Consider the following 144,179-nt stretch of genomic DNA (forward strand, 5'->3'; position numbering starts at 1 on the left):
TTTAAATCCCGATTCCAGAAGAAATTGCAATAACTAAAAAAAAAAAAAAAAAAATCACAAAAAAAACAAAACCAAAAACAAACACACATACACACACAAAAACGAAAAACCAAAACACTTACCATTCAGACCTCATAGTGCTTTGTCATGGGCTTAAGAAAACCCTCACAGACACATACAGACACACAAACAGAGGCGCGCATTAATGCGTTTTCTAAACACTTGTGCCAGGGTCACATAGGGGATGGGGGGGAACTGCCTGCGCTGCGGAGTACACCAAGAAATCAGCGCACAAAAGGAGGTCGAGACACGCAGCCCGGACCAGAGGCTCCCCTTCCCCCCACCGCCCCTCCAGACCACGCAGGAACAGCGAGAGAGGTGGGTGGAGAAGCGTGGGTGGAGGGGAGGGACCCACGCTCCCATCCGACTGCGGGAAGCACTCGCCTGAAAAAAAAAAAAAAAAAAAAAAAAAGAAAAAAAGAAAAAAAAATTAAAAAAAGAGCTGGCTGGCGTGCGGGGTAAGGGCGGAGGTGCAGCCCCGTAGATGATGCTGTCGGAGCCCACACCTGGTATACCCGCACCGCCGTCGGCACGCAGCGCCCCACCCGCGCAACGTGAGCAGCCGCCGTGCTGCCCCGCGTCCGCGGACCGCGGCTCCCGTGCCGTCCTGCCGGCACCCTCCTGGCCTTTGCCCGAAACTGCTCCCCTGCGCCAGCCCGTGCGGCGGAGGAGCCGGGGAGGTGCAGCAGTTCAGTGAGGGGAGTCAAAGATGTCTCTCCAGGAGGATGCTGCTTGTGCATGTTTGGCAAGAGAGGTTTCTCACTGTCAAATGCCACCGTGCAGTATTGACAGCCAGCGTGCACATCCACGCCATAAACTGTCGTGTCTGCAACACACTCTTCTCCGGCTCCCCCACTCCCCTGTGGGGGGAATGTTCTTTCCTTCCCAGAGATTGACATCACTGATTCAGTCTGATTTCACTCTGATTTGGTATGTTAGCTCAGATGACATTGAGCCATGGAGCCCATAGCTGTAGGCACCTTTGGCTGAAAAATATTTCCTCCTCTTCTGTCTTCCCTGCAGGCCATGAACTCATGCTACTGCCTCCTCCTCCATTGCTCAACAGCATCCCCTCAGGCTCCTGGGCTGTCCAGCTGAAGAGCTGAGCTCCTCTGTAGTCATAATTCCCTGTCCTGGTACAAGGGCACATTTCATTCCTTTGGTTTGCAGTGTGAGTTTAGATAAATCAAAAGGCGTTTAAATTCTTAGAAGTCCTTTATTTACCTTAACTTGTCTTCTATCTCTTGTTTTCCCACCTATGATAAGCACCACAAATACACTGTTATTTACCTTGCTGAGATCCTTAAATCTCTGGAAAAAATAAGAAATTACAGTTTGCTTTTATTATTTGCATTTATTTATGTCTGAGCTGAAAAGCAACATAAAAAACATGTTATTTCGAAAAATTATATACAAACAGTGAATGCCCTTCTGAAGAACCTGAGAGATGAGAGTCAAGTCTAATGTTTTCCAAGTAAGTAATTGTGCTGGTCGCTGTGGACAGAGAGGTGGATGTTTGTGTTTGAAGGAAGGCTCATTCCACCCATAGTACATGGAAATGATGGTCTGCTCTTGCACAAAGGCTCATTTTTGAAGGCAAAATAACAGGGGATGACAGCTTGCCATTAAATGTTAGGAGGAACAAAGGCCTCAGCAGAAGTCCCTAAGCATTTTGGTGGTCACAAAGTTGTGTTCAGTGTTAGGTATTTGTAGAGGGACATGGGAAAGAAGAGAATCGTTCATATAGAAGAAATGATAAAAACATTTTTTAAGTGTTTAATGTTTAAAAGGAAGTTATTTTGAGCAATACTATCCTTTTAATTTTTATACTTAGAAAGTGTATACTGGGTATATTAGCACCCAAGGACCATCTAAGCAAATCCTGTAGTACTAGCAAGAGCAAATACTTTTTGAAACTTTTTGAAAGCCTTGTCCTTCTCTGCCTATTTCATAATGTCCCTAATCTCTCTGCAGCTTTTACTAGAGCTTTGCTTCATTAATCTTATGTGCTGTTAGCTAGTGAAATCCTGGGAGAGTTCAGTGCACCCTGACAACAACCAGGGGGTGTTGAATTGGAAGTAACTTTTCTTTAGTTTGTTCTTAGATTCCTATGTGCCTTCCCATCCTGCTTCTATGTTCGCTGAGTTTTAAGTTACTGAAAAGTTACTAGCAGGAAAAGTTGTAAATTTAGTGAATTTCCTCAATATTGTCTGGAACTTGAGGAGATCAGGATGACTGCATCTTTTAAAACAGGAAACCATGACACTGACAAGATTTCTGTCCCTCAAAAATGTTGAGAATGAAAACAAAAAAGTAATGTAGAACATTATAGTAGATGGCAAAGATTTCTTTTTAATTAGCCTACTGATATATTGATAAATTTGTTTCAGAATAAAAATAATAGTAATAATATAGCAGCATGTTTATTACCATGAATTACCTAAATTTCTGACTGAGAGCTTTTTTTCTTCTTATTGGAAGCTGTTCTTGTTCACCTCCTTTTCTGGGTTTTATTTCAGTTTACATGTAGCTAAACCTGAGCGAAGTTTCATCTCTTGAGTCATTACAACATCTGATTATGAGATATTTCAAAGCCAAAATTCTTCTTAAAAAAAAATGCATCTCTCATTTGCATGTCTGTCTTCATGGTTTCAACAGATTTTGTGCTCTCACAATCTGTGGTTTTGGGTCAATGTTATTTATGTAACATATGACAAACAAAGAACAATTAGTTTCTCATTAGCTGCTAGGCAAATGTCATGCCCTGAGATTTTAATCAGCCAGTGCAAATATCATCCGAATACAATCCATTTGCTATGTTTTTCTTACTATATCCTCTAAGAAAACAGCTAACATTTTTACATCCGTTCATGTGTATTAACTTATTTTTAGATCTGACTTGCTGAAAATCTATTTTTTCCGTACTCAAGTGTTTTGTTTTATTAATACAATTAAAATAAAAAATAAATATCTAGATAAACATTATTGTTCAGTCTGGATTTGGGTAGGAATATGTCTTCATTCTGAAGTCTGGAAAGTGAATATTAGTAATTTCTAAATATTTGGTCTTGGTTTTCTGCCAAGATGAGATGACTTAGGCTTTTTGCTTTATATATCTCTCAGTAATTCATGTGATGTTGATTTATCATCCCCAGTGTAGCTGAACTGCTCGCCTGAGTTATTGACACACCTGTGGCAGAAAAGGATGTGTGTTTCCTAACTGAAATGACAGGGGTTGTGTTGTTTCTTTCTGTCTTTCATTTTGGGCTCATATGTAAACAGTTTCAAATTTTCTCTTCTGCATTGGGGCCACAACATCTGGAAAACAAAGTCAGAATAAAATATATATTTTTTTTTATTAGTAAAATTCTATTATAAACACAGAGATATTCAACCATTAGTATTGAGAAATACATCATGTCATCAAACAGTACTCCAGAGAGCTAAAACACCATTGCATTGTGGTATCTTTGTGACAATAGCTAATGCTGCAACAGCGTGACCTAATGATTCTGTAATAGACTTATTCAGCTTAATGATACACATGCCACATAATTTAGGTTCTGCTCCTTTTGCACCACAGTTGTTAAAATGCAGTGAGATAGTCATCCCACTTCATGTCCTTATGGGAAACAGGAAGATGCCATCTTTCCCCTCACTCCTCCTAGCAAAGATATTTGATTTCTCTCTGTTCTGTGATGTTACAACTGCAACTGTGGTGAACATCCATTCCTGCAAAGTTAGTATTCAAAAAAATGTAGAGTGGGGGGGGAAATGTCAGTGACTCCCTTACAGCAGGTTGAACCTGTGTTCACTTCCTGCCTGAGTAGGAAGTGTGCTAACTCAGTTTGTTAACTTTTTCCAGCTGCTGTTCTGTGTCAGTCCTCTACAGCCATCTGTCTTGAGGTAAGAAAAGAACCTCACTAATTGTGAAAACACTAAATGTAGTTTAAAAGTCAGAAGACTATAAAATCAAAAAGAAATTTTTGCTCAGAAAACAAATAGACAGATGAGAGTTGTGATAAGAGAACATGTAGCTGGTGGCTGATAAAATCAGACAAACAAATTGTCAGCAATTTGAAGGGTTGCATTATTTATCCATTGCAACAATTACCAAGAAGCATGTGAATCATACCACTACATTTGAGAAACAATTTTGCCTTTATTTTTCCTCTCCTTCCATACCCCGCCCCCCACCATTTATTAGATAAGAAAAGACCTTATGGGAATGCTTTTCAGCATAATGAGAAATATCTGTATGTGGTTCACTCTATCTGCTTGCATGGCAAACAGCCTTTTCTCTTTTAGGAATTGCTTAAGCCACTCCGGAGGCTGTTTTCTGTACAGAAGAGGAAGCAGGGTCATTAGAAGAATTACAGTTAGAAATGTGCATTAGTACATGTACAGTCATCACCATGAGACTCTCGTGCTAGAGCAAATTTACACTGTTTTTCACATTAATCTGTAATCTTAGGGGGAACATGGACTTCCATTATTTCCTTTAGATAAAGATAAACTTGCAAACATTTTGATGAAAGATAAATTTTTGGAACACAAATCCTTGCCTTCAGACAAGGAAAGATTTAAGGACAGATAAATAGACTGGCATATTTATTTTATTCTGGTTACACAGTTCAAGTGATTTGTTTCTAATGTAAAACTATTTTTTACTTTCGAAGTGCCTTTCACTCAAATATCTTAGAATAAATTTAGGTTCATACCTTCTTGGTCTTGTGAGATAAGTGCATTTTTATCATGCAATTTTGTAAATGGGTAAATCAAGGCAAAATCAATGAGAAAATCTAGAATTCCTTTCGAAACATGAAAATCTGAAAAAGAGCTCCAGGTGATTTTGCTATATATTTGAAATATGTGAAAAAACCCTAAAAACAAAAACCCAGGTCTTTGAAGCTGTTCTTCATTTAAAGTGAATTCTTTCTTGCCTCCATGCCAGTTTCCATCACTAATTTAAATAGGTGTTGGACGTACTTAAAGCCTTCAGCAATACGCAGAGAAAATAAAGAAAACTAAAAAAACCCCATGTAATACACGAAGCCTACTGTTGATGTATTTGTTAATTTAGCTAATTAATTGAGTGACAGAAGCTCCTGCCAAAGGTGAATGCCAGGCTATATCTGCAAAAGTGTATGTATGCAAATCTTTCTATCTCAAACATGCTTTTTTCTATGTATATTAGTAATAAAGTTCTACTCTGTGTATGAGTCTTTGACGTAACATCACAAAATATTACCACTAGAATTAAAAGCACCTAATGTGCTTCAGAAGAAAAACAACCCCTACTTTTAAATTAAATGTTTTTAAAAGTCGTATGACTTACTAGTGATGTGACTTAATTTGGTGTTTTGTTCTGACAGAGGCACTTTGCTGAAGTCAGGCTTTTGACCATACTCTATACTGATTGACCAGGCTTTTGAGGAGGGTGAAACTAAGTGTGTAAACAGCTTGTATGAGTACACAGAGTTAATTTCTTTGCAGGATGGTTTGATATTAGAGTAGTCATCAAGAAGGAGTTGAAAGAGTGCATGAAATATGCATCTGGTCATATGCACATGAAAATCTGGCTCAATGAGCCCATAGCCTAACAATCTGTTGGCAAAATCCTGGCTGACTGTCACAAGGCCAAGATTTCCCCTTGCATTTCAGGCCACAATAAAATTGGTTTGTGAGCGAAAGTGAATTTCTGCTGAAAAGCAGCATGCTACAGGCAGTACTGGGTTTAATGTGAAAGTCTGGCTGCAGCAGGTCTTCATAGACAAGCAATGATGTTGTGACTGATTTAGTGAGTGGTTACAAAGTGTGAAGGATCAATAAGAAGCGCTATTAATTTCCATCCTCCATCCTCACCTCAGACCCCAATTCTGTGATTATATTTAATTCAGAAATCATATTCACAGGTAAAGCAGACAGGAGGGAAAATAATTTTTTTTTTCTCTGTGGACCACTAGACTTGTTTTCTAAGCTGGAATTCCTAAGCTTAGCAAAACTCAGAAAGCACTCTTTGCAGTACGTTGGAAAAGTAGCTTAATTTGGAGGACAATGACCTTGCCATACATATGTGGAAAGTCCCATTATCTGCCTTGTTGTGGTTTTGTGTTCACATAAATATTCAAGTGTTGCCTTAACACCAAATTTTTCTTTTTCAACTCAGACCAACAGCTGGAAGATACTTCAGCAGACTAGCTGCATAGTTGCGAATTCCTAAAGTAAGGACATTTTCTTTATCTATAATTCTTTCTTATAACTAACAGACCTTTTTTTAAAATAATTAATGCTCTGAATGATTTAGGTTGAGGAATTGCAATGGAACTGATAACACACACGTTCAAAACACAATTAGATTTCCATTAGTGAGATTTTAGTATAAGCCCCAAACTTTGTAATAGACATTGAAATGTAGTTTTCACTACTATTCTCCTTGGATGTGGATTGATTTAGTTTTTTAAGCTGCTACTGGTATATTATAACCACATTCCCCAAGCTGCTCCTGTCCTTATAAAGTCCGCAGGTGTTTAACTGAAAACAGCATTTCCTCAGAGGTGTCCAAGGTATCTGTCCTGGTCTCAGCTGATATAGCTTTCAGCTTTCAGAAGCTACAATGCTGTGGTTTGGATTCAGTGTGAAAATTGTGTTGACAACATGCTGCTGGTTTGGCTGCTGCTGAGCTCTGTTACCCTGAGTTAAGGTCTGTTCAGTGGCTTATGCTCTGCCAGTGAGAGTTGCACAAGAATCTGGGTGGCGGGAGAGGGACCTGAACTGGCCGAAGGGATGTTCCACAGCAAAGAAAGTCATGCCCAGTATGTAAATGGGGGAGTTGACCAGAAACAGCTTATCACCACCCAGGAGAGACCTTGGCATTGGTCATCAGGTCAGCAGCTGTGTCCACCAGTTATCTTTCCTGGTTTTTATTCCTCTCCCTCCCCAGTTAATTACAATTATTATTAGCAGTAACAGTAGTAGTACTACATAAGGTTGCCTTGTGCATGGGTGGCACTATACAAATATGTAGGATGAATGGTGTGTTGAAAACCTTCTGGTTATTCAAAATGCCCCACCAAACAGGGTAGTGACAACTGAACTAATGCTGAAATAGAAAAAATTGATCATTATGCCAGGGTTTAAATATTGAATGTTGTTATGGGAATAATGATATATAAAAGGTAAGAAGAGGTAAAAAGTAAAAACAGTAGCTGTCCAACAATTGTTAATTTTACCTGTGAAGGTTATATAATTTTTACAGGAAAATAATGTATTCTTGACTTTTTCAGTATGGAAAATACTGTATTGGGTTTGTGTGGTAATGTTTCCATAGGGAGGGTTGTAGGCGTGGCTTATGTGAGGAGCTGCAAGAAGCTTCTCCTATGTCCAGTGCTGCCAAAGCCAGTAGGCTCCAAGGCTCAGCCTGTCTGAGCCTATCCTTTGGGATAAAATAGTTAAGAAGGAAGAAAATTTACTGTGCAGAAAAATATTGCAGCCAGAGGAGTGCAATCACTAAGGCAAAGTAAAGAAGGAGCAGGAGGAGGAATTTCAGGCAGTGGAGCAGAAATTCCACTGCAGCCTGATGAAGGCCAGGGTGAAGCAGGCTATCCCCCTTTTTGAGATCTGACTAGTGAGGGAGGCCTCTGCACAAAGTAAGGTGTGACTGAAACCATATGCCAAAGTCAATTATACAGATTTTATTTAACAACGAATGTAAGAGAGAGAAACAGAAAGAGATGGGGGAGGCTGCAGAAGAGGGGAAGGAGGGGAAGGGGGCAGGAGGGAGAGATAATGCAAAAAGACATCCCCACCTGTGGATCCAGTGATGTCCCAGTGGTTATTCATTCCTGGTTTCTCCACAGTGGGGGTCCCCAGGTCATTCAAAACTTTCCACTACTTACACGTTTTTTAGAGGTTTCATGAAACAGAAAAGGACCAAATGTATGAGTTCTGACTAAGGAGCATGTTGCAGAATTGTTGTTTCTGTTTAGTGTGGAATACTCAGGCATAGGACAAGTTGTGTAAGGGGTCACTTCCTCAGAGTTTCCTTCCCTGTTCCTCAACAGAGACTCAGTTCTTGTTTAAAGGATACAGCAGAGAACACTATCCTCACAGAGTTTGAGGCGACAGTTTTGAGTGTGTTCAAGATTTATCTTTGTTACTATGAAGGGTTCTTAGTTACACTTAAGACGACTTCCAGTATCCTACCCTGTTTCCTTCTGATTTGCAATTACTTTGGAATATATGCGTGCATTTTATAAATGATGATCACATGTCAGAGATCCTGATCAAGAGAAAGAAGTAAATGTTTTGTTTGTTTGTTTGTTGATGCAGCATGAAATAGTTATTTTCCTTCTGTTGTCTTTAGCATTTCATTGCTTCATCTGATGTGTTTTATGCTTTCTCCTTCATTGAAATAGAGGTTGAAGCAGGACAATAATCCTAGTCCATCTACTTTTCAATAAAGTTGTGCTGGAATACAATACTTTATGTATTCTGAAGATGAAATAATATTAGTCAGTTGAAATTATGGTATTTTTCCTAAGATTTGAGCAAGTACACTGTGGGCAACTGTTGTGTTACAATTACTATAGCGGTACTTTTTTTCCTGGAGCAATGAAACTTAACTCAGACTTATACAGAGTGCCCAGTGTAAATTTAGATTTATCCCTGTGAATGTGCCAACCTCGTGAATGCACAGATGCAATTTCAGTTCTGTGGTTCACTTTATCTTCTGTCATTCAGTGACAGGAATTAATCAGCTGCTGCTTTTTCTGGCTTGGTCAAGGATAGTAATTCCTAGGATAATTCCTCTGTGAGGGTTTGGTAATAATTCACCAGAGATTGTGAGGTTAGGGACAGGAGAACTAAAGAGCAGTGTGGATACCCTCTTTATTCGCTGTGTTGATTTTGTACTTTGGTAGATTTATGACTGCCCCTAAATGAAATATCTTAATCTACCAAAGCCATTCAGATCTTCTATAATGGACAGATCTAAACAACTCAAAATGGCTTAATTAAGGGCTATAGCTAGGTTTACAAATAATCAAAAAGCATCCTGCCTTCGGAAATTCCTGTTTGTCCACTCTTAGTATTGTTTTAATATTAACTGTGGTGATCCAACCAACAGTATCTTTAAAGTGTCTGGTCTTTTGCAGAGCAAACTAAGGTGCAGATAAAAGTGAAGACTTTTTATATCTCTATAATTTAAATGTCTTGATAGCTCTATAAAGGAAACAGAGTTCTGAACAATAACAGAGGTATGAACTTGTATTTCTTGGTCTCTCATTACGCTCCGCATTTTGTTTGTTTGTTTAAAAAAAAGAAGTTTGCATTGGATACATGCCATATTCTACCAAGATAGTCAGATAGTTAGCAAACCACAGCATCTGCAAGTCGGTAGATGCCAATCTGTTTGCACCAATTTTATTCTACCCACTGTTTTTATTTTGGCTCATACATTGTTGCTGACATCCAAACTGTTTTTGGTAACTCAAAACAGATACTAAAAAGCATATTTATTTGTGTCCGAATTTACATTGTGCCGTATTTAGAGTTGGCAAGCAACCTGTCTGTCAATTCAAATCTCCATGCTTATATTTTAGAAGCATATCCATTAGATAAAGAAGAATTTATATGCTATTTTCTACATATTATTGTGTAACTCTTGCCTTAGTTACAACTTCATAAATGTGTAAAACATGAAGTATACCAATAGGTTATAATAAATAAAGGGATAAATGTAATTTTAATTATATTTAACATAAAAATAATTGGTCTAGGAAAAAGCAAGGGTTAAAACTAAATTTGTATTATACTAATAAAATACTTCTGGTAATATATGCTTGCTTCAAACTCATATAACCAGTCAGACATTACACCTTAGAAGAAGAAATCAACAATCTAAGTGTGAATAATAAAACAAATCCACAATTTCCCTTAACATAGCTGAATTGATGCCAAAAAACCTTTGCTGACTTTGGAAATATCCTCTACTTATCATCGTATTATGAAAGACCAACATCTAATTTTATGGAAATCTCTCCAACATTATTTATTATTTCTACTTATTTCTCAGAGGGTCATAATTTTCCCTTTTTCAGAAGTCAGGCATTGAAATGTGCCAGAGAGACCTAGTATTTTGTTTGCTTTGAAACTGTGAAATACCTAGTATGCCCACATTTTTGATCTGTCATTTAGTGTTTGTCCTCTCTCTTATGGTTATTTCTGACTTGAAGCTCATAGATTCTTTCTTTTCCAAAGCACTGAATGCCTGCAAACTCTCTAGGTCTATATGGCTTTTGAAAGCCAGACTCTGAATCCATGTAGGCAGTGGCCACAAATTAAAAATTGATTTTACATGACTTTTCTGATCTATCCTTTTTTCATATTTTTCATATAATTCATATAAATGCTTTATCCTTAAAATTTGCATCTCAGGAACTTTCAGAATTGCCATTGTGTCCTTCCCAAAAAAGAAATTTTCACACCCACCTCCTGTGTAGCTGAGCTTATAGTGGCTCAATTCAGGCCCCTTCCCTGGTGCTGTTAAATCAGTTCTAAATCTGTTAAAGTCTGTGTGTTGACAGAGACAAATAATACATTGAAATACTTGTGATGATCTGTACTACACTCAAGCTGATGTCTGATGTGATGTTAGAATAAAGTAATTAAAAGTAGGATTTAAAAGCTGAATCTTCAATAACCAAAGTTTTCTTCTGCTGCTGTAGTAATAGTGAACATAATTTGAAATTGCTAAACAAGTGGTACAATGAGGAGAGGGACACTGGTCTGCCAGGTGTACCCATCTTAAACACGTTACCTGCTCTACCTCTTACATTGTGTTCACGTTTGTAATTGAAGCTTGAGCATTGGTCAGCTGGATACATTATGCACAGAAGAACACATTAGGCCTGCCCTGAAAAGTCTGCCATCCTTTTAAAATCAAAATATAGTGCATCAAACTGTAAGTTGCAGTCGCATGAAAACAATATGCAGAAGATAATAAAATTTTGAACTGACAGGGGATAACAAGGTGACAGACATAAAATTCAAGGCATTGAACTGCCATTTTTTTCCTCAGGTGCTGCAATATGATCCACTGTTCTAAATCTTTTTATACAAATAAGATTTTTTTACAAATAAGGAACAAATAAGCATTTTTACTTTTCAAAAATAGTTTTATCCAAATATATTACTTCAAGCTATGGCCATTGTGCATGCTTTCCCATACAGAAGAAAAATACAGAAGAATCATGTATTTTTTCATATTTTAATACTTCATCTCTGCACATGGACGCCCACCTGCTCACATCAGTAGGCTGAGACTGTAGAAATCACACCTCTGTGACCAGAAAACTCTAAGGGCACTCACTCCTAAGTTCAAAAACCACCAAGAAATGGAAATGTAAATGCTGTCTCGAATGTTCCCAGTTACCGTGGCTGCCTTGTTGTACTCCATCACTTTCACCTCTTCTTACCTCCAGCCGCTCCCTCTGCATCAGAATTTGGCTTTCCCCTGTGTTGGTTGCCTGGTTTACACCAGCTAAGGGTCAAACCCTCAGGCCTTCAGAAATCACCTTTTCAGCATAAAAGTGGTTATTTACCACTGCAAAAAGAACTCCATTCCTTTGGTGGCTGCTGTTTAGCATTTTGGCTTAGCAAATATTAAAATCTTGCTCTCCTGGTCATGTAAGTAGTAAAGTTGTTAAAGTAGTCTGTTCATTTGCTTTTCTACAGCTGCATATTTCTGTGGGTTGGATTAAACAAGTGTAAACAAAAGGACTTCCCTCTTGTTCCAATGTAATTCTTCCTATGTAGGGAAAAAAGACTGTGTGAATGTGATTTAGAAAAAATAGGACAATCTTTCAAAAGTACATAAGGAGTATTTAGCCACATAATTTTATAAATGGGGGAAGTAGTCTCTAAAATGTTACATTTTAGAGCTAAAGGCCAATGCTTTGTTATTTCTTTGTTATTACTTTTGTTATTATTTTTAATGAAAATCAATATCAGCAGGTTTCTGACAACAGGATTAAATATTTAAATGTCAATTTTTTGTCCCCAGGCATATCATATCTGCCTTGGTGATAATTATAATTGTTGAAGAAATAGCTGCTAAATTAATATGATGAAATAAAATGAAACAAAATAACATAAAAAAGGTTTAGTGCAGCAATACTTTTTTGTTTCATAGCTTTTGTGCAGAATACTGTTGTTGACATTTATTGTTTATGCAGAACATGATTTTATTCAGATTTTTAGGAGTAGTGTTTTATCACAATATATAGTTAGAATTTTTCAACAATTTCATTCAATCATTTGCTTCCTCCTATTAAATTTTCCTGGTCTGACAGCTAAGCCTCTCAGCTTAAGTTTTGGACAATTCTTTGACAAACCTGTTGAAAATTACCATGACAGTGCCATGAATATTGACTTGTTCTTTTTCATGACAAAGCAGAGCTGAATCATGATAAGAATTCAGGACTTCTACACCACTCTGGAGTTCTGGGGTATTTTTTTTTTGTTTTGGTTTTGGGTTTTTTTTGTTTGGTTGGGGTTTTTTTGTTTTTGGTGGGTGTTTTTTTTTGGTTTTTGTTTTTTGTTTTGTTTTGTTTTGTTTTTTTTCTTTGCTGCTTTATCAAACTGCACAGCAAAATCTGGAGTTTTTTTTAGCTCAAAGTGCTTGTATGTTGTGGCTACTCTTCTCAGACAAAGTTCTTGGCAAATTTGCTCTTCCACTGACAGTTTTGGGACTTTGATTTTGGCTGTGTGCTCTTCATATATTTGTTGTGTCAGTGCAACAAGGTGAGTGATGAATGTTTGTTTATTATTAAAAAAAGAGAGAGAGAGAGAAAGAAGATTGTGTTCCATTTGAAAGAAAAATCCAAGCATCTGAAATTTCTGTTCCTGTCTTGGGGACACATCCTGAAAAACAATCAATCTAAGCACCTGGGAACTTTTAATTTTTCAAGACTCTCTGGTTCTGCCAGTCTCCCAGGGTATTTGTTGCAGTGATTTTACTCTGTGATTTTCAATAGAATTTTGTTAATTTTTTTGTTATGATCACAAAAAATATTTTTATTTCTGCTTATGTGTAAATGATCTGGAAAAAAGTAATTCTAATTGACTTTTATCCCTGTGAGTGATGGATTTGTAGAGACAGAAAGATTCTGCAAGTTTCATTTACTCTCCACTTCATTATATACACCTGAGCCCAGACTTTGACTGAAGAGAGAACAACACTCTAATACCAAACTACTGCAAGTTAAAACGAATACTTTCTAAATTGTTTTGTAAGTAGAGTTTTCTTCTTTCTGATAGAAACCTCCTGAGTGATGATGATTCTGATGCAGAGCCTGATATTTCTGTCAGAGAAGCATGTGTTGGGAATGAGTATGGACAGAATGTAAGAGAGAAATTTTGTTTTATTATTTAATTTTGTAAAATTCTTACCAGTTTCACATAGAAAATTACCCCTAATGAGGAATTTTCTTATTCTTCTATATCAAAGACCTGGGCTGAGAGGCAGAGTATTCACACTTTTCCCACAACAGCCAGTATCAGTTATTTCAAAACAACATAGAAAAATCATGTTCAGACAGCTATGGAGCAAAGAGATTCACATTTCCAAAGAAATATTTTTTACTTTCTACCTATAACTTGACTTCAGAAAACTGCTATGGGCATGAAAACTTGCCTTTAAAGAACCTGATCTCTGTGCACCTTACACGGCTCCTGGTTACTGTTTGTAAACTTTTATGTATCTTGGTATTCTATAACTAGCACATAGTTGCATAAAATGCAAATAAAGAATATATATTTGAACTTTTCTTTGCAGTTTATTTAATTTCTTGCCAGGAAAAGGCACCTTTGTAAGTGTAGATTACATGACATGTAAATAACTTCTAAGAGTATATTTTATTGAACTTTGTCTCTATGATGCTAATTAAAAGTAGATTGTAAGTGTCTAATTTAAAGTAAGATTATCAGCTATTTATTAAGGCACTTCAATCTTCATATGCCATCTATATGCAATAAGATGTCATTGCATCTGCATTTAATTTCTTGTATTTATCTGATTCTCATTGTGCAGATTAAGCATTTGGTTCAATTTGCATTTGGTTATATAACAAAGAAAGAGAAAAAAAATTGGAACAAAAATACCTGTATCATTTTAGTTTGTGTCGGATGGCAAAAAATTTAAATTAATAACCACATACATTTATGCCTAATTTTCAGATTTCAATTTTTCTCAAATCATATATGTGATTCTGGAAGTAGATTTTCACTGTACTGTTAAAGCATGGGATGCAGTATTCACAAGTCTTTGTCTAGTTTGTCTTGATTAGCTTGAAGGAAAAATATAATTATCAAGAAGTAAAATGTTCTTAGGCTAGATTCCACAATACCAAAAATTTTATATGTGACTGCTGCCAAAACAATGCTTTTAAGTTCTGAAGGTGAAAGTAAGTGCAGAAGCCAAAGATGTAAAGCAACTGATGTTTCTGAAACATCACATAGGACAGAGAGAACAACAAAACTGGCTTTTATTCCCTGGGCTAAAAAGAATGCTGTACTGAGGCCAAGCATGATTTGTGTGTAGGGAAGCTTGGATTACACCTCACTGCCTTATCTGCAGATAAAAAAGTAATCATTTTGGTTGCTAAGGGTAGCAGTCCCATGCCTTCCATACAATCAAAAAGTAAACCATCACAATAAATAAAAGGAAGTTATTTGAAGGGCAGAAAGAAATGTTTCATCCAGTCATACTATTTATGAAAGCTGACAATTTGTAATGGCTGTTGGGTGCAATTACTTCCCTCCTGTTTCTGGGTTGTGACATTGCTGGGAGCCAGAGGTCAGAGAATTTGGGGGAGCTGGGGGATCCTGCCCTATTCATGCTCAGGGGGCTGTTGCAGACAGGTACAAAGCAGCAGACAGAATATAAGGTGCCAGATAATTCCTATTACAGAATAAATGGGATTCTCATGGTTGCATACACAGCTCCTGTGGCACTGCCCATGAGACTCGCTGGGCAGGTGGGGTGGTGAAGATGCACCTGATGCATCTTTACCATTGCTACAGTACCAGAGGGCTGTAGTTTTAATTTCCAGTTTAAGTTACACACCATTGTCATATCACAAGGATTAGAGTTCCGAACAACATGGTTTTCTTGGCTTACTTCAGAATTGTAGAAGGAGTAAGCTTGAAAATCTTTTTATAAGGCAATTACATGCAGACAAAGATTAGATCTCATGGCACAATAAATTTTTGGTATATTATTCAGTATCTTTTTATATTCCACTGTCACTAGATAAAAGCTCTAGATAGTAATGTGACAAATCTATTCAGGGACAACAATGCATATTCCTTATTTGTGTTACTTGTATGCCACACAAACCTGCAGTTAATTTTCCTGCCTATCTTAAAAATGTGGGGAAAAAAATGCTACTTAGATTCAATTGTGCTTTTAGTGCTTAACTGTGAAATCTACATTTTGCATTTGTAAAATGAAAATGTTGAGATAGTCAACCACTTAATTTTTCTGGTAAAAATCTTACAATCTTCTAATTATAAATGTCAATCTTAATATAGAAATGAACTTATTATTAAAAAAGAAAAGAGCAGAGCAAAATAGACTGCAAAAGGGCAGCTGTGCTATTTTCAATATAAAGACTCTTTAACCTCATGTTTGTTTTCGCAATGTCTGCCTAAGAAATAAATCAAGAAAATCATGGGAGTATATTTTCTTGGCACAGCATATGTTGTTAATGGCATTACATAAGTAATAACACCTTTAATTCCTTTTCTCACTAAAATTATATGCATAAAAAAGCTAATTATCATTATTTACAGATTTCAGAGGGAGGTTAAGGCTTGCAGGACTCCATGTTTGTAGAAAATCAAACATCTAGACCAGAACTACTTGGATTCCACTGTAGACATGGAAAAATGTGTACAGTGGAGTGGAAAAATGTCCAAGGACCTTCCAACAGAGATTGAACACTTCTGTCATGAATTAACTTCACAATGAAAAAATTATAATCAATTCTATTAATCAATCCCAAATCCATGAAGCCATTCTGGACACATTTCAGAAGACCTGCAGGGATGTTCATCAAACTAATAATGATGATTTCTTTTAGTCTCAGTTATAAAAACAAATAAATATTCCCATAATAAAATAATTGCTTATACTAAATTAGCATAAAATAACAATTAAGTCTTCAAATGTTTACTCTTGTCTAGTTGAGGAGTCCATTGTATTTGAAAGATAACTTTATTTAATTTCATGCTTAGTGTAGTAATACCTTTACTGGTGCATAGCTCTTGTACAGAATATGGTTGTTCGTGTATCTTGTTTATTTAGAGCATGCCTTAATTCAGATTTTTAGGAGTAATTTTTGGCCACATTACATATTTAGAAATTTTCAACAGTTTTAGACTATTCATTGGATATATATCATGTCCAAAGCCAGTAGGATATAATTCCATGTTTCTTTGTGTCTAGTGAGCTGTGCTTCAATGTATTACATTCAGTTTCCCATTAGGATATAAAACAGTAGATTCAAATTACAGAAACATTTCATAAGAAATTCCAGGTTTTTACAATGGGCCACATAATTCTACTGCATACCCTTTGATCTTGCACTCAAAAAATTGCAGTCTGCCTTTTTCTGAGGTTTTTAACTGCTGTATTTCTAAGCCACTGAAGTCACAGCAGCTAAAAAAAAAATCTTTGAAAGTCTGTTGTCCATTTTGTGTGATAGTGTTGAATGACTCGAGAGGTGGAGGTGCAGGACCTCTGGCTGATCTCAGCCAGTTCAGCAGTGGTATCATGAGACTGAGAACAAAGAAACACAACTAAAAAAGATACAGCTCCATGAAATACATACTGCATCTCCTCATGAAGTCATGGTAAAACTGGAAGTTTTTTTTCAAAAAGTATCTATTCCCACAAATATATGAATGTAAAAAAATTAAACTTGGCAAGTATTGGAAGCGAATAAAAAGATGATCAAAACCTAATGTGCTGTCTCCACATGGGTACCCTGTCTACCGTTCTGTGCTTGGAGTCCATGATTCCTCCTGAATTCATAATGACAATGCAGCAGACAGTGACACAGCCTTGCCATGAACCTTTTCTTACCAGATGTAGGGTGGAAAATGGTGCAGGTGGTGAAAATGAAGGGTATAATTCTGACCATGCAAACACTCAGGGTTAGGTCTTGTAATTGGATCTATATAAGCAACATGTAGCAGTGTTTACGACCATGGTTCATCCTATTAACTTGGCTTGGTTGGGATTACAAAGACAGTGAACTTTTATTTTGTGTTGTTGCAGGGCTGAGCCTTCTGCTCAAAGAGAGTAACACCAGTCCTTGTAATTTACACAAAGAGTGAAATTAAGTCTACGTGTATCAAGGAAGGGAGAAATAGAATTGGAATAAAGTTAATGATTTTTTTTGTTTGTTGTATGTTTGCTTTGGGTTTTAGGTTTGAGGTTATTTTGGTATGTGTATAAACTGCTTTTTGTCATTCCATACTGAAGATTAACCAGGATAAATTACAGAATGGTCTATTAGTTCCAAGTAATCCTTACAATTCTACACACAAGGTTATGAGTCTACATTAACTTCCTTTTTTCATATACCAAAATAAAAATAGCCTGTTAGGAACATATCCTACTTCTGAATGTCAGACAGGCTCATATTTAAAGAACACAGAGGTGACACCTGGGAATGCTGATATTTTTTCACATTGATATGATATGTATTTTTCAAGCTCTAGTCCATCCATTGTCTAAATCCCGGCTGTATCCCCACCCCTCTTTTCCATGTCAGCTTCTTTACATTTGTATCTTGATTATTGTAAATGCATTGCTTACTTTGCTTTGAATGTAGAAAATACATTTTTCAAGATGTTATAAAGAGAGTGCTTCACACATAAAGAAAATGAACGAGTGAGCCAGGTGCATAGGGACATGGTTTCAGGCATCCTACCCCAGCCTATCAGATTTATCTAAGAAGAGTATTTCTTGGTTGTGAGGTGCTTTCACTGACTCCAGTGATCATAACTCTTGACTACAGATCAAATGGCCCAGACTGATAGAGCAGTTCGCACTGCAGCTTCTATACTCTTCTTCCTTGAGATTCTCTTCAGATCTCTTGAGCTTTGTGGCAATTTATGTGGGTTGATTTGAGTATTCTTGTGATCCCTCAGAGGAACAGAATGGCTCGAAGTGTAGCCAGAAAAAGACAGAGATAAGGCTAAGGTAAGAACAGAGCTAGAGTCTTCTAATGAACTGTGCCAGTTGCCTGTGACAAAGGATGCTTGCAGCATCCTGAGAGAGGGTCAAATCTCCTGCTAAGGCTAGGACACATGATCTTCTGGCCTGCAGGGAGTGTGCAGCTGCTGAGGACCTGCACCACGTGAAAGAACTTTGGAAGCAGATCAGCAACTTGCAGAGCATCAGAGAGAATGAGGAAGACATTGAGTGGGTCTCCCCCAGGTCCATGTAATTTCAGGAGTCCAACTCTCCAGTTATAGTGGAAGAGTAAGAAAAATCTCTGACTGTGAAGTCAGAAAGAGAAAATTCCCATACCTGGACCTCATAGGAAAAAAAAAGTAAGGTGAGACAGTCATGGGAAAAGACTTGGCAGTCAGTGGAAGAGAGCTCAAGTCAGTTGCATCAGAGACATATAAATAGAGAGGTGCCCAAGGGGTTGCCTCATGTGGAAAATACATATGCTCTTTCTGGGGAAGCAGCAAGTTTGGGTCCCTGTCTGAAGTGCCTGTTTTAATGCATGCAGTGTAGGAAAAAGGCAGGAGAAATCAGAACTCATCATACAGCTGCAGGCCTATGAACTCATGGGGCCCATGCAGATATTGTGGGATAGCTTGCGCAACTGGGGAACTTCCCTGTATGGATACAGGTACTTTAGGATGCCCAGGCTGGGAGTCTGACGAGGGGGAATTGCTCTGTATGTGAGAGAGCAGCAGGAATGTATGGACCTGCAGCTCAGGCTGTGCAGGGGTGGGCGCAGCGCGCACTGGCTCGGGGCTTCCTGACAGAAGAGCAGCAAAAGAAGCCCAGTCAACAAGCTCAGTCACAGCCGAACCAAAACAAAACCAAAACCACAGAACCAGCAGATCCCTGGTCAGAGAGACCGTCTGTGTGTGTCCAGAGAGCCGCTCTCTGGATGAGAGGAGCCACAGCTCCTGGCTTGCTCCTCTTCATCGCGACAGCCCTGGAGCCTGGGAGAATGGAGTGCGGCCAGGACAGCCACCACCCCCGGGCACAAACAAAACTGAACAGATCAAAGACCCCAAAAATGGGATGGAATAATAAACCATCCCTGAGGCAGGCAGCAAGGACAACTGGGCAGCCAGCAGCCACTATGGGATCCAGTGTTCAGGGTCCTTGAGAGGATGGTGCAGAATAAAAAAGAATGACCACAACCCTGGGCTTCAAAAGATCAGACCTTGGAGTGTTCACAGTTCACAGAGCTTTGAAAAATATTTCAGCTTGTGGTCCTGGAGAGACCCCCTTCCTTTCCAACCTCAAACTGATACTATTTTTAGTTTAGTGCTGAGATTTCAGCAGCAATTTTGGAGGCAAAGCAGCAAGGAGGAGTTCAGGACATGCTTCAGTCAACTGCTGGGGTGATAAGTGATGATATAAACTTGTAAAGCTGGCACTGTACACTAACAAATGGAAAAAGAAGGTGCAGAAAAAAGGATGGGGATCATTTAATGAAAGCTAGTGGTGACTGGCTTTCTAACAGAAAAAATAAACCATTGTAAACCCCAACCACCCATCCAATGAACCAACCAAAACCCAGAGAGGGGAAAGTGATGTTGCCTTTTTCAAAACCTCAAAATTTTCCAAAGTGTTTTTCTTGAAAAACAGCAGCATAAGGTTCGTTTATTCTTGACAGAGAATTTATTTCAAGGCTTTTTAATCAAACAGTTACACCTTCAAAATACAACTGTCTGGCTGTCCATATTACCAATCCAAAATATAGGAAATAACATTTAAATGTTAAAACATTTCTTGCTTTCTTATTTTCAAATTATAGGATCTGTGTCACAACTACAGCTGGAAAGGCCATTCTTTGCCAATAGGGAATCAAAAAATGACTGTACTTCTTTTACAGTGATTCATAATTCCTGATCTAATGAATAACAAAAAGTGTACTTCAGGATTCACATCTAATCCTAATGTGGTTTCTTTTTGGATGTGCTTTTCACATTACAGAAGCTTTCTGATAACAGTATGACTTTGATGTTGATATATCAAGCTGTTCTTAAAGTTCCTTTTATTTTTCTTATCATGCAGCCTTCCCTCAGATGTAATTTCTAAATATGCACAATAAAATTAAAACTTTTTGTTATGAGCCTGTAACCTAAGTTATAAAAACTCTTTTAATGCATTGTTACATGCAAATTAAATAAAGGCAGACTGTACACTGGAAGGTTATTTTATTTTCTTTTAGATCCGTTAAAATTATTTATTTTTTTCCTTCCTGAGCAATACACAGACTGTTGGCCAAAGCTTTAGCTAAAAGACCTGAATCAGTTGTTGACCATTAGACGTGGACTAGAAAGCCATAGTGTGGGCTGACTGTATTGGAGATGATGAGGCATCTTGTGGATTGGAGAGGTTTTCTGTCGCTTGACTCATCATTCTTTGTGAGTCCACGTTGTGCTGCTCTCTGTTTTCCTGCAAGCTGTGCCATTTTTCTGGGAGCACTACTCCATGTAAAATATGAGCTGATATCTGGCTAAAATTGTGTGAAGGTGAAAAGTTAATATGAATGCTGTGGAAATAATTAAAACATGAGAAAGAACTCATTCTGACAGACCATTGAAAGAGAAACTCCAGGTACGAGGGAAGACTAGAGAAATTCTGTTGTGTGTCAATATTAGATTCCAGCTGGTGACAGCACTAATTTAAGGCAGTTTCACCATTTCTCACTGTAATAAAGGCTCTACTCTTGCTGAAATAAACACAACATCCCCACTCCTCCACCCTTTATTTTCACTTCAGTCTAATCAATTCAACCATTAAATGGAGCAGGTTCCAAGGTTGCTTTTTCTGGAGTCTGCACAGGACCATGGAAGACGTCGGAAGGCACCTTTATATAATGGTACATATATATTATATATAATATAAATTAGGCTAATTGTGTTTCCATTTAGACGTAAACCATAAAGTCTGATCAGATTTCCCCCTTCATTCTCTTAGGACAGTCATTATCTTACAGTCAGAAAATTGATATAATGATGTGTGCTGATTTTGTTTGTGGTGGAGCTTCCTTTCTTCACAATGACTGTTATGGAGCTATATTTTGGATTTCTGCTGAACACAGGATTGATAATACAGAGATGTTATTGTTATTGCTGAGCAGGGCTTACACAGAGCCAAGGTCTTTTCTGCTTGTTTGTACTTCCACACTGGTGAGGAAGTTGGGGGTGGGTGGGAGACTGGAAGGAGACACAGCTGGGACAGGTGACCCAAAGTGACCAAAGGGATTTCCAGACCATGTGACACCACGCTTAGTACATAAAGGCAGAGGAAAGAAGGAGGAAGGAGAGGACATTTGGAGTGATGACGTTTGTCTTCTTAGTCACCATTACACATGATGGGGCCCTGCTTTCCTGGAGATGGCTGAATGCTTGCCTTCCCTTGGGAAGCACAGAATTCATTCATTCCTTGTTTTGCTTTGTTTGCATGCATGGACTTCAGTGGCCCTATCAAAGTGGCTTTTTCTCAGCCTGTGACTTTTTTCCCTTTTACGCTTCTGATTCTCTACCCAGACCCGCTGGTGGGGGAGTGAATGAGCAGCTTCTGGGGCTTGGCTGCTGGCTGGGGTGACACCATGAAATGACGCCATCAGGTTCTGCATGATTGCTGAGTTTTTTAGACAACACCAAAATTATAATCTGTTCAAAAATTTAGAATTTTTGTAAGTGAAATGAGGAATCTAATATAGGTCTTTCTTCAGTATAGCTGAATGCATAAGTCTGGACATTAGCATAGATGGATGAGGATTCTAAAGTAGAAAAGAAAGATAAAAAGCTTGAGGCTTTCATGACTATGCTCAGTCAGAGGAATGATAACTGGTTGGCTGTAGCTAGCAGAGAAAAATATTAAATATTTCTTTAAATTATGTGAGAAGCTGTACAGAAGGTGGCTATCACTATTGACAGTATTGAAAAATAATATGCCTCTTTTCTTGCTCAACTTTGAGAAAAGATTTCATTTCTCATGGTCAGTATTTCCACAGTATACATATAGAAGCATCCCTTTTGTTGTATGTATCTGCAGACCTCTTCTCTGATGCAAAAAGCTGATTCTAGTTGCTATAAACATGCCTAATACAGAGGAAGGAGTCTTTGACAAAGTCTTAGCCACTTCCTTTTTTCAAAAAAGAACCAGGAATATCAGTCACTACTGTTCCCACAGCTGTGCACAGCTGTAGTAAGATGTACATGTATCAGTGCTCTACTGATATTTATTGCTTTGCTCTTTTCTCTAGCCTATCCAACTAATAATTGCATACTTAAGATCCAAATAAGTTAGCTACACCTTCAATTTTTCAACTAAATAGTTTGGATTTTTTTTCAGATGTTGTTTCTCCATTTTTAGAACTGTCCCTTCCATTGCAGATTTGAGTTCAAGTCTTGTGGAATAATATTTCCCTGGACAAATCCCTTGATTTCTTTATGCCTCAATTTGCCTAGTAACAGAAAAACCCCCTGCATTTTAGCTTGCAGGTAGAACATACAATGTAAATAACTTGATTAGGTATAGTCTTTCATTCTCGGACAGTCGGTATCACTTGTAGTTCAATACTTTCAATTTCAGTTTTATCTTGGCTGCCTTAATTTCATAAAACTGGAAGCCTCTAGTCATTTAGACAAGACAGGATCCTCTGTCTGCAAAAATACAGTGCAGCCACCAACCCATTAAACTGGCTGTCTCTTTATGTCTAGAGCCATCCATTTTCATTTAGTCATTTTATAAATAGTTTCCTGTTTGACACTGAGTTATTATTTATTTCCTCAGCTAACGTGAACTAGAATTTCATTTTTTTCCTGTGGTACCTTCTGAGAACAGCCATTATACAGAGTTAAGGTCTCTGAACTGTCCATTTCTTGCTCAGTGGAGTGTATGAAACTGGTGTTAAGTAGCTTACCAGCCCACTTGCCTCTTGCTCATCTGACTGTAACATTATATACTATTTTAATTGAGTTAGAAATGAGTCATTCTTCCATAGCCAAATAAAGGATAGTGACTTTATTTTCCTGAAGTGTTAGATTTAAGCTTTTTTCATCCCAGGAAAACATAAGGTGATTTCATAGATGTTTCTGTAAGTCTGTTCCTATTTAAATCAGTACCAAATGTTTTGGGTTCTCATGCATTAGCTAAAGGCTGGTATGAAATTCATATCCCTAGCTCTTGCTGACTGATTGCTGAGCTGGCTGCTAGTACAGAGACTCAGATCTCTGCCCAACTATTCCTTCTGATAGTGTTTATACCCTCCAAACCATTCTGTGCTTCAGTGCACCCATCTACTTCCTCTTCTCAGTCAGTGTTGATCTGATGGAGGCCTCAGGAAGCTGGTGCAAAATCATATTTATGTGGAGGAAACATCTTCCTTCTTTTCCCCTGCTTTTAGAAAGCTGCTGATTTATGCATTTGCTTTTGCACTTCACTACCTGGTACAGTGAAATCTGGACATAAAGGTTTTGTCCAGAAATAAAGTGAAATGCGGACATAAATAACCTATTTGTGTCCTAGTGAAGTCTGGCTTCTGACAGCAGCAAGTTTTTCTTTCCTCCCTCTCAAGTTTTAGTCTGACTCCAGCTGCAGAGAGGCAGCTGTACTTGTCTTCATGGGGCTGAACTATCAGAGTCAGGAAACAATCAGAACAGGACTCATGCTGATCAGCTCTTTCAGGGTGGTCTGCCATTCTCAGAGATCCCTGGGATTACACAGAGTATGAAGGATTATTTTGAGTTACACCAAACAGAGCAGGAATACTGGAAGTCTTGTGAGAAAGAGAAGACATTGCTTTTTACCTTCCACAGTACAATGCATTTATTACAACATATTCTTTAAACTCTCTAACTAACAAAATGATAAACCAGCTGCTGAAAAAATGGTGTCAATGGTAAGAAGCTTGAGGGCAAGGTTCACAGGAGCTTTCCAGATATTAAGTGTCCTGGCTTTTCACTCTGCCTTCATCTCCTCACTGTGCTTTCATCTTTCAGGCATCTTTCTGCTTACCTGAAGGAGATTTAGGGCTTAACAACATAAGCATTGTGACTTGTTTTATTTAGACATAGACAAGGAACTATTAATGAGAAAACATGCCATTCAATTACCTTCTCCTCTATAGCTCACATAACCAAGTAAATGTGTAATGGAATTTATCAGCAATGTATTTTTCAGGGTTTGTCTGTTTGGTTGCTCTTCTTGTTGCTTGTTTATTTGTTTGGAATTTTTTTTTTGCATCTCCTATATTCTATTTACATACAGGTTTTTTTTTTCAAGGTCATGGTTACCTGAGGTTATAGCTGCAGAAAATAAGTATATTGCTAGCCAGCCAAAAAGTTAAAATTAGTATCATGCCTTTAGCTGTAGCTTGTGACTGATCCAAGTAACAGTTGGGTAGAAACAATGGGTAGAAATATATTAATTCTTAAATAAAGGCCAAAGCTCAGCAGTCCAGCCAATGACATATTCCCATTGCTTCTAGCCCTATTGTGTATCAGTCCATAACCTGCCATGTAGTATTTCACCTCTGTATGATGATGTGCTTGTGATTAAGTGAAAAACAATAAGAAAAAGCATGTATACAAAATGTGGGCCTGTGCATACTATTCTTCAAATGAAATGAGTGCTTTACTGTCCAGAAAACTTAAGTTGCTAATATTCTGGAGTTGATTTAATAGGAGTAGTGACAAGTTCTAGTGGTTTAAACCTTAGAAATATGTCTGATCTTTTACCTCTAATAATTGTACCTGTATCATACCGTCATATGATTCACTTAGCAATTTCTTCCAATTAACTGCAGTGGAACTGAAATCAACTGTATTGCAAACGTCCCATATTACTTGATATTTCTAAAATTCTTAAGGTACAAAATGCACAAGTTTTATTTAAAGGAAATTGTATTTAAGTGAATTCTTTTAAAAATTTAAGAACTTTGAAAATATGAATGTGCAAAGTTTACAGAACTAGGGAAGGATCATGAAGAAACCAGTTTTGGTGGTTGTTTGGCTTTGTGCTTTCTTTTTCCTTTTTGTTTTTTCTAAAACTGCAGGTTTCGTGAAGTCAAAAAGTCTTTAGTGACTTAATTTATGCTTTAAAAGTAGTTTCATAGAAAATACTTGGTGAAAGGCTTTCAGAGCTCTAGCTCAATAGATCTCATCTGATTTATTTTTTGCCCATAATGCTGCAGAGAGCTGTGAGCCAAAACAACAGAAGCCTCTCTTATTGTGGTACAAATAAAGCCCTTCCAACAGTACCTTGGTACTGCTATTGTTATTAGTACCTTACACAATAAGGTAAAGGTGAGGTAACTGACCTTTAGATATTTCTTATTATTGTTAGCTATTTCTTCCAAATTGGTTTGACCTTGTTTTACTGTCCAAAGGTTAATACTTATCCTGAAGTACCTGAAGCACGACTTTCTTTCATGCTACCTAAAGCTGCACAAAGGTGGTGATTTCAAACATGGTTCTCTTTCACTTGATGGCAAAAAACAAGCCCAAGATATCATCAATAACCATTTTTTTTCTTCTGCAGTATTCTGAACATTCTGTTCTGCAGCAATGTACTTTCAAGCTTTGACAGGAGATAAGAGAACAAGAGTGGGGCATGCCTTATTGTGAAACAATGCAGCGTGTTTTGAAAGGCGGCAAATCAATACAGCTATTTATTTAAGCCCACAGGCCAGTTTAAACTAAAATGATTCACAATGCAGGTTAGAGAGATCCAGCCCCCATTCTCTCTAGAGAAGACACTGCTGCTATCTTTATTACAAAACTCTCATCTTGAAAAGCTTAAAATGCAATAGATTAAAAAAAATCCAAAGAAAGAAGATATTTTGGCACTGCTGTCTCCGAGGAAAGGACTGTGAAGTTTAAAAGATCAAACAATAGAATATCTCTCCTCACACTGCAAGCAATGTTTGAGCTGTTTCAGAGCAAGACCATTGGTAACGCCACTGGGGGAACAAATAACTTATGAAAGTATTCATGTTCCAGAAATGAGCTATTTTTTTCCCCTCCCCTTCTTTGCTCAGTCAACTCAGAGAAGATGTTTCTTCCTGTGAAACCATCCTCATTGAATCTCATCAGTCTCATTGCTGGGATCCTTTATTAGATTAGTAGCCCTAACCTAGTCATCAATATAGTAGCAGCTAAGGAGATAACTAGGAATCTTCTCTTCCATCTTGAATAAAAAAATAGTTTTCAATATTTTGTAGTACTTGCACTGTTGGACCTCAAAATGGAGAAGTACTGCAGGACTGAAAAAGGGTTCTGGACCCTGCAAGTACAACAGATGGCATATTATGAACTCCCTATACAAACATTTATTTTTGAGTGAGAATGTCTCCACTTTCACCATTTTATACCAAAGCACTGGAAAAAATGTTCTAAAATTCAATTTACTCTTTAGAGAAAAAAGAAAAAAAAATGTATCCTTTTTTAGCTCACCTCACAGCTTCAAAAGCAAACCATGCTTGCTGGTATCTGAGAGATATTCTCTTATGTGTGGCAAAAAAAATTGCAAATACCTTTGTGGTATGACAGAAGTTTCATTATATTGTTATGAAAAAATGTTCAAAAAGTAATCTAAACTTTTTCTGCATTAATGTGGGAAGAATATAAGTATGATACCTAATGTTCTCCATATCCTAAGCCAGAAGCATAATAATAAAAATACCTTAGTGTTGTTTCTGCTGACAGGATGAGCTGAGTTAGCCATTTCAATGGGTGTGTCTTTCATATGCTGAAGTAGAGTCTGCCTTGAGAGCTGGATGTGTAACAATTCCACTGTGGTCTCTGCAGACTGAAACAAGGATTACACCAGACAAGCCAGAGAAGGGGGTCTCCCACTGCTTCCTTGCTCTGCCAATCCTGAACAGACCAGCCAGCACAAGAAGAGGGTAGAAGAGGGAAAGAATTTGTTTTGTTTTGGGAAAAACTCTGAGATGTCTTCCTTCATCAATCAACAGATAAATAGCCAAAAATCAAACAATCCTTCTACTGCACTTTACTCAGGCTGTAATTGGTAAACATTTCCATTCTTTTATGGTATACTTGAAGTGTTGTGCACTTCATATTCAGTCTTCCCTTGTACATCTTCGTAAATAACAAAAATTAAGTTCATATTTTATGATACAGGTGTGTAGTTTAAGTTACTCCTGTTATGTACTGCCCCATATTTCTCAGCATTTTGCTTCATTTGCCATTGTTGTTGCTGGTTGCCAGGCTTTAGTACATTGAGTAAAGGTTTTCTTGCCGTCTGCAAACTTTGTAATCTGACTTTTCAGGCATCTCTCTCAACCCAACACATCCTTTATAAATCTCCATTTTAAAATCAAGACAAATCAGATTTGCTGAAGAATACAAATGATTAGTTTTAGTTTTACAATAAAAATGGAATAAACAAGAAGCCTGGTCCCCATGGCTTCTTAAAAATTATGGAGACCATACTCTTCACAATGACATAACCTCTTTTAACAGCCTTGGATTCATATTTTCAGCTCCTGTAATAATTAATATGACCCCCCTTTCTTCACTGGCCATGTGATTGCATCAAACTAGGTATTTGCTTCCAAGGCTTGGGGCCCAACAGACATGAGAAGTATTGTAAAGACAGACATGAAGAAAGTGTTGGGAACCTCTGTCTTGTCAATGTTGTTGGTAACTGGGTAATTCACCTCTTCTGCAAAATACCAGTTTTTTTGGTATAATATCCTTCTATTTCAGGTTATTGTTATTTATATCACCAAATAATACTTGTAGGTTTGACATATTTGGCTCATTTCAATTTGAGTGGAACTTTTGCTTTTCTAACTGCATCTCTGGACACCCAGATAATACTTGTCTATTTATCAACAGATATTTGTCTATTTTTCCATCTCTTGTATGCCACTCTTGGTTTTGAGCAGACACAGAAGCTTGCAGTTCATCCAGCTGGGTCTCTACCTCCACCTACTTCCCTTAAATTTAGAGAGCATGAATGATTACCATCCCTTCAAGAGAACTTCCTTGACATACTCAGTAGCTTCTTGATCCTCCATAGTGTCTTACCACAAAATTCTTGCAAATTAGCTCTGAGGTAGTTCAAATTTGCTCTTCTAAAATCTTCAGCATGTTCAGTAGGATCCCATGTTCTGTAATATTGTGATCACTGCATCCACACTAACCAAGGTATCACAAAGCAAGTTTTCTTGGTTTGTGCCTCATTCCTGGTTTTTTAATGAGGAAGCAGGCCTCTATACATTCCAGGAACTTGATGACATGCAAGCTGCTGCATTGTTCTACCAAGAAATGTCTGGGCACTTGACAGGGTTTCCATAATCAACATTGTTAAATTCTATCCATTCAAGATTCTATTGAATAACATAGAGTGCAACTCTTCCTCCTCTTCCTCACTGTCTGTCTTTACAAAACAATCTGTAGCCACCCACTGTGATTTTTCAGTCATGTGAGTTGTCCCACCACATTTCAGTTATTCCTAGTAATTATGCCAGAGTAAGATAATGTCCAAGTTTTCTAATTCTCCACCGAACATAAGGGAGTTCTTCACTTCTTTTTCAATACCTCCTGTCTCTCATGAAGGCCTACCAGACGTGACTGGGCTACTGATTTTTGTAGGTGCCCAGTGAGAAGCACAGGATGGGAGAAAACTAATCTAAGAATTGAAAATGGAACACATATGTATGTGCATTAGAATAATTTCAGGAAAAAAATGTTTTATCTGGTTTATTCATCATCTCAAAAACACAACACTTTTCTTATTACTGAAGATGTAGTAAAAGTAAAACAAACAAAATAAAATTATTATGAGCTTTGGTCACTTGTTAGCAGGCAAAGACATTTAAGAGTTCAGTAACAGGGTGGAGATCCTTGCTGGGATTCCCAGTCTCACAAAGGAAGTCAATGATACATGGACCTAATCTTCACTTGACAAAAAAAAAAAAAAAAAAGCTCTGGAAAAAGTTGTCTACACAGTAGAATCTGTTCTGCAGTTTCTCTGTCTGTCCTTACTACTCCTACTTCATAGCCAAAGGGGATAATTTTCCAGAGATGCTAATCCAACATTACCACAAGCTACCGATATTATATTGAAGTGGGGGAATGGTGAGCAGGGAGGGAAGAAAAGACATGAGCTCATAATGAGAAAGTCTTAGATTGCTTATCTTACCTAGCACTCAGAGGGGCGGGTTTTAGAGGCTGACATTAATTATATCAGCCTTTAGAAGGACTGCAGTAAAAGCATTAATTTATTTTCCTTAATCTGAACAATCATTCCAAATCAAAAGTCCTTCAGTCTTTCTGTGACAAACTTTAATACACATATTATGTCTTCACCTCATAAACCCCTATAGACAAGATTGAATATAACAAATGTATACAAAGAATGACAGCTGACACTAATTTCATGTGCTGGAAGTTAAATGCAATGACAGCCCCTAAAGTAATGTAGTTGATAAAAGTATGCAAATCTTGGAAGAAGTAAAGAGATTAAATGAGGTTACACAGCTCCTTTATCTATAACTGCTCGAAGACTGCAACTGTACTTTAGATGCATTAACTCCACAGCCTAAAGGGATTTTTAAATATACCAAGTAAGAACATTTCTCTCTCCGATCCAATTGTCCTGCAATCCCTCAAGCTATTAGGCTCCCTCAAGAAAAATATTCAGTAAATGTTATTAAATACCCTTCTTCCCACCACAGTGCTGACCATACAGACCCAATGAACTTCCCTGAATTTCAGCTAACTGCAGAAAAGAAGTACAGTCAAATATGTTCTGAATAGGAATTTTTAAAAGCATGATAAGCACAAGTCGGGTGGGCACCTGGGGAATACACACCAAAGATTTGAAAAACATTTGAGTTAGCATCTGTAGATGAAAGTGGTGGACTAGAAGCTCCCTAGGGAAGCAACTATGGCCAGCAGCTGATGGTAGGTAACAGGACACTGCAGCTGGGGCCCTTTCTTGCTGAGCCTGTAACAAGCCTTCTCTGTAGGGTGGCAGGATTAAGCATAAGGCTAAAATAATGGAATTTGTGCATGCCTGGTCTGCTTGCTCTGCCTGACCAGAGCACTGATATCACTCTGACAGCTGCGTTCTCAACACACTCCCCTTGCAGCAAATGGTGGGCCAGTCTGTCAGCTGCATATGTATGCTTAACAGTGACATATTGGCAATTAAAGAAAGAATTATTCACTTTTGTACTGGATACGGGTAAATAATCCATGAAATACACAAGCATGAAATGTTAGGGTAGAGGAGTCCTGGTGCAATTCAGGGCAGTTTTAGCATTATTTGTTTCCATTTTTACAGAAGGAAAAAGAAAAACTGGGAATTTGAAATTACACATTTCTTTTAATACTTGGAATAGGTTTGTAATATTCACTACTTAGCATTTTGATCAAATCATAAATTCTGACTCTTAGCAATAATCCATAACTAATAATTTATTAAAAGAATAAAATATGCATGAAAGACCCTACATTTAACTATTAACTTTTGAAAACCTCAGTCATAAATTCTATAGCTGTAATAAATTCTGAAGTATTTGTGACATTATTCAACTCTAGGTTACTCTAAGGCTGGTGGCTTGCACCATTTGGCATTTAAGGACTTGTGAAGACAATAATAAAATATTTTTCTGAAAAGGGGAATTAAAAAGGGGAGTTAAACAACAGCTGTCAAGGTAAATCTTCAGAAATAGTATCTCAGTCTCACACTCTTTAAGAAAGTTTTAATATTTTTTTCTTTTATGGGAATGTTTTGCTCTCCTGTGGAACTAGAGATTGGCATGTGAAAACAGTATATGTGGTCAAATGCAAAGATGAAAAAAAAGGGCTATTTTTATGAATTGAATAAACAGATGATGAGGATAAAAAAAAATAAATTAGGGTATTCTAAACCAAAAACAGAAGAAGAAGAAGAAACTGTAATAGTTGCTTGTGGGGAAGAGATAATTCCTACCCAGTGAGAGCATACATTGAAAGCTTTGTAGATCATTCTTCAGACACCATAGTACAGGTGAATTAATCAAACCTCAGAACCTAGATTCAGATTTTCTTGAGTTAGTTTGCACTGCTAGGTGCATTTGAGCATTTCCTGGGCTCTGCTCTTGATTTTTTTTTTCTCTGCTGTTTACTAGTCTCAATCTCTAACCATCTGCACATTTGGAAAGACCCTACTTAGGACCACCATCTACAAAAAAAGTGAGAGAAAGAAGAATAATTTTTAAGAGGGATTCGTGTTGTCAGCTACCTTTCATCAAATATTTCTATGGCTCAATTTGCTCAGGTGCTGTTATCATCAGAGGAAAAGTGTTCCATGCAACGGTGTCAGTGGCAGCAGCAGGAGCTGGTGGTATTGCTATTCCTGTGCTGTTGTTCCACCTGCCAGCTGTTCTCTGCTTGTCCTGATGCTTTTTCTCTTGGGAAAAAAAAAAAAAAAAAAAGCAGGAAGAGCTTCTGCCTCTTAGCTGGGGAACTGGCAGAAATTTTCTGGGTCTAAACACAGATTGGTGTTTGTGCCTTAAGATGCCAATAGGAACGTTTAGGAAGCTCTGCCTAAATTCCTGTGTGTAGCTTCATCAGCTGCCTAGCCTTTAGGCTTTTGTAGGGCCCATGGTAGGGGCTCTTTCCTTATTGTGGTGCATCTTTGAACTCTTAAGTTCTGCTCAATTTTTTTTTTTTTTTGTTTTTGTTTTTGTTTTTGTTCTTTCAAACACTAATTACAGAGCAGTTCCATTTCAGAAATGGATTTTTGAAGTGATAAGTCCTCTATTGTACTGCAGTACAAAACTTTTTCAGTCCTCCTTTTTGATAAAAAAGGAGAACTTGAATCCTAAAGAACATACCATTTTAGAAATAATTCATTCCAACCAATAGAGAAGGTTGCATACTTTTTTAATATAAAGTTTTTGTAGTTAGTGTATATGTTGTCTGATACCTGGCTTTTGATAATCACTGACTTCTTGTCAAGAGAACTGTTGATTAGCAATTATTATTGGCTTTTGGCATGCTACATTCTGCCCCTTTCATGACTTATCTTTATTTGATTTTTTTAAGATGGCATAAAAAGAGAAAGGATATATTCAGAGTCTATAAGATATGTTCAGTAGTGCAAGCTAGGACTTTGGCTACAGAGAGATATTTCTCCTCATTTACTAAATTATTTTCCTTGATGTTTCAATTATTATAATGCAAATTTGTCCGTGTGCTTAACCTTTAAACACTTTAATATGAGCTTTCAAAAGTGACTCACAGGAGCCAGAAGCAATGGCACAGAACAGCATTTAAACTCTCTCCCAACTTACCCATGTAATTATAAAAATAAATTTTCTTCCTTTTGCTTTCCTTTTTTCTTTCTGTCATTGTCTCTTTCCCCACCACCTCATATGTTCCTTTCCCCCCTTTCTCCTGGAATATTCAGAAAAAAAGCAAGCCTTACAGTATGTATTCTGTCAGTGACACCCTGAGAAGACCACACCTTCAGCATGCCAGGCTAGTGATAGTTCCACCTTGCTGGTGAGACTCTCACAGAATGTGGGACTTAGATTTTGTCCAGATGATGGAGAAAGATTTCACTGTTTCATCTTTAGTACGAGGATGGCTCCTGAAAGATCAGTGAGGTAAAGAAGCAGGAATTCACTGTTGTTTGTATTGTACAAGTTGTCTAGAAGCTCCAGACAATTTTAAGATGCCATACACACCTATTGTCTATGGCCCAAATGGCCAATAATTACTATTATTTAGTAATAAATGTGACAGCAGAAGATGCAGAGTACAACCTTTATTACAAGGCCAGAAACATTACAAAATTGGCCTTCTTTACACTAAGCTGTGGAACTGTTTCAGGCACTTCTAGACCCCACAAAACCTCTATATGTCAGTAACTTGAGGGATTGTGCACATCAGTGTTGTTTTCCATACAATTATTTTTAAGACATTCTATCACATTGTTTACAAACATGAACATGAGAGTGTGTGTTGGAAAAATGGCAAGAGTTTGCTTTTCATATTTTCTTGCAGGATTTCAGCTGGGTTTTTTTTCCAGTTTCAAATGGTTTCTAGAGTTTTATTAATTCTAATTTAGGTCAATAAAAGTGACACTTGCCCTTGCCTCTTTAGCTGCTTGCTGTGATATTTTAAAAATAAGAAAGTAGAGTGAAAAATTTTACATTCTCCTTTGATTGCATTCTCTTTTGACACTATTACCAATACAAGGCACTGATTAATGAAGAACTAACTTCTGTCAGAAGCACTAAATTCAACAACAGAACTCAAGAGCTCTGCTGTACTTCTGATAATGTTAAATTTTATTGATCTTAGCTGATACTCCTGATAATGAGAGGAAAATGTGTAGTTTTCTCAATTGTTTTTCTTTAACATTGAGGGGAAAATGATGGTAAGAAACAAAGACTAAATGGGATGGCATTCTTCATGTACAGGTTGTTTAGCATAATGCCTTACTCTGATACATTGATTTTACATAGTATTACTCATCTCTATTCCTCTCTCTTCACTGGAAAGACAGAAATGGAATTATAGAACTTCAGATGGTGTTCTGTTTTAATTGTAGTTTGAAGCTTAGTCATGAAAGTGATCAGCAAGACTGAAATAAATTGGTAATGAAGAGAGAAAAGGGAGGACAATGATCAGATCACTTGCAGCTAAGTATTCAGTATTGCTCATGGCAGCAATACTGCTAAAAACTGCTCACATGTCTAAAAGATGAGATCCCCACCTTTTAATGACTCACAGGCCAGTAGACATTGATAAAGTTTTATAACAGCATTCTTTATTGAGAAGTGAGGATGCTGCCAGCAACTGAGGCCTGCTTATCCCAGAACAACCCAGGAATGTTGTCTGAAGTATGGGGTGTGATCTGTAACAGAGGACAGCTACAGGGGTTGGCATTTTGACTCAAATATTAGCATCTCCTGTGGTTTATTCTTTGGAAGCCCAATTCAGTACCTATGTTGGCTAAGAGAACATTTGCCTGAAAGTCAAAAGCCAGTCTGGAGCTGTTGCAGACATGCATCTCTTGAAGACGTGTTGCAAACCATCATATATAAAATATCCAGTAGTGATACACTCTAGGTCAGCCATAAAGAACCCAGATAATAATGTAAAATATTTCAAATAATCATCCAGTAATGCTATTGAGGGTGGAGGGGATGAAGAATTTTTCTTTTGTTTTTTATTGTATGTGTGTGGAAGTCAGTAAAAGATTTAAATATGAGCTTATTTCTAAACTAAAAGTGGATTTGGGCAATTCAAAGGGGTTTTGCTGCTGAAAATGAGAAGGTTTTGTTTTTTAATTACATATGTTAGCTGTACTTATGTCAGTCCAGTACTGACATCTTCCACACTCTGTCTGAGACACTGCAAAGATTATGAATGCATGCTTACAAGGGATATCTGAATGTGTTTACACAAAAGTAGTCATTAACTGCACAATGTAACTCAGCTCTGTAAGAGACATTTGGTTATGGACAAGGTTCTTTGTTTCCATCATGAGCTGAGTTATCCCTACAGAAGCCTAGAGCTGTATAGCAACTTCTACCTGACTGTAGAGAGGATAGGAATATAAAGAGCAGCAGTGGGAGAGTAACATGTTAAAAAACTTGTGAGAAAGTAGTGATGAAAAGTGGTCAATAAACAACTGCTGTTATCATATAATCCTTAAAAAAACTGCCCCTGAGTTATCATTTCACAGATCTCCTGCAGACCAGTAATTACTGAATGTTCTTTTTTAGTGAAGGTGAGAGCATGTGGGAAAAATCCTGCTTATACAATTCCCACTGCCCCTCTCCTAGTGGAAATGTACGACCATGAATTTGGATATGAGTCTCAGAGAGCTAGGTAAAAAGAACAGTTGAAAACAGATGGCAGCAGTTACAACTGGCATATTCCCAGTTGGTGGCTTTAGCATTTAGAAATGAGCATCTGTTCTTCTTCCCTATTGCAAAGTGTTTTTAACTCAGAGGTGTTAAAAATACGTAAGTTGCTGTTTTATTCATTTTTGCTGTTTACTGACTTTAATGACATATTGAATAAAAAGCACAATGTTTACCTGTTTGGCAGGGGTAACAGAAAACAGAAATACAGGTCTCTGATGTATACCCTGATGTTATAAAGTAAATTATAAGGGGAAGGAGGAGAGGAAATTGTGTGTGCTTATCCTAATACTGGAAAGAAGGAATTATTGAAAGGTGAAGCTGTATGAACATGAAGGTCCAACCTTTATAACATATTTCTGATGCTCATTTAAAGTATAATCTTGCTTTTTAAATAGCTGTAAATAAAATCTCACAACCAAATAAAACACTAATTTACTTAAATCTCTCATTATGATATTGCCTAAGAACATTGAAAATTCTGCCTTCAGAGAGGATCAATATTAGTTTGAGGCTGATTCTTTAGTAGACAGTGAATTTTTACATATGATACAGTTAAGTGTCATTAAACTTAAAAAATAAAAAATCCTAGTTTATAATACTTGTAGTTTCTGGGTAAGATCTCAAGGAACAAGCAACTCAAGGGGTCTACAAGGGTGTTTTGAGGTCATGCAAGGACAAAAGCAAAAGGTCCAAAGTTTAACTAGAACTTATCTTGATACTGTCCTAAAAATTTTAAAAGGTTTATATGAATGCATGATCAGCAAAAGGAGGGCCAAGGAAAATCCCCATCCTTTGCTGGATACAAAGGGAAACAGCAAAGGATGAGGAAAATGCTGAGGTACTTAACGCCTTCATTGCCTGTCTTTGATAGCAGGTCTAGTTATTCGGAGGGTACCATAAGCAGAAGACGGGTATGGTGAGGAATATGAAGCTCCCATAATCCAGTAGGAAATTATCAGTACCTGCTACACCACTTAGACCCAGATATCATGGCAGTTACCCTACTGGGCTGATGCCCAGCGGGGGGTGTCGGAGCCAGGATAACTCAGTGGGAGCTCAGGCAACCTAGGCAAGCTATAGTGATTTTCAGCTCTTAGTGATTATCAGCTCAGTGATTTCAGCTCGTAGCTTGCTAGGTGCCGCAGCAGCAGACGCAGGGAGAGGGAGGAGAAGGCCGTGTGGGGTTCTGCAGGATTCTTTATTCTTCGGGTGTTCCACGAAGGTTCCCAGTGACAGCTCTTCTGCCAAACCAGGCAGAATCAGGGGTTTTTATACCCTACAGGGGTTTTGAAAACTGTCCAATAGTAAGGGTCAGGAGAAAGTGACCTATGGGCTTACGGAGGGATAAGCAGGGTCCGAAGGAGGAAGAGAGGGGCTGCTAGGGTCCAGTCATGCTGACTTGGCATTTCCTAGCTTTAGGCCTCTGACCGCCAAGGCCTCGCAGCCCTAGGTCTGCTACACCCTGACAAGTTTATGGGGCCTGATAATAACCACTGAAGAGTACTGGCTGAGCTGGCAGAAGTGCTCACTGTGCCTCTTTCAATCATTTAACACAAGTCCTGGCTAACCAACGAGGTCCCAGCTGGATCTTGGTGAATGGGACACTCATCTGCAAGAAGGGAAAGGTCATGGATGACATCAGGTGGCACAGCCAAGGGATCAGGCCCAGCTAGCATGGGTGTGGCAAAAGTAGGTCTTGCTTGACCAGTGTGACCTTCTTCTATGACGCAGGTTACCAATTTGCTGGGTGAGGAAGAGGCTGTGGGTGTTGTCTACCTAGATTTCAGTAAAGCCATTTGACACCATTTCCCTTGGTATTCCCCTGGAGAAACTGGCTCCCCACGGCTTGGACAGGAGTACTCTTTGCTGGGTTAAGATCTCACTGGATGGCCAGGCCCAGAGAGTGATGGGTAATGAAGTTAAATCCAATTGATGTGCAGTCACTAATGGTATTCCTCTGGGATCAGTGTTGGATCCAGTCCAGTTTAGCACCTTTACTGATTGTGTGGGCAAGGCTCAAGTGCACCCTCAGTCAGTTCACGGATGACACTGTGTTGTGTGTGGTCATGGATCTGCTGGAGGGCAGGAAGGCTCTGTAAGGAAGGGATGTGGACAGACTGGATTGGCAAGCCAAGGCCTGTTGTGTGAGGTTAAACAAGGCCAAGTGATGGGTCCAGCCCTTGAGTGACAACAAGGGCTCTGTGCAGAGCTGCCGTCTAAGGAAGGAGAGGCTGGAAATCAGCTCAGAGGCGAAGGACCTGGGAATGTTGGTCAACAGTGGCTGAACATGAGCCAGCCATGTGTCCATGGTGGCCAAGAAGGCCAGCAGCATCCTGGCCCGTACCAGCAATGGTGTGGCCAGTAGGACTAGGACAGTGACTGTCCCCCTGTAGTGGGCGCTGGTGAGGCCCCATGTTGAATCTTGTGTCCAGTTCTTGGAGTCTCAGTTCAGGAAGGACCTTGATATGCTGGAGAATGTCCAGAGAAGGGCAATGGAGATGGTGAAGGGTCTGATGAGGAGTGACTGTGGGAGCTGGGGATGCTTAACTTGAAGAAAAGGAGGCTCAGGGGAGACCTTATCACTCTCTACAACTGCCTGAAAGGAGGGTGTAACCAGCTAGGGTAGCAAGCCATGGAATGAGAGGAAATGGCCTTGAGCTGTGCCGGGGGAGTTTTAGTTTGAATATTAGAAAAAATTTCTTCATAAAGTTCTCAGATGTTGGGACAGGCTGCCTAGGGAAGTGGTTCACCATCCACTAATTCAAAAGATATGTAGATGTGGAGTTCAGAGATATGATTTAGTGATGGTCTTTGCAGTGGGAGGTTAATGATTTAGCTTGATCATCTTAAATGTCTTTTCAAATCTACAAAACATTATGATTTTTGTGAAATGCAAAAACATTTACAAGCTAAATTTTTAAGACACCTCTATGAATATATTTATCCATTTTAAGTTAGAAATCAGTATGGCACTTGACAGTCTTAATTTGATGTGACTGTGCACAAAACATGGCAATCATGCTTTTAAGCCCTAACCTGTGCTATTGAGTCTGGATGAGAACCAGAATCCATTGGGATGGATCTGGCCATATGGCTAATTCTGCAGGGAACAGATCTTTTCATATTTTTTGGAACCTTAATGCCTGTACAAAAGGAGATGGAATTATTTTTGTAATGCTAAGCTTTTTAAAATGGAAGATCACCACATACGGTGATAGATAGCTTCCTGAAGTACTCTCTTGCCTAAGTTGTGTCAGGGTTCTGTTGCCATATGTGTTTACTCAACACATGTCTTGAGGTGAGGACAAAACTCGTTTGTTTTAAACAGTGGCACTTTCAAAATATTTGGTTCTCTATTATTTCAAACCTTAATAAGGTTTTGGTTTACTTTTCCAGTGTTTGGACCACGCCAACCTTTTTTGAGCTGAAAGTCAGAGAATTAAAGCAGGATCCTGATAAAATAGAAATTATGCTAGTGAGTGGAGCAGCATTTTAACTTGTGATTAGACCTGATGGCTACTGTTTGAATTTAAGAGCATTTCTCCCTTCTTTTTGCTTACTTCTAGACACAGGGATCCTGTTTGGTCTTGAGCTGCTTGCAGAGCAAGGCAACATAAAAAGCAGAGTTTTCTCTATTCTGATTAAACAATCAAGTCATATGGCATCCTTGGGAGAGTGAAGAATGTATCTTGTTCCTAGAGATGAGACTATTAGAATATGATATTTAGGTAAACATGTCAGACGTGATTTTTCGTGATGGCTACACAAAAAAAAAATGAAGAGCAAGTTTTGACACAGGTGTTTTATTGGTATTTATTTGGTAAACTATAGTGTTTGGTAATCCATGAGTAGCATATCTGTTTCTCAGATTCCCAAGGATTAGAGAATAGGAATATACCGTAACTGGAAATGTGAAAAAATAAATAGAATCATGTCACCACTTTTTATTAGAAATTGATGTTGAAGATTCTTGTTTCTTGTCTATCTCTGGTTTCATTACTGGAAAATTTATTATTTTCTCTAAGAAAAATGCAGTGCATTGCAAAGTCCAGTCATTTTAGTAATTCTCTTACAAACAGATTGAGCCCTTCTGTTGCTTGGTAATAACTTTTTTTAAAAAAACCCTATTTTTATTATTTTAACTGGAAGAGGCACATTGTATTTTTGAATGGCACATTTTTTTTTGTTGTATTTTTCTTCTTCTTTCCTTCTATGAAAAAGCTCTTAATAGAAGTGTGTAAATGTTGTGAAAGTGTTTAGGGAAGAGTATTTACTGAGAAGTATGTTGCTCATGTAAATATAACAGCAATGAGTTACTTTAGTGGTTGAAGTCATTAACATTCATCACAATAACAGCAACTGACAAAAACCATCTATCAGCTTTGCAATGTGGTGTTTTGGTTCAGCAACTCTGATTCTCTGCCTCGGTATTCATGCAAAAGTAGCGTGCACAGCACTTTTATGATCAAGCTCTTAAAGGACCAAATCTACCTCAAACCACTCTTATATGGTTATACTGACCTCATGCACATGTGTTGCTAGTTGTGAATGCACTTGTAAAGACCTGAGGTTGCATATGCTACCTTGTGCTATTTGCCATTTAAAGGTGTGAGCAAGCCAGCCATACAGGATCTAACTGTGTCTTTTGGCCTCAAAATTATGTTATTTGTGATGCATTTACAGACAACATAAATTTGCAGTGGAGAAAGGGAGGATTAGAAATAATCATTTACATGTATGCCTTTGTAGTGATTTATGTTCTTCTGTTTCATGTAAATCTGCCTTTCAATTTTGCTTAAAAATTCTGTTTTTGATAACCTTTATTTGTCTTTGTCAAACACTTCTGTTGATTCCAAAGAATGTAACCTACTTCTTTAGTATGCATTGTGGCAATTTCTCTTTACACTGGGTTTTTATTATTTTTAGAAAACCTCTGAACCTCTAATGCATCATTGACTAGACAGTTATACAATGTTCTTAATTAATAAATAGAGCTGGATTACCTGGCTGAAATCAAGTGTTTGTCTTTTTTTATAATAGAAATATGTTACGATTAAGTTAAATTGATGTAGCCCTATTTTTTATGGATCTTTACCAAAAAGCTTGTGTCCATTATTTAAATTTTGCTAACAAGCTAGTCTCCATTTATTTAATTTTGCTAGAAAAACAGCCAGCATTAAAGTTGTTCAATCATCCGAGTGTTAGCAAAACTCAAGGAGGATGATTGATCAGAATTGTCCAACTACCTCAGCTGAAGCTAAAACAAAACCAAACAAGAAATCTCTAATGGAAACTCTCCACCCTGTGATACCTATATCCTTCACAGCTTTCACACCTTCTATCCCAGGCAGTAAGGTAAAGCTTATTTCATAAATACATATGGAGACTATAAGCAAACACTATTATTGGCAGAAATTTAGTCCTGGACCTTTTGCTTGCCACCTGGATTTCCACCTGATCGTAATACAGATAATTTTTGATGTGTATTAATTATGACAATGAACCAAGGCCATGCTTGTTACATATTTATCTTGTAATCACAGAGATGTTATATTTAAAGAAATACAGGGTAGGAAGATCTTGACTTCATGCATAATCCAAACTATTAGCATAATAGGGTGAACTAGCTTCTTGTGTTCAGATCCAACATTTTGTCTACCATAGTGATATGATTTTCATCATCACAGTTTCCTGAACTATCTTTTCTTTCATACCACATGTAAACACCACGACAGCCCCATTTCTCCACAAATTACAATAGACACTGAAGAGTAAACAAGGCATAAAAATTACTGTAATTAAAATATCATTACTGTCTAATAAGCATAAAGGGAACATTTCAAACCCAGAACTAAGTAACTAAGCGACATATTTCAATTTCTAGAATATTGATATAAATCGCTGGGCAAGTTTCTGCTTGCTTCTGTAGAAGTATGTATGTGAGACAGTGTTTATGTTTTGTGCATACATAAGCATTCTTATAGACCTAAGCAAACAATTTGCAATAAATTATTGCAGAGGGCTAAGTGTATTTTTCTTGTGTTCATGTTAATGAAAAGATTGCACATATTTCTAACAGTCTGTTGGTACAGAAAATTCAAAACACTATGGAAAAATTATTTTGTGGTACTGTTTCCACCATTGACTGCAAATGCTAAAATCTTAAAATGAGATTGTTGATATGAATGCTTATGGAAAGTGCATTCAATTTCTGTGGATATCCTGAGAAAATTCTTATAATATTTACATATGTTGAGCATTTGTTCTGGCAAAATTCATTTGGATTAATATACACCAATAGCAGAAACATTAACCGTCAATATAGAATGCTATTGTGACAATCTTGTACATGAGACTCTTTCAGTCAAGTAAACTTGATTCCTTCTGGGTTTTTTTTCCCACATGTGCAAATTTGGTCACTGAAATGCCTGGCCAATGCAACCCAATTAGAGTTCTAAATAGAATTAGGAAGCACCTGCTTTCCATTCATCACGGAGTAGCAAATGGAATAAATGTTCCAAGAGCTATACACTTGTCTGTAGTTGCATATGATACTGAATCATTTCTGCCATGGATGTAGTGACAGAGGTTAAAGCTCCTATAGGATCCAAAGCTTCTATAGGATATTCTTTCTTTATAAGGTTTTTTTGTATCTTGTGCTCATATACTAAGAGTACCATTATTAAGCAAGGTTAGAGTTTGTCCAACGTGGAAATGTTGGCTGATTTCTCAATATCAGCTTTTAAGATGAGAATATTTGAGGATAGTCTTTGGAGGAGGTTATAGAAGGGATGTCAGGATGAAAAATGAGGTAGATACATGCAAGATCTGATGCACCAACTTCTCTCTAAACCCCTGCTGCAGAAGCTGTGAACAGTTCTTCTGGTTTAGGATTGTCCTTCAAATTCCCAAATACAGGTGCATAAGGCTGACAGGTTTCACTTTGTCCTAGCATGCCTAATTACTTGCATCAGAATTGGGTGGGCCTGTTTTGCAATTCCTGTGTAGAGAGAGCCTGTGAACTCAACTCCACTTCTTATTTAAGTCCTGCCAGAAACTCACAGTACCACACAGTCCACCTATCCCCATTGGGGAGGAGCATCAGGAAAAACCCGTGGTTTGAGATAAGAGCAGCTTAATAATTGAAACAAAATAAATGTAATAGTACCAACAACACCAACACCAATAATAATAGCGAAGAAAAGGAGAGAGAGAAAAATAAGCTCCAAGAGAAAGAAGTGATGCACAATACAATTGTTTACCATCTGGTGACCAGTGCTCAACCAATCCCCAAAAAGCAATTGACCTCTTCCAAGACTTTCTATGGTGTGGAGTATCCCTTTGGCCAGTTTGGGTCCTCTCTCCTGGCCACGCTGCCACCTAGATCCTTGTGCATCTCCTCACTGGCAGAGCATAAGCCAGCTGAGCAGACCTTGACTCAGGTAAGCAGAGCTCAGGAGCAGCCAAACCATCAGTGCGTTACCAACATTCTCACACTGGATCCGAAACACGGCACTGTTCCTGCTGCTGACAAGAAAAGTAACTCTATACCACCTGAAAACAGGAAGACATCTCCTCAAAGAAGCTCAGTTTGTACCTGCAATTTATTTGAGATTAATTTATAAAAAAATACAAATATTTCCATTTTTTTCTGTTTACTTTTGTTCAATAACAATTACACTCATGAGAATACTCAAAGAGATCAAATTGTTGCTAATTTGGGTTTTTAAAGCAATCTTTCTGAAATCAGTATTTTATTTATAGTCATAAGTAGAGCAGTTATTTATTTATTAATTTCTTAGTATAGTGGTACCTCAATATAATTGTATAATTGTATTGGTATCTTTGGAGGGGGGGGTTTGCAGGTTTTTTTGTCTCATTTTCTTTTTTTATTTTTTGTTTGTTTGTGGATTTTTGTTGGGTTTTTTTTGGGGAATTTTTTGGGTTTTTTTTGGGGGGGAGTTTGTTTAGTTTTGAGTGTGGTTTTTTTAGTTTTTTTTTTTTTTTGGTATCCTTTGAAGTGATAGTGATAAATCTATCTCTAGAGAAATTGTAATAGATCTTCAAAGATGTAGAGTAAGAAGCATGCTTCTGATCGTCTGAACATCAAGTCTGTTTTTCTGTTTTGGAATAATTACTCAGATAATCTAATTCCATCATGCCTCAAAGAAAACAGTACTTGGTGTTTTTTTTATGGTTACCAACCCATGTTGGTATTAGTGAGATGAGTGGCCCAAAGCCTGTGGTGAGTTTTGAGTAGGAGCCAAAAGAAAAAGCTACTACTTCATCAGTGAAATCAAAATTCAGTCAGATAAATATGAAATATACAGTACTTAGTCTTGTTTGCATTTGTTATTCATTTGGTTGTTCTGCTTCCAAGGATAATTTGATGGGATCTGATATGGAATTTTCCTTTTTTAATTGTCTGGTCTTAATAAACTTTTATTAGAATTCATGTATTAAGTGTGGATGAAAAGAACTTCATGCAGTACAGGTGATTCAGAGATTACACTATTTTCATATATACTTTATTACATATATATCTACAAAAAGGAATCCATTAATAAGATGTCAATATTAACCTGTGTATTATTTTCTATATGGTCAGATTTAGATACAATCTGAAATGGGTTGGATTAATTTTACACAGACAGTTTTTCTATTTTGAAGGCCATTTTTGGTACATAGTAATGCTGTGCAATGAATTCTGTAGGATGATATTTTCTTCACCCAATATCATCAATAAAGGGCAGGGCTCATGGCTGTGCTGTTGAGCAGTGTCCTTTCCTGCTCCCCTTTGCTCTCAGATAGCAATAATTTTTGCCATTTTTTCCATGGTTACAAATTGTCTCCTCTCTTTCTGTAGTGGAGAGGCTCTGTGCAGAGAGGTCACCACAGCCAGTCTCTGCTCTTCTTGCTAATGGAAGGGAATAAACCATCTTGTGGGTCTTTGATCCTCTTGTCTGGCACCTATCCCATGATGAAAGAAGCCAGATCTTGTGGCAGGTTTATCCCCTGATGTGAAGGATGGGCTCAGGGATGGATTAAAAGGGGCCAGTTTTGTGATTCAGCCCCAGTGCCATTCTGCCACTGGGGGGAATGTTTGCGGGATCCCGTCTGTCACCAACCCACTTTGAAGCCACATAGAAGAATTTCATCTCTTAGCAGGGGCCACTTATGCATAGACCTTTTTCTCTTAGAGCTGCTGATTAAATACCCCAGAAAAATATCCCAAACTGATCCAGTTGCTTTTCTTGGATATAGTGGCACTCTCTGGGCAAAACCAAAGAAGCTCTGAATTGTGTAGTAGAGATGCTCCAGTTAGCCCACGTGAAAGGGAATCAGAGAATCACAAATTACTCTGAGTTGGAAGAGATTCAGAAGCATTATGACATCCAACTCTTAAGTGAATGGCTCATATAGGGTGGAAGTGTGCATGAAAGCAGAAAATCTTTGAGGGAGTGAACTTTGAGGTTATCATGGTAGTAGTCACATGGGAGTTACAGACTTGATCTACTCTGACCAAGGCTAGCAATGGAAAAGCAAAAGTGTCTCTTGCTTACTCAGACCTACCCCTCCTACCTGGAAACCTTCATCTGGTGCAAGGTGACCCTTGTTTAAATGATGACCAACTTACTTTGTTTCTTCCTTCTTCTAAGTTGTATCAAATTTATTCCTGTACCAAAATCAGAATTTGGCACTTAAATGGATGGTGGCTTGATATCTGGAGCATAGGTGTTGGCTTATTGCAGCTGCCTACCTGCACCTGCAGTGGTTTGAGGCCTCCAGGTCACTACTGAACTTCTATGAACCAACTCTCTGAAAGAATGGGGAGAGGGAAATTTTATGTCTGCTATACTTTTTAGAAATGTGTCCAGAAAGGCTTAGATGAAAAAAACCCAAAAAAATCCCCCAAAACCAAACAACCAAATAAAATGGGCTGAGTGACCCGTGCTGTACAATCTGCTGTTCCCCTTGTCTATTTGATTTTCTTTATTTTCTTTCAGCAGTGTAACTAACCTCACCTCTTTGTGTTCAGCAGCTGAGCAAAATGCACACTGCTATATTCAGAAGCACCCACTCATTACTTACAGTTTTTATGACAAAGCTGTCCCTCCACATGTCCATGTTGGCCTCTGACCCTACATGTTTACTCAAGTAAACATGCCAGATGGCAGAGAAAAGTGGTAGGGTAAAGAACAATTCTCTGAGGGTCAAGAGTCATGAAATCCTTCTTCACAAACCAGACGTAAAAGCAACAATTTAAAGAAATGCCTTAGAGCCAGTTCACAGCTAAAGTAAAAGGGAGAAGGGGATAAAAATGAGCAAAAAATCCCCAACCTAACTCTCCCGTTACATATTTTGTTTTCTGTACCACCAGATACATTAGTAGGAAAAACAAATAAAAATATGAGTGATCATTAGGAAAGACAGACAGATGGAATGAGGTTTTAGGCAGAAAGGTGGAGGCGGGCTTGTATTTGGAAATGAGCATTAAAATCTGGTGCTTAAATCTTTCAGTGACCTCTGCAATATTTCCTACATCACTCTCCCTCCTCAGGGGCACTGTCAAAAGACAGTTGCTGCTGTTGCTACTGAGTCTGTCACTCTGCCTTGCACAGAAGGAAAAAGTTGAGACCAGGGGACACCTATGTTGGGGCCATAGCCTGCTACAAGCGATCGTGTCACAGTCATAGGCATCGCAGAAAAGAATAATGCACAGAACAAGAGGAGCAAAATTCAAGGAGTGAGAGACACCTCCATTTAGCCCATCTGACATGGCAGGAGGAGGCCAACACATTTTATGATGCACCCTCCAGCCCCTGATAGAAAGCAGCCCTAGCGTATTACTTCCACCCACAGAAAAGGCTTCCCTGACATGTATTAGTCATCATCCCAGTAGCTTTGCTCTTGCTGTGATTTGGTGAGCAAGGTGTGTTCAGATTGTAAAACTTTTCAATTTTATCCCAAAGGGGAGGCTGAGTTATTTCTCCAGACTGCTTCTTGTTTGCAGTTTAATTTCAAATCCTGGGTGTTTATCACCATTTGGATGACCAATGCTGCATTCAGACTGGGACATGGGGGCATTCATTCCAGGTCCAAGTGATGATTTAGGTTCCCTAGCTGTAGAAACAGCTTCCTTAAAATACATCTTGCTGCAGCATCTTCTTCTCTGTTTTCTTGTCAGCCCCAAAAACTTGACAGTTCACTGGTAAGCAGCCATTGATTTTTGTTTTTCTTTGCAGGCAGAGAGGCAGGAGTATGCAGAGAGGAACAGCATTCCCAAGGCGAAACCACAATGTTGTGGTGCACTAGATTCTTCACCACAAGCTTTCAGCACCTCAGCTTCTCTGTTCCTAAATACCTGCCCCAAAAGGCCCCGGGGAGAAGGGGAAGACAAACTGGTGCAGAATGCTCTGCGCACAACTAGCCATAGTCTGCTATCCCTGGTTCATGCACAGCTCATCTTAGGCCCTCCTGCTGCCATCTTTTTTCCTGATATCTTGTTCAGTAATTTTAAACTATCTCACTTCTACCAGCTATCTTTGTCCCAGAGATTGCTGTGAATGCAACAAGATCAAAGTACCTTGTCCTACAGGTAATCTATCTCCCTAATTAATCTCTTTTCTCTGAAACAATGACATTAAACACTCCTGAGGATCTGGGCCACAAACATATTGTTTCAAAAAATAACTTCACTTGCAAAATTCAAAAAGTAAGCAAAAGACCACCTGCAGTAATGTCTTCAAACTTTCCATATGCATTAAACACCTTCCATATGTTAGCATTTCCTCTGTTTAGCTCTTTTAAAAGAACATGGAAGTGCATTTGGAAGAGTGGTTTCTGCTCCATATTCTGTACATAAGCCCTGAAACTTCAGTCAGCATCTTTTCTTAATTGATTGTATAATGCAGCCTTCCTGTTTCTGAGCTTTTAAGATGCACTTGAAATAAGCTTTCAAGTTTTCCTCACAATTAGAAAGGTTAGAAGCTTGCCTTTTTAAAAAAAAAAAAAAAAAAAAAAACCAAACAAAAACTTAACAGCATCAGGTATCACAGGACTTGGAATATAAATGTAGCACTGCCAGTACTCTAGGACCCCCAACCTCATATGAAAACTAGAACAGCATAGCCTGCTGGCATGAGTGGAGCTTGGAGAGAGGAGCACTGGGACCATGTCACAGCCTGACTCCAGGGTCAGGGACTCCAGATTCATTAATCCTTTATGGCAAGCCAGCCATGCTTTTTCTGGAGACAGAAAGACATGTAAGTCACTGCAGTCAGAAATCAGTGACAAACCCGTGCCATCTGACTTGAGAGAAACTAAAGGGAATGTGAAGAAATGACCTTTTGGCAGTGTGTGGAGTAATGATGTTAAAGCAAAGGTCTTCCAGGATGAGTATTTTACTGTGAAGGATGAAAGTTTCTCCTATTGCCAATTTACATCTATCCTTTCTCAGAATGTCTTCTTGGTGCTGCATTTTTTTTAATATTCTTTTTGTAAGCAAATTAAAATGCACATTACTGTACAACTTCTTGTTTTATTGGATATGAAACTTCTCATTTAGCCTTTGCTAAACAGTATTTCTGGTTACTTGGCCACCAGTCCAAATCTATTACTAAGAAATTATTGCTCCATTAGCTACAACAGGTCTAAGCATCAACGTACAAAACATTCCAGTGCTGCATTTCCTTTTGAAGTGCAAGTGGTTTGTCGATGAATCTCCATTTCCTTTTAGTTCTTATGTGGATGTAGAGAAATGGATTTCAGTAGTGGCTGGCCAGTGGTTCTGGGTCACTTAAAAAGGGTATCTGTGTGGTGCAGGTTAGGAAGAGATGAGGGAATTCCTCTGGGTATCTGCACTGGTGGTATCTTCAGGAGGCTGCTGCTGGATGAACTGTACCCCTCCTCTCATATTTTAAGGGCACCTGTGCTGGCAGAACAGCGTTCTGGCCTGTGCATAGTCGTGCCTAACAAAGGTGATGAGAATCCAGTTCTCCAGGCAAAAACTCTGAAACAACTGAGATGATCTTGCTTAGCAGAGCAGGACCTCTGAGCTTTTATCTGTGAGGTGCTGGAAGGTGTGGGAGTGGGAGCAGTGATGGATAGAAGGTATGTGGGTAGCAAGATTTAAAGGGAGGACAGAGGTTAAAGGGGGATTTAAGGGGAGAACACAACATCTTGTGTTTGACTGATTGGGGGGATAAGGAATATGATTTTCTTCAAATATTGCAATAAAAACTAAAATTGCTATCCCAGCATTGATATTGTTATCCCTGGGTTAGACACTATCACCGTCCTAGGAGAAGTGAATCTCGTAAGAATATATGAAATCAAATGCATTTGGAAGTAAAAATCCTGATAAAAATAGAACCATCATGGGTATTTTAGAATATTGCAGAAAACACTAATCAAGCTAAAATAAGGTGCTTGGAAACTCAAATGTTTTCCTCATGGGAGAGGTGCCCAAATTACTCAGCCAATCCTCATACATAAAATTAATGATGAGATTCTCATAATAATATTAATAATTGATATGCCATAATAGCTCTGTGTCTTAAAACATTTGGATGAAATTTACACAAATGGCTGTGACTAGGGAATGCTCAATGCTGGTAGAGCACAATGGTTGTTAGCTAAATGGAAACATGACTTCTGTGTGTCTTAGTACTTCTAAGCAGCCAAATATAATTAATAAATCCCTTTTCTACTGTATATTGAGCTATATTTGGATCAAGTTTATTTGCAGAATTTGTGGCTTCAGTTCAGTGTCCATTTATGAACAATTAATAGAAGCTTTATGCTCTACAGACATTTTAATAATTAAAAGTTGCTTAGAAGTAGAGCTGGTAAAATAATATCCATATATGACCTATCTGCATTTTTTCCTCCTATCAGAGTTTGAATAAATTCTGGTTCTTAAAACTTGCAAAGCAGTATTTTAAATAATGGTACCCCACGGTTCTTCTAGTAATCTGAAAGTTGTAGGACTGATCTTGCAGGACTGGAAACTGCTATTTGATCTGTACATATCGTTAGCATAGGTTTTTTTAAAGTACTGTTCATTTACCATAAAGTTAATATTTTGGGCCTTTGACCCTTTAGATTATTTGATGCTGAGAGCTGTCATGGTTTGAGGCTGGCACAATGCCAGTGCCCCCGTGAAAATACACTTTCCCTAGTGGCTTCTGTGAGATGTGATCAGGAACAGAGCAAAGCAGGCTCCAACTTAGGAATAAAGGAGGTAAACTTTATTAACTACAGCATCTAAAAAGGAACAGACACAAAACTAAGAATGAAAACCCTTCAAATACATTCCTTCTCCCCACCCCTTTTCCTCCACAGCATGAAATGACACCACAGATTTCCACACCATCACCATCTCTCAGATAATCAGCTTTTGAGTCCATCACCACCCCTTAGATAATCAACTCTCAACTCCATCAGGGAGAGAGGAGTCCCCCCTTGCACCATAGGCTTCCCCTGGAAACACAATTGAAACCTCTTGTGTTTCCGTGTCACTCATGGCACCGCTCAGAGAACATCGGCCCTCGTGACTTCTCCCCCTCCATGTCCACTGCTCTCACCACTGCACATGGGCCAGGACTGCCTTTTGGGTTCCCCTTTTAAGGCTGCCCCACCCAGTTCCAACAAAAGCAGCAGTCTCTCAACTTTGGGACACCAGTCCCCCCCAAATTTCACCCCCTGGGGCCAAGGGGCCTCATGAACAGAGATCTTCCTCTCCATGGAGACAGAGGGCATCCCACACCCTCCTCAGCCGTCTCTGTTCTCGCCACTGCTTCACTCTTGGCTCCAAGGCATTGCCTCCCACTAAATGCAGTCTCCGGGTCACAGGAAAAACATGGGTCTGTCCATGGCCATACAAGAAAGAGTCCAGCTCAAGGCCACTCCATCATCTCTTCCCACCTAGGATTCTTCTCACCGCTTCTGACCTCTCTCACATGCATCAACTTTCATTTCACTTGCTCATTTCCTCCTGCTTCATCTCTCTCTCCTCATTCTGATTCAGGAGGATCAGTATTTGTAAGGTTTCCATTATTCTACAAAGGGGTTAAAATCTTCACCTCTATCTGCCCAGAACTCTCACAGCTTCTTGCACCGCATCTCCCACTTCTCCTTCTGGCTGGCCGTGCTTCCAGTCCATGATATCGAATTCCAAGGCAGCACAGGCACTGGCTCTCTCTCTCTATCTCCCGAGGGGTAGGGGGAGACCCCGATGCTTCTCAGGGCTCCTCCACCCTTCCATCCTGCAAGGCCTTCACCCCCTCCTCTGCCCGAGGCTCCGGCCTACCTCACCCGGCCGCATGGCTTCCCTCCCCCAGCCAGCCCCGGCTGGGCAGGGGAGCTCTGAGCTCCTTCACGGACCGGGACCAAGAGAGAGTTCTCCTGGGAGTTCTTGATTTTAGCTCCCTGTATTCTCAGAGGTGGTCCATACCTTCAGTGGCCAAACCAGGTGCCAATATTCAAATCCAAGCACTGATTGGTTTGACCATAACCTCCCAAAAAACTCACTTCCTTCTTAACCTATGACAGAGCTCAACACTTGCAAAGTTTTCATCCCTCTCTGAAATTTTGGGTCAACAGCTGTGGTATGTTTAGAAATTGCTATTTTATTCCTTGTGCTTTATATATAACCATATCATAGAAATGAAGAGCACAGCTAAGGCTATTTTATTTCCTTGTTCTTATTGACCTCTTTGAAATGCAAAGAGGGAAAAGATGGAATCAGAGACAGTCTCTTTATGCACTGCCAACAATACAGGTTGCTGGCAGCAGGCAGGAGTTGCACAGTGCACTTGCCTTTTTTATACTGGTCATGTCTGAACAGAATTGATACATTTTTTTGGGACTTGTTTAGAATATCATCTTTAGAAGTACAAAATTGATCAGTATAGCTCTACATGGTGCACTGCTGCTGCTGTTTTGGTTGGAACAAGAGAAGAGAGGAGGGAGCAATATGCTTCAGTTTCATTCACTGGGGAGATCAGGGGATTGCTAGGGAAGAAACAGAAGATGAAGAATTCACATTTTGGTGCCATCTCAAGCTTGACTGTGTTCTCTGCTGGCTTTTATTTCTGAAAATGCTCCTAATCTGTGCTTTATGTTTCCCATTTAACTTTCTTTTGACACTATGACCAGCACAAATCATGACCTTTAAAGTACAAGAAAAGAAAAGGGATGTGTTTTAATGCTGTCCACGTCCTGGAGAAAGATGGACTAACTGCTTGTTTTCAGATTTTCTTTCACCAACATGGAAGTCAGAGACTTGGAGAAATTATATTCCTTATTCTTCTCTTCACAGAGTGTATAGATTATATATTTTCTTTTAATTCCAGCTTTATTTTAAAATTGCATGCTCACTTCGTATTTCATGCAGTAGAAAGTGTTAAAAGGATGTGTAGACTAATGAAACCAGAGAATTTTTTCTATGTGCTTAATAGATTGGGTTCTGATGCAGGCACTGGTGGTCTTAAGGCACTATGCGAGTTAAGTAGTGATATTTAAATTGCTGTTATATCACAGCAACTTAATTACAAGAAAAAAGTTTCTTCCTTTAAGAAGATCCTTGTTAAGGATTTTCTGTTCAGGCTAGTAGTAGACAACAAAGAATATGCAAGGCAATGAGAACCCCGCTGTATCCCAGACAAATGGATATCTCCATGAACAGGGGTTTTTCTCTGCTTCTTCTGACTTCATTTTTGGTTGCTTGTCTTGTTTTTGGTGGGATTTTTTAAATTGAAAATATTACGACTCTGTTCAGATATGGACAGGGTTCTATCTTGTAAGTCCTCACATAATTGATACAGAACTCACAGTGGAAAAAAATTGGGCAAAAGACTGTGGAGAGATGAGAATAAAGTTACTGAAAAATGATTATGTTAACTTGTGGCAGGGTTTTCAGCTAAGCCAATGGTATGTCAAAAGTAATAGCATTTAAGGGGGCTGGCAAATCCAGCAGTATGAGAACAGACATTTTATCACTGTCTATTTATTATTCCCCCCAGGAACATGTACAGACAAATACAGATGAAGGCAATCACAGTGAGTTGGATATGTCCATTTTTTGTGCACTATAAGATTTTTATAGATGGTTTGAGGCATGTTTCACCATCTTAGTAAGAATGGTTATCAGACCCTCGCTACCCTTTTTGTCATGGCAAAGAATATGGCTCTAAGGTATGTATTTTTGCTCACAACCAAAATTCATCAGTGGCTCCTCAAATCATCATTTGCTCCATATGCACAAAATCATGTCATACCTTTTCAGTGGAAGAACTCCAGTGATTTGTTTAGAAGATATCTCTTCTAATGCAGCCTTCATGTGTATTTTGTTATAAAATCAGAAAAGGCCCCATTGGGAAAGACCTCTAAAAGTGCTGTCGTGCATCTCTTTCTGCAAGATAAATCCAAGACAGGATTCTGCAATCAGTAATAAAGATTGACGAACCTCCAGACCACCTAGCCATGTGCTTTAATATCGCCTATTACTAAATGTTCTCCTGATGCCAAGCTTCAATCATCCATGGCAGTACAAACCCATTACTTCATGTCTCTGTAATAGAGGAGAGATGTGTCTCCCTTTCTCCTCTTACTAATTCTTTTTTGTGTATTTTCATTAGGAATTATATATCTCCCTTTTGGGAGATAACATATTCTTTAAATAAAATAGTCCTCCCTCCCAAGTTTCCAGAACTGCCATTAGTTTTTCTCTGTATCCTCTCTATTTGATAAATAAGTTCTGTGGATTCTTGTTGAGATTCTGACATTTCTTAGTAGAGTGGAAAGATTGCTTTAAACATCTTATTACCAATTTTCTTCATCTTTCTATGTATCTTTCTGTGATATTTGCCTCTTTTTTGTTTGAAACAGCAGGTCATTGTTAGTCTGCTTTCAATTTATGATTTACTATAACTTCTGTGTCTTTTTCAACAAATATGCTTAATCAGATATTCCTTACCTGACAGCTGCAGGATTGATTATTGTTGTGCAGATATAAACTTCACATCATTCTTAGTACATCAGACATATTTTCCATTTTTTTGTACCTTTTATTTCAGTTCTGTGCTGTTCAATGCGTGTATAGTTCTTCTGAGATCCCTGAATTTAATAAGTACTTTATTAATTTAAAAAATTGAATAATATCACACACACACACAGAGGATATTAAATTGTTCCTTCACATTTTATAGTCCACCATTGGTAACCACATAACACCAGTCTGAATGTTTTACTTGGTCCTGTTTCATAATAACCACAATTTTCTTACTTGTCCCTGGAAAGATCTCATGTTGAGTTTCCTAGAAATATCTCATGTTCTTGAAGTTTTGAGGTTTAAGAACAGATGGAAATTAAGCACCATGCAGCTGCTCGCTTAGTCCTTCTCTTCTTCCCCCCTCACTGGGATGGAGAGGAGAATCAAAAGTTAAATTTGTAGGTTGGGATAAGAATGGTTTGATTTTCAAAACCAAAGAAAAATACAGTAATAATGTAAATTATAATAACAATGATAATTAAAATGGAAAGATAAAAACCAAGGAAGTGATGTACAATAAAACTGCTGAGTGATGCCAGACTACCCTTTCCAAACCGAGACTGGCTGTTCTTCTGGATAATTCCCCTTAGTATATATACTGGGCATGACATTCTGTCATATGGAACATCTCTTTGGTCAGTTTGACTCACCTGTCCCAGATACAGTTGGTTTTGCACATCTCGTCACTGGCAGAGCATGAGACAAAAAAACTTCTATCAAGTCCTTGACTTAGAATAAATACAACTGCAAAAATAAACCATCAGTATGTCAACACCATTCTCATTCTGAATTCAAAACACAGCTCTGTACAGCTACTGAGAAGAAATTAACTCCATTTTACCTGAAGCCAGGATATGATGGTAATAACAAACATCTGTATTTTCTTGTCTTTGTCTGTGACGGATATCCCTCTACAATAATAGAAAAGAAAATTTGTTTTCCACAATGAACACTGAATGTTATTCATACTTTTGTTTCCCTTTAGCTGCTTTTTTTGAAGTTAAATTCATGTTTGATTATTTTTTTCCAGAAGTTTTCAAGAAGGCAAGTAAAACTGAAATTCCCTGGCTTGTTTTTCTCTTTTACTTGTTAGTAATGACAAGCATTTTATCTGCCCTTTCCCAGTCCTTTGAAATCTTGTCCTCTATAGGTTCTTTAAAATTACTAAATTACTTATGCATCTGAAAATATTTTTTTTCATTGGGACCAGAAAATTTGTAAGCTTAATCTATTTAAACCTTGTCTGACATACTCTCTGTGTGTGTCATTCCCTTATGCTTTGTCACTGGACTTGATACTGAGCGGAAAATTTTAATAGCTAAACTATAAAATGAAACTGGCTTTGAAAGACACTAATAATGACTGTAATGAAGTTATAAGAAAAATTCATCAAGTGAAAAAATTGTTGAATGCTAATCTCTGGATAATATTCTCAAACTCTTCCAACTTGTTTATGTCGTCTCTAAAACCTCTCGGTATATTTAGGTCTTGGCTTACTGGGTAATGAAGAATTAAGAATTCATAGAATCATGGAATTATTAAGGTTGGAAAAGACCTTTAAAGTCATCAAGTCTAACCATTTACCCAGCATGTTACCTCAAAACTCCATCCCCAAAATGCATGCATTATTCCTTAATCTTCTTGTAGTGATTTTTCTTATATCACTGATCCTCTGGCTGAGATGTATGAATTATATTATGATTAGATATATATAAACTTTAATAAGAATAAAAGAATGTAGTCTGTCTCTAATACCAGAATGCTTTTTTATCATAGGTAATTCAATCCAAACGGTGGATTGGCCATGATCTCTGAAAGTCCAAATCTTTCTCTGAAGAAAAAAGAAAAAAGAAAAAAGGAAAAAAAAAAAAAAAAGGCAACTTAATGCTGAGAAAATATTGAAAATTTTTAATTTTTAGAGCCAGATTTTTTACAGAGATTATTGAGTATACTGTAAATGATCAATACATATCTGGTCATTAGTGGTCATTTTAAATGACCATTACATTGAATGTAACAGGATCATTTTTCTGAAGCTCATGGATGGAAACTGTGCTTGTAAAACAACATGCTTGTAATTTTTTCTTGGTCTCATGATTCCTATACACAGGTGATCTATTTATCTTAGGGGCCTAAGGCCAAATTATTATCAGGAGTGAATAATTTTAAGCTGGAATGATCACTCCATAGAATGTAATAAACAGATGCAAAAGCCACAGCACATTTTTATTAGAATTTGGAAAGTTTATATTTTCTTCCCATTTTTTATTGCCTGTCCCCTTTAATTTATTAACTTTGAGAACCAGAAGAGAATCTATGAATGGTAAGGGGATGGAGTATTTTCAATGCACTGCTGTGTTAGAATTAATGCAAGACTACGGTCTTCAAGTTATGCCTAAGAATAATCATGCTTGATTGTACAGAACTACTTCTCTAAATTTCTCTCATTACTTGATGGTATTTTCTTTTCTCACTTGTGGACACAATTTTTTTTGATTTATAAATATCTGCTCTTGAGATGCACCACCTGAAACACTGCACCCAGCACTGGGGCCCATAACACAGGAAAGATGTGGACCTGTTGGACCAAGTCAGGAGAAGAGCCTCTGAGTTTTTCCCAGGGCTTGAGCACCTCCCCTGTGAAGACCGGCTGAGAGAGTTGGGACTCCTCCTGGAAGAATGGAGACTCCAGAGTAGTCCCTCCAGTACCTAAAGGGACAAGAAGGCTGCAGAGGGACCTTTCACAAAGGTGTGTAGGGATATGACAAGGGAAAATGTCCTTAAGCTAAAAAAAGGCATATTTAGACTAGTTTTTAGGAAAAAAAATTCTTTCCTGTAAGGGCAGTAAGGCACTGCAACAGATTGCCCAGAGAGCTTGTGGTCTCCCTTTCCTGCAGCTGACCAAGACCAAGTTGGATGGAGCTCTCAGTAACCTGGTCCAGTGACATGTTTCTATATAAGGCAATTCATCCTTCTCACCAGCTGAAATTAAAATGGTTCTGTATTAGGTGCAAAAGGGCAATGGGGTTTCTCTGAATGAGAGAATGTATTAAATTCTACTTTGTGCTGTAATGAAGGCTTTGTAAATGGGTCTTTTTTTTTCTGCCCAGAAAACTATTTAGTAGAACAACTAGATCTGCATGAGACTGTAAACCTTCCTACAAACCCAGACCTTACCTCTGGATCATGGATTTTCAGTGTGTGCTGCACAAAAAGCAGCTCAGTTTGTCTCACTTAAACTTCAAGGACAGAGAGCCAAGGGTGTGCCAGCAAAGCCACTCTTCAGACTCAGTACCATTGAGCCACAGGGAAACCCCAAAACTTTTCCACTGGAGGAGTGAGGGGCATCTCCTCTTCACTTCCCTTGTGTAACAGATTCCTGTGTGTGTAAACGGTTCTTATCCCAGTCCATAATCTTTACCTCTTGTGCCTCCAAATCTCTCCATCCTGCCGGTGGGGAGGGGAGTGTGAAGGTGTGGTGAGTAAGCTGCCTGTGTTTAGGGGTGTTTCTGTGTGAACACTGAATTGGGGAAAACCATTACTAAACCATGAGAGCTGGATTCCATGATTCGTATGGGTCACTTGCACTTCCAGGTATTCTGCAATTATACGACTTTAAAAATCCTAGTCTACGTTAAGGAATGTTCCCAATTATTTTAACCCTGGTTTTCCCATAAGAGGAATATGTTCTTGTGTTGGAAGAAAGCAAATAAATATGACTTTTGTTTTCTTTCCTCTTGGAAAATAATTGCCTAACTTGCCCTGAACTGAAAGTACAAAAATAAAATAATTATTTTTGCAGGTCTTAATCCTTTATGCTACCTCAAATTCAATAAATGCCAGCAGCTGACATATGCATCTATATCTATCTATATCTATCTATATATAATTTACATCTATCTAGCTATCTAGAATGTATATCTATCTATAGATCTATATATCTATATCTATATCTATATAATCTATATCTATATCTATGTCTATATCTATCTATATCTTCTATATCTATAAAACCTATCTATATCTATATTTGTATCTATATAATCTATCCATATTTATCTATCTACATCTATATCTGTAACTTCAGTCCAATGCAAGTGGTTCTTGTTGCAACACTGTATTTTCAGATTTTGCATTCTTATATATTTTTTAATTTTGTAACTTAGCAGTGTAACATTTCTTCTGTTACAGAATCACATGATTTGAGCAATTAATTCCTTTCCTTCCCATCTTATTCCCTATAAGTAAGAAACAGGAAGTAAAAGGTGCCTAGAGTCTTGGCAAGGGGTGAAGACAAGCAGATATTTTAATAACCCTAAAAAACTTAAGTGGTCAAATATGAGTGGGAATAAGGATGAAAAGGACAAAATGTACTTGCTTAGTGGAAAAGGCACTTTTCTTTTCTATAATTTTTCCCAAAATTTATTTTCATTTTTGTCTATTCTCTTCCTGATGCTTTCCTGAGAACTAGAAAAATTCTTTATAAACTCAGTACAAGTTTTATTCGTAACACAACACAATACAACTCTAACAAAGGGCCAGAATTGTAATCTTAATTGCACTAGTAAGTACAAAATACAGGTGTCAGATAGAGTTGTTCAATTTCCTGTGGAAATTGTAGAGTGTATTGGGCAAACTCTGCATAGTGGATTTTCATTTTCATGGGAGATTTTTCATGACTCATTCTTTTACACAAATTCACTTTTAATGATAACATTTTATTTTTCTGCCTACTGAGAGGTCACCCATTTTTCTAAAATAATTATTTTTTCCTAGGCATAAGGAATACAGTAGTTTGTATTATAATATTCTCATATTTGTCTCTTTTATACAAAATATCTGGGATATCATACTATTTATTTCTTTTACTTTGTTGATACTGCTATTTTCTCAGTTTTCATTGAATTCTGAAATGATTTATTTCATGGAACCCACACAGCAAATTTTGTGAAAAAAGGGAATAACATGCCATCTTAAATGTTCATGATAAAGATTATTTCATGTCTTTTTCCAAGTTCACTTTGAAATAACAGGGTTATAAATTGATAATAATCTACACAGATTTTAGTAACATTCAATAATCTCCTCATGGCATGACTACAGCCATGTGTATCACCTACACAGGAGCATAAGAACCTGTCTGTGCAAAGCCATTTGCTTTTCCTTACCTCTGTTTTAATGTCCTTTCTGGTCAAGATCTACTAGAATCTCCTGATCATTGGTTTGGTGAGTTTTTTTGTATTTTGTTGGGGTTTGTTGAATGGGGTTCATAACCTGTTTCCTTCACTAAATTGGGTCAATGATGCATGCCTAGGCCACAAAAATTGGGATCCTTTTTCCCAGAGAACTTTGACAGCAGTATAGCTGAGAGACAAGTGGTCAGGGACTACTCCTTGCCACGACCACTCTAAGTCATCAGATGATGCATGTTGTTTTAATCATTTATCATTTAACCATTTAATCATTATGTAAGGGATGCAGCTACCATCCTGGATTGCTATGCTTATTACAAGATAATTTAATTTTAACTCACATCGGTCATATTAAATTTGGGTAAGTATACTTTCAATGACTCTCAATCATCAAAATCTTTTAACAATGACATAGAATTCATTTTTAGAGTAGCTTGAATTAATGAGATTTGTTATTAGAAAAAAAATGGCTTGGGGTTTATTTAATTGGGTTATTTTTATTCTAACAAAAATGGATAAAAATATTCATTGTCACGTGAATCTTACATATGCTCTTTTACAGCCTAGCATAGCATAATGCTATTGAGTCTTCACATGAAGAAATTTGCAAAGTATAAAATTATGTAGCTTTACATTTCTGTTTTCACTTGATTAGGAAGGGGTTTTGCATTCTAAAGCAGATATTTGTAATGGAACAAGGAGAATGGGCTAAAAACTTACAGTACATGTTAGTGTGCAAGTCACCTTAAATCATTGCTCTCTGTCATCTTCAGGGATTGTCAAAGCAAGCCCACAAGAAAAATGTGACATAGTTGCCTTGCTATGCTTTATCCAATGACATTTAGCAATACTGAAAATCAGGCAGTGTCCTTTCTAGCAATCTTACAAGAAGTGAAGCAGAGATCAAGAATTCAAATGGCAAGCAGCCAGTCTTCCAACTTCTGAATTTTATATTGATTATTCATATAAGGTATTGCTGTAGAGTTCACCCTCCTGAGTCTATAACTGTGGATCTGGGGAAACAGATTATTCTACCTCTGCCTGATACAGGGCTATGGCATCTTTTCTACAGCAAATGGTGCTATGGGTGGCTATCATGAACCAGATATTGGGTCCAAAGACAGGTCTTGTGTGAAATTGAAGTTTTGACAGGACTGCCCAAAATTAAGAAGTGGTTTTTGGCACGACAAATATTACTGCAAGAACTCCTCTGTAGAATCTTTCTTAGGCGAAGTGTAATAAGAGTGTTTACTCCTAATGGCTTTGAGTACACACAAATTTTCTTCTTCTCCACAATGAAAGAAACAGTTTCTTCTACCTTTTGTTCAGGTGAATTTTTTTTACTGGGCTGCTCATTTAGTGGTTGAAAGCCTAGTCTATGTCAATTGTTTCCGCTGAATTTTATCCATGTCTAAAAACAAAAACCCTCTCTATGTCTGTTTTCTCATAAACTAGATGTGTTTATGAGAAAACAGACACATCTGTCCATATAATTGGGACTTGTTATTAAGCATTAGAAAAGTTCTCACATTTAAAACTGGATAAATACTTTTAAAACTCTCTGTAATGTGTTTTTTGATTACCAGAGTTTAGCTGGCACTGGTACTGGCTTCTTTGAGATAGCTGTACCACATCAGCATTTATTATTTAACCATATTTGATGACTTGCCACAAGAAACAGTGAAATAGTGTTCTTGAGCACATATCAATTTCAGTAACTAGTGTGCATTAAGTACTGGGTGTCTATCTGTATATGGGCATACATATTTATGTTTTTCAGTCAGTATGTATGTCTGCATGCATACACACAGATATATACAAAGTCCATACATTTTTCATGTTGTTGATGACTGCAGGTATCTCCACGTGTCCTGATTTCTACAGAGAAGTTTTCAGACCACTCGGAATCTGAAGAGTTGACTGTGCAAGGTAAGTCAGATTAGATGAAAAATTCTATGGTTAAACTTGGGAATTTCAGAAACAAGTGTTCAGAAAATATATATATATTCCAATTTATTTATTTTCTTCTACCATTTATATATAAAGGCATCCTGCTTTTGAAGACAGTGTAATTCTGTTTTATATTTTCTCAATCTTGATTATCTGATTGACACAACTTCAGATCAAGGCAGTCTCTGTGTGATATTGCATCAGACATCGTTTTCAAACAGTACCTACCCATTGTTCATTCTGAGTGAAAAATAAAAGTACCAGCATGAAATGGAGAACATTCTTTACTCAGTGCTGCAAATTTAGAATCATAGAATCATTAAGGCTGTAAGAGACCTTTGACGTTATTCAGGTCAGTCATTAATACAGCACCACTATCTTCACAAATAAACCATGTTGCCAAGTGCTACATTCCCGTTCCTTTTGAACATTTCCAGGGGTGGGGATTTCACCACTTCCCTGGGCACCTTATTGCAATGCCTGACCACACTTTTTTCTCCTAATATCCAGCTGAATGTTCCTCTGACACAACTTGAGGCCATTTCCTATCCTCCTGTCACTTGTTACTTGGGAAGAGAGATTGAACCCTGCTTCACTAAAACCTCCTTTCAGGTAGATGCAGAGGGTAATGAGGTCCCTCTTCATCTTTCTTTTCTCCAGGATGAACACTCCTAGCTCCCTTAGCTGTTCCACACAAGACTTGTGCTCCAGTTGTTGCTGATGTATTGATAAAAATATTTTTCATTGTCTTTTACAGCAGTAGCCAGATAAAGTTTGAGTTCTTACCTTTCCAACTCTCACCCTGCCTAACCTCACAACACCTCTGTAGAAATTTTTATATGCCTTTTATTTTTATATGGTCATTCTTCCAAAGGTGATTCATTCTTATTTTTCCCTGGATTTTCAGCCAAAGCTCACTCTATATCCAGCCCAGTCTTTGTCTTTTCTCTCTCATCTTTTGGCACATGGGGACAGCCTGCTTCTGTGTCTTTAAGATTTCCTTTTAAAACATTTCTAAAATTCCTAGACTTTTTGCTCTTCAGGACTGCCTTTCAGTGTCCCAAACAGAAAAATGTTTGCCCTCTGGATGTCCAAGGTGGCAGTTTTGCTGACCTTACTTCCTCAAGAATCAGAAACTGCGTCATTTCATGTTTCCTGGGCACAGTATGACCTCCAACTATCCTATCACCCACCAATCCTTCTCAGATCACAAGCAAAAGGTTCAGCAGATGCCTCCCCCAGATGGGTCTCTCATGAGCTGTGTCAGTAAGTTCACTGCCACGCACCGCAGGAACCTTCCATACTGCTTCCTTTTCACTGTGTTGTGTTTCTAGCAGACATCTGATAAAGTTGAAGTCCCCCATGAGACTTCTCCCAGCTGTTTACAGAATATTTCTCCTGCCTTTTCATTCTGGTTGGGTGGTCTATAACAGAGTCTCCCCAGAATGTCTGTCTCGTTGACCATCTCCTGATTCTTACCCACAAACACTCAAGCCTATCATTATCGTCATTAATCTTTAGACAATTAAAAGACTGCTTATAATACACAACTACTCTGCTGCCTTTTTTCCCTCCTAAACAGCTTATAGACATTCAATGCAACACTCCAGCTGTGTGACTTACCACATCAAGACTCTGTCATGACAGTTATGTCACAGTTTTTCAGCTGCACCATGGCTTACAGTTTCTTCTGTTTGCCCATGCTACATGCATTGGTGTAGATGAACTTTGGTGGGCTATTGATCCTGCTGTTTTTCCCTGGAAAAACTCTCATCATTCTTGCACGAACATTCTCAGATGCTTTCACAGTTTCCAGCACATCATTAACCCTTAATGAAGGGCTGCCGCATGAATCTCTATCCCCTATTTCTACCAAGACAGCAGACAGACCTCTCTAACACACTGTCTTTCAAAAAGTGAAATGCCATCCCTAGTCTTATCTCCAATGACCCTGATTTTATCATCTTTACCCTTCAATTCTAGCTTAAAGCTCTCTCAATGAACCCTACAACCTTTTCCCTCTTTGACTCAGGTGTGCCACATCTGTTGCCAACAGGCCGGGTGCTGTGTAAGTCCATCCATGATCAAAACCAACCCATGATCAAACCTCCCAAATTCTGCTGGTGACACCAATCTCAGAGTCACGTATGAATATGTACAATTTTCTTTGTTTTAACCCTGTCATTTCCCATAACTGGCAGAACAGAGGATAAGACCCCTTGTGCTCCAGATCTCTCAATCAGTCATCCTCAGACAGTTGAGGTCCCTCTTGATAGTCCTTAGACTTCTTGTTAGAATTTCATCACCCATCTGAAAAAAACAGTAATGGATAATAATTAAAGGGCCATACCAGCCTGGAAACATGGGTAAACATCTTTTACCCTGGGACCTAGGGAGACAGCAGACTTCTCTATGGGCTAGGTCTTGTTGGCCTGTTGGGCCGAATCTTTTGTTCTCCACAGGAGGGAGTTGCCAATGACAAATACTCTCCTTTTTATCTCAATTGAGGGATTGAGGTGGGGGTAGACTGACTAGCCCTAGGCCTGCATCTTGGATGTACCTTCATCCCTATTGCTGTGTGTCTGGCCCTCAAGTTCCAGAGCCTCATATATATTGAGGGCACCTTAGTGGCTGGGAGGGAATTCACCTGCTACCCCTGACGGAAATCTGTTTCACTGTGTCTTTGTTGCCCCTAAACTTCCCTTGATGATCTGCCCTTTTAGGCCCCCTCCTCCAGGCTGGTGGTAAAGATGGTAGGGGATTTTTCACTTCTGGTGGTGCAGCTGGCTGATGAATATTCTCTGGGATGGTAGGGAATGGCTCCACCATTCAGTCTTCTGCTCTGGGTCCCTGATAGTTCTTAAGCTTTCTATCTCCTGTCTCAGCTCTGTCACTAGGTTGAGCAGATTATCCACTTGGTCTGGTTGCACCTCACACAGCTGTTGTCTCCACTTCCCTCCAATACCAGTGCCAAGCTCTGGCCCTCCCTGCAGCCTGACACCTGGACAGCTGCATGCTTTTGTGAGATCCCCGCCTGTGTCACCAAATCCTTTCTGGTAATAGCACCGTGCTGAGGGGATACCAGAGCTGAGTTCCTTCTAAAGAGGGGGTGACCACTGACTTCCACATTGCTTTACTGAAAATTCATCCCCCACGAAGAACCCACAAACTAGAAGAAATCAGAAGCTGTAAATCAAATTTTAACACAAGTCTCCTTTTGTACTGTTCCACTATTATTTGTGTTACAGCCACTCTGATTCCCATTGTCGATATTGCCTCTTTTTTTAAAAATGATGCTATTACAAGAAAGACTGTTGGTCAGCAGGGTGTATACAGGAAAGGCTTATAAGTCTTCAGCACTTTTCTTTCTTGTTACTACTCCAAGCACAGTGAAATGTGTCAATAAAATCTAGCTGAAGTACTGTGAATTGTTCTCTTTTTTCCTGCAGCAGTCAAAACACTGTCAATACTGATGTGAGATGACATCAAAATATGTTGGAAAATCTTGAAAATACCTCTTTTCAGACAAGGAGACTTTTTAAAAATAAGTTTCTGTCAAAAATCCAATTTGAACTCTTCCTTTTGCTTTGAATTATACAGAAGGCATCTTTGAAGAACATGACCTGTTTTACATTGTTCAAAGGCATAATATAAGAGAAAATTTTTCTTTTCATCTGACTGCATGGGAGATGTTGTAAATCTTCAGCGCAGGTGACCTGGTACTGCTACAGGAGATGACACATAAATGGAGTGACATCATTCACAACTGGTTATTAAATAATTCCTAGGGACTCACAAAATAATTCTACAGAAAATAAAAATGGTAACTAGGCAATAATTGAGTTCATTTTTTTCCCCGAATATGGTACTCCTGCATCTAGTCTTTTTACAGTAAATGAAACATTAACTGTGCTGAGTTTTGTTACTATCAATGATTTAAATGATTGATTTAAGCCTAGACAAGTGAAGTAGTGCTATTTGTCAGAAGAATATGTATTACATCTTACTCTTCTAGAGACTTTTAATTCTAGGACGCTTTATATTGACACTTTGAGGACATTAACTTAGTACATCCATGTTCTGTTTATTATAACCAGGTAACGTGGGATCAGGGGAGAGCAAGGATAGTGACAGATATGGATACCAGAAGTCCTGATTATTTGACACTGTTTCTGGGCATAAGATTCAGACACTTAACAGTTTTCTGTGGGCAGCAAATTTCTTGTCGCAACCATGATCTGAAGCCAACATTAATTGCAGAGTTCCTGAAAGAAAATGTTATATCTTGCAGGTAATAGGAAATTATATCCTAATAAAAATAAAATAGTTGCAGCATCTTTGCTGTGGTTAACAATTCTGCATTTTGGACTTTACAAAAAGGCTAGCATTGATTTTTAGTTTATTCTTAACTTCCAGTAGTTGTGATATGCAATAGAAGTATGCAGTCAAACAGAAAGTGGCAGATCGTTATTTTCCCATTAATTAAGATTTCTCTATGTTTAAAATTGCTTATTTGAGGTATGATAAACTTCTATCTGAATGTGAAAGAAAAGGTAGTCCCTCCACAGTGATATAGCAAACTTATGCTTCCAGTATAAAGTATAATAGATTCCAGGTTGTTTGAGTACTATCTGTTTACATTAATGTATTCTATGTTGTATTTTAACTAATAGATTTTCTGTCAGTAGTTCTTTATATTTGTGGTGTGTAATGGGTTGAGCTGTAAGTAGAGTACTGTGCCTGTTGCTGTCTATGCTGACTTGCTGAATATTTTTAGACACATCTAAAAAATATACTTTTGCCTCTAATTACAGCTCACTATTTCAGCTTTGAAGGAATAACAGCATTGCTTTGGGAGTTAGTCACGACAATATCAAGAAAAAAATGAACACACATCGATGGGATTTGAGACATTCCATGAAGAAGAGGGGGTTGTATGAGATTATTAACCTATTAAAGAAACGTGATGCATAAAGAAGTACCACAGCATAACCTTCCTGTCACTCAGCTCAGATCTCCTTTTGGAGGAGGATGGAGAGGCAGAGCATAAAGCAGAAAGACTTTTGTATTTCTATGAAAATGAGGAATGGCAGAGTGATTCTTTCCATAGCCACTGCCCATCCTTCTGCAGTCACTCTGCCAGAAGTCTTGCATGAAAATATTAAATCCCTTCGGATGAACCCTTCCCAGGCTTCATCTTGTGCCTCTGTGAACACTAATTCATTAGGCTGTTCCACTAACACTTTCAGTATTTTTGGCTGCTTTGGTGTGCATATACCATTTATTTTCTCATTTGTTCAACAGAAAATATGGGATACCTAATACCTTCATCCCATAGATCTATCTTCACACACAACAATTACATATAAAGGTATCTTTTCAAGTAATATGACACTTTAAATATACAAGAAATTGGAGCAACTCTGAACTCTAGAAGGTGCTATAAATCATCTACTGTGGGGTTTGAATGCAGATGGCAATACCTAAGATTTGAACTCAGTTTTGCATATATATTTTCTAGGTAAAAAGCCTTTGATTTGTTTTTTCTAGTTGATTTTAATTGATGTTATAACCTTTATTCCACTTCTATACTTAAATTTATTTAGTTCTTCTTTTTCGAAAAAAACCCCATTTCCTTTAGCATAAAAATGACACTGACATTTGGGGAGTATTTACGCAACAATCAAATTTTTTGGGAGGGAAAACCATACTGTTCTCAGTAGAGTCCATAGAGTCTGCCCATCAAGCAAAGTCATCAAATAGCACAAGAGTGGTTTTATAATCCAAAATTTGTCCCTCAGCACTCCTCTCCTACACAGTATCTAACACAGAAGCAGGACTTTAGACTTCTACCTACAAAGTACTGAATATGTAGATATCCTAAAGCATGTGAATATTTGCATTTGGTTCAGTGGGGCCATTCAGGGGCTCACTGTTGAGCATCTGATCAAGTGCTCCTGGAAACTGAATCCTAGACTGAGCCAGGGTATGTATCCTGGTGTTTCTCTTACTCAAAGAGAGATTTAAACAGAAATAGGCTTACCGTATTTTTCTTTTCTTTTTCAGTGGCTAGAAAAATGCTGATTTAATTTTCCATTGAAAAATCAAAAATTAATGTTTTAGGGAATAATATTACAGAGGCTCAAAGCTCTACTTGGTTCTGCCTTCTTTTTTCCCCCTAGGAGTGTGAAATGAGCTGTTTTCATTAACTACTAAATTATTATTTTTTAAATTAGCTGGTTTCCCCCACCCTTCCCACTGAGTAACAATGTTCCTTCAGTTCTGTGAGATTATGGGTCTATTTCATATATCAGGCACCAGGTAGTAAATTGGAAGTTTTGAGTAAATTCTGTGCTTTTGAGATAGAATGATTTTAATTAAGAAATCTTTTAGAGTAATGTGAAAGGTGACATTACTATTCATCAGAATGCACACAGGGCTCTCAGTACCTTTTCCAAAATTATCCCTGTGCAATCCATGCTGCTAAGTCAAAGCCCCATGCTAGTTTTTACAGATTCAAATCTGGGTCACTGCAGTATATAGACAGAATTTACTTTAAATTAAATAATTCCTGAGCACGACGATTTTCTATTTTCAACTCCTTTCACAAGTTGTTATGGCTATGCATTACAATGAGCTAAACATAAAAGAAGGCAAAATCTACAATTGTAAGGGGAACAAAGCACTATATTATACAAGAAAAGTTGCCTTTGGTGTACTTTGTAGCCCTTTATACTCTGTAAAATATTTTTTACTGTTTGGTTGGTTTTTTCCAGTTAACATCTAAGCAAACGTAATTATACAAGATTTCTGGAAATTAAATGAAACCGAAAAATGCCTAGATAGTAGCAACTGTAATGACAGATCACTTCATAAGGATAACACTTCATTGTTTCTTGTACTTTTGCAAAATTTTAAAGGCTGTTTTGCATTTGTTTTCAGATAGTGTCAAGGACTAGTTTATGCAAAGGAAAATCTTGAAACTGCAGGCTCTTAAAAGACCAAGCTTAGGCCCGTGAAGGTGTGAGGTTAATGTATCTGATTTGCAGTCTTATGCAACAGAAAATTTCATGGTCAGCTGTTAAGCATAAATATTTTCACAACGAACAAATAATTTGCATGAAAAATAGTGATAGTGTGTACATTAAAGATATTCACAATGGGTAGGCTTTATACATTATTGGTAAGAATTTTTAGCAGATGATAGAATTACCTCCAGGATGAATTCAGACCAATCTATTTTTGCTGATGTACTACGCATAATAATTTGTATTTCTTGGCAGACATTCATCTTTGCACATAAACATCTTCATATAAATTCCTTTCCTTGGGAGAAGTAGCAGGGGAGATGATTTTTTTCATAACTCATATCAGCATCTGTGATAGGACACTGTCCTTGTTTTGTATAGCATAAACATAGCTCAAATTTTGTTGACTTCTTGCTAACCTCTATAATATTTATAGAGTGCTGCATCCCTATTGCCTACCATTAAACTTTTTTAAGTGCCTTGCTAAAATGGAAAATTTTTGCCTAAACCCACTCTCTTAATTACTTTCTTTGAATGTCTAATTTTAACTAATTTTTCTTTACAGATTAAAAACTGTCTAGTTAACTCAACATACAACCTTTTTCTTAAGCAAATGGTAGCATGTTCTATAATCCTGATAGAGCTATAACAAGAAATTCAAGAACTACCCACAGTGGACTTTATTCTAGTTTGCAATTTCTCTGTAGTCCATTCTCCTGATGTCAGGAATGTCAAATTCTTCCTAGGTAAGACTGCAACATTTCCCTTCCAAAAACTCTTATGGGAGTGGATGTGAAATGCATGAAGTGAGAAACCTTTGTGTGAACAGAACATGATCCAGAGTGGTAGATCTTTCTGGATGGATTATGTCTGAATTGAACTAACTGGTCTCATGAATTTGCATGCATATGTATCATTGCCTCCATTTAGGGGCTAAGGAAAAGACCAGAAAATTTGCCATATTTATCTATAGACTTCAGTCTAAAACAATACTGGCACGAAGTATTACTGCTGTAGGTGTGTTGCAAAGTATGAAGTGAAGATAATTTAGCATTTGCAATTTCCTTTTAGGGCCAGTGGTATCAGGCTACATTATTATATTTCTATAAATGATGGTGACATACAGGACAACCCATCAGGTTAAAACATATAAAAAAGAGGATTATTGTTCTTTCTAAAAAATATTTTTGTAATGTGTGAGGTGATTCATTGCTTTGTGTGTATTTTAGATCATAGATGGTCAAGGGAATCCTTTCTGGTCCATATCTTACAATATGCACAGCACAGATAATACAAGAGTTCCTTTGCTAGGAACCCTATGGAGATTCAGTTATTGTGAGACTACACTAATTATTGGCCCTTGTGTGGAAGGGAACTGCAATCTCAGAGATTGATCAAAGCTATGATCAACAGTGACATTTCTTGTCTGCTGAATAGAAAAAATGTGTTTCAAAAAATATATGACAGTGTTCCTGCAGTTGGAAAAATGGCAAACATGCATGCTGAAAGCTATTTTTAAAAATGGCAGTGTGAGATAAATAGGATGGTGATTCAACACTTAATCATTTAGTGTAATTTTCCCACTCACTTCACTAAGTACTTTATTTATTTTGAGCCTACTCAGCTTTGCCAAAAAGTTGTTTTTCCTAATTTGTCTGTTATTGGTTTTAACTCATTGTAAATGGTCTTTAAATTCACTTTAAACAGAATCAGCTATATTTTAAAGCATAAACATGGAATTGCTTATTGTATTCTATGTATACAAATACTTTTAAAATGAAACAAGAATCAGATGCTTTGGCTAGGAAATGTGGGGTTTTTGCCAGTTGATTTGGCACTAATTTTTAGACATTATGCACATATAAATAATGCTACATATTGACAGAATGAAGGTGCCTCCAGAGATTAAGGAATATAAAGTATTCTTTTTCTTGTAGTACTTTTTATTCTTTTAAAAACTTGTGTCCCTCTGAAAATAGCTCCTGTTGTAACCATTGAAGTTAGGGGATGTAGCAGGTTGACTTGTCATCAAGAATGGATACAGGGAAGCAGGTGACTGACTGAATAGACTTTATGTTTTTTTGACAGGATCCTCGGAATTAACATCTTAATAAACTGATAAAGAACTTTATATTTGAAAACATGTTTGGGGATGTGGTTTTGAGGCCCTTCACCTTGTTGCTATTGCAAATGTTGAAAAATCTTCCGGTGATTTGAAAACCAATTCAATATGCTAGCATTGTGTGGTTAGGAAAAAAGCAGCAGACTAGAATAGGACAGAGTAGCTTCTCAAAATTGCCCTTCTCTCTATAATTTTAGATAGCTTGGTTGTCATCCCAAATAATTTGCTTGCAGATTTCATTTCCCTTCTGTTGACTCAATGAAGAAAGCTTTCACAGACACAAGTGATACTTCATTTTCCATCAAAAATTCCAGTTTCCTCCTCATATCAAAGCAAAAGGTGAGATGAGCCAATACAATGCCGATGTTTCTCTGATTAAATTTCTTTGTTTGCCATTAGTTCTTAAGGTTTAAGAAATAGCATATTTTTTTCTATTTTTCTGAAAGAGTCCAGACTCTTTCAGAATGCAGACTGCATTCCATAATGCAGACTTCACGGATGCACAACCCTACTTATACCCTGGAAATTAAGCCAAATACTTTGTTTCTAAGTCCTTAAATTAGAGGGATTGCTTACAAAATTCTTGTTCTTTGGCTTGTCAGAAGGCTGGACAAAATCACTACTGAAATAATGTTGGCATTAAACATACTACCTGCTGTTTTGGTTGTCATATTATTTTCAAAAAACCAAAACAGAACAAAAACAACCCACAAAACCACAAAACCAAAATTTGAATGGGATTTAAGAGATATGGCATCAATGGTTCATGCTAGGCAATTTAAGTGTGATCTTTAGGAAAGCCTTAATGTGCTCTTCCTTTACTTCTGTATTACTACAGTAGAAATGACTAATGTTCAGGAAGGCTAAATTAGCCAGATTTTTATAAACTATCTAAAACGTGTTTCAATGTCATCAGCTGGAGGTTCTATAACAGAGATTCCTTGTAAGGAATGTAAGGGTATTTATTCCATGTTCCTCAGCTAAACTGTCTCCTCTGCAATTAAGTAAAGAAAACTTGGAAAACATCTTAATTTTTTTAAAAAAATAATTAGCTGCCGTTAAACTACTTCATTTTTTCAGTGAACTGTATCTTCCCAAATGCCATATCTGGGTTAAAGAGAGAATTATTATCCATGACCAGTTATCTATAAGTAACTGACATGTAAGCAGCAGCATTAAAGCAAGATCAAATAATGAAGGCTTACAACAGCTAATGCAGCACTTCTAAATTTTTTTGGGGTGAACTTTCACTTCTGGATTTTAATTTCTTTATTCTCAACATTTTTCCAGTCTAGAAAAGTTATTCCATAAGGCAAGTGATATCAGCAAATCCCATTTCATATAAAATCTCAGTGTCATGGGCTGTTTGCCTGCATTTCATTCTTTCTGCTATGTAGCAAAAGCTGAATTAAATGTCAGAGGTCTTGCATCTTGGTCATTCCTCTGCCACTGTTGAAACATTTTGCTAGTGTTCGTTAGCCAATTCAGCCAGCTATTACTGGTGAACTGACTGTGAAGTTGCCGAAAGCAAGGCCCTCAGGAATTGTGTGATGCAACAGCACAATTTGTTCAGAATTTATACTGCTGTGCTGAAAATTATCCATATCTATTTTTCCATAAACGGTTTTGTAGGAAAGACAATGCTGGAAAAAAACAGAGGTGCTGGGAGAGGTTCAATCCCAGCTAGGTGTGTGGGTAGCTGTTACTGCTGGCTCAGCCTCCTAGTCAGAAAAATCCAATAGCATTTGTTGATGGATCCACTATTTAGGCGAAGGAAATTGACCTTAGAGAACCTTAGAGGATATTTTATTCTTCTTGTGGCATATGCACATGATCTGTGGCAAAAGAACCCTTATGGCAGTTGTGTTATTGTGAAAGCTCCTCTCCGAAGTCATGAATGGAAATCTCAGCATTACTCTTCATTAGGGTTTTTACTAAGTGCTGCAAAGACAGGAGATGAACAGAATTTGATTTGGATTAATCACAATGTAGTAAGGGGATATATATTTACCTGGGAATGTTCCAGATGAGGTCTTGTATTTTAAAGCCTGACTGGTCATTTGCAAAGTCTGGCAGCTCATCAGAGAGATCGCCTTTTTGCCAACAAAGGCAGAAGTAGTTCTTTTCCAGCAGCATTTCTCCTGGGTGCAGGGCAATTTCACCAGCAGCTGTTCACCCCTGAAATATTGTGAGCTTGAGACCAGGCACATGGGCCTATGGAATAGATGAATGAATGACATATGAGGGGTGCGCTGTGCTCATGACTTGCAGGCCTCTGGTTCTGAAAGTTCTTATACTGCTTATGTACCAATGAGGACCCTCTGCATATCACAAAGAAGCCTATTTGAACAAACTATTTTAGTTATTTGTAAAATATGGAAATTAGTTTCATGTATCTGTGTATACCTGAACACTCATACCTATGTTTTTCTTTCCAAATGTTACAATCACAGAAAATAACATCATATTCAGTTAATCATGGTTGATTTATTTCATTTTTCTGGATACACATAGCAGGACAATATTTTACTGTCTGGCTGGAGCTTAGAGTTAGGATGGTATATATCTGAGGCTATTCAGGCTTTGGATGCTAAAGAGAGTCCCAAGTAAAGGATTCATGAGTAGAGGGCAGGTAAGGCACACATAAAATTTGTCACAAGGTAATTTATCACCTGATTGTGCAATTTTTCACACAGTTCTTACCCCTACAAAATAGCTACACATGTGACATAGAGGGAATGTTCTGTCTGCTTAAGAGGAATTCTTCTTTATATACCCACCTCAGATTTTTTTAGAAATTTCTATAAGATTTCACTTCAAAATAGTTTGAATTGTATTGGCCGTAAGTGAATGTAAACTTATTGAAGTAACAAAGAGATAAACCCTTATCTTTGAAGAATGAAGTGTTGATTTTTTTCCTTGTGCCATCTAGTATCTATAGATACATTTAGAAAATTAACTATTCACAGAATATTTGTTTGGCAGTCCCAATACTTAAACTCCTTTTTCTGAAGATCAGTGCTTTATGCTTTTGAAGATAAAGCCACAAAAAATGAATGAAGATACAAAAATCCAACAACTCCATAAATGCTGCAAAAAAAAAGCAGAGACAAAAATGTTCTCTACAGATCTGTATTTCACCATTTCTTCCACAATCCAAAGTTCAGTGTCAAATATGAGACCTCTCTAAGCAAATTTTCCATTGTTCTAGTTGATGGGAAGAGGAGAAACTACTTATTATATAAAAGGTGAACAAAGCAAACACTGGGTGTGAGTCTATATATTCACTTCTGTATATGAAAACAGATGTATGTGTTCATCTGCTAATCAACTTTAATGGAGCAGTATTTGAAGAGGCAAAGGAGACTGATGGGGGAAAAAATCTTCCAAAAACAATCTAAATTTAATAGAAATTACCAAGGATCAAGAAAAAATGTTGTAAAATTCTTGGAACTGAAATGTGGTAATAAGATTAGAACTTCAGGCAGACAGTGTTGTTGTAGGATCTTAGAAGTTCCTAGGCTAAGGTGGAAATACTGTCCTCTGTCCTTTTGCATTTCTATGGGCTTTTTTTTCTAGACAGTTAGAAAAATGATAAATATTCTTCTAATATTCTCTTTCTCAAAGGTTATGCAACAGAAAGTCTAAATTATCAGTGCTGATATATGTAGCTTTGAGAACTGCTATTACTTATGTATAAAATATATATAGTTTCAATATTTCCTAACAGAAAATGGCTGTGTTGACCCCATTAGTGTCTGAATATGTTATAATAGTACTAATATTTTATTGATATTAATATTTATATGATTGTTAGTGGTGCGTTCACCATATTTATTCTCATGAGAGGTATCCTACAGGTCAGCTACAGGAGATATATGTTTGAAATTTGCTTCTGAAGTTCAACATTTAAGAGTCTCAAGAAATAGTAATATTTTATTTATTGTATATATTTGGTGGAAAATGGCCATTAAAAACATCCTGAAATGACTAAAGAATGGGTGCATGGGGGTTTTCCAAGTAGAATTGTGTCTAAGAGTGAAAGGTGGAGTTATTCTGAGCTGATATGAAAATGGTTTATAAAGACCTAGTAAACACATCTACATATTAAATGTGCCATTTTTAGCTAATAAATTTTAAATGAAAGGGAGATATGCAGCTTAATGCTTCCCCTGTGTAGAACTAACAGGAATTAGAGATAAATAAATAAATAAATGTTTTTATAAGGGAAATGTAAGAGACGAGGGCAGCTGGAAGTCACAAATTTACTTTGTGGTTCCTGAAACTGAAAATAGAGGTCTTAAAACTAGCTAGAATTTCCCTTGCATATCTAAGTATCCCATGAGAAACATCAACACACCCATTTAATCATACTGTTTCTCCTTTACCCATATGGGTAGCCAACCAAAAAGTTTAAATCATATGCAAGTACAATTGATTGCTGGACACATATTGGTCTTTGCTAGATTGCTAGATGCATAGAGCTCCACTAAGTTCTTGGTTTCTTTAGCCCAAATGCTAAATATAAACTACAAAAAAAATTGTAAGTCTTTTAAAAATGTGATATTTAAATTATCATATCATTATATAAGAAGCCTCTTATAGATATGGATGTTGTTCTTAAAATAATATGTCAAAATATATAACACATTAGACACAGGCATACTAAATATCTAAATTAGGAGTTAATATGGACTGAAAAAGAAAGCTAATTGCAAATTAGGCTGAAAGAAATGTTACTAAATACGTCAAAGAAAGCAGAAGTTTAATAGAATGGTTTAGCTAAGTGGTTTGGAATTGCTGAAGAAAATTAATGCATCAATTGTGTCTATAAAATTTTAGGAAATGTAATTTTTTTTTAAATAAGCACCTCTTTTATTTAGTTGTGCATGTCTTAGAAAGGATGTCCATAGCTCATAATTCCTCCAAAACTCTTAACTACTGTGTAAAAGCACATTGTAATTCTTGCATGACTTTTAGTCTAAATATAATCAGACGTCATCTCCTGCTATTGACAACCAACTAATGAAATAACACCAAGGTCCTTGCAAATGCACCTGAGATCCTGACAGATATTGTTAGAGTATGACCTCCAGATTGATCCCAAATGTAGAAATACAGCTGAGAAGACCAAGAGTGTGTAACAGTTCCTTCTTCAGTTCCTGCAAGCAGCTTTTGTTTCTTCAAACCTAGAAAAGAGAAGATACTAAACAAACAAAGATGTCACACTCTTTTGTGCTGTTACTGCAAATCTACAGGGAATTCCACACAGGTCTGCAGCTGATGGCAATTTTAACTTTAAAATAGACACTGTATTACCATTAAAAAAAAAAAAAAATTAAAAGGGAACAGATGCAGGGCTGCCACAGTCTCCAGGCTCAGATTTTTAGAAATGAAACTTGTACAATTAAGACACCGGTTACTGATTCTTTTCCTTTTCCTAATGACTGAAGTGGGTCATTCAGTGGGCAAGTGCTTCTCTACCAGTCTCATGGAAGTGGAGTCCTTTGCTTTAAATCTAATGCAGCTAAGTAGAACCAGCAATATGTAATGTGCACCTGAGAACTGCTCCACTGCAAGGATATTTCCTTTAAGTACATTGGATAGGGCACATAAAAAACCTTCTATCTTCATTAATTGGCTCTGTATGGGGCAATTTACACCTTATGTGGAGACAATTTTTCCTTGTGAGAAAACTGATTACATTACAGCTCATTAACAGGAATACCTTTGTTACTGAAACTTTCTCTTAACCATACATAAAGATCACTCTGACCTAGTTCTATTACTTTTAGAATTCTCAGATTATTTTTTTTTTATTTGAGTACCTACCCTACATGATTGGCTGGAGGATAACACAGTCTCACAGTCTAATTTTAGACTGGAAGATGTAGGTTTTCTTGTGTGAGAAACAAATTAAAAAATAACTTTTCAGATAATAAAGATGCTGGAAAGTTTATGGACATAGCTCACATTTCCATTCTAGCAGTAGAGAAAAGGGAAAAGTAATCTTGAACATTTATAACAGTGTTTTGATTCTTTGTATTCAGATGAATATGTTTTTTTTTCTGTCTCTGGCCCCAGAGGAGCTCTTTCTCAGGAAGTTTTTCCATTACTTGTGTTGCCAAAAGTGGTACTTCTTCCTAGAAAATTCTGTAGAATTAAATGGGAAGTAAAAAGAAAGGATTTAGAGAAATATAATGAGTTCTAAAGCAATTTCTGTGAAATTCTAAATAGTTTTATACGGAATTATTCATCATTTAATTTTTTGCTTGCCTGTAAAATCCTGTCGTATTAATATAATTTTCTTCTACAGATTAGCTGGAAAATTCTGAAGAGACTGAAGAAGTATATATTAATTGCTACTGGGATTTTTTTCCTCCTCTTTCTTATTGAGAAATGAACTTTAAGTAAGCCATTGGCATGTACTATTAAGAGATTCTTAAAGTATTGCATCACCATGCAGCTTTGAATTTCTGGGGGTTTCTAGAGTGATGCTACCATTCTCCAGCACTAATAGAAGTGGATTCTATTCAGTGACCAGACAATGGTATTGCTACGTCTACAGACAGTGAGTGATCCAACTGTGCAGTGAAAGATGTGACTCAGATACAAGACATCTTTCTGATGTCTTTCTTTGGTGCTCCTTCAGTTATTCTACAGGCAACCTTAAAGCGGCACTTTTTGATCTGATGGTCAAATGATCTACATGAACTGAGCTTCCACCAGAACATTGAGCATATTTAGACAATAATTCAGAGATCTATATTTAAAACAGTTGTCTTGCTTCAAGTTTTTTCCTACCTTCAGATTTCACAATGTGGATTTTCACCTTGGTGCTTGCATGTACACCTCTGAATACAGAATGTATGAACTCAGAGACTTAGAGATGTGCTTCAGCATCATGAAAATAATTGTTTAGGTCAAGGCATTGAAATGATCCTGGTATAAGGTACTGGCCAAGGATGAAGATTTCCACAAATTTGTTCTAATATACAAACACTAATTAAATTAAAAGGGCCATTTTTATGCACTTCTTAATGAAAATGAGATTGAATCTATAATTGAACTGTGGAAATATTTCAAAAGAAAATTATTTTTAGGTAGTATTCCTAAATTGCACATTCACTGTCAAGTCCCTTAAAAGAAAGCAAGATTATACACGTGTACACAAATCTAGTACCTGCTGAATTGGTGCCTTGACTATCATGCTGTTTTGCAAAAAAAAAAAAATGTAGCTCATGGCCTTTTCAGAGATCATAAAACAGAGTTTTTCTTTAGTAAGGGGTGTCAGGACTATTGAAGAAATAAAATAAAATGGCTTGCCTAGTGCAGATGGTGGTTCATATGAAATCAAAAATAACTATTATAAAGGAAAGCTTGACTTTTCAATGTCAGGATTTGAATACCTTAATTAATGACATTGAAAATGAAAATGATTTAATTTAATTTGTTTTCTTCTATGCTCTGCTAGGAGGAGTTGTTTTGTTTCGTTTTTTTACTTCTGCAGCCTGAATTGCTCAAGTGCACTGCACCTTCCAGTAACACCAAGGCCAAAAGTATCTCATTCCTTCCTCAGTTTCCTTCTCTTACCACAAGCAAGACTGTTCTTCATCACAGTAGTAATAGCCATTAAGAAGTCCACTTTATACAGGACCATGGGAGGGAATGAAACAAGCAGTTATTTTATGTCTCTAAATCTCATTAGTGTTTCCATTAGCTTTCAGTTTTTACCTGGTGGCATGTCCATGGTTACTTTAATCATAAATTATATTTTAGAAATTTATTATTACTAAATTGTCCACAGAGAAATGAACGTCTTCAGGTATTGGTGATTTTTCTTTTTACTTCACTTACAAATTAGCTGTGGTTTGTTAGGCTCATGAATCTACACAGCTATGTAGTAAAAATAGGACAACTTAGGCTTAACTTGGATAGTTAAGCCTAACATGAACCACACTGGTGACAGTGACAGCTATCCATATCGTCTCCCTACCTGTCTAAGCTGAAACTCGAAGGGCAGAATTACAAAGCAGAAAAAAAAGTGGCATTCATGCTTTCTGCTCATAGGGATGAGAAAGGCAAGATGTTGTTATACTCAGTTACGCGGATGTTCAAAAATGCAAGTTTTCAGCAGTCTTTTTTCTCAGATTCCCATGCCCAGCAATTCCTTAACATAATCCTTGACTTCCTCAGAATGTGATACAGAGCGAAACAAGCAATTCATCTTGCTTGTAAATTAAGAAATGTATAAGTAAGGATCAGAGAAGGTAATGTTACAGGACAGAATAGAAAGCTGTAGGCTATAAAATCTAAGACTTCAGCTTCTTTTGAGAGATTAACACAAGAGCAACACACATGTTGATCAACAGTTGTTCAGTGCCTGGTACTTATGTTCAGGATAATACCCAAGATAGCAAAAAGATCAGATAAGCCTTTCAAAAGTTAGGGTACTGGCCAATGGAAAGAAAAAACTGTTAAGATAGGCAGAGGAACTTACAACTTTTTTGTCAGTCATTGGGCTGAACTGAACAGCACAATGACATTTGTCTGCTTTCTTAGAAAGCTCTCTGCTATGTTACAGCCACGTCCAACATCTTAGGGTCTTGACTTTAGCTGTGAGGAGAATTAAGTTCAGAGTGTATGTGAATGAGATAGCTGTATACACATATGTAGCTCTGTGTATATAAGGTCATGTGGATTGGATTTGTTGCATTCTTTTACCTTGCTGCAGTTTTTACAGGCAGAATAACACTCCTATGAAACTCTTCAAAAAAAAGCCTGGTCCCCAGCTGCCAATGCTAAGATGCTAAGATCCAATGCTAAAATCATGGAAACAACCTCACAAAACAAAACAAAACAAAACAAAACAAAACAAAACAAAACAAAACAAAACAAAACAAAACAAAACAAAACAAAAACAAATGAACAAACAACAAACCAAAAAACACCCCCAAAATTCCCACTCAAAGAAACAAAACCAAAGCTGAAAGAGCTAACAAAATTTTCTGATTAATTTTTTGCGTGTTATGAATTGGTAGCAGGAGAATGCAACAGCAGAAAAAAGCATTTACAAGAGAATTCACAAAGGCAAGCTAAATCTGGAAATCAGTAAAGATGAAAATGCTATGATGTTATTTTTTCCAGTCTCTTGTAGGGTAGAAATGTACTTGGAGTTATCTTAACCATTACCATCTCTGTTTAATTACTCCTTTGATAAAGAATTTCTGTTACATTCAGTGGCTGTTTTACAGCACTTTACAGTGCAAAACCATCACTGTCCTTATCTCATTGTTACAAAAAAGATGATGTCAGGAAGTTAGTCTTTCTCCACTCCTTGTCATTTTACACATTGTTAACAATAAAGGTGTCTGATAATATTATGTGGTGTGTTTACTCACTCTGAACGAAACTTTTTTGACTCACTGAATTTTAAGTGGTTTGATTTGTGCAAAATAGCATTAAGTCTTTTATGTATTTTGCATAAAGTGAGTACAAATGCATTCTGTAAAAATATGTGTGTTTGAGTGCATCATCTATTACTGTTACAGCACATGGACACGTGCCCTAATATTGATATTGCACTGTAACTACAGAATAATTAACAAAATCATGTAAGAATGTTATGGCAGTCTCAAAATTACAAAAACTGTGTTAACAAAAATACTTTTTATATCAATTTACTGAGTTGCTGCTAAAGTAATTTTACTTTTTAAACTGTGTCAGAAAAATAAACACACAAAACTTCCTACACTCTGAGATTTTATTTTACTAGTATTTGCTAGAAGAAGCAGTGCCCATTTATACACACCATATTTTTAGTAAGATTATAACATTATATCATTCTTAGTTTCCTGCAGAAAACCAGAATTAATTAAAGACATCCTTATTAGGGTGACTCCATACAATGACTCCATAGTTTTCAGCTCAAAAATCTGCTTAGTGTCATCTTTATTGCTGATTTTTTGACCATCCAGACACAGACAAACAAAATTGCAGCCTCAAATCTGATTAATGATATTTAGATTAATGACCAAAGAGGACAAGATTTCCTCATCCTGATGAACTAATTCTGTTTACGGTTTGGTCTAAGGCCAGACTACACCTGTCATTTAATTTTGTCTTTCTAATGAGGGAGGCAATGTTTTAAAAAAAAAAAAGTAGGATTTAATATTAACTCTCTTATAGAACAGATATTGCTTGTACTTTTAGGAATATAATGTCTGAATCTCAGAACTTTAATGCTTGACAAAATCTACTATTTACTAGAAAACAGTAATCCTTTCTGAAGTACAAAATGCATTACATTTTTTTTTCTCATTTTCATTCAAAATCTGGAAAGTTATGCAATTATATCAATAATAGAAAATATTTAAGTATTGTAAATACGGACTACATTTTTGAAAAAAAGTGTTACAAAACATACTTCTGTAAAATTGCAAGAAATTCTCTGTTCTGATTGGAAATAATATGATAATTATATACAACATTTTCTCTTCATACACATTGTTTTGATAACATGTTCATCTGCACTTGTAGTGGCTTCAGAGTTTTTAATTATTTCTACGGACTATAAACATAACAACCTCAGAATATTTTATAATTTTTTTAGGTAAAAAGAATTTCTTTTTTCCTAAAATATTCCTGGATTTACTTTGACATTTTAAATGAAAAAGTCATACAAGGTCTGTGTGATTAGCTTTTGAAACTAGTTGTAATAGGAGGTAATATTCCTTCATTTTAGAAACAAAACCAAGTATTTAACAATGAACTCATTTGAACTATGTTATTTTATTGCACATGTACAGGGAGGGAAATGCCATACTGCAAGAATACAGAAAAGATGAATTACAGTCACATTATATGTCAATTACATAGGGAGAAAAAAAAATTAGGTCTATGGCACTCTTCCAAGTCCTTTGCTTAATTTTCAGACTCATTGTTCGCCTTGAAAAATACTTGAGTTGGAAGTACTTCTGGATTTTTTTAAATTGTATTCACAGTAGAAAAAAAAAGGTAATTTATTATGGCTTACAGAAAGCCATGCTTTTGTGTGTGTGTGTGTGTGTATTTTCCAGGATTAAACTCTTTGACAAGAGTTAAACAATAAATATATTTATCTTCTTACACTTTTTAACAAAATAAGAAAAGGTGAATGAATAGAGGAAATTGCTCCCTTTTAACATTTAAAATGAGTGGAAAAAAAGAGGAGTATTTTGTAAAGGGGTTTGTAAAGGAAGAGCAATGCTCCAAAATCTACAGTAAAAAAATGGACCGAAAAGGACCAGAGAAGAGATGTTGATGAAGGACATGCTAGAATGGAACAGGAATCTTTCAAAAACTAGATTTTAAACTGCATCCAAAAATGATACAGAAATTGGCAAAAATATCGCTAAAGACAATTTTGATTAAGGTTTCAATAAGCAGTTCTTGCAATTTTTAGAGGTTCAGACAGGATGTAAGGTGGATGTTTGCCATGTAAATAAATTATTCATATGTAAGGAGGGTATCTTGGCATAAACACTCAGTTCTGTCTCAACCACACTGCATAGGCGGCTAGAATGAGTCACTGCATTTCTTCTTTGAAAAAAGGTTATGCTTCTTGTCTTAGGGGTAAGGGAAATCTTTTAGCTAAATGATGGACAAAATAGGGGGCAGTTTTGTGGGTTTATGTAGGCCAGCCCTGTTAAGGCTCATAATAAGGTATATGGGTTAACTGGGAGAAGGAAAAATGGGCACATTTAAATTATTAATCAAAATGTCTAGAATTAGTGCAGATACTAAACAAGAATTCGCATGTTCCAGCATTTAGAGAAGTAGTACACTTTATGAAAGGTTTTCTTCTGCTGTGATTGACAAATATTCCTCTTCAGTAGAGTGAGAGATAATTACGTTAAGGCCAGAAGAAACCATTTAATAAGGACTTAAAGGCAAGAGATGAAGATGAGATGTTTGCTACAGAAAAAACAGGTAACTATTGTTAGAACTCTTTTCTCTTTCAAATAAGTTTGCCAATTGATAATATTTGCCATGCTAGATATTAGTAAAAATAAAAAATTCTTACAAAATTTTCAGTACTTTTTCCAAAGATGGTCACATAACCAGAGTCCTATATTTTTTTCCTTCCATAACAAATACATGAAGGAAACATGCTTATTTTTATTATTTGTTTGTTTGTGTCCATAGAGTATTTTACTGCATGCATTTTAGTTTTAGGAAAATGGAAAATGTCAAATCTAATTGCCACTGATTCAGTTAGAAGATCATTTGCCATTCTCTGGTACATCTAATGGAAGAACTGGGGAACCACTCTGCAAAGACCTCTGAATTTTTATTCTTAATGAATCCTTATATTTAAAGATGGCAAAAATCTTCACCTTTGAGTTAAACGGTACACTCTTGGAGAAAACTGATTGTAATGCTTGACTCATCTCTGAACACAAGCTCTTCCATCCTTTCTGTGTTTTCCTTTGTTAATCCTTTACTGACCTTCAAAACTTTTCACATACAGGGGAATAGCTAAAATTAACATTTGAAAAGACATATAGTCAGGTGTTGTGACTAACTGAATAAGATAGATTTACAGAGTATACCAGTATTTGGGGCAGTGACTTCTGTTAGAAGTAGGTGATATGGTTTGTGAAACAGAAGGGATCTATTTTCTGCCTGGTGCATAGAAATTTATATACAGAGCTCCCTTCACAACAAATAAAGGGACTTGTCTATCTAAAACCTTGCACACACTTCTGAAACTCTACCAGATATTGCTGGCAGAAGATTTGATGATCTGGTCTCTGAAGTGAAAATAAGATTTAAAGTGTTCAGCTGGATTTTCCTTCTGTTCATATTCTAGCCATCAGATAGTAGACAAAGTCAGAGTTAAATGACCTATTTGCAATAAAAATATACATAGTTTTCTCTTTTTTTTTTTTTTTTCAAATTATATAAATGAAGATCTGTTTTTTGCAGAGGTGCATATGGAATTTTATTTTGGCTGCTGCAACCTTGACTACTTCATCTTCTGTTATTTTCAAGTTAAATCTGATCTTGTCTGACAAGAAGGTATTCTAGTAGGTATAATCAAAAGATGTCATGTCAGGAAGTACCAATACTATCTGTCTACCAGTAGTCTAGAACTCAGAGAAAGCAGTCTTAACAGCAGAGCATTAAGTCTGTGAAAAATGGTAAGGAAGAAATAAATCATAGAAGCATAGAATTATTTAGTTAGAAAAGACCTCCAAGATCACTGAGTCCAAACTTTGAGTCATCTGCAGCTTGTCAAGTACACCATGGTGCTATATGTCATACACAGTCACTCCCTGAACAGCCCCAGGAGACGGTTCCTCCATCACCTTCCTGGACAGCCTATTCCAGTGCTTGACAACCCTTTCAGGGAAGAAATTCCTCCCAATGTTTAATCTGAGCATCCCCTGGTACAGATTGAGGCCAGTTTCTGTTCCTCTTACTTGTCACTTGGGAAAGAGTCTGACCCCTACCTGGCTACAACCTCTTTTCAGGTGCTTGTAGAAAGTTACAAGGTCTCTTTTGAACCTCCTTTTCTGCAGGCTAACATCCCCAGCTTCTTCAGTGGCTTCTCATCAGCTTTTTTTGCCCTTCTCCAGCTACACTGCCCTTCTCTGGGCACTCTCCAGCAACTCAATGTTTTTCTTGAATGGAGGTGCCCAGAATTGCATGCAGGATTTGAGGTGTGGCCTCATCAGGGCTGAGTAGAAGGGGACAGTCACTGCCCTGGTCCTGCTGGCCACACTATTGCTGATACAGGCCAGGATGCCATTGTCTTCTGAGCCACCTGGCAGATTTCTAGCTCGTGTTCAGCTGCTGCCAACCAACAGTCCCAGGTCCTTTTCTTCTGGGCAGCTTTGCAGCCACTCTTTGTGACTGTTGTGATGCATGGGATTTTTGTGACCAGAGTGCAGAATGCAACACCTGGTCTAGTTTAACTAGCTTGTTGAATCAGGTCCTTAAATACCTTACCACTCTCTTCTGTGTTATTAAGAAATTTTCTGGAAGCTCTATAAACATGCAGGTCATAATGCCAAAGCAGCATTCCAGGTGTCTGCTTCCATCCTGTCTTTGTGTCATTGTAGTCCTCCTTCGGCAGACACTACTACCCTCCCATCCAGGAATATATTACCATGCTGCCTCATAGATGGACACACATCACTGCCAGCCAGTTGTCAGACATCTTCCCCAGCAGCCCCTGGTGAAAGTCCCACCAAATGCAGAAGTACAAATGTGGTGTAAAAATTGTATGTTTTTTCACACTTGGATCCTTTCTAATGGGCCTATTTATATGGCATTACACAAACTTCTACACTAAAGGAAAAATTTAATTTCTTTTCAAAATAAGAGTGGAAGAAAACTATTAAGTACTGGTTTAGAGCCATTTCAAAATTATCAGGAATAAACAGGACTCCAGAGAATTCTCTGGAACAGAAAAAATTGAAGTGAAAGCCTTTTCCCTTTAGCTATTTGCAGACATGCAGTCACTGAAATTCTATACCCAACATCTCTCTAATTTCTCTTGTCTAAAGCTTCCTGTCTGCCGAAAACCATTTGACAAGGCAGACAGAGAAGCAGCATTTGTAATAACTGTTTAAAGTAACCAGAGGCAAATCACAGATTAATCAGGCAAAATATTTAACTAATCAAACTGTGATTCCTGTGATGTTTACTGGTGCATCATGTTTAGTTCTGAATCACAAATCCCAATCAATAAATATCAGAGAACTGGAAGGATCCATCTGTGTCCCTGTATCCAGATTAAATGATAAAGCAGTGCTCTGGTGGTACTGTTGTTGTGAAACCTATTAACTTGACAGCCTTGTCTATATGTAATCTGTCAGGGGAGAACTGTGAATTGTCCTGAATTGCAGAACACCATTATTTACAGTTTTAAATGTGTCCTGTTAAACAGTCATGATTTTTCTTCCCCTGCTTTATTTGTTTGATCCATTGCACTTCTTCCTTTTATTTTATTCCAAAACCTTTATTGCTTTCTTTTAGATTTCTTGGGGTACCAAATTAGTGGAATGAACTTCATCTTATTTGAGTATGTTTATCTCTCTTCACCTGACGTGACTGCAAATTACATAGTTTAGGATCTTGCTGGTAGCCAGCTGAATAATTTTGCTGGTAGACAGCTGAGTTCTACTGTCACTGACAAGTGAAACAAAATATGCTGAAACAAAATATGATTGTAAAAATATTGTGAATGAAGTTGTGAGGTTTTAATTATATATGAGGAAATGCAGCTTTTGAACTTCTGACATCTACCACTGGTCTCTATGAATGTTGGATCAGATTGAAACTACCTAGATTTGCCTTAGTTTTTAGATTACTATTATCAGTAAATTAGATGGTATTATTGGTAAGGACCCAGATGCCTGTGACTGTTTTGCCCTGCCAATTGCACCACGGGTAGGTACAGGTGGTCTCTGGGCCAATTTGTGGGTTGAAAACTGCCTCCTGGAAGCCCACCTGATTGTGCTATGTCAGAGTAAAGGCTTGATGTCTTTCCTTCTGGAAACCACCTGGGTTTCACTGAAACCTTTGAGATGATTTGTTTTCCAAACAAGAGGGTATTTATGCTAGTGTTGGAATTTATGGATAACAGTTTCCCTGCTGGTGAATCCTGCATATTTTGTATTGTGTTTCAAGGAAAAGACACCCATGGGAAGGCAAGATGTAGATTGCTGGAGGAGACAGAGAAGGAGAGAGGAAAATGGCCAAGGCTAGAGGAAGAACAAAGTTGAAATATTATGCTTCAGTCAAATTCTTTGCATGGCCTATCTTCTCTCTTCCAGAAATTCTTTTGTGATCCTGCCTTTTGCTTGTGCAATCTGCGCCTTCATGGCAGCTACAGAGCAAAGGCAACAAGAGTCTTTAGCAGGCAGTGCTCTATTGGCGTGGATTTCTGCCAACAGCAGTCAGCAGGAGGGCTTCTCTGAGCTACTCAGCTGATAAACAGCACCTTTACATAACCTTTAGTCATTTGATGATACATTAATGTTTGACAGCTGATTTAATGAACGCTGCTGGGCTCCTTAAACAATACAGGTGGTGAGATCTGTGCGTTTTGTGGAGGAAGGGCTTGGCACAATCAAATGGAATTGAGTGGAGCTATTTTCTTGTTTTGATGCTTGAAGTAACAAAATATGTGCCTTAGAATTCCACATAGGTAGTGTGTATAGATAGATAGATAACCTTCAAGTATCTATTTCTCCAATAATGATAAAAAAATTAAGTTAGTCTAGGCAGTCACCATATGCAATTTGGGTTCTATCAACCTCTCTATACACTGATCTGTTAGTTTCTTTATCTGGTTATGACTCTTAGAGGTACAAAAAAAAGAAAGTATGAAATTGCTTTGCGAGCTTCTCACCCTCTGAGAGCACTGTACTAGTTCCTTTATACACCTAAAGTGTTTTGAACATTTCACTTACATACCCCAGTATTAGAAGGCTGGCACCTGCACAGCACTACAGCCCTTAACTCTTCACATGCATCATCCTACTCAGTAGCTAGCTTGAAAGAAACTGCTGATAGCAGTACTTGAGTACCCTGAATATTTATGGGTTTATATGTCTCCATGAATGATTGGCACTCACCTTTCTCTACTATTTTAGAACAGGAAGCTTTTAGCAACTATAGGGAAAGGGACAAGTTTGTGGACTTAATCTTGTTTAGATCTCATTGTTTTATTATGAGGCTGCTTTGAGTGAATTGAACATTTTCTTGCTTGTTTATTTTAGCATCATAAAACCTCATCCTTTGTTTGATTCTCTGGGAACTGAATTCTCATAAATACAAAATCAAGCTTATTTGAGGCAATGAAAATGTAAATAAGTCATGCCCAAAGTACTTGTGGCAGGATCACTTTGAAGGTAATGAATAATTATTTAGTATCCAGTGTCCATCCAGTTTTTGGTTCATGCAGGCAAGACTGCCTTTTACTCTTTCAGCAGTACAGCGTGATTGGTTCATCCAAATACTGTTTTGCTACACTCCCAGCAGGCTTAAAAAGGCCTGACATCACAACATTGCATCATGTTGCCCTTCCTGTTGCAACTGAATAAGTTCAAGACAGTACAATATGTCCAGCATGTAAATTACATACAAATTCAAGGCTACCTTACGTAAGTTAAATGTTGTAAGCAAAAGCCTTAAGTGATGAATGGCTTAGAGTTTACCTGTTGTCTTCAGAACACAGCTGTATGAGGATGAAGGTGTTCAATGACTTACACAGTTGCTCAGTCTAGAATTTAGGAGTAGCTTGAGGTCATCTCTGTCATTTACATTACTGTACTATTTTAGCAGCAAGATCAAGTGTTTGGCTGACTTTGCTTGAGTAGTAGGGACAACATTTCCTTACTCAGGAGTAAAGCACCCTAAATGTGCTCCCTGAGCCAGAGCCCCAAGTTCATACAGAAGTGAAAGCTGGTGGTAAACACAGAACTCAGTTTCTTTAGTGCATCTGTAAGGGTGGCGGCCCATTTGCTTTATAGTATCATCTACTGGCAGGTATCTGGTAACAGTTTAAGATGATGATTGGAGATATAAAGCACTTAAATAGTGTTGATTCACAGGGAAAGTCACCATTGGTGGGACATTATGCACAGTGGCATCTTTGTTCTCATGTTTGGTTCAGACTCTTAAAAATTATTCTAAAGATCTTAAACATTAGGGCTATCTTTTGAGACTATGTATGTGCTAAGGCTTCAAGGTGCTGCAAAGTAAAAGTGAGATATTATTTAACTTATGCTTTGGATTCCTGACTTTGTTTAAATAAATTTTGGTGGCCCTTTATGTTCTGGTTAAAATTATTACCTCTGAGTTTTTCAATTTAAATAATTACATCTGTTCTAATCTTTGAATGTGATGCTGATTGTTTAAATGGAAATTAATGGTGTACATATATTCTTTCAGCATCAAAGAAATGGAACACTGTATTAATCAGCTTTTACAGCCACACATCATACAGTACATACATACATGGTCTGTATATAATGGAAGACCTTATCTTTTATTGATCAGGCATAAATAGGGTAGAAGCAAAACTATGTTGCTCAGTTCTGTATGTGTGTTGATATATCTTAATTTTAGATTATATTTTTGTGCATATAACAGACCAATCCAAATTCTAATTTCTGGTAAAGATTAGAATACCTATGTATATATTCTTTGTTCTTCAGCTTCTCCCTCCATTTATACTACAGCTGGATAATGGAAATAAGGATGATGGTATCTAACATGTTTTTTTAAGAAGGAGGCAGAAAGAAAAGTAGCATCTTCACTGTTATGGCCTGCTAATCCTCCCTTTATGATTATTACAATGTTTCATACTTTGGTTACTTCATTAATCATGTTTATGGAAAGATTTTATTCTTTGCAGCATCTGAGTCAGATGAAGATATTCTCACTGAAATGCAAAAATTTGCACTGTACTTCTCTAATGTTGTTTTACTAAAGTGATATATGTTACTTCCTTGTTTTCCTTTTTAGGCAATTTTATTCTGTCCTTATCATTTTGTACTCCAATAGTTAAGCATTGTCATAGTTCTAAAGTACTTGGTTAGACATTCTGTCATTACCTGTCTGCATTACCTGTAAAGAAAAAGACACAAAATAAGACACAAACCTTGTAAAGTGGAGTTAAACACTTTTGTTCATTTATTACCCTGCATTTGAGAAGGCTGAGAAAAATGGCAGTTCCCATTTAAATTCTGTGTGGGGAGGGTAACATCAGTGATGTCCATGCATGTAATTGTCGTTTGTAATTAGTCTTGTCTGCAGTGAATTACTAAACCACTGTAACTTTTTAAAATGTGGAGCTCAGAAGAGCAGAATGTCCAGTAATTAGCCAGTGACTTGGACAACTCTGACATAACTTAGCATTTATTACTGTTTTGCTCATTGTGCTAACCTAATTCACTGACCTTTAATTTGAAACACTTTATTTTCAGCAAGGAAAACTAGGATATGCATTTCCACCTGGGGACTGGAGAGTATTAGGGACACATGTACAGCCCAGTTCCTCTCTGATGTGGCCAGGACCTGGAATTGTCTTTGCATCTGTGGTTGTGGCCAGATGTGGTGAGGCTGCCAGCAGTCAGCTAGGATAGTTGGAAAACTGCTCTTCCCTTCCGTGTCCATAAGGAATTTGTAGGTGAAGAGTAGGGATAGATGAAGGCTGTGGTGCCTTGGACTTCGCTTTTTCACGCCAAGATTCTACTGAATGGCTCACAAAATAGAAGCAATAGCAAGTAAAAAACTCTAAATTACAAAGAAAATCTGCATGCATCTCTTCTACAACTTGCAGTGGCTCTAACAAAAACAGTACTTCAGACAGAGCTTCTTTAAAGATGCATTTAGCAAAGTAAATTCTTGCTTGAAATTACCCCAGCTGTAAGTTCTAATATGTTTCTGCTGTATAGTCCTCTCTTTTAAAGTAGGTGGATTCTTTTTCAGTCTTTATGTTATCTGTATGTTTTATTTTTATGCACATGTGTATATGTAGATGTGTACATATATATATCTATATATATATATATACAAATTAAACATCCTATATCTCAGCAGTTCTATAGATTTCTTCCTCTCTTTTTCCTTCTCTATAATGTCACTAGATGTAGCTTAACTTACATTTCAGCCTTCTGAAGCAAGGCCTGTACTTATGCTTTTTTTCCCATCTGTTTCATCATTGTTAAAGAATAGTAGCTGTACTTTAAGTAATATCCTGATTGTTTTTTTCCTCAAAAGGTATACTTTTTTTGGCCAAATATTCCTTAAAAAACTTTATTGAATAATCTTGATTTTTTCTCCTGTAGTTATCCTTCTTTAAATATTCGCCTCTCATCCATAAATAAGCTTTTAAAATGGTTTGTACTATATTTGATTATTTGGATACAAAGAACTAATAACTATATGTGGACAGTTTTAAGAGAAAATTGTATGTTTGCTATGCAAGGCATTTATGCTATTGTAGCTGTAGTTTTTTTAAATTCCTAAGATTTTTATAGCTGATTGATTCTCTAGAGAACTCTCCTTATGTAGGTAATTTGGATTTCACACAGCCTGTTTTTTTTAAGGAAAGGAAAATAGGCAGGGAATTTTCACATTAAATATCTATTATCATTCTCCATTCTCTATCATAAGTTGGAAAATATTTTTATTCTTATGGTTTCTGTCTCTCTTCACTTATTTATTTATTTTTAAAGCCCAGAAAGGAAAAGCAAATATGAGACATTCTTAAAGTGAAAATGACTCAGATGGCAGAACTGATTGTGAGAGATTATTTTAGTCATGTCTAATTCTGTCTCGGAACAGAAGTATGTATTTTTTTAATTCCTTCAAGCTCAGTATTTCTATGTTTTCTATAAAAATTTGGAGTAACTCAATTTGGCATGTATCTGGTTATGCAATATTATATATAAGCTTTTAGAAATAAAAAAGTAAGGTTAAATAATTCGGTTTTATAAACTGGAGAAATGAAGGTTGAGTTTTCTTGTAGAAACATTTCTTCTCCCTTACCACCTATCATAGTTCCTTCCTGAACATTCTGATTTGATTTTAATTAAATTAGTAATTATTTTTTCATTAGAAACTTTAGGTCCATTTAACAGCACAATAGAAGTACCAGAGTATGTATGTGACAGTCTTTAAATTTAGTATTAAAATCAGAAACTGAGTAATCATATCCGGTGGACTTTATAATTTTGAAGTGTTACTATCTTAAAGGCCATTGCACAGGTCCAACATAGAAACCATAGCACACATTATGTTCACCTCTCCTTTGTCCCAGAAAAATTAGAAATTTCAGGGTGAGCAGAGGTGGGCAGCAACTGGAAGAATCCAAAGAATGGACTGAGAAAAGGTCTTCTGTTCCTGGCTTCCTAGATAACATCTGTATTTTGGCATCTATTCACATAGAAAAAGAAAAATAAAGGATAAAAAGCCCCACAGTATTACATTAAGCTCAGAATAACATAAAGGCAAAAGTTTCTAAACCCAACATTTGCCTGGGCATCTTCATACTCTGTCTTTACTAAGAGTCTATTATGGCAAATCTTAAAATCATTAGAAGACAATGTCTTTGACTATCTGTATTTCACTGAGCATATCTATAATTTCTACTCCTTTCAGATATCAATGCAACCCTATAGTTTAATCCCTAGGTTACATCATTGGTCCTTCAAGCTGATTATTTGAGTAATTCCACCAAAGTGTGCAGCAAGAAATGTCTCACAACAAGACCAGTGTAAAAATCACAGTCAACTGTGATTCAGCTGTGGCATTTCTGATCATTCCAGCTCCTTGCTAAAATACTTCATGTTACAATCAACATGAAGACTGAAGTGCTGTATCACTCTTGGAAGAAGAGCAGGGAAGGGAAGTGAAAAATACTTTCATTGGAAACACAGTGGCAGAAAACTGTAGTGCAAGTCAGTATTATAAGAGGTGAATTAACAGCTAAGTGAAAATACCCTATGTTCTTGTAAAAGAACATACAAATTTTCTTGAACTCTCTGTTCTCTTAAATGTGAAGAACTCTACAAGAGGACATGTGAAGTATGAAAGTTTTTGAGCCCATGAGCCTTGGAGGTTCTGTGTTTGTCACACTGTTGACTGTCTCTGCAGCAGAAATGTTCCTTCTCTTGCCCTTCAAACACCTGAGTTTCAACTGGTCATCCCAGATTAAAACATGGGTAAAGACATATAAAATATATATGGACTAAACACTGAGAGAAAGACATTTACATTGGGCTTTCCCAATCAAAGCATTAAAAAACCCTAACAAACAACCTCCTAGGGCTGTTATAGCCTTCCAAAAAGTACGGAACTAAGTTATTACACCACCTTACCTACAGTGGCACTATGGAGTACTGTAAAATTTCTTTGCCACTGCAAACAATTGATTGGACCTGAAGCAATGTGAATACTTTAAAATCCTGTCCTGATCTAGCTTAAAATTCAATTTCAACAAACAAACATAAAAAGAATGCATGTGTGACACAAGAGTCTAATTTTAATTATATTAATAAGTTAATCAGAAAATGAAAGGATTTGTTTTTAAGAAAATTAACCTTTTAAATTTTAAATTTAAATTCACTTAATACATTATAGTCTCAAAAAGGAAAGGCTGTGCTACTACAGCACATATCTTCAGCACTGAGATAATTAATTAAAATGCATTTTTTCTACAGTATGAATAGTCTGAGTCAGTTCCTCTAGAAGACCGTCATTTTGAAATATGTTGTACTAGTACTTTAAAAATCTTCAACCTCTGCTATTTATCCCCCAACATACTGAATAATTCATACAAATTAGATTTTTTAAAAAATTCCTAGATTGTAGTGAAATCAGAGGCACCTTGTGTGAGGTTCCATTTTGTTCTGAAAAATATTAATTTTTCAGCTGCTCTCTGATTGAACAGACCTATCACTACATAACTTTGGGGATGGGATAATGCACTGGGATACTCCTCATGTAATGTTTTCCTAGCTTTTAAAAAGGAACATCTCTAGTGGACACATACAGAGGACTGCTACACTTCCTAATCAAACTAAATTATTAATTTGATTAATTGATTAATTGCAATAAGAGATTGCTTGAGACTCTTGAATAGCAAAGATATTTCTTTCTCTCTCTCCTTTTGTTATAATCGTCAACCTTTTCCACTTCTTTGAAAGCTGGATAGAATTTATAACTGAATCTTGAAAGTGAAATGATTAAAGTAAGGTAAATATATTTGAAAAATTTCCTCTAAACTCACTTTGAATTTTCTGAAAATATCAACCATCTTACTTTTAAAATGAGGTGGGGACATTTAGCTCAAGTACTATAACTCTAACTTTATAGGTAGGTAGGCAGATTGATTGATTGATTGATTGATTGATTGAAATATTTTTTATTCAGTGAGTTGAGATACTTATCTTAAAGTTTTGCAGTGGAAACATAATAACATAAAATGAAAAAGATTTGTATCCTGCTCAGAATGCTGGTAGTCCATGCAATGGACAGTCACAGTCCAGCTAGGAGTCAGTTTTTACATCCAGATTCAATTATTTTAAGAGAAAAATGCTAAATATATGCACACATTTTACATGGGACTACAATTGATGACAGTGACTCTAAGAAGGTCATTTACAGGTTTGTGGAAGTTTTCTATGCTTGAAGTCAAAATGTAAACATGCACGGGTATCTTCTCATATATTAGTGCTAAAAAGCTATGACATCCTTGTAAGATGATTACTCCTATGATTACTCTCCTGTTAGTGAAAGGAAGAAAATGCCTCTCAAGAACGCTCAAAATATTCCTGTAAGAACTACAGAATTGATGCTTCTTCTATAGTGATAAATTATATAATAAATAGTGCAACATTAATTCATTCTAGGCACCTCTCTTTGTTTATTACCTAGAATAATATGTTGACTAATAAGGAACTAGGCCAGCTGGCTTCAAAATAGTGGTTCAATTTTGCTGCCAAAATGCAAAATGTTTGTCTCTATTGTGGTATACTGCATCTGTGGTTTTCTTTAACTACAACAATCCTAGGTGTAAGTGAAAGTAAAATCAATAATGTGATGTCCTTGAGATTACTTCATCCCCTCTTTTCAAAGTAAGAGGTAGATTTAATCTTCAACAAAAACTACAGTAGACACAACTGGGTGTATCACTACTGAAGCTTCTAGTGATAGAACAAACCTTCTTTCTGAAAATACTCTTCACTAAGGCTCTCCTGAGGGCCAAAACTAAGGACTCCCAAATAGAATGTCTCAGTAATAATACAAATTTGATTAGTGGTGTCAGAACAGTTAATTAAGGCATCTCAGGTGAAGGAACTATATGAAGGTCTGCATGCATCTGAGGGAGAGAATCTACAGTCCAAATGGTAGAAAAAATTTTGTAGGACTACTTCTGGTAATAATAGATCAGCAGTCTGAAAAATGCTTGGTTGGTGTTTCTTGTCAACTCTCAACAAAATAGAAATCCTCATCATGCAGTAGGCTTTGTGTGAGTTTAGAAACAATAGAGAAACTTTGGTCATGACTTCTATTATTTTTATTTTCATTTTTAAACATGAAGGTGAGATATTAAGTTTTGGGAATGCAGGAAATCAGAGGGACAATGCAGATTCTTAAACAGAAATTCTTAAAATACCAGGAAGGACTTCAGACTAAATAAATCAGAATAGAGTAGCAGAAGGTCATAGTTGCTCCATTTTAAACCACTCAAATTCAATCTTCTAATTTCTTGTTTTATGTCCTTTGAATAATTTTTAATATGATTATGTGTATTAACTTAAGTCACTGCTGATCCATTCATACCTACAGAGTAGGTATTTACACCCATACCTTTTATGGGAGTAAATAAACACATAGTCAGGAATTCCTGTCTTGTAGTGGTTTGGGCAGCCTTTTTTTCTACCTGGTCTTTGCTGTGAATTTTTGGGATGATTTGTCTCATGGTGACTGAGAGAGGTTGCATTTTTATTTTTACCAAATATTCATATTCTATTCTATTCTATTCTATTCTATTCTATTCTATTCTATGCTATGCTATGCTATGCTATGCTATGCTATGCTATGCTATGCTATGCTATTATCTTCATATGCACTATAAATATTACATAATGTAATACAATACCTTTTTTGATTTTTTTTTCTGATAGTTTCTTTAGCTCCATTTTCAGTTGTTTTTCATTTCACCTTGGCAATCTTTCTCTATTTCTAGCATTACATTTTCCAGCAATATTTATATTTTCTGATGTTTTATTTTGTTCACCTTCCCACAAGGAATCCACAGCCTCCTTTGCAAACTCCTTAATTTTTATGTTTGTAAAATAATTTATTATTTATCATTTCACCTTATGTTTTATTTTTCATTCATTTTAATCACAGTATTCTCAATCCTATTTAATCCCTTGTTTTAAGCTTTTATGCAATCTCTTTGAAGCATTGATTCTTGTTGCTCTTTCATTTATTTTTTCTCTCTGTTTTTCTGGTTACCAACAGTTGTCACTTATTTATTGAAGTTTGTCAAGTTATTTCTGATCTGTACTTTTTATGACAGTAACAAAATACCAACTGTTTTTAGAAACTGTATATGCATTTGTAATTTACACAAGCCTTGTATTTATTTCTCACAAAAAACCCCAAAACAATGTAAGGCTAAACATAACTTTTGCGTCACCAAAACACATCAGGGATACTATAAAATAAAACTTATTTGAAAGATCGTTCAGTCAGCTCAAGGGTGTCTGAGGCTATCACAAAAATAGTATTATTTTAACAGAACTATTTAATGTATCTGTGTTGTCTTTAATTTTTTGGAACCTAGTTGAAAGAAAGTCTTGTAAGTGAAAGCCAGTGCAAAGGCAGTGTTTTGTAACTCTGCCTTTCTGCATCTTCAGTTAACACAGTCCCCTCTCCATTTGCTAAAGAGCCCATATCCTTTGTTTCGCTTTTGTAATTGGTGCATTTAAGCCCAACTTATTCTGCTGCACATCTGTATCAAAATTTCTTTCTGGATGGCCTGGAATTCTTCCTATTTAATCTGACAACATCTTCAGAGTCATGCAAAGGCCTGACTCTGTTTCCATCTCCCATCTTTTTCATTCTGATGTCTGATTGCTCCTTATTCATCCATGCAGTTCTCTTGCCTGTTTTTCCTGACATTTTTCCCTTTGGGATGCATTGTTTTTGGGGCAGAAATAAGTGATCCTGTATATAAACCAGCTTTCTTGGACTACACCTCTCTGTAGGGCTAGGGCCTGTTTCCATGGAATTCTTCCAAGAAGATACCTGTTACAATCCTAATTTCTGTCCTGCTTCATCATCACCTAACACTGAGCAAAGTGTTAGTGATGATGAAGCACTACAAAGTCATGGTAGCTACAGCCAGGCTGCTCCCAACCTTCATATCTGCAGCCAGGCCTTCTTATGGCTCTGCATGATATTGAGCAGCACATCATTTTTTTGTGGGATTCTCTACCATCTGCAGCAGGAAGTTGTGACCCAGGATTTTCAGGAACTTTCTGGACTGTTTGTGCTTCCCTGTGTTGCCTGTCCAGAAGTCTGGTTATTTAAAGTCACCTAAAAGAATAAGTGCCTGTGTCTTTGAGACTGCTTCAGGCAGCTTGTAGATGATTTTGTCCACTTCCTCCTCCTGGAGGAAGCACGACAGGAGCATATGTGTTATTACTTGGTACATATTTATAATTTCATTTTTTATCTTTTGAATTCTAACGCAACAACATAATGTTGTATGAATATAAAGCCACATGTATACACATACATATACAAATTTTTCTTTTTGGCCATGTAGTTGCTGAAAATGTGCAAAGCATGTCTGTTCTTGGAAATATTATATCTAATTGCCATATCTAATTTAAACAGTTTCCTGGGTCTATTCTATTCATAGATGCATAGATGTTATATATTCCAAGTTTCATACACAGTGACCAAACATATATTATGGCCAAACATATATTATGATTTCTGAAGAATATTATGAAATGATCTAGTAACAAACCCCTAAAAGTGCACCAAGATAGAACACTGTCTTGGTTTTATCAGAGGAAAAGGCTAAATTTCACCTTTTTCCTCTTTTTAAAACAAATTTTGATATCATGTACAGTAAGGAATGTGAGCATATGTCTCTTCCCCTGGGTATAACATGTGGCTATCCAACTGCCATGACTGCTTAGGGTAAACAGAGTTAGTCAAGTATGCTTCTAAGAGTGCATCACTGGAGTCACACCCAAATTGCTTTTGTCAATAGGTGTGTCACAGTGACTCAAGTGGTCACAAGGAACACAGCATCTTATGATCAAAAATGTATCTGGCTGCAGATTTTCTGCCAGAAGCTGCAATGATTTTCTGTTTATATAGAGGCTTTTAAAGAGATGTTTTATTTTCCTTCTCTTCCCCAGTTTTCTTGTATCCTTTTTAGTTAGAACCACATTCATATCTGTGGCTACAAAAACACACGCAGAACAAATCTGTAGAGGTTATTCAGTTTTTGTTCATTTTGCAAGGCCTTTATTTGGCACTTTTCAATCAGGCAAAATATCTATTATTTCAGAAGTCTAAGAGGATGCTACAGGACTGAGGCTCCATTTCAAAGAAATGTTTCTAATTTTTAATTTGCTCTATACCTTGAATTTAGTGTGTAAAACTTGCCAAGAGAGCAAAGTGGAACAGACTTTCACCAGCACTGAATGAAATAGTGGAAATATATTTGACATAATAGAGAGTTAATTCTACCACAGTGCATTAAACTGGTGGGCTTTAAAATAGGGTGCCAAGATGTCCATTCCCACTATCACTGAATAACCTTAAAAATTAAAACCAGAAGTTTCAGATGCCTGGATCCAGCTAGTTGTATATCTGATGTGTGCTACAATGGCATTTGCAAGGAGATAGAGCCAAAGACTCACCTTTTCCTTTGGTTTAAGATGTACATAACCAATATTTCCTATTTCCACCCTCCTCCCCACACATATTTGAACTTAGAAATGGAAGCCTGACTGTACTTTGAAATTTCATTGCAAAAGCCGAAAATTATATTTCCATGGCCAGGATTAAATTTGCTTTCTCCTTAACCACTACAAAGACTGCTACTAAATTTTTTTCCCAAAATATATTATGAATAAAGAGAGTTAGTGAGCTAGTGGAAGTCATCCATGAGTTAAAGTGTCTTGCTTTCAAAAGACTTTCAGTAACTGCCACTCCTCTTCTTCTATGAATGCTTTATTTATAGATTCATTTTGCAAAGTATTCTACAACTAAGATCCATAAAACTTTTGTCAATGAAATGTAATTTTACTCATATAATTCTTCCAACAAAAAGACATCATAGTATAATCTTTTTTTTCCCACTGAACTAAACTGCAGAATCTTTTTGCATGTGATTATCAAATACAGAATGTTTACTAACTGAAAATGTGATATTTTCTCTGAACATATTGTAATTGAATATTGACAGTGCTAAATAAAGTTAAATTCTGCAAAACACCTTTGACTTAGCACTTTTGCTCAAATGGGATCAGTGCTGAGACATCCCTAGCTCTCTCTCTCTGTCCTGGCAGTGGTATTTGGAAGACTTGTTCAAGAAAGTAAATTTGCTCCTTAATTTTCAGTAGGTAATTGCTACAAGGTTGTTTGTTTTTTTCTATATAAACATTTCCTGGGAATAAGAAGCTGGATGGGCTGATAACCATTTTACCTATACCTTAAGTTTTACTGCTCTGCTCATTCCTACTTGGATGTGTAAGTGGTAGGTAGCTCTTCCTGTTACATGCAGTGGAGAAAGTAAATGTCATAATAACTATTTTTTTCAGGTATGGTTTTATAGTTTATGACACATTTTGAGTGTCTCTGTGTTGCCAACTTAATTCTTTCATTATGGCTCTCCTGATAGCACTATATTGCTGTGGAAAACCTGTACTGGAGTGACTACAACGACAAAATCAATGCAAAATTGTTACTCCCCAGCTAATGTCAGGTTATTACACTGCTGTACGGAAGAGATGGACATCTCTGGTTACATGGGGAGCTTTTTAATCTCTTACACCCTGACAAATAGTGGGAACAGAACTGGTTTACAGTTACTTGTGAAGAGGACTGGAGGTAAACACATAGTATGACCTTGCACTTGGAGTACAGGAGATCCAACTTTCTGAATTTTTCACTATGACTTCATGATGTTATGTACTTCTCTTCAGTGGATCTCAAGTTCATGGTGAAGCACCTGGAGATCTATGGAGAAATTGTTTTATCACATGTTGTTATTATACTACAGGATGATAGGATTTTGTCAGCATGGAATATGAATCAACTTTCTAAAATAAGTATTAATCTAGAGAAAAATTGGTTTGGTTTTTTTACAATACATAGAAGAATGTCCATCAATAGTCCTTTTTCTTTTCAACAAGCAGAAAGAACAATTACTAGGAAATGTCATTACATTGAGAGAATTGATGTTTTTTAAGGAAATGAATTACTGCAGTGACAACTAAGTGTTTGGATGGAATGGCTTATCAACCATTACATTCTTACATCAATAAGAAAAAATATCTTCCTTTAAAGTGGAAAAAGAATTTCCTTTAAGGATAAAAAATAATTTATTTTAAATTGTTCACCTTTTGCCAATTGCCTTCTGAGGCGATAGTTCTCTTTGTGGCTCTGAATATAATTTTAAATTTCTTTTCCCATTCTGCACGTAGGTTTGATACATAAAATTTCTTTCCATGTTGCATTCATCAGGGGTACACATGCTACCCAGTTTAGTTTCTTCCTGCAGTAAAGGAGTGATCAGAAAAAGAGGCATGAAGTTGCTTTATGCCAAACAATGCCACTGACATTCCCATAACTCAAGTAAAAAATCTGCTCACAAATTCTTCATTGGGCAATTGTTCACATGTTGTCAAGATGTCTGTGCCACCAGTACTTTTTCCTCAGCATTCAGACAGTTAAGACAATTATATTTTCTTATACTACAAGAGATGTCGTATTTCCTAGTATAGGTAACAGCTAGAAGTTTTTACAAAACTGCAAAACACATTTTGCCTCCATGAATTATTGAAATATACTGTGAGGAAAAAAAAAATTGATAGAACCCTAAATTACTGAAAGTGATTATATATTTTGTCTAACTTAGGAATTCTAACTTATGGTTATTATATATTTACATGCCTATTTATATGTACACACAGATATGAAGATTCCTACTGACACATGTGAACATAAGCAGTATAGCTCCCTACATATGGGAAGGAAAACAGTCATATTTCTTTACTCTTCTGATGTTTTTGTGTTACAGAATCTTCACAACTTCCAAACATAATTTATTTTCTCTTGTGCTCTCTAATTGTTTTTTCTTCACTGTTCTGCCATTTTGAGAAAGAGGTTGTTTGGGGTTTTGGCACAAAGTTTTCCTTTGGATATCTGCAAAAAATGCTCTTTTATTCCACAGCATGACCCTATAGGGACATAAAATTCCATAAATATATGTGTGCTTGTGTTTGCACATCTGGGCTGGGGGATGTGAGGGGGATGCTCTCCACTGAAATGGCATCTAATTCTAAAAACATAAGATATATATTAAATATTCAGGGCATCTGTCCAAATCAAAATCTGCAGTTTTCATAAAGCTGTACAAACAGTCAATATTCTTTGTGACATGACACTTATAAAAATATTATGACAGTATTGAATATGTTTTGACAAGCAAGAAAGCTATTTAAAATAGAAGAGACAATGCAATTAAAGAAAGTCAAAGATGGCCATCTTGAAAAGCTCTGGGAAGGGCTGTGGTTTTACTGGATTGCACTTGTTTACAGCAAAGTGAGGGAGTTGATGTTCAGACACATTTCTGCCAAGATACCAGTCCACCAGCAAAAGAGCCAGAAATAAAATTTGAAATTAAAAGCAGTGAAAAGAGGAGAAGGATTTTGTCTTGAAGTGCTGACTGAGAAGATGATATGAACTGGGATGTATGATTCCTGTCAGATTCGCCTGTGAGGAGGACACCAGAACCCCATTTAATTGGTTTCTATGAAATTAATATCTGTTTCCTTTTTCATGTATCTCACAAGAAATTACTCAGAAATTTTAGGGGTAATCTGAGGGTATATTTTGGTTTTTTTCTCATTTCTCTCTGTAATCTTGTTTCTGATTGTGTAATTACAAATGTTGTCCTTTGATTTGCTAGAAAGAATATGTACTGTTTCTATTTTTGAAGCCTGATGAGTGTCTATTTTTAAAATATTTTATAAGTGTGTGTCCAAGCACTCTGACTGTATTTGTTACCTTCAAAGGAAAAAAGTCATGTGTGCAGGCAACCCTTAATGGGAAACACTAGGAGGTCCTGGAATGGAGGAAAATGCAGCAACTTGCTGAAATATTTTCCAAATTAGTTAGTCTGACAGGGTTTTTTTTATTTGTGTGTGTGTGTGGTTTGGTTTTTGTTTTGTTTGGTTTTGTTTGTTGGGTTGTATGGGGTTGGGTTTTTTGGGAAATAGGACTGAGACTTGTCCCTTGTGCAAGTCACTGATGCATGTACCTCCCAAATAGTCTTACAAATCAAAGTATTGAAAACTGGAAGAATTCCTAGCCCAACTATTTACTGGTGATGCTGTGATTCAAGAGAATGCTGTCTGGAATTTGCATTCCCTTTTAGGTAGTTTAAAAGATGTAAAATTTGCTTTAGGAATACCTCATTATGTATCTGGAGATATTTTTCTGCTTCAGCCAACCCATATGTTCATGTTTTCTTTTATGATGAGAACTTCGTCTGATCTGGAATAGATGAGTAAGCAGAGCAGAAGCAACAAAGCCTCCTTAATGAGGAAAATTTAATACTCCTCCTACAGCTCATTGAGGATATTTTTTTTCCACCCCATCTTGGTACCACTGTCAGGTCTTCTCCCCAGCTCTCATGCCCTTCAGCTTACCTTGAGCTTCTTTTACATGCTGCCATAAAAATAATAACCATCACACTTTGTGATTTTTATCTCACAGTTTGCCCAGACCGTTGCTGCTTTGCAGTGTTTCCAGTCGTATGACAGCATGGTAGCCCTGTTCTAACTTCCATTTATTCAGATGTATTTTCTCTGCTTTTTCATTTTCTGATCTTCCCTCACTCTCCCATACTTTAGCTGCAGATGTGTTAATTAATGTCATTTTCTGCAATGGAACATGCAAATACAAAACATTTTACAGAGATGCTTCAAATATTTCAGTGTGAATATGAGAATGAGCTGTAATTTAATTTATGTTTGTACGTATGCACATATTAAAATAATTTCAATTTATAATTATACATTAACCTGGTAAAATGAAAACTCCAGTACAACCTTAAATGTAATGTTACTCTCTTGCTATAAGACTATAATATACATGTATCCACAGAGCAAATGATACAGTTGAAGCCGATGTTAACACTTACTACTATATTAATTTTTTTCCGTTGTTGTGGAAATTGCTGTATGTATTTAACCCTGTCCTTATTGAATCTGACGAATGTGCCTTCTAAAACTGAAAGCTGCATTTGGCATCATACTAGGTTTTCTCTTTTTCCCCTCCGCTTGCAATTTTGCTGAAATAGTGTCTCATTTCCATTTCTAATTTAATTGTACTTTAGTTCATTGTGACAGTGACTGCACTTGACAGATTTGTCACAGTATTTGTCCTATTTCTATCAAGTGCCAGGTTTTTCAGGTTCTCCTTCCTTCACTTCTCCCAGAACTTGTTAGTCACCATATTTATATCAACAGAACATAATGGTTTGAAGCAAGATTTGCTTCATTCATTGGCACCAATCTTAGTTAGAATGAATTTATTTTCAGAGCAGTTTCATAGCAGAAAGCCTATAATATTTTTCTGAATATCAATCCTTGTACTATTTTTCCTCTTAGCTTAGTCGGAATTTTGATTTGTTTAGGCTGCCTTTACAATGGATTATAAATAGAACAAAACCAATAATAAACACCATGTCCCAGTTGTTTCTTACATAATTACCAGCAAAGAGACTGAGAGTGCCGTTTAGACATGTGAAGCACTAAATCACTAGAATTAGACTTATTGTGTAGCAGTGGCTTTTTTCTCCTCTCCTGAAACTTGAAATGCTCTGTTGGCTATTTATTATGATTGTCTGGCTTCTATCATATCTTTTATATTATTTTCAGGACATGTTTTACACCAATGTAAATACTTAGCTTTTATTTATTCTCTTTGGTCTTTTTGTCTCCAATGCCCTCCACTGGACCCACTCCAGGAGCTCCTTCTCTGCCCAGATGTGCCTCACCAGGGCCAAGTAGAGGGGCAGGATCACCTTCCTTGGACTGCTGGCAATGCTCTTCTGAATGCAGCCCAGGATGCCACAGGCCTTGGTCACCAAGAGATCTTGTATTAGGACCCCTACCTCCCTCTCCGCAGAGCTGCTTCCCAGCAGGTCAGCCTCCAACCTGTGCTACTGCACTGGATTTTTTTCCCTCCCCAGCTGCAGGACCCTGCACTTGCCTTTGCTGAATTTCAGAAGGTTCCTCTGTGCCCATCTCTCCAGGCTGCTGAGGCCCTTCTGAAGGGCTGCTCAGCCCTCTGGGCTATCGGCGACTCCTCGCAGCTTTGTGCTGCCAGGAAATTGCTGAGCAGGCCTCTGCCCCTTCATCCAAGTCATTGGTGGAAAAATTAAACAAGACTGGGCCCACTGCTGGTGGGAGACACCACGAGTCACAGGCCTCCAACTAGAGCCTATGCCACTGATTATGAATCTGGGTTCTGTTCATCTTGCTCTGATCTTTTTTCAGTTATATGATGAACTCCAGAGCATGTAGAAAGTCAGTATGGTTTTTCGCTCAGCTACCCTTCAGTTATAACAGAAAGTTATCTAGGTAGGAATATTTGCTTATTTTTTAAAGGAAGTTTTAAAACATACCACCTAAAAGTAATGTTGCAAAAATGAAACACCACCTTTCCACCACCAGTTAAAATATATTTACTTACAGGAGATCTGACAAAATGTATCCCTGAATGGCAAATGTGTACAGATTATTATCAAGAAAAAGGAAATAAAAACCTTCTTTCAGTGTTATGTTGCAAGCCATCCACTAGATAAAGGAGTAAGAAAAAAGAATGCCAATAGGAAATAGTCTATTTCTAATTATTTATGTCATGTGTTATTGCTAAGCTGAAACCTCTCCAGCATGAGTGGATTGTGGAGGTGAAAAACACGAAAAAGACATGGACTAAGTGTTTAATTAGTGGTGTATATAAGGGCTACTGCTTTCTTCAGACTACTTTTTTTTTCTTTATGTCCAGTTTGCCCAAACACTTAATAGAAGACAGCTTTTTGAGACATACATTGTACTCTCCATGAGATCCAGTGTTTTCTCTGCATGCCGTTGTTTTCTCATTTTTTCTTAGCATATCTGTGGTTCCCAAATGAATACTATCAGACAAAATACTCAGCAACATAATGGATCAGAACTTAAAATTAAGTAATTTAATACTACCAGAATAGGCTAGCAATTACAACGAATTACCAACTGAGATTTGCCTCTGAGTCATAAATAAGCATAATTCTACTACATCAGTGGTAGTGTAAGAAGTCACTGTGTATCTACAAGTGTTTTTTTTCTCTCTCAAGAGCCAGAACCACCTTAGCAGGACTAACTTGATCAAGAAAAGAGGCTTGATAGGAAAGCTAACTGTATAAGCTTTCCTATTTTTTAAAAATGCACCTGTGGTTCTACATTTCTGCCAGACCTTGTAGCACTGAACTTTGTCACCCGTTAATGTGTGATGGCTGCTCCTTCACACCTTCAACACATGAAACTAATATTGTCATCAAATGTAACTCTTTTATTTCTATAGATGTGTGCTACTGTATTTCATTATTATTCCTTGTCTGATGGGTAATGGGTAATTTTAAAACACAGTTAGCGAAGAAGATATGACAGAAGCCTTAATACTCACTATTAAATGGAAATTAATATTTTCAATCATACTATCTATGTGTGGTTTAGATTTACAAGATAATCAGATAGTGTAGTTTTAAATGTTAGACTCTTTAGGATCAGAAGCATCATCTCATAAATTCAGTGTGTTGTGTCTCAGAAGTCAGGAGCCTTTTAAAATATATAATTCAAATTTAAACAACCAGAAGATTAATAAAGATGTAACTAGTATTATTTTTAACATTCATTATTGAGGAATATAAGATTACACATTAAACAAAGTACATTTGGAATACACATACTTCTGCAGTCAGAACTTGAGAAGAATTTTATAGTCCTCAGAATAAAATTTAGAGAGCTGACAGTACAGGTTAGATGTTAAGAGTAACATCTTAGTTTAGTTTCTAAAGGCATTTATTTTCCTTACCAGACCCTAATTTTGTCAGATCCTTAGAGATATACAAGCAGCAAGTTCTTGACCTTGCTCAGAACTATTTCCCAAGCCACAGGGACTTCCCTAACAAAAGGAGTTCATCCTGTAGGTTATTTGTGATTGGCTTGAATAAACACTTCAATTTTAAATATGTACCTGAGGAAAAACAAGATGTATAAGAAGTATTTCTATCTCTAACCTGTAAAATATATGTGATTATTTTACTGTAGTATTATTCAATCTCAGAATCCAAACTATCCAGAATATTTTCTGAAAGTGAAAATAAAAGCTAATACAGCTAGGTTTGTTGCTTTCATTTGGTGAAAAAATTATTTTTAGAAGTTAAATCTTTTGACACATTTCTTATAATTAAAATTAAATTCTTTGAAAAACATATTTAACTATAATATCACAGAATTAATCTATTATGTCTCATCTGTTGTATTTGGTTTTGATTTCTCCTATTGCATTTAAAAAAGTAATAAACAGAGAAAGCATGCTTTAATAAATTGATAAACAAATTACAGGTTATATTTTTAAGCTACCTATTTGTATATATTCAAAAAACTCTAATAAGTCTGAATTTGAAGAGTACTCTGGAGTAGAAAAGTCTTTGTGTATCATGAATACATAGCAGCAGTTATCTAAAGGAAATATTCTTTGTCAGATCAGATTATTCGATTGGTCACAGTATGATTGTCCTTGTGGCAAAGTGTGTAAGTGTGATCATTTTTCTGGTGATCTGTGAACAGGCATAAACATCACAGGATGATTATTAACAGTAATGAGAACAGTAAAAACTGAAAACAATGTTTGAAAATATCAGCACACTCTCTGACTTTTACCCATGACTTTTTCTAAGATTTCCTGCTGTTCTACTAAAACACATGAGCAGCTGACTTCTGAGCATAATCTGTGACTTGAAGCATTTTGGTCTTTCTGCCAAAAGATCATTATATGGCAATGAGCAACCAGAATTTTTAGTAAAGACTGAAGTCCCAACTTGGAATGCCCAGTTTGATGTCCAGTTTCATATTCTGACACCGTGCAGACAGTCCAAAACACAGGTATATGCATGCATATAGATGTGTAAAATTCTGTGTACGGTCATGTTCATTTTCAGAGTTTTGGTGCATCTCTTTTCTCCATAACACTTATAATTCATTAACTATCAGTCCACCTTGCTCAGGAATACAAGCTATTATAGTTATAGTTAATATTATTAATTTTCTCTTATTAATTATTAATTTTTTGTTTTCTCTAAGACAAAATAATATCAGGAAACAGAAATAATGGAGGTTTTTCTTATATCTGCTTATTTGTGAGAGCATGATTTGTGTGTACATCACCTACATGAATGGAATAAAGTGTACAACCCTGTGATATTGTGGTTCATAGATATTTGTGATAAATACTGGTGAGTGGGTTAATCTGGAAGAAAAAAATCACCAAACTGTATTTTCTGGAAGCATACATATTTTGACCCTTTAAAAAAGAAAACTTGTTTTGAATCTCTTTGCTATTTTTTAATTTTACTGTGGTAGATCTTCAAGAGGTTAATAACATACAGAGTAGTCATTTTGTGCTTTTCTTATGACCCCAAAATTAATCCACTTTCTATCCATCAGTCATTGGTCGTTTTAGGCTGACTGTTCTCATTGTAATGGAAAGAGTCTCATTTAAATTGATAGATAAACTGAGAAACTTTGATAAAATACAGTCTTATTTTATTAATCTTTTGACTTAGTAACGAGCTGTCTGATTTTTTTCTCTCTGCTCACCCACCCTCTCCTTACCTCCGCTCACCTTGATATATGCTATGACCGTGGGGTTTTTTCTGTGGTGATTTTCTTCCTGATATTCCTGATAATTTTTCTGTACTTTTGGGTTTTGTGTACTGTCCTTTTGTTAACTCTTGGCTTAGACATGAAAAAATCTGCTATAGATGTAAAAATTACTATAGTGAATTAGATCCTTGATTTACCTGCACTGCTATTATCTCCTTGAATGTGCCAGAAATACCAGACAATTGTGTGAGAAACACCTTTTCCTGCCACATCTTTTGAGACATGGGGATTGTGCTTTCTGTAACAAAATAACCTTTCTGCAGTTTTAGAAGTTTTGGTTTTTGGGTTTTTTTACAGTATTTTTTTGTTTTGAATATGTGCAGATGTATAATTATTTACTTTTAGCTCTCCTAAGCCTCTGGTTCAAGAGTATTTTGAGAGAATGTAAAACCTATTGCATCACTGCATTCAAGATGTAGGCTTTGCTTTTATACTAAATTTTTGTTTTCTGTGGTTTTTTTTGTTGTTGTTGGCTTGTAATTTTTTTCACAGTAGAACTGAAGAGGTGGTAAATCCAAACAACATGATTGGTTTATTTTTTACCAAGTATTTAGCTTTACAGGTTTTTTGACCTCAGAGAGGCAATAAGAAATGTTTGTATTTACAGAGGTTTCCAGTGAAAAGTACAGCAAAATGTGGGGAGAATAAACAATGAAGTGAGAGCTAATGGGAAGTGGCAGGTGGTGGTTCTACCCACAGTACAAACCCGTTCAAGTGTCCTAAAATTATATTATGTCAACAGCAACAGAAAATAAAATTTAAGGGGAAAAAAGGAAAATCAAAATAATCTTTCAAGAGATGCTTTTTAGAAATTGAGTTCTACTAGCTAAAATAAGAAAAATGGGCCTTGTACTCATATATAGTATGACTTTGTGTCATCCTTTGTTAAACATTCTTGACTTAAGGAAGGAAGAGTGGCTTTAGAGCTGTCTTTACTCTTTGTAACATAATAAAGTATTCATTTTTGGACATTACAGTAAAAATTTCAGATTAAAATTATATGCATTATATTAAATCTGCTTTCCTCTGAAGTAACAAATACTGACCAACTTTGAGGGCAGGTTCTGAGGGTAGAAGACTGACTTTTTCTGTTGGATGTGAATATGATTTTTTAAATCACTCTGTTAATTTCAATGTATCTTTTTCCTGGATATTTTTTTCTGTTGTCCAGTATTTCTGTTCTGAAAAACTGTTCACTGTCAGTGTTTCAGATTGAAAAATTATAATTTTTCCAAGGGACAGATGTTTGGAATTTTCTAAAATAAGTTGTTAATGGAAATTGGATGTTAATGAAATTAAAATGTTGTTCCTAAGAGCCTTACACTGACTGCTTGAACAATATTTTTAAAATATATTTTACTAGGTAACCTTAACCTGAAATTTCCTTTAGCTTTTGTAGCTTTGATTGTAATTTCAGGTAACTGCCCTCTTAGACTGCTACTCTATTCCAGTGAAAGCATGGCACAATTTCTGAACTTGTTGTGAGCTCAGAAGCACAAGTGAGAGTCAAATAACCAGGTGTGGGCAATGGCAGAAAGTTTGGCATGTGGGAAATTCTTATGTGACTTTACTTGAAGAGTCAAACAATTGGTAAATTTAAATGATAATTAGAATTATTAAGGTATTTGTGTTAGAAACAGAGATAAATAAGTGCAGCTTAAATAAATGGGAGAAAATCATAAAGGGGCTGAGGAATAAAAATTCAAGTAAGAGAAATCTAATTTTTTAATTGTCAAATTAAATACTATTATAAGAGGAAAAGATGAAATCTGAAAAAAATTATTCAGCAGATGCTTGAGAGATAGTGCAATATGCATTGCCTGGTTATGGAGAGTACTTGTTTATTTTAAATATGTGTTCCAGCAGGACTAGAGTAAGGCAGAAATGGCAAACTGTCTCAAATATAGAATGTGTATTTCTAAATTTGTGTTGAACCCAATATGTTATCATGCTGGCAATGAAGTAAGAAGTACTGAAGTTCTAGCCCTCTTATGGGAGCAGCAGAGTACAGCGGAGAGTGCAGCTGTGCTTCTTACAGAAAATTCTCTAAAACTCTAGCACAAGAAAGAACATAATCTTAATTTGTAGATTCGCTTTTCTTTCTATTTCAACAATTTATTCCTAAAAAGGTTCACGTGAAGATAATTTGAATTGCAGCTGATATTACAGAGATGCCTGGTGTATATGATTTACCAGTGAAATTTTTATATTCTAATAATACTCTGTGCTACAAAGTACAAAAAAAGGAATAATCAGAATTTTAATAAGGTAGAATTTAATGAAGGAATAAAAACTTTCCTTGCTGCTCTTCTACAAGTATGTCAGTTTCTCCCATATTTGCAGTGAAGCCCAGTTTAGACAAAGTTATTATGTGTCAAATGACCACTGTAAGCCAAAGGACCATCTGCCTTATTATTAATTCTCTAACAAAAGCTCTTCTTGTGTTCCTACCCAAGGTTGTGCTCCATATGTATGGATAATTTTTGTTATTCAACAGGACTGGCTTCTAATTGGCATGTGCTCATTTGCTTGAACATAATATAGGCATTCGTTTTATTTCAGCGTCTCTGAGTCCTGTCAGAGGAAAGGTTGCTCATGTGATACAAGAGGTCTTTGGAAGATTCCCCATTCCACAGAGCTATGTTTGATTTTATTCAAGGGATTACACCTGCAGTAGGGCAGTAAAGGTGTCTTATATGCTGACTGAAAATTTTTGCCCTGCAATTGGTTTAAGAAGGCATCCAAAGATTTTATCTTTGTCCCATTGTATTTTATAATTTGCTGCATTAGGTCCAATTTCAGGGAGTGGAGCACTGAAAATTGAGAGCAAGAGCATGATGGGCAAAAAGTGGAAGGGGTCACTGTGTAGTTTGGAACAGTCCTCTCTCTGTGCTACAGGGATATTAAAATTATTAACTTTTATTTCAATATGGAAACAAAGAAAAGATTTATAGTAATTCTTCCCAGGAGACAAGAGAAAGGAGAAATAAATGTATTTCCTCACACACTTTTCTTCTCTCTCCAATAAAATCCAAATAGGATAGAGATGAATACTGCCTTCAACACCAGTTCAGCTAGTGGTAGTGAAGGATATGTGAAGAAGGATAAGAGATACTGGAGGCTAGAGCTGCAAGACAGGTAAAAGGAGATAGAAATATAGATGTGTGATGCCCATGTTTTAGTGTGAAAAAGTGTGATACAAGAGAAATTCTAACAGTCAGAAGGCAGAATTTGTAAGGGAAAGCATAAGGGGAAAATGAACAAAATTTTTTTATGAGAAAAATATGGTATGAAATGGTCTGGTTTTGCCGTATAATGTATACATCATAAATTTCATAAATTCAAGGAAAACAATACACAATTAGCAACCTCTCCTAATAAAGCTATGTTTATCTGAAATGTCACATATAACACTCAAAAATAAAACACATTGCCCTAATGTGTGCTTCTTAACTGTATTCATAAATGAAAAGTTGCTGACAATATTCATGTTTGCCTACGGCATTATATATGAGATTCTCTACACCTTCACGTTCTGCCTGATAATTAGCCTTGAAGGCTTTGTCTGATAATTTTAGCTACCTAATTTTTCAGTTCTGACTCCCATTACCTCCTGTAGAAACTCAGGTGGATTTAATTTTCTGACTGATTTTTCAAGAACTTGCTTTCACTTTGTCCCATCTAAAGTTCCCAAATACTCATTATTCAGTTTATGATGCTTGTGGTGGAAACAGTGAGTCCTTTACTTTAGTTTTGACCCGACTGTGCTGATTTCCTTATCATTCATGTGCACTAAATCCAAGCAAACATATTTTAGAAATAGACATTAGATTGATTAGTTTCTAGCCTCTGTAAATATTTGTGCTGATTTTTCTACTAGATGAACATATAGAAAGGTCTGGAATATAAAAATTAATATATTCATCGATATAAAGAAAATATTGCTATTAAGCCTGACCCTCTCACAACTCAAAATAAGAGCCTTCCCTTTCAGGGAGGTTTTCTTACTTATTTGGGTTTTTTGTTTTGTTTTGTGGTTTGGTTGGTTGGTTTTGGGTTTTTTATTGGAGGTTTTTGGTTGGTTGTTTTTGGTTTTTTTGGGTTTTTGTTTGTTTGTATTGTTTTGTTGGGTCTTTTGGTTGTTATTGCTTTGGTTTAGGTTTTTTTCTTTGTTTGTTTGTTTGTTTTTAATTTGTCTCTTTAAAGTAACTGTATTATAATGTAAAAAGAAAACTATGATGAAGTAATCAAAAACATGAAGTGTTGTTTTACCCTGCTCCCACATGCCAAGTCTAACCAATTTCACTCTGACAACACTGTGACACTCCACATGGTTCATTTGCAGGTGGGAAACTTTCCTTTTTTTTCAAACACTATATGGGAAAAGAAAACAGATGATAATTTTATCTTTACTGTATCTTCCTGGTCAATAAAACTCATCTCCCAGAAGAACTGGAGTTGCTCACTATTTATGATGGCAGTTGCCTTTTAAAGAAGCAAGGAATTAAGCATCTGAGGAATGTATGTGTCCTGCCAGGAGCACAGTGGGATAAATGTCTTCCATTTGAGATAAAATGTACTGAGAGCTCAGTAGGAACAGCTGAAATTAACTGTGCATTTGCAGGTTTCATACTGACCTGAATCACTTGCATGTTTCTTATAATTTGAATAAATCTTGCTTTTTCTGCAGAGCAATAAAAGGAACTATGTGCATAGCTATTAATTATAATTTTTGCCACAAAGAGCAATTGCAGTTTTTAAAAAAGAAACAGCTACAAAATACTTCAAAAGTAATGTGTTGTGCATTTCATTAAATAAAAAAGGATAAAGAAGAATGTGATAGAGATGAGAGTGGAGATTAATCAGTGGTTTGCAAGCTTTAACTCTCTGCCTTTGTAGTAACTCAGCCAGGAGCTGAACTAAGGAGGTGGCCGTGGAGCTGTGGTGAGCAGCCAACAATTCCTGAGTAGTGCATCAAAAGAAGGGAAGACTAGTGTCAGAGACTGTCAATATATATTTAAGGACTAAAAGTTCCACCAGAAAAATTTATGCTGATGAAGAATGTCATGGGTGCATTCATTTTTGCTTGCAAAAAAAATGAATTAAAGTCAAGCTCCTGGAGAAACATCAGTCCTACATATCAAAAAGCTTCTGTAACCATTTCTGATTCCTACCTGTGTTTCTGACTTACATCAATTTTCTGTATTTTCTTAAATGCATTAGGAGATGAAAAAGCCCATCAGGACTCTTGGTTCTTCTTTTCTGTTTAGAGCTGATAATTACAGTGGTTTGCAAAGTATTTGAAAAGTGTTCCTGTCTGTGCTCTGGTTCAGTTGCTGGCTGAGTTAATGCAAAATTCATTGAAACTATGAACGTGTTACAAACACTGCCTTTTTCTTCAACCTATACAAATTATAGACTGATGAACCATCAAGCTCTTGTAACCAAAACCAGCATCTGTCAAACTTTTAATGGTAAAAGTATAGGATACACTGGTCCAGCCTCTAGAATTAAAGATTGTCTATTTATTTATTATATGGATTAAAGAGATGAGAATTAATGGCATCTGCATTTCATGGAAAGAAACATGGAAAAACTGAGATGTGCTTGCCAACAGCAGCCTGGTTCAGGTTCACAGAACTGCGTTGTTGGCCCTTTAGGCAGTAAGGATTCTCTGGTGCCGTGCAACATAACTTCTGAGTGTGGGTTTGGGTCATCTTGTTTAAGGAAAATAATGTGTAAACTAGAGTACAACATTAACCTAGAAAGCTGATGCATGAAGAAAAATGAAAGACAGAGGTGAAGACTTGCCAGTCTAGAAAAATTGAGAGGACAGAACAGAAACATTGAAGAAAATCTCCTTAGCTGCTGAAGCTCCAGATTCTTGAATTGACTGTACTGATTACATTATTTTTTAAATTTTGTCAGACAAGACTACAGAAAAAGTACTGGATAGGGACCCAAAAAAATTTAAAACAATAAAGTTTTTGGTAATTGTATAGCATACACTGGTACCACAGACTGCTACTTATGTGTTGGGGAACTCTTCAATACTAGAAAGTAGAAATTAAAGGCTTGTAAGAAAAAAAACCATAAAACAGTAAGATTTTATTTCAAATGTGAAATAAATCTGAAATAAATAAATAAATATGAATACTGAAATCTGAAGGTTCAATTAAGATTAAAAGAAGGTTTGTACATTTTGCACTTTAAAAGATGATTTGTAGAGACATATTTTATTTCTGGAGAGTGTATTATACTTGTATATGACTTCAGGATATGGAGCATCTTCAGAGATTTTTTTTTTCAAAATACCATATCGCATGACAGTTCCAAATATTTTCAGAAGATGAAAAAGAAGACAAATCACATGCCTTGTCTTCAGGTGTGCTGGCTACCATGTGACCCAGAAGGCAAATGGTATCCTGTCCTCTGTCAGAAATGGTGTGGTCACCATTGGTGAGGCTACATCGCAATTTCTGTGTTCAGTTCTACCTCCTCATTGCAAGGGAGTATTGAGGTGCAGAAGCGTGTCCAGAGAAGGGCAACAGAGCTGATGAAGGGTCTGGAACACAAGTGTGTTGAGGACCAATTAGGGAAACTGGGGTGGTTAAACGTGGAAAAAAGTCTCAGGGGCGACCTTGTCATTCTCTATGCCTACCTGAAAGGAGACAGAGCAAGGGAAAATGTCCTCAAGTTGCACTAAGAAAGAAGTAGATTGGATATTGGAAATTAATTCTGCATTGAAAGAGTGGTCAGGCATTGCAATAGGTTGCTTGGGTAAGTGGTGAAATCACATCCCTGGAAGGGTTCAAAAGGAATGTGGATGTGGTGTTATGGTAACCATGGAGGGCCTGGGTTAATGGTTGGACTTGATCTTTTCCAGCCTTAGTGTTTTTATGAGTGTGTGATTCTATAAATCTGGAGAAAGTAGACATTGGTATTGTAAATGAGAGATTTCATAAAAAACTTAGACCTGACAGATTGAGGTTTTTAATATTTCTTCCTTCCCCAACAGATTCAGTGTTGCTGCCCAGGTGAATTTACACTAAATCTGATGACAACATTTTCACCTTTGAATTCAGTGTCAAGTTGAGGTCAAAGTCAGTGACATGGGGAAAGCCCAGTCTCTCACTGGAACAGGTACTGACAGTCTATTACTCCTGCATAGAGTATCTGCCTCCCCCTTAATCTTTTAAATACATTTCCCTTTGCTGATTCCTCTACCAATGAATGTACAGACACAAAGTTACAGGTCTGTTAGATGCTAGGTAGCACAAGTTAGGAGATGGATGCCACCAACAAAACAAACCTTAGCAGGCCATTTGTAGAATCGAGTGGATGAAAGAGGGATATTTTAAATTGGATTTTGCAATTGTTTCTTCATTATCTTCAGTTAGTCTCAAATCCATCTCTACAGTAGAGATGTTGCAATTTGCTTGGAATCACAAGATTGCAGAAGCCCAGATACAATGTCTTCTGCCTAAATCTCCTTGATTTTTTTTAGTGGAATTAGATGCGAGAACTTATATATCTTATTTCAGTCTGCTTCCTCTGCATTTTTATTGATTCTGTAAGGAATTATGTTAGAAAAGGGTACCAGCCAGAGTTGGTCTGGTACTAAAACTTGTGTAAATAGCTTGGTGAAATCTCATCTTCCCTGCTTCCTTCCCTTCTAGCCACACCATCTCAGGCCTCTTTTTCCACTGTTGGCAGGTGTTATCCATTCCTTTTGATAACCTTTCTCCTGGGAGTTCCTAAGTTCCTAGTAATTTTTTTTAGCCTTTCCAGAGCAGCCTTCTTTCTTCATTTTTTATTCAAATTGAGCTGTTCTCTTTCTTTCAATCTGCCTATGTCTAATAAGATACATTGGGAGTAAAACTTTTGTATTCTGTGTCTGAAGCTACCACATGTACCAAAAGAGATAGGAAGAAAGTTTTGCATCTTTGCATTAAGAAATTTTACAAGAAATGTCCATTTTCCCTTTCTGAAAAAGAAATAATCTTTCAAAGTAGAGATTCAACTTCTAGTCCCTGCTCACAATTTAGCAATCTCACTGAAAAAAACTCTCCGGTTGTTTAATATGAAACAACTTTTTCTCACACAGAATGATATAGAATAAGACTGAATTGTATTACCTCTGGAGAAAGATTGAATAGTAATGACACCTTGCACAAACACATGGGTCACAACACTTTGGCATCACTTGCATGAGAGTGAAAAAAATTTCTCGTGACTTTAAAAAAAGACATTCTCACTGTAAACAATAAAAAACAAGCTAATGTATCATAAATTCCAAACCAGAATAAAATATGTTTACCTTCAAAATCATCAAAAATATAAAACCCAACCAAAACGAGAAAGAAAAAAAAGCAATTGCAAAGTAAAACAAGAAGTCTTTAAACAAAAACAAAATTATTAAATTAACACACTAAATTTCACATAGAGAAATATGTACAGACTAGTCACACAAACTTTACATGTATCCAGGTATCATTCTCCAGCTTATCTAGTGAAATGCTTCATTTACTTAAATAGATGATATGAGATTTTTTCATGTATACTTGAAAAAGGATGGTTCACTTATGTTGCTAAATTTTCTTTGATATTTATGTGTTTCTTAATAACTTTTTAATATATTTTAATATAGCACAATGTAAAGCTATTTGATAATTGGTATGGACTTAAGAGGCATAAACTTTTCATGTGAAATTATGCTAAATCATAAAAATTATGGGAGATACTATCACTGTAGCTCAGGTTCCTAGAAATAAAGTTGGAAAGATGAAAGAAATTGGCTGATTTTCTTTTATGGTGCATTACAGAACAAAATGCAGAAGCTGTCATCAGATATATATAACCTTTTTAAAGAGTAAGAAGATCTGCTCCAGTATAATATTTAACGAATCCCAAGTAACACCACTCCAGGGGTGCAGTGTCAGATGTGCCTTGGGTTTTTTCTTTCCTTGGACTACTGACAAGACCTGCTATGAAATGTGAGGAAAGCAGAATGGAATCCATTACCTGTAAAAAAAGTATCATTCCTGCAAGGGAAAGGAAACTGTATATACAATTCTAAGTAAGAAAATAATTGCTATACAATGAGTGGGATTTATCCCTTTATAGTCTAAATAGATTTTTGACCTTTTCTCTTCACTAAATCACTATTGCAGTCACTAGTTATAATCATTAAGGACTAGATCCTGCTCTGCTCACTTTTTGTGTTTAAAATTTCTATGCCTGCGCAACTAGAACTGCAGAGAATTAATTTATTTTCTGGATTTTTTACTTTTTATTTTACTTTCTATTTTCATGGATACCTTTATGCTTGTTGGCTGTAGTACAGTGTGTATCCTCCACAGAATAAATATCTTGACAATTGTATAACCATTGCCAGTTCAGTAGTGTTTCTGGATGAAACTGCAGTGAATGACTAGGGTAGCTAATTCCTCCTATCCTTGAAGGAAAATAGTAGATGCAGGCTACAGTCAGAATTACTTGGAAGACATATGGCTGCCCTCTCACCCTGACAGTTATTACCTAGGTATGCGAATACTCCCATTATCAATGTCATTGCTTCAGAAAGAAAATTAGTATAGCATGTATCCATAAATATCCTATTTAGAGAGTGATAAGGATACTTTTATTTTACTTAGAAATAGGGAAGCCATACAAGAGAAATCCAGAGAACATATGATTTTACTGCTCACTTCATGGATTCCCTGGTTCAGAAGAGTAAGCAAGAAATTTGGAGATAGAAAGCTGTGAAAGAGCCTTCAAGAAGATAATTTGTAATTATCTTGTTTACCCTCAGGGAATACATTGTAATGAAACACAAATTAGAGTTTGAAGTTTTCTTATTATCTGTTTAAGAAGTAACTTTTGTTGTTGTTGTCTCTATGGTATCTCATGGTATTTACTTCTATAAGCTAACATTTTATGTCACAAAGTACTGAAAAAGACAAAGAATCAAAGCCAGAGAATCAAAACAATAGACACATGACATAAGGAAAGATTAACACACAAAAAAGAGCACAATACAAAATAAGGAAATGTCAGACTTAAATGGAAGACAGAGATCCCATTTACTTGTGGATTGTTAAAGAAAAAGCAAAAACTGCTCTTCCATTTAGTGCTATTTGTAGATTTGCCGAAAACAGGTTTTTGATACTGCATTATTATCGTGCATTTTGGTTGAAGAAAAAACAAACAAAAGGACAAGAACTAACAGAAATCCTTCTATATAATGAACATGAAGCTACAAGGCAAAATGGAGATAAACTCAGATAAGAGTTTTTCAGAAATATTAAAATTAAAACACTAATAAAAAAAGGAAGGGAAAAATGTAATATTGAGTTAATAAAAATCCTGTGGAATTGTATTTTTATTCTGCAGTAACTATGAGCAAATTAAAATACAATGTAAGCAATGAAAATGAAACCCCATACAGGTTTCAACTATTTACCAGTTCATTGCTGCTGTTTATAAAATATTTCTTCAATGTCTTTTCCTTCTCCCCAGAAAACATCCTATTTGACTTAAGATTCTTTGGTAATTTCTAAAGGAAACAAGACTATTAATTCAGCTTTGTTTAGCAAAGATTAAAGGTTGAATTCTGTGGGAAGATACTTCTGTTCCTTCCCCACATCTTCATGCCTCCTCCCCTATCAAAATACTCCTCCTATCAGCTTGTTCCAATTGTTGAAACAGAAGCTTCATTCATCTTTTATATCATTCTTTCCTCACTGAATTACCAAAGACTATGGGTAAGCACTTGACATTCAGAGCCAAATGTTATTTGTATGTTAGCATGTGAAATTCCATGGTAACATGACACATCTTTCTTGTGTGAATTACAGTAGTGTCAATGCTAATATGCCTGTATAAGTAAGATCAATAAACATACAACACCTGTGAAGTTGCCATGGTTCTTGGAAAGCTCCTCTCAGAAATTGAAATTTTTAAAAATTTATTTCTGTTCCTAGATCTGTGCATATGTTTTCAACTTTAGTCCCATGTAAGGTGCTCCCTTTGTCAAAGGCTACAAATATCGAATACTCCAACTTCATCTTTGCTGGAATATCATAACTGGCACCAAGAATTAAGAAATACTAGCATAAGACTTGCCTTGACCAAAGTAATTTGGTTAAGTAATTCTGACCTCATCAGAAAAAAAATAAAATTCAACTTTAAAAAGTTCTAAAAGTCAACTCAGAGGCTTTTGTTTTGTGCATCTCTCTTCTTGCTGAAAATTATGATCAGTCATATACTACCCAATACTGTTAAGGGGGTTCAGACAACCACATGGCCTCAAATAGCAGACTTAATTTTTGAACTACCCCTTTTAAGCTTTGTGTAATTTTGTGGATATTTAGTTTAGATTATGTGTTTGTCTCAGACCCACCAACAAACCCCAAAGAACCAAATCTTCAGTTTTCAAGTGATTCATGAAGATTTTAATTTTAGAATGTAGCATTTAATTCTGTGATGTGAAGGATGGGTTGTTCTGTAAATATTTAATCTGGGGATTGAAAAGGGTTGAGGAAATCTTTTGCTTTTGATGTTATGTTTGCTTTACTACCATAGGAGATAACAGTGTCGAGAAAAGCAAATAACTGAAAAATCCTTGGAAAGGGCTTAGCAAAACCAGGTACTGAAATAAAAAGTTTGGCAGCAAGGAAAGACTGTAAGTACAAGGTAGCACGGAGCAAAAGAGAGAAGCAGATTGGGATGAGAGGTGGAGCTGAGCTGGACACTTTTGAAGAAGGCTGGAGGTGGCTGGGGAATTAAAATGTGTAAGTTATTTGCATCACCAGGTATCAAAAAATGGAATCTCTTATTGAGCACCCTATCAAATAGCTTTTACCCCCATTATGCCGATAAGACTCAATGACTTCCAAATTTGAAAGAAAACAAAAATCCATGATATTGATAAGGAGAGAAACTGTATGTTCTGTCTCCTACATTTATACATTTGCATATATTTCCATTACCTGCCCTGCACAGATATTCCAGGTTTCATTTGTAATTTCTAAGGCTAAACACAAGCTGTGGTTAAAGATCCTGAATTTTATTGGTAAGTTATGGAAAAAAAGGTGAGATATTTCAGATATTAGATTTTCATTTTCTGTATCACAGAAAGGCAAGCCATATAAATGTCATTTCAACCTAGAAGTATATAAGAAGTAAATATTATAAAATCTGCATATGACATTCACTGACACTCAGATGAGACTTTCAGAGCTTAATAAATGTCACTGTATCTGAACTCAGCAAATTGCTGACTTTTCTTCTGTGCGCTTGATTAGAGGAATGTACTGTTTGCTTCGCATGAGGTGGCTTGAAAAGAACAGTTTAGGTATTGATGAGGAAAGAAATTCAGTTGTAACTGGGTGTGTGAAAAGAGGTATGTGAGTTGTACAAAAAGATCTCAAGAGGTCCCTTCTATGTTCAACTTCTTTGTGATTCTGTAGCACCAAAGCCTTCTAAAAAACTTCTCCATGTATATATGTCTAAAAAGATGTATATATGCATAGAATACCTGCCTGCTGCTTAGTCATTTGGTTATAAACAGATTCAAAACTAGCACTTTCTCATTTTTAAATTAATAGCTTATTTTTTCAACATTTGTGGGAGAGGAGGTCTAAGCATTGGTTCAGTAGGACAGTTTTCTCATGTATATGTGTATCAGTCCTCCACCACGAATAAAGGTGTATATTGCATTTGATGTTCTGATTTAATTTGTCAGCACAATTGACTTTTTTACCTTCCTTTTATTTCATAGTGTCTTCCCAACAGAATTGTGTATTGTGGACAGTACCTGCAACCTACTGAGTCATTATATTTGCACACAGGATTCATAAAACTATTTCATGGTTAATTTTCTCCCTGGTTCTCCTTCATTGATAGAATTATTTCAGCGCTGATTTGTGACAGATTGTTTCACCCATTATTAAAGATTGACAGGAGGAATGATCCTCTCTATCCAGCCAAGTTTATCCCTTTTATTTTATTAGTAAAACATTCCACAATTCATATAATCTGTCCATAAACGAGAGTGTGAGAATTCTGTGGTTTTCTTATTACTGAGTTACTGTAAGTTTCAGGACTTGAAATCTTTGTTCTATTTTTATACTGTAGACATCCAGAAAGGATTGAGTGATCGTGCTGTGAGGTCAAAGGCCTCAAATGGACTGCTTAATTGGGAGATCAATGATCATAGCATGTTTAACTAAAGAGATTTTCTTATTGTAATGACAGAATGTAGAGAGAGAAGTTGGGCATTTTTAATAATCAATATGAACTTTGCACCATGACATAAAACTGAAACCATTATTTTCTTCCTGTTTAATCTGAAATGCACCAGTCATTGTGTTGCAGAGTTCTACTGTACACTCTTTTGTCGGTCTGATATTTGTACTTTTTCTTCTTTAATTGATTGTTGGCTTTATCACTTAGAGAAGAACTGAAACCTTGTCCATTTTTCCACCCTTTTTTGGTACATGGAGTATTATTAATAAGGAAATTATTGCATATTATTCTCAGTGTATGTAATTTACAATAAATTATCATTTAAAGTTACATTTTAGAATCCCAAATACTAATCAAAGATAAAATCTGTAATGAAAATGAAAATTAAAATTTTATGCAGTGTGGAATGGGGCAAATGATTACCACAGACTTCTCAGAAAAATCTCTTTCAAATGTCTGTCCACAGATTAAGGATTCACTCTTTCCTGCAATTTACATTCTTAAGCCTATAAATGTTTTATGACCTCCCTCTATGAGCACTTGCAGGCACTCACAGCCAGAAGGAGGTAATGCAAAATTGATCTATGTAATAAAACTGCTGAGCCAAGCAGACATCTCAGAATTACAGTGATTGTGCTTTGGTGATTCAGCTGACCTTCATGGAAATATCATTAGCTAAAAGTTTATCAGTTAAAAGTGAATTTCCAACACACTGTTATAACTTTTGTGGTTTCCAGTACCTTGCAGGTGAGGTGTCAAGTCTGGGATATTATTGAGAAACTTTTTTCAAAATGTTGTTTTCCAGATTCAACACCATCACCAAGCAGTAGGATAGATATAATGTCATGGTGACATTTTAAATTTTTGTAAACTCTTTCCATTCCAGGTACCACATTAGCATTAATGAGATAGAGATATATAGCAGCTAAAAACTAATCTAACAAGGTTGAACCTGATTATGTTGATTTTGAACATTACCTCATTTATTTAATTACAAAATGAACTAGATTAGTCCTACAACAGATCTTATTTAAGAACTCAAAATAAAATTTCTGGAGTTAGGACTAGTAAACCTGTGATTGTTCATGCATCTAATTTTCTATCTTCTAAGTGTCCAATGCTAATGAACTTATAAGACAAATTGCACTTGATGGCCTGTATGATTTTTCTAAACAGTTTCCAATTACTAATACTAAATACAATATTCACACATACAAAGTATGTGTTTGTAGGTAGAAAATTACATATCCATGCCTAGAGTGCTATGTATAATATTTTTGCACAGCTTTTAGAAGTAAGTTATCCAAAAAAACCCCAAACCTGTAATGCAAAATTAGTTTATTACAAGCATGGACTTTATTTTTTGAGTGCAATAGCAATTTTTTTCACTGAGAACTTAAATTCTATGGCCTACATTTAAGAGTCTAAATTCATGTTTTAGGTGGTTTTTTTTGGTGATTTTTTTTTTTTTTTGTGTGTGTGGTTTTTGGTTTTTTTTTTTGCTTTTTTTTTTTTTTTGAGTTTGATCAACTGTGTGCAGATGAAAAGTAATAAAAAAAAGAGTGGGCTTTGTGCAGCATTTTTGTGCTCTCTTATGAATCTTCTTTCAGTCACATAAATCTGGATGTGGAAGAATTAGTCTCCTGGGTGGAATGCTGACAAAGCCATAGGCAGCAGAAAAATTCTTAGACATGGAAGGTTTACGGTCTTGTTAACCATGAAGATTTTACTGCAGTGGTAAATCAGAATTTTATGAAAAGGTTAACTTCATTGTGGCTAAAATTCTAATTTTACAATCCCTGAAAGGCAGAATTATCAATTAAATTCTGAACTTAATTTTTGGAGAATAGAATCTTTGTGACAAGCAGTCCTAAAAAGTTATCTTGTTTATTTTTGTAGAAGCAAGAGGAACCTACTTTTGAAAGAAGTGTTGGGGGACATTGAGCAAATGTGACAACTCTGTATATTATTCAGTTTCCAGGGAAGCTTTTGTTGAGTAGGGACTGGATTCAGAGGTCATAGTTCTCAACTGCTCAAAATTGCCAACCTTGTTTTTATTATTTTGTTGATCACCTCTTTGTCCTTTCCCCTGACTCTGTAGAGCACTCATTGGACCAAAATGAAATGCTTTGAATTAAATCAGAATCACACAAAAAAGTCAGGTCAGTGGATGAATTAGAAAATTCTTAAGTAGTGGCAAACATGTATGTTAGGACATAGGGACAAGACAGAGAGTTAAAAAGGATGTACAAGGTGGTAATATCATATCAGAAGGCAGCAACAAATGGGTCAGTTTTCATGTTTGCTCTGGTGCTTGTTCATGTTACCTGCTGTAATAATGTATGTTACTAAACTGTAGATCCGAGAATGTTGCCTTTTTTTTTTCCTTACAGTTCATGATACTTGTGTATATTAAATGGGTTGAAGAGTTTATTTTTGTAGGGCACTGAAAATTTACTGGGAAGATGAGAAGTATGTGTAGACAAAAGCTAAAAAAAGAGCTCCTTGGCGGCTTTGTGTGGAAAAAAACCCCAAATAAATGCATAATGTTCAAAAATCTTCTACATAACATATGTGAGCTTTGAAAATGTCACTTGAGTCCCACTATATTCTGCAGACAATCACACATATATATTACATTGTCCAATCAGCTGCTATTTCTGTTATTAATCTATTTTCAGGAAGTACCTCGGACTATATTAAGCCCCTAAGAAACTGATCTATCTGCAAAGTCTGTTTTTCCTGCTTCTGATTTTTTCTTCACAAATAAATGAAGGTTTTCTTCAGGAGAAAATCTTACAGTGGGAGTTGACTGTGTTATACAAGAATATTTTGTTCATATACATAATTACTGATGAAGGTTTTTAATTAAGATAAAAAATTTTTGAGGAATGAAGTTTCAGAGCTCAGTATAAGTATGTGTTTTTACATCTTGGTACACATAGCACAGAGAAAAAACCTTGGAATATTTGTACTCAAGTTTTGCTCACTTCCTTATAGTTTTCTCGTTATCCCTGGAAAGTATAGAAACTTAGACTTCAAGTAAGCTCAGATTTACTGCAGTTTCCAAACCTTTACAGACCTAAGTGTATATTTAAATTATTGCTATTTGTCCTAAGCGCTGTCTCCTTTGAGAAGAAACAATGTATAATTCCTGATCTTTGACTACTATGACCTGAAGGAGACAGTGTATGTGATATATATATCTCATGTCAGGGAAGAAGGCTATTGGTATAAGTAGTCAAACATCAAAGTTGGGGCTCATGAGTGAGGTTTTATTCTTATACATTTTTTGCATATTGGTGCTCCTGTTCAGACTTCAAGTAGTATGTCAATAGGCATAACTTTTGAAGACTACCTGGTAGTAGAAAGTACCCATACATGCTCAAAGACAATGTAAAGAATGTTGCAGATTTTAGGTTAAGATTCAATACCAAACTGCACGACATTAATTCATAAGGTGGTAAATTAAATAGAGTTTTCAATCAAAGCAAACCCTCTGCATTACTCCTTTGTGACAATAACATAATTTTATTTGTCACCAATGATGCACTTAAGACAAGAAGAAGAATCTTAGGTAAATTTAGCACTTAATTTCAAGGTCTCTTTTTCCTGTTAATGCTGCTTTTATGAGATAAGAGTGCATTTTTTCCTGTGTGCATTATATAATAAAAAAATTTCAGCAGATAAGAAATCATTTTACATGTAAGTATTATTTTGCAGAAAACAAAATGCTGGTACTGTTTTGATTTTTATGTGCTTTGATGGCTTTTTAATATAAAAGAACTAGCATGTAAGCTTTATAAATGGAAATTTTAAAAATGTCATCCAAGAAAATCTCAGCCTTATGAAGAATTATGGATTGAGAACTGAATATATTAATAGTTTTATATTATTATTTAAGAAAAATAAAAGACTATTTCTTTGTTTTTTATAAGCGCTGAATCAGGAGAAAAAGTAAGGAATAGAATTGAATGGATTATTTAAGGTATTTAAGAAAAACAACAGGTCTAGTTTCAGTTTCAAAAACTACAGAAGACAAAAGAACCTGTAGCTGTGCTATTTCCAAGGATTTTGACAAAAATCAAGCATTATTTAGTATTCAATTTGTTTAGGTTTAATCTAGCTTGTATACTCCTCATTACTTTTTGTTTAGAGAAGTCTCTATACTTAAAATTAAAGACATTTTTATTTTTAAGTGTAGAATTTTTTTTTCCTATAAGGCTTCCCCCAGTGCCCCGTTTCCATGAATTTTAGAGAAGGCAAGTAATTCAGGATGTACTGAAAAAATTTCCTGAAACTCAAGTTCTCAAGCTTTATTGCTTGCTTAGCTGGACTGAAGTGAAACAAAGTCCATCAGATTGGATCTGTAAGTTTCTCCTTTCCTGTTACAACTCTTATAATGCAAAAAAGATAATTTCTATTAGAATTGTAGATACTGATTCTAAATTTCCTTCATATCTTTTCACCATACTCTTAAATGAATTAAATTTTTGTGTTTTTTTTCTATTAATTTCAGTCTTTTTCCCCATCAGTAATATATTTTATAAAGGTACACAATGAAAAAAAATCTACTAAGATTCCTGATTTCCAATACTGAACTCATACATCAGTGTATCCTTTATGTGAGGATCAATAGTTTTTAACATCAAGCTAAAAGCATGATTAAGATGCCTTTTACAGAAAGACTTACAAGTGAGATGCAGGGATACAAATCCCTTCAGTATGCAATACAAGCAATAACAAAACAGAAAGGTAATTCTCCATGCTCAGTCAAATTTTATCATTTATGCCATGGATTCAAAATTCTTTAGCATTTCATGGTGGCTGTAGAAAGTCTTTTCTCTTTTCTAAGTGAAAACACTTGAAACCAGTATGAAGTACACGTACATTCTGCAGAGGTCTCTGAAGGCAGCTCCTCAGAACACCTTGAGATATGACATTTACTTTTTCTACTAACTATTTGAAGTTTTGATCTCTGAATTAAACACTGATTAGGTACATAAAGCCAGTGTGAGAACACTTTTTTTTTGGTTCAAGCTAAGTTACATTTATTTTTGGTCTAAACCAAATAATTAATTTTATTTCATAAATGTCCAAATGTAGATCCTTCCCAATACAGTAAAGGTGATGTTAGGGATTCAATTTATTTGCCTGTGTGTAGACCAGAAAACCAGAGTATTTTTAAAATAAAGAAAAAAGCCTGTCTATTCTTTAAAGAAAGAAAGAAAAAAAAAACCCTACAACCTTATTCTTAAAATAAGCTGTGTAAATTGGTTTAGAAAAAAAACTTTGTAAACAAATATCTCAATATTTTATTTTCTGAAACCATCTGAAGATTTAGACTCCCCACAGGACTTTCCTTTCTGCCTACAGCTTAAAAGTTCTGGTGCAATTTTGTTTAAAAATTCTGGGTCCCCATGTCATCTAACATGCTTATAAAAGGCTAATCTAATACAGTTTTCTACACAGATGTTTAAAATTAAGTGTTATGAAAAGAGTGTCATGAGTTATAAAGGAAAGAAAATAGTAAATTATTTTAAGGATGAAATCTTAGAGCTTTAATATACCAGTTTTGAAAATACTGATCAAGTTGATCTTTAAAAAATTTTGTAGATAAGCTTTGCTGTGTAGAATGTGCTTGCCATCTTATAAAAGTGACATGTGAAGGGCCACTGTGTAATCACTGTGGAGAGGTGCAAGAAATAATTTTAAGCCTATTTAGCATTCTATTAAATAACTTCCTGATTTGGTATTTTGCTCTTGATGGCTCCTTTATGTCAGGCTGTTAATTTTCTTGAATTCTTTGAACTTTAAAACACACCACTAACAGAGTACAGAGGATTTAGAAATTCTGCAGTAAGTCCTTGAAAGATTGACAAGAGAACTTCTAATTTTTCCTTATGACTGAAATATGCAGATTTTTAATTATTTTTGTGTACTTGCTAATGGTGCAACTGCTATAGAACAGTTAAAGGATGACCAGCTGTTTGAGTGTGTGTGTTTGTGTGTAACTATTAGTGCTTCTTTATGAAGGACAAAGCAGTACACTCTGTAAATGACATTTCTTCCCCTGCACATATTTTTAAATTAGATACTGTAACCACATTTAGCTGGGAAAATCTATAGATGTCTGGGGCAGGGTGGCTAGCAGCATGACAGGTAACAAGAGTCAGAAACACTAAAATTTGAGCTGGACTGTAACACTTAGCAAACTTAGGAAAGAAGTTCCATGGAAGGCCAAAACAATGTTCTTAGACAGCATAATTCATACCTTCATAGTGCTCTGAGGAGGTCCCTTGCAAAACCAGGATAAAGTAATTCTTCCCCATAGAGGCAGCCACAGCCTCATAGACTGCCCTTCACTCTTCTGTCTGTGATGAGTATTTTTTTAGAGGTGATATGAAGAAATGAATGAGAAACCGTTCCCCATTTTAAATCCCATGCCCAAACTCTGTCTGTAGTTACATTTATATTGAGATGAAATAACTTCATTGACTCTTGTTAATGACATTTGTTAAAAACATATGTTACATATGTTGAAAAGATATATGTCTGTGCATTTGTTTTTTTTGTTGTATTTGGGGGTGTATTGCATAAGTATATACTTTTTATATGTGAATTATATGGCTCCTTTTAAAAGAATTTATCATGACTATTGCTATTTTAATGAGCTACTGAAAGAGTACATATCAGCCATTCTTTATAGAATGATTACTTACTCAGCACTGAGCTATTTGAATTTGAACCAAGAGCAGAAGTCATACCCTTGTGTAATTATGGCTGTTTGATTGATGATCATGGCATTTTTTAGAATGTAGAAGATGGACAAAAAATACTTCAAAGATTTGCCCTTTACAAAATTAAAGAATTAAAAATTAATCTGACTGAGAATCACATAACTGCAGTGAGGAATTTTGAGTTATCATTTCACCTAGTAAAGGGCAGTAGTTCTCCCTGACCTATTCCCCTCCCATACTGAGAAACTAGATTGAATATTTTGATAATGCCTTGAGATGAAAAGCTAAATCTTGCCAAGAATGTCCAAACATAGATATTTGGGTAATAGGCTCAAAGCCTGGACAACTCTTGGAGAAAAAGGAATTAATATTTATATAAGTAATAAAAATGGAATTGCCTCTCAGTAAAAATGTCTATATTTTTAAAGGAAGTGTACACGTGAACAGTCAGCCATGTTTTATACAGTAGCATTTTTTCAATTTTCTAGGATGCTTCTGACATCAAGCATGGCCTTAGCTGAGGACCACCATCTCAGGATCAGACTCAGGACTTAGCACTCATTTCTGAGATCATTCTTTGCTACATGTTTTAAATATTTCAGGTCCTTTTTCTCCTTTTCAATTATGTCTACAGCAGTCATTTTATATACAAATTTCCAATTTCTCTGGAAGAGAAAGAGAAAACAATGTGGTTTCATCAGATGAATTGCTCATATTCACCCTGACAGACTAGAGAGTTCTGGGGTCACGGAGTTGTTCTTTCTGAAACAGTGAATGCAGAAACTTAATTTTTCTCTCCTGGTTTCTCTTTGCCTTTCTCATTAATTTCTTGAAGAGAATTCTTACAAATTAGTTTGCGCTTTTATCTAAGGAAACTGCTGAGTAATGTGAACGAGACAAAGAAGACAAAAAAACCCAAGAAACCAGTGTAATAGTATTTCTTTCTCCCATGACTCAGAAAGCAGAAGGTACATTCTTACTTGGACATACATAGATCTGTTCTGTATTGGTGCAGATGGTAAAGGTAAAGTGTTATGAGTAATAATCCCTAGAAGAAGGCTATTTTCTTTAATATAAGGCAGCATTATTTTCTGAGAACATGAAGGCCTTAATTATTCCTTGAGCCATACCTGTATATATTGCTAACTATACACTATACTTAGAAAATGTCTTCCACTCTCAAATTTGTTTCTGTCAGTCCCAGCAGAAGTTTTGATAAAAATTTCAAGAAAATCAACTGAAATACTAGGTTCTACATAATAGCCTTTCATAAAACTCATACTGAAAACTCAAAGTGAAAACTCAATTGCATTTGAGTTAGTATTTTCCAATTATTAAATTTGATTCAGACACCCATTGGTGGTTTTTTTATTGATATTATAGAGGCAAAATGTCTATAAGTAAAAGTTTTATGTGATGCTTCTGTAGAGGCAGAGTTAAATTTCATGGATGCAGTGATTACAGTATGTTATTAGGAGGAACTTAATACCTAAACAATTTAAATTAATTTTCAAAAATTCCATCTGTTTTGATCTTTTATTTTTGAAGGTAAAATAATGGCAACTAATGTAGGAATGTCACTCTAGTTTCAAGGAATAATAATTACATCTTGAGGTTCCAATCAAAATTTATTAATACATTGTTACCCATATTGTTTGCTTTCCCTACAAAATTGCTAAAGGAAAGCTGTTGAATGTCTGAGATTTCTCCTGACAGAGAACCATGGTATGATCTCTTTATAAAGAAAAACTGTCCCATTGAAAACACCTCTTCTGGAGACACATGTTGACAATGGTTTTGGCATTTTTTATTGAGCTGAAATTTTTTATCTGCTATTGATTTACTGTGTAAAAATGTATTACCACTGACAAGATAAAGCAGTCCAGCATGTGAGGTACTTTATGACAGGAAAGACATAGAAATTAATGAGAAAAAATTAATAAAGCTGTCTGATTAAGTTTTCTGAATCTTAGTTCTTTGTTGTAGAATAAAGACAACCACTTCGTGTCACAGAATTTGCTGCATTTTTGACTATTTCTTTATCTTTCAGCTTGGGTGTGACTGCTAAGTAAGAATATAGAGTGGTTCACTCACCTCAGAGTTACATTATTTCATATGCTTATGTTCAGACAGGTAAGATGATCTTAACTGGAATAATTCATTTTTGTTCTGGACTAACTATAGAGTCTTTAATTAAGAATTTTTAAATCCCAGGGGGTGATGGAAATCCAGTATCACTCAAGAACAAATTTTGTGTGAAATGTAGGAAACATTTTCCATCCCTGTTTATATGCTTGCAGATGACCCAGACAGACTTACATCTAAATTTTTATTCAGAAACAATATGTCTTCTTCACCTTCACCTTCTGGCTTTAAGTTTGCCCAGATCAGCAAACACCAGCTGCATAATTCAGAGGTATTAAGATTGCTGGCAGCCTCCATGTATCCTGGCTGCAAATCACAACAAATTTTTTGAAAGAGGAAGAGAGGAATGAAATCTTGCTGATCTTTATATATTTAAGATTTCAGAACCAAATTTGATTATTTTGTTGTCCACTTTGTGTTAAGGAATACATGTAATTCTGAGGTCCTTGATACATCAAGGACCTTGATTTCCAATTATAAATGCTCTTCTTACTGTTTGATATTCTTAGACATGTCAAAATAGACGTGTAAGAAATCTTTCAACAGCTCATATCTGTGTTTCAAATTCACTTATATGGAAGATTGAAAAAAATGTGCAGGGAAGAGGCATATGAGAATAATCCTTGCTGTTATCTCTGCCTCATTGTCACTCTGTTAGACATGTTGCAACACTTGCTTAACTAGTTTGATAAGGTTTCATTAAAGAAAACAAAAAGTGGGTTTTTTTAATATTTTTATTTGCTTCTTTGTTTTCCTTTCATGGTGATAGTAAGTATAGATATTGCTTCTTCATCTGTACTTGTAAACATCCATTTCTGATCATCTGCTAGTACTGGTATATATATAACGATAAGACTGAGGAAAAAGTGGGCTATTGACTCTCGGAAGCATGAAGAACTGCTGAGATTTTCTGGTGCACAGATACTCCTAGATGAAATTAGAACCAAACCTAAGCAAATCTTCACAGAAAGAAGACAGTAATTTTCTTGTGTGTGAGTGGGGAAAATAAAACCCACAAACAGTAAAGCTTTGATTTTTTTTAGTTTCTTTCTTTCTTTTACATAGAAGCAGATTGCACTTTAGTAAAATGCAGCTTAATTTATTCTACTTTGAAAAGTTTGGTGGTAGGAGTCCAAAACTTAATTCATATGCCAGATCCCTGTTGCCTAAAAGACTCTAGAGGTACAACCCTTTTAATATGTTCATTTGAACTATATTTTCTTCATACAGGAGATGTCTATAGAAATCTCTGAGGACACTGGGCAGTGCTTCTTTACAGATTTGTATTCTTTTGTAACTTTGGTTCTGGCATCAGGAAAATAGAAACATCATGAGGTTGAAAGCTTTTGTCAAGTTCAATAGCTACTCAGGGAAAAATTATTTTAGAGACAACAATTTTTTTATCACAACAAAGATTCCATACCACATACCATGCTTGTGCATACCTGTGGATTGCTATATTCATTGTGCAAACTTGTTAAGCACTGGCAAAAGAGAACCTATATATGATTAACTTTTCTTGTAGCATAAAACCTTCAGCCTCCTTACTTAACAGAAACTAGGTGTCTCAAGGAAAAGAAAAAATCCTCTACTTTAGAAATGTCCATCCATAACCCTTTTATTCTGATCCTGCCATATCAGAGCTCTAGGCTGATGCAAAATGGAGAGTACAAAAATGATGTCTTAAAGTCTACTAGGCCAACATGTTTTCCTTTTTCAGAGTGCCAGCAGCATTCTGCAAGCATCTGTGTGTATGTATCTGTGTGCATATGTGAATTTCACTATGGAACATCTTTCCCTCCCTCTACAAATCAAGAGATTTTGTTTTCAGATTTGGGTTTTTTTCAAGTTTGATGTGCAAGAAGCTTTAGGAGCGGATTGGAATCCTATTTTGGCCTTGAGAGTTAAGTCATATCTATACTGGTGTTTCAATCCCTTTTTAGCATCTGATGCCTCTGAGACAGAAAACTTCTAGATAGGTGTCCTGGCAGCTAATGCCACATGATGGATGTACAGCCTTGGTTTGTTGTAGGTTCTCAAGTTCAGAGTGATAGCAAGAAAGGCACAAGAAACATACAGGATGGTACAACTTAAGGAATGTCAGTGTCTCTGCAATCCAAAAAAAACCAAACCAAACCTCCAAACCTATGAGGGTTAGCATGGAGATAGAGTGATAGACACAGACTTAAATTGATGAGGTGCAGATGTAAATTGATAAAGGGGTTTGATGCGCCATAGTATTGAAATGTATCTAAATTCAATATTGTGAAACATTCTTAAAGATCAGATGAATTATACATAAAGTACATGGATTATTTGTCCAAGGCAAACAATGGTGACATTTCTATCTGTCACTTAGTATGACAAGGTTAACATGTTTTATTCAAAAGTTTTAAACAGTAAATTATTTGTATGAATTACCTTCTTCATTGGACTGCTAGGTAAAACAGAAACTAACACAGCTATTCCACCATGTGAAGTCAGATTTTTCATTAAATAAATTAGGAAGAAAATGTGATTTCTAACATCTTTAAAATTCACCTGACATTGTCTTGTCATTTGGAGACCAAAAAACCAAACATTTAAAAACAGTGAAGGAGAAAGAAAAAAAGAAGAACTCTCCTCCCCCAAAAATATTGTACATGAAGCATCAAGGTAAAAAACCAAAATGCCTTGGTAATAGAGACCATGGTTTCATATAACTTAAAAGACCTATCTGCTGGAAGATAAAATAGAAATATGAAGAGAACTTTCTTAATTACAAAAAAGTTAAAAATTAGGGGAAAATTCCTCCTCCCTTGATCATTCCTTGGGACCTAACAAAGTATAATTTAGGGTTCAAATTCAGGAGTCCATTTAATTTTGGAATATTAGTCTTCAGATCATCTTTTCATAATATCACCTGACGAACTGGAAAATAAAATTAACCGTTCAGTGAACGAGAGAACAGAAAAACAGGAATAACTTTCTGCGTGCGTGGTTGTGAAACTCTGCAAAGGATTGGTAAAACTGGAACCAATACCTACTCTGGACAGCAGAAGTGGGTAATGAGTTTTCCATATCCCAGATAAATGCCCAGACTTTTTCACCATTCTGTGCCATTCTATGCACTGAGGTGAAAAATTCTGATATGACAGCTATCAGCTTCATCTCCTTCCAGACTTGCTATCAAGCTATCAGCGTTTCTAACAGGAGTCAAGCAGGACAGGTTGTAGCATGATGGCTACAAGGTGGTTTTGTAATCACAAGCACGATATTTTCTGGCCTCCACAATGCATCTGAAAGATCTTCATTATAACACTTTTAACACCATTTCTGGTTTCTATGTGTTAATAATCACTCAATCCTAAGAGTGCTGGGCATTCCAGATCCTGCTGGATCACTTTACAAGGAGCAGAAGCTGTTCAGCAACAACAGAGATGACAACCTGCTGACAGAATACCTGTGCCTTTATGGCAGTTCAGAGAATAGTAAGAGATGAGCCATATCATGTAATTCAGGATTTACTTGTCTGATATCATCTCTTAGAGTGGCCAGTTCCAGATTTATTAGCAGAAAGACTTTTTTCTTCCTTAACTTCCATTGTGGTTGCTTGTCTTATTGGACATATAAATCCTTATTTGGATTTTTTTTTTTTCACCTCAAAGGCATTTTGTTGAAGAAAATTTTGTATCAGTACTGTGTACTGTGTGAAAACAGTTGTGCTTTTTGCATTTTTATTGTAATTTTTGAATTTTCTATTCTTCACTTGCCTAAAATTTTGAAGTTAATGATCAATTGTATTTATGAATAGGAGTTACATCTGCATTTTGTCAATTTTTAAAATAAATATAATGGCTTACAATATTCACAAGGGAGAATAGTTCAAGACTCAAGTCAATCAAACACTTTTCATAGCAGGTGTCTGTTGTAGATCACTGGCAGTGAATTTTTCACCTTTATCACATTTTTCCCCCTAATTTTATTCACAGATGAACATGTAAAAAGCAAGTAGATACATATATATGGAAGGTGGACTGATAAAATGAGGCTAGGAAATTGTAGTGTAGGAAGGAGCAGACAGGTGGATATGAATGGAAGAGTGAGGGAAGCCCAGTGCCACAGCAGTAGCCCTTTACTTTGACAATGTCAGAAAACACATTTAAAACCACCTACCATCTGACATGTTTCTCTTTAGACTTACTGGCCATAATCAAGTATTGATCTGCCATTCACAGTAGCTGTTAGTCTCAAAAGCATTGTTTTTTTCTTTAAGATAGCTGTGCTACTCAAATATTAATTAAAGTTATATTGACAAATTTATGACATTTAATAGCCTATTAAATTTCTACAACTTGGAACACAAAATTGGTGCAATATAATTTCACAGTTCTCTGCCCCATCTCAAATCTACTGAACTGTCAGGTTTATTGAAGCCTATTTTTTGGTCTCCTAGCTTTCACCATGATATCTAAACATTTAAATTACTTTAACTTGCCTGTGCACCTTACTAATATGAGCAAAATAAAACTAAATGAAGTCTATAAACCAGTACTCATTCAGCCATGTCTATCTCCTGCAAAATTATATTTATATTTATTTCTATTTCTATTTATTTCTATTTCTATTTCTATTTCTATTTCTATTTCTATTTCTATTTCTATTTCTATTTCTATTTCTATTTCTATTTCTATTTCTATTTCTATTTCTATTTCTATTTCTATTTCTATTTCTATTTCTATTTCTATTTATTTCTATTTCTATTTCTATTTATTTGTCTCCAATTCTGAAAATGTTTCTGTGCTTGCTGTTCTAGCTTCAGCTGTATAGTAGATGAGAAGTGAATAACATCCTACAGAATCAGAGAATCACAGAATCACAGAATCACAGAATCAATTAGGTTGGAAAAGACCTCAAATCCAGATTATGACTGAACACCTGCACCTCAATAAGTCTGGGGCACTCAGTGCCACACCCGGTACTTCCTTAAACACTTCCAGGGACAGGAAGATTTTAAGGCTTACTCTCTGTTTGGAGTTACACAGAAAGAGTGGCTATGGATTAGACCTACTGCTACTACTAATAATTATTATGCTCATGGAAAATAACTACCCTCAGCATTTGTAAATAAACCTGTTCTGTTTATTCATTAGTAATAATGCAAAAGGAAAAGAAAAAGAGGAAAAAGAAAAAGAAAAAGAGGAAAAAGAAAAAGAAAAAGAAAAAGAAAAAGAAAAAGAAAAAGAAAAAGAAAAAGAAAAAGAAAAAGAAAAAGAAAAAGAAAAAGAAAAAGAAAAAGAAAAAGAAAAAGGAGAAAAATAGAAAAGAGAAAGAAAAACAGCTTGCACCCCCTCACCTCCTTGCTTCTCTATCTTTCCACTGGTACTTTCATTCTCTCTCTGAATTTCTGCACAACTCCTGCGAACCAGAGGAAGTGACACTATGTATGCTGTGGGCATTTTCAGCATGTAGAAGAGTTCAGAGAGAGGACCTGCAAATCTATCTGAATGCCTGCACCGTCCTCCAGAGTAGTCAGCTACTAGTTCATGCCATGATGTTACACAGATTGCAGATCATATAATGATCTAAGACTTAATTTAATCTATGAAGTGATTAAACTTATACACTGGCATCTAAGAGTAAAAGCCAAATTAGTGCTTCCAAAAAGATCTTCTTACCTAACATGTAGGATTAATATATATTAAAAATTACTTGGTTCTGTGTTTTTAGTATGTGTATTGACTTGAATCCTCTTTGATAAATAAAATGCTAGAAAATTAGCAAGTGAAAGAACAAGCAATATGTCTCTGCTGATCCTTTTTCCTGGTTTAGACTTTTTGGCGGGAGAGGAAAAAAAACTTCAAAATTCTGTTGTTAGGCAGTAGTTGATACATGTATTCTATATTGTACATAACCTGTATTGTAGATTGTTAATATGGAATTTTATGTTCAGAATAGCAGATGCTATCCTCTTCCCCATCTCATTCAGTACAGTACCAAGAAGCTTTAACTGGTCAGTGATTGGGAAATATTGGTCTCCAAGTCCACAGTAGGATCATCAGTATGTACTCTTTCCGTATAAGGACTAGCTCAGGTAATTAGCATTATCCATTCTTCCAAAAGTAAAATTGAATTAAAAACATCATCAACATTCTCAATATTTTTTTTCTTTTCCTGTCTTTCTCGTATTCATCAGAGACAAGACAGTGTGGCATTTTTAGTTTAAATGTCAATTTTATGACTCTACTCCATCAGTTTCAGTGTTCATAAAACAGATTTTCAGTATTAAGGATATGAAATAACTATTAATTAGGTTCCTCTTAATTTAAGTGAAGCATAAAGATTAGTATCTATCCACCTATGATAGTTTTCACTAGTGTACATTAAGTGTCTCTCTGTGTTCTCAATTTCTAAAATTTTTCTTTACATATATTTATAGCCATTCTCCAAGGAAATCAGATTCTTGCCTAGTCAACCATTAATTTTATGACATGCAGAAATTATCCAAAGATGTAATAATGCAGTCTATCACTACATTTTGATAGTGCCACTTTTACCAATCAGACTCTGTTGAAGCCAATTGGGAGTTTTCTCTATCAAATACAAAATAAAATGCCTTCATGACTTTTCTGAGAAAGCTTAATATAGAAAGTCATCTCACTTGGAAAAAAGGGCTTGAGTCAGATAAGAGAATAGTGTTTTCCAGAACAATAAAGCTAATATACCTTTAGACAAAGTCAAATAATTGAAAAAATTGTGTGTTGTCTTTGTGAGGGATTTTTCATTGGTTGTACTGTGGTGTGGAAGAACCATGAAGGAAAGTGACATGTGGGAGGAGCTGAGGACTCTAGAGACTTCTCACAGCCTCTGGTGGTATCTGCCTGAAAAATCTCTTTAATCCATCGGCCGTTAATAAAACCACCACCTAAGCTGTGTCTTCAATCTGCCTGAGCTATTATTAGCTGAGATCACAGGAGAAATGTTTTCCAAGCAGGTTTGCACTAGGACTTCTGGTTCCTTGCTGAACCTCATTTGCAGGTAACTATACTTAATACACATCATAGCCTCTGAGACTGGGGGGAAATGTGATAGTATACAGGATTCTGGAGAATGAGTGCATATTCTAAGAAACTGAAAGTTTAGCATTGATAGTACTAAGTAGAAAAATAAGAAAAAAATTAACAGAAATATCTCTGTTGGTTTGTCAGGACTTAGTGAAAATTAAGTTTTAGTACTCAGCTGTGCTCAGACTTGTGGATCTTTATACAGGGCTTTATGTGTATATCATTCAATAGGGCTATGAAATGCTTATGTTGAGGCAATTATTTGAATTTTGTATACATTGGTCATACCAACAGCATTGAAATATCAGTATCAGAATCAGTGTTGTGCTCTGAATCGGATCAAATTGCAAAGCTGTCCTCACTTTGCAGCCTTAAGGAATGTACAAAGAACTTATCTAGAAAGACTACAGGCTGCAGAAGAAAGTGTCAAAGCTGAAAACATGGATCTAATGAACTTGGTGGATATTTATGCATATATAACATGCATATGCAATTAGCATATAGAGGTATTGATATAAACCACAACATTGCTGATGATTCCAAATGCCATTTGCCTTTCCACCAGACAATTTAGAGCTGCAGAAGATACAAAAGGGAATGGGAAAATAGCCCATGGAGCAAAGGTATTAAATACCAATATTTTGCTACAGCATCTCTATTTTTTTAATTTTGCAAGCATTTTGGAGGATGCTATAAGGGTAACAGAGATCAAAAAAAGAGAAATAGGAAACATGATGGAAAGAAAGCAGCATATTCACATGAGAAAGCACATCTTCAGCAGGAAGATGCAGGAATGATCTGTCCATCTGCAAAGATAAATGACTTGAAAAATCTTCCGTACTAGGTGGAAACAAGAAAATGAAGGAATATGAGGTACTGTGATTACTTTTCTTTCCTTTTTTCAACTTCAGAAACATTTTAGGCTGAGTGTTCTACTAGCAAGCCCTATTCCTCAGGAAAGTCTTTTTCTTAGATGCAAACCCTTCAGTCTTTACTTTGTGTAGAAATTATCTATGAAGAAAGTTAGGGAAAATAATGAAATGCCTCTGAGAATGTTTTGTCTTTGGATTTTCATCTCAGCTATGAAAAGGCAAAAAATTTGCAAGATTCTTTAAAAGGTCTAAAAAAACATTAGAACTTTAAATCATTTGTATTCATCTGAATCTCCTTGTGGGCCACCAAACTCAGGTCATTATTCACTTCACCTTCTGGTTATTAAGAGCACAATTTAGGAGTTCTGATTTAAGAGGAACCAAAGAATTAATCTCTTTATTTTACTATGCCTAAGCTGTTTGTATCTAGTTATGGCATTATGATAGTCCCTATGATGTTATTTCAACAAATACATGGACATATATGGCAGTACCTTTTATTCTGAAGACTTGAGAACTAAAGAAAAAAGCAAATGCTTTGCACAGTACTTATATACAGACACTCTCTGGAGAAGAAAATTCATGACCTGATGTTTTAAAAGCCTACATAAATTATGCTCTTCTTCAGCCACATGGGTACTTTAAATGGTTGAAAAAAAATCTAGGGAATATAACATCAATTTTCTGTACACATATGGGAAAATTTATTTAAATTATATGCTGTGTGCACTCTGCTCAGTTCAGAAAGTTAGCTCCAACTCTGATAGTCTCACTTTCTAGCAGCTTGCCTACTTGCAGGTTTTTAAATGACAGGCTTATGAGCAGAACTGCACAATAAGTATTGTATTGTATATTGACAGCTTGGGTAAATTGGTTGGTAGACTCTGCACATGAGAAAATGGTCCATTTTGCTAATCTGTATTCTACACACATGGTTCATTGTCATGGTTTAGGAATGGTACTTCCCATTCAGTGTTCCCACTGAAATACCCCAAACAGTTCACTGGCTGCTCATTCCTCATTCCCTCTCCTCTGGTGGTGAGCTGGAGAGGATAATCGGAAGGACAAAACATCTCACAGGCTGCTGTAAGAATAATTTACTGGAACAGCACTGAGCATCAATATTAAGGGCAAAAGTGTACAAGAGGTGAGTGATTCACACACAAGTGCTCACCACTATACCACGTGGGACCCCCAACAGCACCCGACCGTGCCAGGCTACCTGACCTGTAAGGGATTCCCTCTCCCTGAACCCAGAAATGGCATGAGGTGGTATAAAACAGACTCTGGGTCCTGGCCATGTCACTCCTGGCAACTGCCAGAACCAGGACATTCACAAAATCTTTGGTATCACCTATTCCATTCCTTACTCTTTCTGTACCTTCTGCACACAGCTCCACGCAGCAGAGATGAACACTTTTAGCTTCAGAGGACACAGGGACTGATGAGCATCAGTTTACTGCTATTTATGATTTATGATAGAATTTGAGAGGAAATAGGGCAGAAAACTGTAGTTGCACTTTATCTGTGTAAAGCCTGCCTGAAATCCAGAATTGGGACATTCTTATATGTTAGATGCCTTGCGGTGATGACAACAGCAGAATTTTAAAGGCCATTTCTGAACCACTGCACACACTGAAACTTGTTCTGCAAGGTCCTCAGTGTCCCTAGCTTTTTTCAACAGATCCAGGATTTATGGAGAACATGTTTATTCCAGATACTGTAAAGAGAAGTGGTGTTTTTTTAAATAGTGACTTATGATTCAGCAATGTTTTCATCATCTTTGTTTTAAACTTGATGCTTTCAGTAAAATAGGAGGGAATCAATACAAAATAAAATGTTAATACTCATTTGAGCTGGTATTCACAAGATTATTCATCTATTAAAACAGCTCAAGCCAGTCAAGAAAACTATGCCATACACAAAATAACCAGACCAATGCAATTACTTTTCTGGAAATATTCCATAAGGCAAATAGAGAGATCCTTCATGTTTAGATTATTGCTTTACCAGGTATAAAATATTTGAAACCAAAACAAAGGCAAAAAATAAAGAGGATTTGCTCTGAATTTCCTAGCATTTTTGTCCTGCAGTATACATTTCACCATTCATTTCTCCATAATTTTGCTGCTTGCATTTAATGTTTGCCTGCACAAGATGAGCACAGATACTGGAATAGAAGGATTGCATTAGGTGAAGAGTACACAACTGTGCAGAGAAGAATGTAGTGGGTGCATTTCTGAACTCTACTTGTCTAAACAGTACTGCCCCTAGAAATTGCATTAATTCTGTTTAAACACTTATTCAATCATCCATCCCAGCACTCAGGGCTACTGAGCATGAGAAGTTCTGCCTTGTATCTTTTGACATTACACATATTCATTCCATGCTCACATCATGAATGTGTCTAAAAAACAAACAGGAAGGCAGAGAAGATTGAGGAAAGCCTTAAGAGAAGCATTTAACCTTTTCATTCATTGCGTGCAACATGGGCAACAAACAGGAGGAAGTGGAAGCCACCGTGCTGCTGAACAGCCATGACCTAGTTGCCATTACTAAGAATCATGTCAAGAATCCCATAACTGGGATGTGGATGTTGATGGCTAAAGGCTGTTCCAAAGGGACACAAGAGGAAGAAAGGGTGGAGGAGCTACTCTCTACATCAGAAATGTCAGAGATTGTGAAAAGTTGTCTCTGAAGAACAGCCCTGAGCAGGTCAAAAGGTTACGGGTAAGAATTAGAAACCAGGGCAATAAAGGGACATTTGTGGCTGGTGTCCCTACAGGCCCCTGATCAAGGGGAGGTTATTGATGAGGCTTTCTGGCTCCAGCAAGACACCTGCATTTCTCAGAAAAGTAGTACAGCAAGCTGTAGCCAAGCCAGAAGACTCCTGGAATGCATGGAGCTGGTAGCAGTTGAGAAAATGATAGAATATTTTATGGTCAAATCAATTATTTGTATAGTTAAGTATTTGAATAAAGACTTCTAAATGACATGTTACTAATACCTGGCTTTTCACCTAAATTCTCTTGCCTCCATAGGGGTGAAACAATTACTTAAATACCCTGAAAGTTAATGCCTCTATCTGGGAGACTCGAACTGTCTCCGTGCATGGCCATGTATGTTACCTCTGTTATAATTATAGAGCTGTTTCTATAATTACTCCCACCATTCAGAAAGTAAGAGGTGAAGCAAACTGCCAATGACTTATGTTAAACTTCAGAAAGCTGTTTACTTCTTCTTGCATTTCATTATAATTTTATTTTCAAACTTATAATTTCAATGCTTGCAGCAATCCCGCTGTGGGGGGGATGATGTTTTTTAACTCCTGCTGAAAATATGGGAACACAGTCTTTGACATGCCATTTTTCATGTATCTAGAAATGCTAAAAACATCTTGACAATCAGGAAAATAATAACAATTAATTATTTTGCTGAAGTGTTACCCAATTTTTTGCAGAAAGCATTTATTGCAGAAATTGTTTATAGGGTATAAAGCTGCATAAGCTTGCATTGTAACTGTTTTCGTATGCAGTCCATGACAACTATCTGCTTAGAATGACATGTTTAAGGTTTTCTTAGTCTCATTCAGTCTGACTGATATTAAAATATTGACAGCAACAGTTTCTATGGTGCATAGAACTTAACAAAAGGGCTGCTGCTATATAGGCTCCTTTTGGAATAACATTGCAACTTTATACAGTAACACACATAGAATGTGGAACTAAATATATTTTTACAAAAATACAGACATAAAAGGATAACTACATGAAAATTTTAACTGCTCAAATATTTTAGATTCCTAGAATCTAAAAACCTTATATTTTACTTTAATTATTCAAGTGTAACATTTAACATTTTCATAAAAATAGAAAATATTTACCAACTTTTGCTTTCATTCTTATATTAGGGTTCCTTTTTACTTGGCTTTTCCATTAGGTAACAATTTTTTTTTGCTGGAAAGATATGGATACTCTGGTATATTTCAGTAGAATAACTTTTGGAACTCAGGGGATTAGTATTGGTTCCTTCTGCTCCAACTTGGAGAATTGCTGAGGACATTTAATTCTTGTCATCTCTAAACTGTTGGTTTAACTCAACAGTAAGAAAAAGATGACTGAAAGTCATTATAGATGATTTTTGTTCTACACAGAAAGATGTGCTTTCAGTTCAGTTCCTAATAGTCAGATGTCTCTGTCATAAAGCATCATCCCAACTGATTATAATTTCTTGGGTTTTGGATGTTGCTTTCCTTGTTGTAGTTTTTTGTGTGGTTTGTGTGTTTGGTGGGATGCTGAAGTTATATCAATTCATACCATCTGAGAAATTGATAAATCCCTTTCTTTACTTGCATCATAACAGCACCAACTCACGGGTGTTTTCTCTCAGTGAAATCTGAGCTGGGGTTGCACAGCTGTGCTGGGGATACCCAAGTAAGACAAATATCTCAGTCAGTCTGGAGCATGGCCCTCTGTAGTGGTTTTGGTCTGCTAATTTGAATTTTTTTGGCTAATGCACTAATTAATGCAGTGGGTTCAGTGTTGGCTAAATGCCAGTGCACTCACTAGAATATACTTACTCATTTCTTGTTGCGAGATAGGATTAGGAAGAATACCATTTAGAGCTTATGCAGACATAAGAATAACTTCATGCCAATAAGCAGTTAGGGAAAAAAAGGGAAGTAATATGTGAAGAACTTATTTATTTATAGCATTTAAATTTAAACTTAGCCTACAGGTTTATATGGATTCCAACATTCAGACCTTGGAGAAAATATCCCTGCAGGTCAGACAGATGAATATTTTGTCTTTTTACCATTGATATTAGACAAATTATTGAGAAAATGTTCTTTGAATAAAATTAGTTGTAGCAAGTGCAAATAGTCCTGACTCATTCCTTCTCATAAAGAGAACCTAATTTTCTCACTTTCTGAAATGCTGAGTGATGCAGCATTTCACATATATCAATTAAAATCAAGTCACATACCCAAAATCTCCAAAATGCTGTGATTGGCTATGGATGAGCCCCATTGTCTGCACAGCAGGTAGTGGAACCTTAGTAATCCTTTGCAGAAATTTAGATGACATACTCTTTCTGAAAAGCAGTAATACTGGTCATTCCTCCAGATGTATGCAGAACAGAGATTTAGAGAAATTATTCCATGAGGATTATTTCTCCCCCATCAAGTGACAGTCTCAGCTGGTGCAAACATAGTCTACCACAAAATGTTACTTTCTTTCATTCTGGTTTATTATTGCTTGATTGAATCCCAGAGGAATGTAATAGAGTCAAAATTTTGCAAAATTATGTGAATCTTGACAGAAACCTCAATTAAGACAAAAACAAAATGAAAAGTCAGCTTAGCCTTTTCATATGAAAGTGGTCTATTTGTAAATATTTATTAGCAAAAGAGTCCATGTAAGCCTCGGATTATGCACCTGAATGTAATATTCCTTTGGGTCTATTTTAATTCTTCAGAGAGAGTGCTATCAGTATGAAACAGAAAATGTCACAAAATGCCAAGCCTCAAAGATGTCACTTAAAGAAAAAAAGAAATAAAAGAAGAAGGGAAAAAGAAGAAGGAATAAAGAAAAAGAAAAAAGAAGAAGAAAAAGAAAAAATAAGAAAAAGAAAAAAGAAACAGAAAAAAAAGAAAAAAAGAGAAAAAGAGAAAAAGAGAAAAAGAGAAAAAGAGAAAAAGAGAAAAAGAGAAAAAGAGAAAAAGAGAAAAAGAGAAAAAGAGAAAAGGAAAAAGGAAAAATGTTGAACCCACACCAAGGGCAAATGAAATAAATATGTTTCACTGGTAGTGAACAGCAGTTTCGCAGAGAATATGATTTTATACATTTTGTATCCTATTCGTTTTCATGACACTGATGAAGAAATATTAAAACTCTTTGAGTGCTGAGAACAAATTAACTTATCAATTACATGTATGGGGCAATGGAGACTGAGTTTATTTCACCATTTCCAATTTCAATAAAACAGTTATGACTAACTTGTGGTATCTTCATGGAGATCTGCATTTATTATCACTTAATTTGAAGTCAGTGACTGGTGTACACTTAACTTTTCTGCCATCTAATGCAGAGTGCGAGGAGGCAGCTCAGAATCAAGCAGTCTTTCTTTTGAATGTTTATAGCAGTTTTTTCTCAGCACTTATCTGAGCTGAATTTTGCCTGTGACAGTAAAGGAATTGGTTTAGTTCAAAACAATACAGAGAAATTTAAATTTGCTCAAGAACTTCAGTGTCTCTGCTTCCTTTTATTGCCCTTGTATGTGTATATCTCCCTTCTCTGAACACATGTGAAGTTGCATTACCTCAGGAATAGATTCTGCTACTATTACATTGAATAATACTTTATTTTGAGTGCAGTCTCACAGAAACTGATAGATGATACTTCATGTGAATCAGTCTGGAATGTTGCAGGGAAGTGCTAGAAGCAGCCTGTTTCTTGCATCCCTGTTTAAAGTAAAAGAAAGACAAAATCCATTATTACTTAGTTTCGTACAATAAAAAATAAAGGAATGAGTACACATATTGGAAAAAGCTTTGTGGATTCCCTTGTTTCAGGGGAAAGAAGTTTGCACTTGTCAATTCTTTGTTCGTTTATTAGTTTGGGGTTTTTTTGAGGGCATGGGGGGTAATGGGAATCTTCTCCTTCTTCCTTGTGACCTGAGATCTGCACAGTATATGGACCACCCACAAGTGACCTAACAGAATGATTAGACCGTGAATGGCAGTAAACCAGATCAATCAGCATCATGCATTTGGAATCAATGTTGATTCATTTGTGGTCATATACTAGAAATAAAGCAAATCATAAGCCAAAATTTGTCTTTCATAACACTCATTCTAAAACAAATAAAATATGAAGTAAAAAAAAAAAAAAAAAAAGAAACTGTTGTGTACATGCAATACATGACCCACACGAAATGGGAAATAGTGGTCTAACAAATAGAGGAATGTGATAATCTTCAGAGGTACTTCTTGAGTTTTAAGTGCTTGGATAAGGGAATTAAAAATTTATGTAATAAATATGCTGCACAAAACAAAGCCAGATTAAGAATTGCATTGGAGAAAGGGTTTAAAACTCAAAATCACCTTGAAAAATTAGAGATATGATATGGGAAATAGGATAAAATTTAATAAGATAAATATGAAGAACTTTATTTCTGTGGTAAAGATAGACAGCAGTCTACATGCTGGAGGGAAGGGTTACCATCTAGAGGGACCTTGACAGGTGAGCCAGCAAAAACCTAAATAAGTTAAGTGAGCGAGGTCCTGCACCTGGATCTGGACAATCCCAGATATATTTACAGGGTTGGTTGGAGAAGTGATTGAGAGCTGTCCTTCAGAGAAATGCTTGTTGTGGTGGTTGATGAAAGCCTCAACACGAGCTGGCAATGTGTATTCACAACCCAGAAAACCAGTGGAATTCTGGGCTACATCCAAGGCAGTGTGCCCATCAGGTTGAGGGAGGGGATTCTGCCTCTACTTTACTCTGGTGAGATCCCACCTGGAACGCTGCATCCAGGTCTGTTACCTCCAGCACAAGAAAGACATGGAACTCTTGGAGCAAGTCCAGAGGAGAGCCAATAAATTGGGAAGAGTACTGGAGCACCTCCTTTACAAAGATAGGCTGGGAAGGTTGGGGATGTTCAGCCTGGAGGACAGAAGGTTGGATGGAGATCTCACAGCAACCTTCCAGCATCTAAAGGGCCTAAAAGAAATCTGGAGAGGGACTTTTCATTGCGAACTGTAGTGGTA

At 36.3% G+C, this 144,179-nt stretch overlaps 5 long non-coding RNA genes across 7 annotated transcripts; 3 read left to right on the forward strand and 2 right to left on the reverse strand.

The window, feature by feature from the left end:
• The first annotated feature begins 3,902 nt into the window (after positions 1 to 3,902).
• On the forward strand, positions 3,903 to 68,157 carry LOC135291165 (uncharacterized). Of its 2 annotated transcripts, XR_010354034.1 has the most exons (7): positions 3,903 to 3,966; positions 6,230 to 6,284; positions 55,078 to 56,050; positions 58,426 to 58,527; positions 60,350 to 60,422; positions 64,541 to 64,734; positions 65,258 to 68,157. It is a non-coding gene; the product is annotated as an uncharacterized LOC135291165 (long non-coding RNA). The 2 variants fall into 2 exon arrangements; XR_010354035.1 differs by lacking the exons at positions 3,903 to 3,966; positions 6,230 to 6,284; positions 58,426 to 58,527 and adding exons at positions 50,614 to 50,857; positions 52,274 to 52,310 and having other exon boundaries at positions 55,820 to 56,050.
• A 30,611-nt stretch (positions 68,158 to 98,768) lies between these two features.
• Positions 98,769 to 101,293, reverse strand: LOC135291420 (uncharacterized). Its single transcript, XR_010354216.1, has 3 exons — positions 101,075 to 101,293; positions 100,837 to 100,919; positions 98,769 to 98,916 (listed from the first exon to the last, which is right to left on the reverse strand). It is a non-coding gene; the product is annotated as an uncharacterized LOC135291420 (long non-coding RNA).
• A 1,129-nt stretch (positions 101,294 to 102,422) lies between these two features.
• On the forward strand, positions 102,423 to 133,645 carry LOC135290237 (uncharacterized). The gene is made up of 3 exons (XR_010352974.1): positions 102,423 to 102,573; positions 128,399 to 128,481; positions 133,289 to 133,645. It is a non-coding gene; the product is annotated as an uncharacterized LOC135290237 (long non-coding RNA).
• On the reverse strand, positions 112,445 to 113,158 carry LOC135290236 (uncharacterized). The gene is made up of 2 exons (XR_010352973.1): positions 113,019 to 113,158; positions 112,445 to 112,922 (listed from the first exon to the last, which is right to left on the reverse strand). It is a non-coding gene; the product is annotated as an uncharacterized LOC135290236 (long non-coding RNA).
• Positions 113,196 to 116,789, forward strand: LOC135290234 (uncharacterized). Of its 2 annotated transcripts, none has more exons than XR_010352971.1 (4): positions 113,196 to 113,297; positions 113,376 to 113,500; positions 115,183 to 115,436; positions 116,014 to 116,789. It is a non-coding gene; the product is annotated as an uncharacterized LOC135290234 (long non-coding RNA). The 2 variants fall into 2 exon arrangements; XR_010352972.1 differs by having other exon boundaries at positions 115,183 to 115,353.
• Positions 133,646 to 144,179: the final 10,534 nt, after the last annotated feature.

Source organism: Passer domesticus, chromosome Z (genome assembly GCF_036417665.1).
Source record: "Passer domesticus isolate bPasDom1 chromosome Z, bPasDom1.hap1, whole genome shotgun sequence".
In the NCBI taxonomy this organism is placed as follows: Eukaryota; Metazoa; Chordata; class Aves; order Passeriformes; family Passeridae; genus Passer; species Passer domesticus.